We start from the raw sequence: 121,896 nt of genomic DNA, 5'->3' as shown, positions 1-121,896 counted from the left end.
GGCTAAACATACAATTAAATAAGGAAATTGGTGCCTCAGTGAAAAATGGGCATTTGTTGATTTGTTTTCTTTTTTTTCAAGCATGGGGTCAGTTTGAAGTGACTGCTTTTATGCAGTTTACTCATTTTCACTGGTCAAGACCCAGTTGTAATGGATTTGATACGTCACTGCCCAAACTGGCTTATGGTCAAGTGGTACAGGGTTAGGATAAAAAGGTAATTTGAATTATTAGTGAGAGAAAGTAAACCTACTTGTGTCTTGATGGCACAGGTAATTTAAGAGATAAGTGCGTTACACTGTCCCGTCATTTTGGATTAGCAGTTTGCAACAATGTCATGTATGTAGGCAATTCTCTAAAGTAGAATTGATCCACAGTTACACAATCTTTTATAGTTTGCTGCAATATGATCCATGTGGACTGTGTCAAGTCAGACAGATTAGTATTGGAAGGTTATGTTATTGCTACTGACAGATTATACATGATGACATTCTGACAGTGAGAAAGCCTACTGGACTTCCAGGGAAGTTGATGTGTGGTTAAAAGCTGTTTTGTTTTCATGAAGTCTACTACATGTTAATATATTTATTTAGTAACATGACTTCCAACTGTACAGTGCATTTATTTGGAAGTGAATGAAATGTATTGTTTCCCTTATTAGGGAAACATTATCACTGGAAGGGTAGTGGAGCAGACAATGCTCTATCAGTCCTAACTCAAGTTTCTTATCACCCAGACTGACATTGATTACATATACAAAATGCAGTTATAATCCATATCAGTCTGGCTAGAGGTGTGATATGATGGTATAAGTCTCTGTGTGTTGTTCTAAGGCATAATGAGAACATCAAATATCTTTGATGTGTCCTTATGTAGTGGCCAGATTAAATGAAATAATTGAAAGACTGGTTAAACAGAGATGCCAACCTCTATGATTTTATCGTTGTCACAACTATGCCAGTATGATTCCATAGAAATCCTACGAAATTTGAATAAAATGCATTACAAATTTGGATATATAGACCAAAACATACATGTTCTATGATGAAATATATTTTCAGACTTCACGTACCTTCCATTCATCAAATTTAATGACATAATAGGAACTGGAATGATTGAAGTAACAAACGTTATTTTAGCAAAGCTGATTTCAATACCTTTGCGATTTGATGGTAATATCATTCATTTTTTCTCAGAATCCATCATTATTTTGTTTATTTCGTTAACTACTAATTTTGCGGTCAAACCACTAATTTTGAACGTTGAAACTACTGTTTGGGGTTGGCATCTCTGGTAAAATCATAACACTAAATACATGTATAAGAATATATTCTATTTTAATGTTTACACTGACAACTGTACATATCTCAACTGTGTGTGAGTAGACATTGATGTCATTTGACTGGGATTTATCAAGAAGTTCAGATAAAGTGTCCTTGGTAGGAAAAGTGGAATCAAATTCATATTATTGTTAGTACTTGGACTAATTAATATATTGTAACACTAACTCTGCAACAAATGATCTGTTACTTCTGCATTAATTTAGAGTAGGCTTAAGTGAAATGTTCCTTGAGCATCGGCCTATCTCTTTTATTGCCATCTAAAACAATTATTTTGACTAGGCCATGTCTCAATCATCTATTTGTCCACTATGGGAATGAGTGTCTTTAAGAACGAGTGTGACTGAATCTACAACTCATGAACATGTGCTTAACTTTCCAAACTGTATTACTGAAAGAAAAAAAACAATAATGTGCCACTCCATGGTCACCTTTCTTTCTATCAAAAGTTTAAAAAAGGTCCTACTGCCCTTGTCACTTTTGAAAAATATGTGCTCGCGAAACATTTGATATTTTTTATGCAGCCTTAGTTCACTTTCAGGAAATGAAGAGATCATCTACCTTTTTATTATCTTTCCTGCTAATTTTTAACATGGTAGTAGTCAGTAGTCAGGGATATTTTACAAACATATACCAGTATCTAGCCTCATATAGTTACCTGTATGGATCCGTTCCAGGGCCTCCCTTCATGAAGCAGTCTTTTCTAAGGTTAACCTAAACTCCAATTCTTTAACATTGCACTGAGGATACTTAGACCTAGGTAACCTTAGTACAGTGTTAAAGAATGGGAGGAAAGTTAACCTTAGTAAAGGTTGCTTCATGAAAGGAGGCCCTGGGTAATAGCTTGCTGCTGGTGGTTTCACTAACTTTCAGAGATTAGCTGATTATGATTGGTTTTCCTGTTTTCAGAACATCCTAACATTCCACACTGTGCGTCCAGCTGGATTCAATCAGGATGAATCGATGTATTGCCATGGTTGACGTCAGCATGTAGTGCATGGACTGAAACAATGGTGAAGGCGCTGAAGGACATGTGCCTCCACTGTGTCCAACACAGCCTGGAGCACATCCCAGATCTGCAGCAGAACTTACCTACTTTGTACAAAGAGATCCTTATTGAAAGACTGGCCAACCATGACATGTTTTATGAACAATACCGCCCATTTATTGCCAGTAATTTGTTTTGTGAGAACTTACGTTATATCAAGCTGTACAAGTGCAGTCAGATAGACAATGAGTGCCTTATATCACTGTCTCGAGCCCGATGTCAGCTCGAAGTTCTCACCATTCACAGGTGTGAGAACGTGTCAGGTAAGCCCCACTAGGTAACTGTGGTAATAGGTTCAAATAAAATCATTGTTGAGCTATTACATAATTACCCACAGTTTGGTAAAAATCTATGTAGGTTGTTAAAAGATAATACATTTACTAAAGTGAACATGTTTGTTTTTAATTCAGAGTTATTTCAAAATTGTATTTTGACATGTCTTCTAATATTTCTGTGACAAACTGAATATTGATGTAATATTGGAATCTTCTGATATATTGGTTCTGTTGTCACTGTCAGTAGAAGCTCAAGTCTCTATGAAACAAAAACTCAAGTTATCACTTAGACTCCAACAAACTCTGTCTGAGGTGAATATGGTACATGTAGCGATTGGGAAAGAGAACTTTGACAGTGGGCCATTTTTAGGATTGTTAGCCATTTTCTGAATTTAGAATGGGTCATTTTTCATCCTGTGTGCAAAATGGCCCATGGCCCCTGCCTTTCCTAGTCCCTGTACATGTCATGAATATTGGTTACAGTAATACAGAAACAAGTCAGCATTTGATATATAATTCATTGTATTCAGTGACATGATAAGACAAATACATTGTATGACATGTTTTACTATGTTGCAGTTTATCATGACAATGACCACTGTCCACATTGCTGTGAAGTTTGATATATTACAGTGTTGGCTTTAGTCCTAAATGTCTGGACATATTCCATGTTGCATATTTCATATTGATCAATGCCATCATAATTCAAGTAAAAACACTCATTTGTTACAAAATTCGTGAATATATGACTCTTGTCATCACAAATAATTGAGTTCATGAAGGGATATGGTTTAATTCCTTGAAGACATGATTTTATCGTAACAATCCCATCTTGGATAGTTTGATACATGGTTGAGAGCTTTTGATCTGTCCTGATAATGTCAATCCGGGGTTCAATAGGTCTTCAGCAACCCATGCTTGCCACAAAAGGTGACTGCTTGTCGTGAGAGGCGACTAATGGGATTGGGTGGTCAGGCTCGTTGGCTTGATTGACTCATGTCATCAGTTCCTAAGTGTGGAGATAGATGCTCATGCTGTTGATCACAGGATCATTTACAGACCGATTATTTACAAAATGTGTATAATGAAATGACTGACTCAGTTTGCTTTTATGCCACTTTTAGCAATGTTTCAGCAAAATCAAAGTGGGGAATGAAGTATTGATATATCCAACTAACATTAGTAGTTATGACTGGTATGGTATGACTGTAGCATTGTATATACCATGTTTCCAGGCTGTTGTCATACAGCTTAACTGCTGAGACATGTTCACATTTGCAGGTGTGCCATATTCATTAGAAGTATGCAAGACATTTACATGGTGTATATGAGAGTTACTATGGTTACAGGTCATGATTTCATAAGTAATTTGCACTCTTGTTTCAGATGCTGGAATACTTGCGTTGACATCAGCTCAAACATCATTGCGGAAGCTGGAACTCCAGGCGCTGCCACTTCTGACAGGCCAGGGACTGTCTCAGATTACCTCCCCTTGTTTGTGGAAGGCCGACTTTCGTGGCTGTCATTCGTTACTTAACAATAGTAGGTATACTAGTATACTTAGTCAGAATGTAGTTTTATCATCATCATCATCTATGTAAAGATGCTGATGACTTCAGATGTAGAAGAAAATGCATAAAGATGATTAATGCACTCATGTTTAGGCCAGTTGTCTGAACAAGTGGTTTTATGCCATGACCTTCATGTCTAACACCATCAGCTTCTGTAAACATCAGTCATTTGACCAGTTGACCAGTGAAGCTGAAACTTCAGGTTTTCGTTGACGATGTCATGGAAAATTGTTCAGTTTCAATCAGGTTATCAATTTTGCATCTGTAATAACTTCATTAAAGAGGGTATTTATAGCTTTTATAATTTTTCTTTGAGATGTGATAAAATTTGGTATACTGCATATTAAGCCAAGGGAAATTGGCTAGGCTCCCACAGCTGAAAGCTATGATTTGCGAAATGCCATGCTTAGAAAGTGTAATCCCAAATATGACATATGTTAGAACAGTTCGTATACCCATTTAGCTGGATATTTCTGTGATCACAGTACAAAACAGCCAACAATGACACCGATTTTTCTGAAGGACCTAGGCATGTTATGATAATTGTGAATTTTGTATGGTGGAAGCAGGTGCACCTAGCCCAATAAACTTGACGCTTTTTTTGTCATTTTGTTATTGAACATGATAGATATTTTTTTCAGAAAATGTAGTGTTCCAGATAGTGTATGAAATTGGTTAAATTCTCATAACTGATGCTTGGTTCAAGACAACCAATCAGTTATCAGAATTAATTGGTTCACCTCAATCATGACTTGGAACAACCTTGTAGTGCTTATGAAATGTAATTGACAAAACCAACCTTGTGAAAGGTATTGTTAAAGCAAGCAAGTATTCCAAAATTCTTTGTGTTCAGTTATGAAAAACATGATCGATTGCTTAGTAATTTAGTTATTGTGACCAGTCTTCAATTATTTGCTGGTAAACACATATAAGATGATCCACGACCTGACAAATGACCCCAATTTGCATACTTGGGAACGCTCCACAGAACGATCCACTTGAAACAAGAGGGAGACAGGTTGTCTGATAAATATTGAGAAGTTCATTTTCCCCATGCATTTCACGCATGAATTGTTATAGCACACTCGATTTGGGAACAGGTACACTCCCAACGAATTGAATCAATGTAATATACTGAGCAAATATGTTTAGGACCACTGATCCATTTCACGAAGCAAATGACAGTTTCCTGGGTTTTTTTTAACAAAATTGTTGAATATCTAAAATTCTTGTCAGTGCCCCAATCATCTATTTGTCTTCGCCTTCACTAAAGGTTAGCGTGGAATATCAGTGTCTTATGCCTGAAATTGCAGTCTTATCATTTGAAGGCATATGCAGTGTTGATTTCATGTCACGGTTAGCATGTATTGCACGTGCATAATCGTCAAGCTACCTGTAGCAGGCAAGTGTATTCGCCCAATTCATTGTACCGCCTCTCTTGTTACAAATGCGTTAAGTGCGCAGGATCATCTAATATGTGTCTAGCAGTCAGTGAATTTGACCACCACTAATAAAGACCAGTGTTAATCTTTAGTGTTCGGTTGACAATCCAGGTATTGCAACACTTGTGCAGAAAAATCCGTCCTTACAACATCTGGTGCTGGTGGACTGTCCAAAGATAGACGAGAAGATATTCTCTATAGTTGCTGTCTCCCTGCAATCTTCTCTGGTGAGATCACTTTCTTATAAACAGTTGTATGAATATATTTTCAGGGATAGATGTCCTTTGAATTGGTACCTCTTTAATTTAGACCCAAGAACTTCAGCACAGGGTTTTGAAACTGTTTGAATTAGAGACATGGGTACAACTGTCTACCTGAAAACGGTTGACATTTTTCTAAATTTGCTTGTTCTATCCACAGTTAATGTGCCCGTCTCAACCCAAAAGACTGAGGTGTTGTCGCGTTTCTCCTAGTGAATGAGCGTGTCCTCCACACACCATAAGAATAGGCTACTATGATGTTTCTTCTTCTGAAAGGGGCATGGGTAGCCTCGTGGTTAATGCACTGGCTTGTCACGCCGATAGCCAGGGTTGGATTCCCCACACAGGTACAATGTGTGAAGCCAAGTCCTGGTGTCCCCTGCCGCCAAGTTATCCAATATGTTGCTAAAAATGCCTAAAAACCATACTTACTCACTCTGCTTCTGTGAATGGAGTTTTGTGATCTGTCCCCTTCCAACAAGACCGAAGTGTGGTAGTGTTTACCCATTGCCCAAGACTGAAGTGTTGTTGTTTTTCCCTGAGAATGACTTACTAGTATTATGATGTTTTTACCACCACATAAATTTTATTTGTAATGTTGCAGGAGGAGCTTGAAACAAGTCTACACACGGTTACTGATGACAGCTTACTGCAGCTGGCTACCCACTGTCCTAACCTCAAACAGTAGGTGACTCAAGAGACTCACGATTGGTTAGGTCATATGCTTCCAGGTGTGACAATACAACTGTATGATCTAAGTTGAGTCTGGTGGTTCATGGTGAGAGGGTTCAACTCATACGTAGTGTCAAGGGTCATGTTGGGCGGTGGGGTAACCTAGTTGTTGTAGCGTTCTCCTCATCCCGCCGAAGATCAGAGTTTGATTCTCCACATGGGTAAAATGTGTGATGCTCATTTCTACTGTCTGATATTTTGGAATATTGCTAAACAGGGCATAAAACTACACTCACTCACACAGGTTGTTGCAAATTTTGCATTTCTTGCTGTTGTCAGTATAATTTGTTTTTGTTTTTCAGGTTAGACTTGAATGGTTGCACCAAGGTGGGGAAAGATGCTCTGATAAAGGTTGGTACATGTAGCACACAAACATGATGGAATAGCATTACAAATATATCAGAGTTTCTGTAAAACTTGCCAGATGCACTATTAATCTTGAGTTTTGGCACACCTGGACATATTCACAATTACGTTTTCATTGGATCTGTCTCTCCACCTACTAAAGATGTACATGTTTGGTGAATCTGAACACAATAGGGTATTGTCACTAAAATGTATTTTCTATCCCTCAGTTAGAATATTCTTAATATATGTTTATTGACATATCCAAGAAAGATCATATGATCAGATCTCTTGTCTCAAATGTTGTAAATGTTTCATGAATGTTCACTTGAACTTGAAAGCTATGAAAGAAGATTCATGGAATCTAGTTGTAGGTTTTATTGTCTTACATTAGATATTGATGAGCATTCATTCTTTTAAAGACGTCTTTTTACAATGAATAATGGTAAGCTTCTATACCTCTAGGTAGAGCTGTATAGTGGCCAAAACATTGTATTGCGATATATTGTAATTCAGGTGCCTGTGAGTGATACTAATTGTGCATGTCAATCCTATTTTCTACATTACGAGTCCCCAGACATCTGTTTTATGGTTCCGTAAACTGCAATCTTAAATTAGGTTACATAAGCAAGGAAAATGAAGGAAGACATCTGGTGTCAATGAAAGTATGTGTAGAGTCTGACTTAAACCATAAATATAATAACAAAAACTTCATATATGTTCTTCACTCCATATACTGGCTCTCAAAAAAATATTTCAATACGTATCGTTTGAAAAGGATATTGCGATATACCGGTAATAAAATGCAGTCTTAGCTCTAGTTCTTAGTCTGGTTATAAGTTTTCCTTTGTCCTCACCACCTCATCAGTAAACCAAACCTATACCTCAGTTTGGCTGTGAGAGATGTTTCCCTTTCCCAGCTGTTTCAGGGATGTCCTCATCTGGAGAAGCTTGATCTGTCCTACTGCAACCGTCTCCGCCAACACCCAGAGAGTGAGGCACTGTGGACATTGCCGCAGTCACTGCGAGAGCTCTCTCTGTGTGGCATTCTCTTGGAAGATGAGGGCATATTTGTAGAATGTCTGCAACGTCTTCGTAACATCAACTCCATCAGACTCTGTGGGGTGTCCGCCTTAAACGATGACACTCTCACAAAGGTAACTAGATTTCCATTTATACTGAGTGGGAAATAGTATTCATTCTGCCAAAGAACTGAACAAGTAAAGACTTACACCACTTCAGCCTAATTACATTGTATCCATGAGAGGAATTGAACCCGGGTCTTCGGTGTGACAAGTGAACGCTTTAACCACTAGGCTACCCCACTGCCCCCATTAATGCTGTATATACAGCTATGGTAAAGTATATGCACTATATACACACCCTATGAGATATTGTAACATATTTTTCCCTTTACCAAGTCATTCCCTTGTGCATGTATCACCCAAAATACATTGTCAACAAATCCGAAATTAATGACAAATCAGTTATAAAAAGATGTCTTGTATTTCTGGAGTTATGTTGTAAATATATTTTATCAATTTTATTCACCATTTCTTGAAATTGTTTCCACAAATATTCATCCAAACTACATGGTAATTAACCTTAATCAATGCAAACAAAGCTCCAACATTGACAGGCAACACAATCTGCTGAATGTGAGATTTACAGTAGTTGTTCCTATGATAGAAAGGTAAAATCACCCTCAGTAGCTAAACCCTACCTCTTACGCTGAAGTAGTCCACTCAACTTCGTACTTGTAAGGAGCAACAGCAATGAGGTTATGCATTAATTTCTGTCAAAACTTGATGAATTAAGGTGTGGGCTTGTATAAACAGTGTAAAACAACCACCTGATGGTTCACATAGGTGTTGGAACACATCGGCAGCAAGTTGTCTCTGTTAGACCTGAGTGGAGGGATGACTAGGAAGCTGACAGATGAGGGTTTGGCAGCCGTGGCGAAGTACTGCACCAGTCTGGAGTCCCTGTCCCTCAGTCTGCTCCACACACCAACAGGGATCACCCTCATGCCACTGTTCAAGGACAGGGACAGAGCTCTCCAGCTGAAGAAGCTCTTCCTCAGCTGCAACATGGTATGTTCTGAGATGTGTACCAGGGTAAGGGGACAAGTCTCCCACTGAAAGTGAAGGCAAGGAGTGTGGTTTTCCAAATGTGTGTTGTTGAGGGTGTTATGTTTCTTATGGTGTTAATGCACTGAGCTTGAGGGTCAGACAAAGCCATATTGTTTAAGTACAGCAAACTGCAGGTATAGCACACTAAAAGCAACTGCTTGTTTTTGTTCATTTACATATTATGACTAAACTATTGCTTTTTGTCATCCTCAAAATTTGGATTATCTACAGTTATATGTGGTATACAATTAGCTTGACAAGCATGCCCACACTAATACATTGCTAGCTAATGTCTGGGTCAGGGACCAAAATTGGTTCGTATCTTAAGTAAATGATGTGGACAACTTGATGAAATGGAGTCCATGTTTCCCACAGATAGACCTGGAGCTACTACACAAAGTAGCTGCCACCTGCCATCAACTTGATCAGCTGGATCTGTCTGGCCTGGTGTGCGTCACAGACGATCTGCTGTCACAACTGGCCCACAACTGCCAGCATATCTCCCACCTCAGCATCAAGGGCTGCCGACAGGTACATATACAACCCCAAACAAGCACATGGCCATATGACAGCATTAGGTTTTCTTTTATTTCATCTGAATTATACGAAGAATTGTTGCAATTGTGATACTGTAGTAATAATGTTTAGGTACAGTGATGTTATTTATCAGTATATACAAAAATGTATGGAGGGCTTTATTTATGGTCTTAAAGGGAATTTTAGATTCACATTGATGAGTGTATATAGTATGTGTTAGTTCTAAAATGTTCACCCTTTTGGCAAAATGGATGTGAAGTCTTGGTACCTTTCGTTTAAAATAAATACCAGCACTAGAAAAGGGACTTTTCACAGTGATACAGATAAAAATATTGCAGAACATCATCTGTTTGAAAATATGACTTAGATCTCAGTTTTACTCACACCTATGTTTGAGTCAGATATGTAGCCATTCTTTCAGTGATTTGTTACGTGATAAAGAATGGAGATGCTTGGTGTATTTAGTTACTGCTGCACTGTACAACATTCCAACTATATGGTAGTGATCTGTAAGTAGGCAAGTATGAACCAGACAATCCAGTGATGAACAGCATGAGCATCGATCTATGCAATTGATAGCATGGAGGTTATCGAAAAATATATTGGCCAACAGAAAATATATTGGACCAAATGTATCAGTCCATGGAACTGACAAGATATCATCATGAAAAGCAACTGGGATCTTATTTGTATGTGATCGATAGTAGTTGCTTCCTTTTCTGTGTTATTTTCAAATAACTGTGTCAGTGTGATTGATGTTCAGGTGACAGACTATGGAGTGTGTGAGGTGGTGCGGTGCTGTCCACTTCGCCGACTTGTGGTGTCCGGCATCAACAACCTGACTGACAAGTCCATCTTTGCCCTGGCCAACAGCAATCCTTACCTTGAGGAGATATATCTGAATGGCTGCTCAAAGACTACTCCTATGGCGATCAAGTATCTCATAGTAAGAACTACTTCCGTTACTCAGTCACATGATGTTCTTAGGTATTGCACCTCCATTACAGAGTAGTCTCCCTTAGCAGCCAGTCTTTGCTGTGTGTTCATTCCTGCTTTTAGGTTTGTTTTACCAAACAGTAAATGTCTGAGATCTATATCACTTGTGGTTTCCCTCCAACCTGAAGTCACATGATGTTCTTAGGTATTGCACCTACATTACAGAGTAGTCTCCCTTAGCATCCAGTATTTGCTGTGTGTTCATCCCTGCTTTTAGGTTTGTTTTACCAAACAGTAAATGTCTGAGATCTATATCACTTGAGGTTTCCCTCCAACATGAAGTCACAGACTCTCATGTATATCTGTCTTGCTCGTGGTTTCAGTGAGATGCAATAAAAGTTTGAGATATGAGTGACAGATGGTTCCTTCATCATATAATAGAAGACTGTTTAAAGAGAATGTGACATACAACTGATAAAGTCTTTGCTGATGCAGACTTGAAATATCATTTGTGATGATGTATATTTTCTCAAAAGTTCTTTTATCAAGGGTCTGCTTGGCATGCAGTCTAAGTTAACTTAGTCTCAGTGTATTTCGTTACACTCCACCACTGAGTCTAACAAAACCTAGTAGAAGGTCGCGTCAGGTAACCTTTGAGCGACTAATGACCATCCAATCAAACGCAGGACGGTTAAATAGATTTAACCAATCAGACAACGGCTACTATTTACTGATCGGAGGGACTTTCAAAATATTCAGGTCACTGACACAGATCTCTCCACAAACAAACATCTGCATATAACACAATTATTTGACCTGCAGTAAATACGCTTTGGGGTTTCTGTTTCTGTTACCATTAGCTAATATTTCCACAAGATGACATCCTTGAATATTGCCAAAAAACACCATTGTCAGTGACTGTTTACTCACCGTTGTCATGGTTGTACGTACGCTGTGTGCATCACCCAGAAGCGAGCGTACGCTAGATAGCATTCGGATTCGTCCAGGTACGAACCTTTTCGAGATAAAAAGTTCAGAAGGTATGTGCGAATGTCCACTTTCACGATTTGGTAAGCTGTGTTCTGATTAGTCAATCTCAAAGGTTACCTGACGCGACCTCCCATAAGGTGTTGTTAGACTCAGTCGTGGATTATAACGAAAAGTACTGAGGAAAAGTTTACTTAGACTGTCTTGGCATGAGGATGTATATAGAAGTAACTTATGGACGGTAAGGTGGTTGAATTATTATGTATGTATTGAGACACCACTACACATGGAGTTGCATTATTAACTTGCAAGTTGACTGTCCCTGTTTTGCAGGACTGCTGTGTGCCCCGCCTCTACGTCCAGCACTGTGTTCCCAATGCAGTCCCTGACCAGCTGATGGCCAAGAACCTTGACACTGGCGAGTTCTGTAGAGCTGATCTCCTCCAGACATCATGACAGTGTAATGTACGACATGGTTGCAGGATGAGCATCTTGTTATGTAAACTGTGTTTGCAGGACATACATTTTGTAAGATCTACCATCTCTTAGGATGTTATTAGATACCTTAGATGATATACCAGGCCAATATTAGCGTATTTTATCAACAAATTTCTGTTGGTATGGTTGATGAGTCACAGTGGACAAATGGATGCAAATGTTTGCATGTATGCTGGTTGCCTGTGTTTTTGCTGGTGGGATGAAATCCTGGCATGATGGTGATACTACTTGTAGAATTTGTAATATAGAGTGTTCCATGAAGAAATTATGCCATTATTATGCAAGTAATATTACCATTAAGGTAGGGTTGAGTGACATTCACCAGGTATGTGCTGTGTGAACATAAAGAAACTCGGGAAATCCAGGCATTGTTCGTATTATACCCAAGGTAAATCCTGAATGTGGAAAATCATCCAGTGTAATCGAAGTTGCTGTTTCCGCATGCAACTATGAACTGTATGGCAGCATGGATCTTGACATTTGCACCCATGATCAGGTGGTTAGCTCGCTGATTTGGTTGACATTTGCCATCAGTTCCTAACGGCGCAGATCACTGATCATGCTTTTAATCACTGGATTGTCTGGTCCAGACTTGATTATTTGCAAACCGCAAATGGCAGGAATATTGCTGAGTGTACTCATACGCACACACACATGACATTCGCACCAATGATTGGCTCTTGAGTTTCGTAACAAAGAATCACAACATACAAAGTTTTATGAAATTGTTTTTAGAAAATATATGTTTGATTCCAGAGTGCCTACCGCTACTGTCTCAGTGAAGGGTGTGTCAAATGAACACTTAGTATGACATTGTTCACTCTGTATGCATGATATGCAAGTCATCCGATCAAAGTCCTCTAATGAATCATTCCAGATTGTTAGTCATCATTTTCTTGCGGTTCCAGAGGGGGATATCGTCAGGGAGAGATCTGTTAAATGGTTTGCTGACCATTGTGATTTCATTTAATAGCATGACATCAAAATAAAGTGACAGCAAAATAACATGGCATCACAATTACATGGCGTCACAATAACATGACATCACAAAAACATGGTATCACAATAAAATGACATCAAAATAACATGAAATCAAAACTACATGGCATCAAAATAACATGGCATCAGAATTACATTGCATCACAATAACGTGACATCACAGTAGTATGACATCACAGTAACATGGCATCACACCAAAATAACATCACATTCCAATAACAGCACATCACAATATTATCACATCACTGATCTTTCTGTCATTGCAGCTGGCCAGCTGTACATTTTTCATTCAAGTCGTTTCTTACTGCCCATCTCAAAATGCAAAAGTTGGGAGACATGTAGTTCAAATATTAATTGAAATCCTACCCAAGTGTCTGTAGATGTAAATATATCAATTGTCTGGATTAGTGCTTAGAACTCAACAGGTCTTGGACAGTGACACTTTTATCCACTCATGTTGATATGTTTGGCAATGTTCTCTATAAGTTGGGATCCAGAGTCACATGAAGCCATGTGGTAGTTTCTAGGGTTTCCTGTCACCAGTATGTATGTTGTAGAAGGGTCGTGAACAACCTTCATCCCTTGTAATAGTCTGAGAACTGCATCTGGCCTCCTCCCGTATCAGGATGACATGCTGTGATATAACTGAATGCTGATAAAAGAAATATTTAACCCAACTCACTCAATCAGTCTGTTGCCAGTTGTTTTGAACTGTCACATCCAGAAATGTCTGTGCTTTATCCACCATTACTTAGATCAACTCTGTAAGTGAAGCGTTGGAAATTCATTTGAGTCAGGAACATTATCCAGGGTTATCAGATGTTCAGATTCAAACACTTGGATATCAGAAGATACCACAGGGGAAGGCTGTAATTCAAGCTGATTCCACCAGCTGATTCTGAATTAATGTTTTCTACCTGTGAAGATTGCAGCATTAATTCCATCTTACACTGTTCTACACCAACATTCCAGCAGTCCACTAACAGTCTATTGTAATGTAAATACATGAAAGAAATATCTTCGATTTGGGATTGGGAGTGACGTTCAAGGCCCCACTATGAATGTCTTGTGTAAAATACCTTCCTGAGTACAGGGTTGGGCCACAAGGGGTGTAGTTGTAATGGTGCGGAAATACATTTTGAGTCTGTGAGTTGCTTCCCTTGAGCATGCCAGAAACCTTGGATTGGGAATTTGATCTCCTTTCCCTGTTGTTACTTTCCAAGGTTCATCAGCATTATATTTGTGGTAAACATGACACTCATCACATCTGCCATGAAAGCTGTAATGCTGTGATATGACTGAAATACTGTTAAAGGGTGGCTTGAGACATAACTCGCTCACTCACATGTTTGACAAGCATACATTCAGGGTTGTGTGTTCTTGTCAAACTATTCCATTTTATGGATTTTTGTGCCTGTGAACCCCAAAAAAGTGTTAATCTTTTTTTAAGTTCTGCTTTTTCAAGTGTTTGCTTAATGCTTTTGCTTTTATTAACTGTTGTTCAGTAAGCAGTATTATATGTTTTACACAGTGGGTGGTGTGGCGGCCTTGTGGGATAAGTGTTTGTTGCTTCTCATACAGAGACGATGGATTGGATATTTCCGTGTTGTCACAATGTATTACGTCCATTTCTAGTGTGCCACTGATCATATTGAAATATAGGGGCAACACCAAACTTGCTCACATTTCGTACAAACTCATATTTGAACAAAAACTAGTGTATGTTATGTATATTCATTTTAAATGCTTGAAATGAATTAGAATTTAGATGTGATTATGATCATGCTATAAAAACGTGATATATATTTTGTGTGATTTTGTGTACTAATTTATCTGTAACTCGAGGCAACATGATAGTCTGTGTTTTTATTTATGCCAGTATCACTTTGTCCAGGAATTGGTTACTGGTTGTCTCAGGTAACAAGGTGATAGGAAAGATGACAAATATCTGTGGTGATCCTATGACAAAACAATGCCATTTCGGGAGATCCAATGACAAAACTGTGCCATTTGTGCCAAAACAATGCTGTTTGTTTAGATCCCCTGAAAAAACAATGGCATTTGTGGTGACAAAGCAAAGCCATTTGTTGAGATCCTATGACAAAGCAAAGCCATTTGTCGGATCCTTTGACTAAACAATGCCTTTTGGAATTTCTGTTTATATTTCAGGGTATATTTTGAAAAGATGTGTCAAGTGGTCTTGACTGAGCAAAACTCCAACCATAGTTACCTTGGTATGTCCTTTTGATGTGAAAATTCGCTGGTCAAGTGGTGAACACTAGATTTGTGTGGAATATGACCCATGGCTAGTCAAAACAATGCCCATACTAGGTCTCAAAGGTGATCGCAGCGAATAGCTGGCAAATTGCTGTTAAACACTTATTCATTCAGTCATTCTTTACAAAGTTGTAAGAATGGTTCTTAGACCATGTGCCACAATGACACCACATTCTTCATTCCTACTCCATAATGATAGACAACAGCTGCAGGACTGACACTTTCACAGGCCCAGTATGTTACCATGTGGGCAGCCCAGGCTTTAATGCTTCTCATTACTTTTAGCACCAATCAAGGAGCAGGTCAATGGTTTGATTTTGAATATGAATTTTTACTTTTTGAAATGTAACCTAACACTACTTCCCTATTTCCCGTTTTTTGTAAATAAACCAAGAAATGTTCTGTGCCAAATCAAAAGTCATTGTTCCAGCCTCCAGATGTTTAACCACTCCCTATACTATGTATTCTCAGTGATGAACAGTTCAAGAGCAGCTAGCTATATGTGATATTGTTGTGGATGACTGAGAACTAAAGGATATCATTATCTGCAGTACCATCATATAGCTGGAATATTGCTGAGTTGGCATAAAACTATACTCATTCATTCATTATCTGTAATATGAATGTGCTTCACATGGTCAGAAAAACGTGTTTAGTACTGACCCCAATACTATGACAACTATTGTTATTTGATATATTTCCTGTTACTTACGTCATGTAAACGGAGCATATATGTTGCATTGTGTTTTGATTCTGATGGGTCTGATTGCTGTGTGTTGTTTCGAGTCTGATAACTGCATGTTGTTTTAGTCATCTGCATATTTATATGAATTTAGGAATTAAGAGTGGTCACAGGAGGTCAAAGCGTTCATGCTTTTGTCTTCTATTTAGAAACTTAACCAATAACAGAGTTGTGTTTCGTTTGCTTTTGAGTATGCATATACAAAGGTAAAGAATAACTAACTGAAAAACTGAAAATGTTACAGATTAGATTCTTATTTGGAACTTTATAAAATTTGTTCTGATACATTTTACAAGGTTATGTAAAATGTTGGTTCTATTCAATTTGAGAAGGTTCACCATCGTTCGAGTTTCATCCCTTGTAGAGTTTGATTTGGGATAAAATTAGAAAAGTCACCACCCATCAGTCTGGGCTTTCATCCCACATCAAGTCATCATGCTGTGATGTGACTACCTGTATATGAGAGTGATAAACCAAACTCGCACTTTAATTGTATAAATTAAGTCTAATGATAATTAGGAAAATGTCTTGGAAACTCATATTTTGGTTGGTGGCTTTAGTTGTGAAGGTGAACAATACTTAAAGTGCTTTCTTTGCTACAATAGTTTGGTCTGGGAAATATGTTGATAACTAGAGGCCACATGATGGATTGGATGGTAAAGCTCATTGACTTGGTTGATCACTGGATTGTCTGATCCAGGTTTAAGTATTTACAGGCAGTAGTCGTACAGCTAGCAATTGCTGACTGCAGTGTAGGCAACAAGCATATGCAATATAACTTATATTTCAAAACACAACTGGATTTGAGCTATGCAGATTCATCTTTTACGAGCATGCAGACTACTTTGTGGTGTAACACACTTCATCATGCTATGCAGGAAGCTGTCTCAGATCCACGATTTTTGAAAACCTAGTCAACTTATTGTGATAACCCCATTTAAGACAGTTAGGCTCGGAGGCTTGTCAGTTCGACTTTCTTATCCTTTCACAGCTCACAGGTTGATATCTCTCAAGTACAGTCACAGCTCTTAACAGAGCATAGGTGGTGCAGAGTTCAAGGCCAATAATGCCTATAGAGCTGTGTCCCTTTGGTGTACTAAGCTCCTCATGTTATGGGCTGGCACATAGGATTATGACCAGTAATATGAACTCAGTGTCTGTGTTCTGGTGTCCATCTCTGTAATTTTGAGAAACTGTGGTGAAAACTAAATGCACTTACTCACCCATACCTGTGCATGTATTTTTTTCCTGCACATGATATGAATCTGAATAGTCTCACTGCATACACATATTTATATGAATATTCATATATTGCTGGTGTTTGTGTGTGATAAGCCAGAGACGAGAACCTCTATACTCAAGGTGCTACCTGCTTACAGGTACATGTCTGACACCCTTCTTACAAAAAGGGTGGCGTTGCTGGAATAAACTAGTATCTCATGCCTGATTCTGTGCTAGTCACTGTATGCGCTCTCTTAGAGATGAGAGACCAGACTTGCTGTGTCCAGTGATATTAACAAATTTGTGATGGAAGCTGGAACATAAAGAAATGGACTATTTGTTATAAATCAAATATTGCCTCTGTTGTTTGATAACACTTATGAATGATCTGTGATGACATCAGTTATTTATGTTATCAAAAATCATGTTTTCCTTCCGTATTGCTTCATCGTTAAGACAGTGCAAACACTCACTGTTGCATAATGATTGCCACTTCTTAATTATATCAACTTGTTCCCAAAACTAATAAATACAGATGAAATAAAAGTATTGTTGTTTTGTTTTCCCATACGCAAGTGTGTTTAGCTGAGAAGTGAAATCTTCAAAACCGTGTGCACTAATATACAGAAGAGAATGACACTGTCAGAATTGGGTTGGCCTTCATTGAACGTATTTTCTTGACTCTCCCTCAAAATACAGAAGTCTTAGCAATTATGTGTTTTATCACAGAAGAGCCCTAACATCCGAAATATGTGAGTTACATTTTTGGACTGGACTCTAGAGTATGGAATACTAGTGTTGTTTTTTCATACTTTCCTCTGATTTACCTAGCTACCATTCTCTCTGATAAAGACCAGTCCCTGAATCAGTTTAGTGGTGGCTGAAAGTATATACATGTAATGTCAATAGACTGGATAAATGATGAAATGATGAGTTGTGTACTTGTGAACACCAGACTCATGTCAGTAATATTGGGCAACCATACGTCATTTCCATAGACTTGCATGTTATTTCAGTCTAGCATAAATAGTTTTCGGGAAGTGAGTTTAGGATGCAACTTTGTGAAATTTGACAGGCAAATGTGAAATCATTTCAACTCTGCACACATATTTTCAGTTCAATTTTCAGTTCAATTTTCAATCCACTATTTCATTAATGACATCACATGTATCAACTTGCGTGTGGTTCCACAATGTACAACCCCACAGACGGCCATGTTAAAAGGCGTTTACGGCAATGTACTTATGTTGGTTAAAATATGCCACGGAAAATTCAACAGGAATTATTGCTTGTAGGTAAGATGCTTCCTCTCAAATCTTCAAAATCTGACTTGGAACTTATGAATATTAAATTCATGAAAATTATTTATGCTACACTAAATTAACATGCACGTCAATTGAAATTACGTCAAGTGTCCGAATCTGACTAGCCCTATAGTTGCCTACCCAGAGAGTATAATGCTGAGTTGTTTATAGCTGGGGCAGTTGTGAATGTTATGCGCTCTCATACAACATCGTCCTGATAAATGCGGAGACACGGCCTAGTTTCCTGGATGACCGGGACAAGCCGAATAGCGAGGCAACTGAAAGAGGCGAGTGGCGACGAATGATATGATACAGCGAGTGACGGCGCTGTGTTGCAGTTAGTGATAACTGCAGTTGTTGTTGCCACGCCCCTATCATAACGTGGTCAGTGGGAAATGGCAGGGTCAGTGCCAAATATCACTCTCAACACCGGACAGTACATGCCGATGGTGGGTCTTGGGACATTCAATAAGTTTAAAGTAAGTACGAAATACTAAGAATGATTAAGTTAAGAAAAGGAAAGGAATATTTACGGTACATACCCCACAGTGATTCCCGTGAGATCTGCGCTCACTCACCATGACACTTTGTGTTAATTAAATTTATGAAAATATATTAAAAATAGAATATATATTAAGACATCGCACAGTGTCGTTTTTAACTGTCGATGTTACGTTGCTAACCAGCTATTGTCGTAAACCCTCTAAAAAAGACCCTAGAAGACAGCCTACCGGAAGTCAGCTAGAAACCTCTTAAGTATGCACGGATTACAGTGTTCCCAGAAATTATTGAGAAAATCTTTGTTTTTTTTCTAATGATGCTAAGATTGGAAAAAGGGCTTTCACTATGCACTAAGCATACTAAATAAGGGAGACAACTCTTGAAGGCTTAGAAGGCAGCTCATTACGTCAAGAGTTATCTCCCTTGTCAGGGCAGACGGCTTCCTGTGTTGACATGGCAGAATTTACAGCAAGAGAGAAAAGAAAGCTCATTCTAGATGATTTTGAAAGGGGTGAGGCTGGTGCTAAAGTGTTAGCTTGTAGACATGGTATTCCTCTGTCTACAGTATACAGAACTTTGAAGAATATTCAAACAGGAACCGGGATAGAGCACAAAGCAGGGGCAGGTCGGCCTAGGAAATTCAGTGTTGTGGATCGCCGAAGACTTGGGCAGATTGTGAGTAGGGGCAAATTGAAAAGTGTTGAGAACATCAGAAATGAAATGATTAGCAGAGGAAGTCCTCAGGTATGCAATGAAACAGTTAGGCAGGAATTACAGAGACTTAATTGGGTGAAAAAACGTGGAATTCCCTCGCCGTTGATGAAAGATGCACAAAAGGAAAAACGTTTAAACTGGTGTCGGGCTCATGAAAATCAAGATTGGGATAATGTTTTCTTTTCGGATGAAAGTTCTGTTTGGCTTTTCCCTAATTGTGTGAAAATTTGGACCAAAGATACTGTCAAACCTATCTACCAGCGACCCAAACATAGCCCGAAGTTTCACATGTGTGGTGGCATATCGGCTCGCGGAGTGACGCCATTGTGTGTTTTCACGGGAAACTTGACAAAAGAAAGATACGTTGACATTCTAAATGGTCACCTTCTTCCGACAGCACAAACATTGTATGAAGATGATTGGATTTTCCAGCATGATAATGACCCAAAACACACTGCGCGCTACACAAAACAGTGGTTGTCGGGCGAAAATGTTGAAGTTTTAGACTGGCCCAGTTACAGCCCAGACCTAAACCCAATTGAGAATGTGTGGGGAGTCATGAAGGACAGAATAAACCAAAAGGGACTGAGAAATATTGAAGATATGAAGGCCGAGGTGGTTTAATATTGGGATACCCTGTCACACGATTACCTACAAACTTTGATGGGTAGTGTGCCTAGGCGTATTCAGGCATGCATTGCTGAGCGAGGAGGTCTAACAAAGTACTAAAACAAGACTGAGACTGTAAAAGGATGATGTTTTAACATGTTTATGTAAGTAAAACGCCAGAAGTTAATAAACGTAATGAGTTACATGACGCAACATGATTCTCAATAATTTCTGGGAATACTATACATGTAAGAAACATGCAGTTATGTTATTTTCAGTTACTTTAAAAATGTTGTCATGTGAAGCTGAATTGGGAATGCATTGTTGCCAGACAACGTGTCATTTATCGGCTCGCATATATATAAATAAATGAATTTTATATATATATATCAATTTTTAGAATATGTGTGCTTTGAATATTCTTTCATATATTGTTAAGATGTCAACCCAAATAGCCCAGCTACATTGGTTCAGAAACTAGTCACTCTTTCATGAAACAGGCGGTCCCTGACGGTGTGTGTGCGTGCGTGCAGGGGTACAAATAACCACTTTTTGTCCCGAAAGTTTATTAAATGACCATAGAAAGCCGGGGCAAAATGAAGTGCATTGCTTCATAATTTCAAAAACATGTCAGATGTTTAATACATCATTTTATGTTCTAATTCTCTTCGATCAAACGAACATAAAATATTTATTTATGTACAACAAAATACTTCGCATGGGTAATGCCTACCGCAGCTCACAGACGAGCAGGTTTATTAACACAGAGTATACAAAGAGCCGGCAGAATATTAAAATACCATCTCGTCTGCACCTTCAACCTGTACCTGAAAAACAAGCAAATTCAAAACCAGAAAAAACTGCTTACACATATATGAAGTATACTACAGACGTTCCTGCAATACTAACTTCATTTTATTAATATTATTAATATATTATTATCATTACTGTTATTATTCATTTGTTTGTGTTTAAATGCAAGGCAAAACTAAAATACATATCTCCAATTCCTTACATCCTCAATTTTGGGTCAGGTCCCATCTCCAGGCCGCTCCATGTCATATAAGATCACATCAGGTCAGCCCTCTCCTCCTTACATCCGAATCTCAGTACCTCACTGCTAATACAGATCGCAATACTGCGTACATGAACCATCCGGCTTGTAATCCAGAATTATCCATACGGATTGAAGGTTCAATACTGAAACCTTCATAACTTCAACAAGGTCCAATACACTCGATTTAAGAAAGCTGCTCGCCGTGTTGTGCGAAGACCTCGAATGACTCAGCTCATGTTCAATCTCACCACGTCACCTTCGTCACGTGGCTTCAGCACAAATCTCACGTGCAAAACACCTTCGCTGCAGTAGGCAAGCTCTACCGTATTTAACCCAAAATAAATTCATTGGATGTAACTTGGTGGTGTTTCTTTTTGTGACCTTTTCACAAACAACTGAGTTTAATTACCACAATGTATTCACCTGACGATATATGATAATGCATGTACGTTAATTTATTTTAAGCTTTGAGTGCTCTTTACAAATGGAATAGTGTGTGAGTGAATTTAGTTTTACGCTGCACTCAGCAAAATTCCAGCTATATGGTGGTGGTCTGTGAGTAATCGAGTATGGACCAGACAATCAAGGGGTCATCAGCATTTCAGTATAAATGTGTGGTTGGTGTCAGGATGTTTGTTTGTTTGTTGCTTAAAGCTGTACAATATACCAGATATATTATTCTGCTCTGTAAATAATCGAGTCTGGACCAGATAGTCCTGTGATCAACACCATGAGCATCGATCTACGCTTTTGGGCTACGATGACATGTGTCAACCAGCTTGATCTATGAATCCCATTAGTCACCTCTTACGACAAATATAGGTTGAAGTGAGAGAGTGAGTTTTGTTTAACGCCACGCTCGGCACTATCCCAGCTTTATGGCGCCGGTCTGTAAATAATCGAGCCTGGACCAGACAATAGAGTCATCAACAGCATGGGTCTCAATCTGCGCACTTGGGAACGATGACGTATCAACCAAGTCAGCGAGCCTGACCACCCGATCCCTTTAGTCGCCTCTTATGAAAGATGTTTGTTGGAAAGATGGGTTACTGAAGGCCTGTTCTACCCCGAATCTTCACGGGTCTGTATAGGATGAAGGCCATTTCTAACCCAGATCTTTTGGGTAGTAGCCAAGATCTGTTCATGATATTGCAATATCCTATCCAGACATAAATCCAGACCAATTTTTAAACGATGAAGTGAGTATTACAAAATAAACACCAGTAAAGCTGGAGCCAAATCCCAAGTATCACAAGGAACCTGCAATAAAGAGCAACCCTTCCTTTAAATCTGAAACGATAAAACTCGATCAACTGTTTTAAAACATAATAGTAGATCATGTTGAAAACCTATCACAATCTACTAAGACTCTCCATCCTGTACTTCAGAAACGTGCTGATATTTTTACAGGCTGACCTATGATAAGCACAGTAAATGTTTGCAGGCCATGTGAAAACCACAGTTGCTTTCTTGGACGATACGTCATTTTTTTCATTTCTTGTGGACCAGTAAAATGTAGATTTCTCTGCAAACATTGTTCCTTTTGTTCAAAACACTGGTGGTCTTAGTTGTCAGCTTTGTTATCATATTATTGAGTCTATGGATGCTGTGTGTGGATGGTATATCTGAATATGGTTTTGCAATATCATGAACACATACTTACATCATAATACATGTGAAGATCCTTTGTTGTGTCTTAGGTGGATTCATCTGTGCAACTTCGGACTCTACAAGGCAGAGAAACGATTATGCATGTCTTACAGTTGTGTTTACAAATCATCGAAACACAGTGAAGGTGTTGGGTTCGACCTCACAATTCAGCATCCGGCGCGTGTGACATGTCAATCCCTTTTATACTGTACATATTGTTTGCGTCTGCAGCAAGGTGAGGTGTACGAGGCAGTGAAATACGCCATCAGTTGCGGGTACCGCCTCATTGATACTGCCTGGGTTTACCGGTCGGAAGATGAAGTAGGGAATGCCATCACGGAGGTCGTCAACAGCGGTATGGTGAAGAGGGAAGACCTCTTTATAACATCAAAGGTAATTCCCGTGTATGATCTTGATTTGATTTTTCCCTGTGACTTGTATACTGGACAAAAATAGTAAGGGTAGTTGTGAATTTTGAAATGATGAATAATGATGTATTTATTCAATGACATATTGATAAAATATCAGTCATAAAAATACCAATATCCCTAACTTATTTTGTCCAGTATACGAAGATGCACAAACATGCGTGTGACAATACCTACAAGCCATGCTTTACAATTTCACTTTAGTCTTAGGAAAATATCAAGTGTTTTTAAACTTCTTTAAGTTGAGTATTCTAACCACTAGATCCACCTTGTGTCGACAGCTTATCGGGCTAATTCTTTGCTTTCATTTCGTCATTAACAGTGCCATACGTTTGTTCTTATTCAAAGTTACATGACATTAGAGCAATCACACTATATATAGCATAGTTAAAATGCAAATACGTCAACATTCTCGATAGATCATAAATAATGCTTTAATCTTGGTACCTTGTTGCCACAACTGTCAAAGCTAATAAAAGCGTAAACGTGTTTCAGTTACTGTATTAAGAAGTATTTACTGAAAGCGTGTCCTTATGGGTGAGTGAGTGAGTGAGGTAGGTTTTACGCCGTCTTTAGTAATATTCCAGCAGTATCACACGAGGGGACACCAGATATGGACTTGATACATTGTGTCCATGTCGGGAATCGAACCCGGTTCCTCGGCGTGACGCTTAACGACTAGGCGATTCCACCACCCATGAAACACTGCCAAGTAGTGACGATACCAGGTGTTGGAAAGTGGAGCTTATCCTGCCTCAGCAGTTTGTCACAAACACATGCAAGAGCAAAATAATCTGAAAAAAAACACGGGGACATACAGAAATAATCAGGACGGGTGACTGCATTCTTCATATATATATATATATACACACACACACACACACACACACACACACACACACACACATGTGTATATATATATATATATATATATATATATATATATATATATATATATATATATATATATATATATATATATATATGAGTCAAATATATGGGTCAAATAGGTGTATGACCTACATGTTATACCTTTTATTCTAGAAATCTTGGGTACGCTCAACACAATTACTGACATCACTGAAAACAATTCGTTCCTCTTTCATTCTGTTCTTCTTCTTCGTATTTTTATTATTATTTTCCTGTCAGTTATGGAGTATCTTTCATGCCCCGGACCGTGTCGAGGTCGGTCTCAGAGAGTCTCTCAAGGACCTGAAAGTGGACTATGTTGACCTATATCTCATGCACTGGCCAATGGCGTGGCAGGTAATTTGAATGTTGTTTTTGATTGGTCGATATATCTACATTTCTTTAGTAATTTTTGGAAAGCAGATACGCTTTTACATGAAGAATCGCATCATAGGTACTTATAAATCATATTCATTTTCTTACATTACACCTAATATTTCTGGTATGTCGTATGACTCCTACAAGAGAAAACGCGGTAAAGCACAAGGTCCTACATCGAAGTTGTGAATCACAGTTGAACTTTCATGTACGAAGTATCTATGTATGTAGTGTATACCAACTGGAACTGTAAGACTCGTGTTCTGTATGGCCTCGATCTGACAGGAACCAGCAGATCGCAAAGCGTGGATCATGGGTACAGACTTCAAACCTGCCGACGTGGACTTCGTTGACACTTGGCGAGTGAGTCCTTCTTTCCAACATGGTGATATATCCACGCTAAAGTTGTCAGTATTTAATACTAAGATAATGGTTATATGTAGATGTTAAGATATTCCATTATTGTGGTTGCTGTGTAGCTTCTTTGGCACCCCGGTTTAGATCAACGCGTTCAGGTACACACTCAAGCAAACACACACACACACACACACACACACACACACACACACACACACACACACACACACACACACACACACACACACACACACACACACACACACACACACACATATACATACACACACACATACATACAGACGCAGAGATATATATGTAGACACACAGAGACACATTCACACATAGACACAGAACATGCCTTGTGTGGAATCTCTGTGTTAACATGGGCAAAATTAACACACTTTTACAAATATGTCCACGTTAATAGCGACAGGAAATTGTAAATATACAGAATATCTGACTATGTTTCACAATCTTAAACCTACCAAGGGTCACAACTGATATCCAGCATCGGTGTTAATCTAAGACCACTAACTCCTGTGTTGTCTTCCAGATAGCGTTAAGCTGACAGCTCCAAGGTGTCAGTTATCTTTAAGGCTATGTTACATTCTACGTTGCATGGTCAAGTCACGTGCGTGCCAAATGATCATCTATCGGTACTTCTTTCAAAGTAAATGATATAACTTTGAAGTTCACAATAACATCTTTACCGTCGGTTCATTATACAGTGGATGTTACTATCTGTGATAGCTAGAAAAGGTATAAAAATGGACACATTCTGATTATGCACATTTACTCGGGTTTTGTGTTGTTTTGTCTCTATGTTGTCGACATGTGTACCTCCGCCAAGCCTGTTGACTCACCAGTCCTTGTTTTTATGGCTGTATAATTCTACATATTAACACCAGGCTATGGAACGTCTGGTGGACAAGGGTCTTGTCAAGGCCATTGGCGTCTCCAACTTCAACATCACACAGCTGAAACGTCTACTGTCTGCCAACAATCTCAAGTATAAGCCGGTCAACATGCAGGTGTGTGATGCAGTGTTATCATAGGACAGGCTGTGTACCTCGCACTCGGAGAATATGTTGTAAATGTGACATGAATAAAAACACTATTTACCCAACTATACTTCCCATAAAAAATTTAGACTCACCAGTGTAAAGATATCCATTTACTTCAGTCAACTGTTCTAAACAAATTTTACAAAATATTCCATACTGTTAAAAGGAACAGTAGTATAGGGAATAGGGGTTTTGGCTCACTTTCAAGAAATGTCTCTACAAAGCCTTATTTACTAAATAAGGCTTTGGTTGGGACCTTAGATCTTGCTACTATTACCCCTACTACAAAAAGGTTGGGTGTCTATGAAACAGTTTACCGTGTATTGGTTGGAGGTAACACTGTGCCGTACGGTACGATCAATAATTCTTCTCTTACAAACCCCCTACCCGGCCCATCCCTCAAGTAGTACAAGTTAGGTTCGTCGGCTTTCATATCCACTTTATCTATGTTGTAAGTTTTGACTGACCATATAGGATCGGTGGCCCGCTTACGGCTATCGCCCTCGTGTTCCCCCGGCTGGTATAGATACCTCACTAGGGCCCTATCTGGTATCTGTTTCTCCTTCCCACGCAATGGAGCGGCCGACTCTGCAATTATTGATTTTAGTTTGATAGCGTCTGCCGGTTTCTTACCGGTGAGACGGGTGACTTCATGGTTGATTGCCGACACCACCTTAGGTAACCTCGTGACCCATTCAGTCGATCGTTTTCCAGGGGTGGCCATCTCCCTAGCATACTGATGGCCGAACAAGCGCTCAGCCAAAGTCCTATTAAATCTCTCAACTATGGCTTGGCAGCGATGGGCTCCGGCCGTGCCACGCCTGACCTTTGTATCGTGTTTGGCTAGCAGTTGTGACACGGCACCCATGAACTCCCGTCCGGGGTCAACTTGCAGCTCTGTTGGCCACGTCAGCGGGCTGCGTTTGTATATGCGTTCGAATCCTCTGGCTACCTGGGCCGAATCTTTCGTGGTCAAGGGTTCGGCTTCCTTGTAACGACTGGCTACGTCCACTACGGTTAAGGCATACTTGTACCTCTTGTCGTGGGGTAGGAACAGTAGGTCTGCCTGGTGAACGCTATTAGGTATGTTAATACCGAACCTCCTTCTAGGCACGTAGCGTGGTGCCGGCAAATAGATCTGCCACAGGGCTTGTTTTTCAAGCCACGCTTTGGCTTCCTCCGGGGGTACTCGCGCTATTTTAGCTAGCTTATCTACTGCGCTAGCTCCTTTCCAGTACCCACGCGGGCTGTAGTAAATAGCCTCAAATTTTTTCATGTCCATACGCGTATGTGTTTATCCCATCAATAGCTATCCAACGTTTCGTGTCCATAGGCGACAGGGACGTCTTGTTTATAGTCAGTCCGTATATCTTATGTCCATCACTTCTAAGTGTGTTCATTTTATGCCTAAAGGTACGGGTCTTGAACAGGGCTTCCTTGAATCTAGCGTGTTTGATGTGTTGTTTCACCACATACTTCTTAACACCCTTAGGCTTCCGGATCTCACTATTGTCGGCTTTCAGTATGGAGTACATCTTATGTCTCAAACCTATGTACTCGGCTATGGGCGTGCCAGCGCACTCGTCCTTCATCTTACCTAGGACCTTTTTATTTACCGTACTGTGTATGGCATTGGTCTTAGGGTAGTCGCTGGTGTCGTATAAATCGAGGTGTTTTTTCATGTCCTCGTACACGTCCTCGGTTCGAATCTCCATCAGCAGGGAATCCGTGTCAGTGTACAGCACTTCACACCTGTCACCGTACTGTTTCTTGAGCTCGTTGTAGTAAAAGTCGTACATCAGGTGTTTGGATAAATCGAGGATGCTCATCCCCACGTAAACAGGCCGGTTGAATTTTATGTGGCTTTTCTTCATGTGTAGGGCAACCAAGTTGTCTGTGAATATCTTACTACGGTTGAATGCCGGACTGGCTATCAATCTCCTGAGCTTGTCTTCCTCACTCGACCGAACCAGCTTCACGGTCACGCGTTTCCTCAGGTTCTCCATAGTCTTACCAAACACCGAGTTGTTCATGAGCTTGTAGAGATTTTTCTCAAAATCACTGGTGGCTTTTTTTCGTAGGTCTGTGTTCATTCTGATGTAGGGCTCCATCCATGGGCTCTGGTCGAACATGAGCACCCTGTGTATTTTGGTCAGCCTCATACCCAACGACAGGTACAGCTGTAGGTTGCGATAGTGAACGATGTACTTGGTCTTATTCATTAAGTTAGGCACGAGTTTTTCAACGTCTGTCACACGCCCACCTGACAAGTTATGTTGGTACTCAGACATCCAGTCTGGGTTAACCCTCATACGTTCGGGGGCCAGGGGGTAGCTGTTGTGCGATGTGTGTAATTCCTTGGGGTACTCTAAGTCAACCTCGAGGATATACCCTTTGTTCGAATCTGGTGCAACCCCCATAACATCAACGTGGGGTACCCATTCGAATCCCCCTGTAGGTAGATACTGGCTCATGGCCCAGCCGTACAGGTTGTTTGCGTCGAGGTAGAGAATGTGATTGGTTGGCTTGTTAGGATCGTAACCTTTCACGTATTGATTATTTGCTTTCGCGTATCGTTTGGATGCCATGGAAATCCCACCTCGCAAGCCTTTCTCAATGAATAGGTGCATGTCGTAATCTGTGAGCAATTCCAAATTAACTCCGGTCTTTTTAAGCAAGGCGTCCCACGACAGACCTGGGCTGGTGTAATACCATGCGGGGTCGAGTTTATACTGCTTGAAACACGTCCGCCTAAACGTTTCAAACACGTCGGCTAACAGCAGTACATCTGTCCTCAAGTACAGGTCGTGATAATCACCCAGGTTCTTACAACCCAGTTTATTCCATACGTTAGTCGCGTGCGAGTAATCATCTCGTGAGACGGACGCCTCATTCAGCTTGCTATAAAAGCAGTCAATAGGGGGTAGTCTGGTCTCGGTGAACTTGGCCCAACTATCCATGTACTCATAGGGGTACACACCCTTCCTCATAAGCAGGGGTCTAGTCTCGGCGTCTGTGTATCGATCGGTGATAGGGAAGGTATTGTTGGCCTTGACCAGACTGTCGAGTGACGACAGGAGGAACTGAAACGAGTCAATGAACCTAAGCCCGTTTAAGCTGAAGGAGATGTATCTCTCCATGTTGTTGGGGATGCACGTTATATTACCATCGATTTTCGCGATGGCCTGCATGATCAAGTGTGAGTCGTACCCTCTCAAGTTGTGAAAGACAACGGGGATGTTTATTGTCTTAGGGTTGATTTTAAGCTTGAGGTTGCACGCGTTGTGAGCGGCGCCTCTATACTTACCAGTTATGTGACAGTGATCTCTCACCGAATCACCGTTAAGTGGTGATTCACACACGTGACAGTTAGTGCTACTAGCGTGGGCTAGCCTGTCGACTCGGGTCAGACGCATGGGAGCGATTTTATACAATGCATTCCTAATAATTTTTTCTTCCTCCTGCAAACACTTTAGAAACCTTTCAGCCGCGTCAGGCCCCCTATATACTACCGGAGCTTTCGTTTCCCCGTCACAACGGACGACAATGTATCCAAACGAACAGGCTTTATGCTCTTGTGTCTTGTGGGTGAAGCTACCACTGGGAGCCTCGCCGGCGGCAGCCACTAAGGCTTCGAAGTCGGCGTATATGATATAAGGCACAGACATTTGGTTCTTGTGGTTACAGAATTTTAGGATATTATCACCTTCCTTAGGCATGTCGACTCGTATGGCTGTCTGCCCCACACCTTGACAATCATCCCGGTGGGATTCTAATAAATCAGCTCGGGTGAAGCCATGTAGACATCGTTCACAGAAGTGGGTCTTTCCTTTGTATGCTGATTGGTCATACAACAGCCTGCTAAAGTGTTTTATCCATGTGTAGTGATACTTGTCACCTCGCTGGATCATGAATATATTGATAACTTGGCGATCCTTCACCGGGCTGACCCTGTGTACTATTGTTGTGTTACCTTCGTGCCCAAAAACATTTATAGCCAGATTATTCTGTTTTTCTACTTTAGTGATCTGGGATATGGGGGTGGGTTCATCTATACCATCCCAATTGAGCCCATCATCTTGGGGATAGCTAGAAAGCCTATCTGAAAGCTGGAAATAAGGCTGACCTGATAGCTAACCTCAGGCAATCGTTTCCTCTATTCTTAACGTTTACTATGGCATGTTTGTTCCTATAGTAGGGAGGCAAGGCTAGGTATGACCCGCCTCTGAACGGCACGTAGGTAGCTATGTCTAGATAGACATTATCGATTTTATCTACAGCCCACCCGGACCCCAAGTGTGTGTAGCGTTCTAGGTATTCTCGTATCTGCTGAAAACTGGTATCGATTGATGTATCAATGGTCTCTGTATGTGTGACGACCTCTTGTTGACCTCGGAAGTAAGGCTGAACATACTCAGTGGCCCCTGTGGGGCCCCCAACCTGCTTATCGAGCGACATTTTCACTGTGATCTGAAACTTGATACTTCCTAGGTTATTTAGTTCCTGGTTGACCTTATCAGCTATCAGAGGCTTGATATCTATAATGTCTATGTTTCTATCAACGTGCATGCGCCAACCTCTCAAATAGTTGCCTACAGCGCGCTCAGTGCGCACGAACTGTAGGTCAATAGCTCTATTCTGTCGTAATAATTCTACAAGCTGTGGTTTTCTCATACGGGAATACCCACCTAAACCCAAATCGTGTGCTTCGGCTTTCAGTTGTTTTACAGTGGGACGTGCTACGGGGGCATGTGATAACAATGCGGTTAACCCGGCTCTCCCCAGGTTTGAATAACCCGTGTATCCAAGCTGTTTTGCTTGAGCTTTTAATTGTTTTACTGAAGGAGGGGCTTCTAAACCTAGTAATCTCAACAATGCTGACTTCCGCATTCGAGAATACCCGATGACACCTCTCTGTTTTGCGACCTGCTTTAGCCCGCGTACAGTAGTCATTGTGTTTACACCTAAGAGAACCAATGTCTAATTGGGTCACAGTAAAGGGAGGTAACCCTTGATAAAAAATATGTGGCTGTTTCACGCACTGTTGGATATAGTGTTCCTTGTGCATGTATTCCTGTATATGAGTAAAACATTTATTTGGTATTGAGTTTGGAGTCTATCTTGAGCAGTCGCCTACGTTCTTTTATGTAGTCCTTTTTATTCTCGTAGATGAGTTGATGTCTGACTACGTTCGCTCCGTGAGCTTTACATAGACAGTAGTGTCCTTTAACCCCGATACCACACACAGAACACGTGTAGTTAGGACTTCCCATATGGAAACAACAGAACCCCTGATTCCTGCATTTCCTACCACAGGCCTCGGTCTTCCCCATAAGTATGTATTCGCATCGGTATGGAGCGGGTCTCATGTTTACTTATATAGGTATTTTAATTTAATTGCTTCGCAACCAACGCAGTAGCTGCTATACCCAACACTATGAAGCCCAGTTCACGATTCATTTGTCCCTTGGATGGTGTGTAGTACTGAGCGAGTGTGGGTTTATTGAGCGGTTCCAATTGTTTACCAGTTAGTAGGTAGTATTCTTTCATTGCTTCATCGACATCGTTGAATGTTTGAACGGCATGGTTTTCACGCTTGAGTTGTTCGTTAATGAAATCGATCCTCTGGAGGCGTTTTTTAGCGTACTCGGCCTGTGCCTTTTGTAAGTTCTCAATAGCGAGATCGTGCCACTTCCTTTCTTCCTGTATTTCAGCCCCATCTCGTAGTTTCGAGAAGAGGAAATTACTCCCGGAAAATGCCAGGGCATTCACTAACGCCCCACCGACCATCATAGCTATCGTGGCCATCCCTATATTTATTTCATTATATTTTCAGGTATGATCCCTTGTTTTACTAGGATGTCTTTTGTGGCCATCGCCATACCAAGGTTCATTATGAGCATACCCATATCCTGCAGGTTGAAATCTAGCTTGATAGTTGGTTGTTTAAGCACCATTTTAGTCAACCGAGCGTACCCTACGGCTAGACTGGCGACCACTGTGGCGTGGTATGCGTCGTTGACGAACGTTTTCCCCTCAGACATTATGTATATGATATAAAATATTAAAATTATAACATGATATGCGGGTCTACCGTGGGGGTGGGGGGCTCACTGTTGGGTGGTGGCTCACTGTGGGAGGGTACCCCCACGTATAACCACGAGATAGCCAAGGCAGCAGTTACACCTACAGCCAACAACAGTCGGGGGTTGGTCACTTTATGTTGGTTACACCACCGTTTTTTACCGGCAGCTACTCTCTTAGGATTCTTCTGTCTGGTTACTGTTGGGGGTACCCCCACTGGGGTCACTTCCCTCACTGGTTCCTGTGAAGGGGTCTCCACCGTCACCTCGGGAGGGGTTTCCCTCACTGGTTCCTGTGTCACTTCCGTCACCTCGGGAGCAGCATCCATCTATACTATTATTATTATTCTTTCTCTCAAATTGACAATGTTTTGCCGTGATAATCGCCGCCGTCACTGGAGCCAACAACATACCATATTTGTGGTACAGCCCGCAGCTGATAGAGCTCACGGCGTGTTCGATAAAAGGGTCTTTCTCGAGGTCCTCCCACAGGTAAAGTCGGCGCTCTGGTGGAATGGGAAAGAAGTATGACACAATACCGGTGTATATCTGGGTCATAGCCGATCCTATTGTTTTTGTCATTTCTGCTCCGAGCCGGGACTCGTATCTAGCGTACAGCTTATCGATTTCTTCGGCTGACATTTTGTGAATTTTATCCGGAGTGTAGTCTCCAAAGTAATGTTTGGCTTTGCCGCCAACAGCCAACGCCACCAGTTTCTCTCGCTTGTCATCAGTGGGGCCTGCCGGCGGCGTGGGGGAACCCTCCAACGACAATTGTTCGAGCAATTCTTCACACTCCATCTTATAATATAACAAGTAAGATTTAGTTTTAACTATATAATACCCGATGCAGACAAAACACAGAGAAATGAAGGTTAAGTTGCACACGACAAACACTTCAAATATCATAGCTATATACTTAGCTTTGCTTAGCTTTGCTTAGCTTTGCTTAGCTTTGCTTAGCTTTAGCTTAGCTTTGCTTAGCTTTAGCATACTATATATGCTACTGGTTGGTCGGTCTTGAGCACGAGCTTAGCGTGTTTAGTTTCAGCGAGCTGTTTCTTCACCCGTTCCCGTTCTAATTTGCTCATCACATCGTTCTCTCTCAAACACTCCTCGAACGAATCCCTGTCCTTGCAGTGAAATAAGGCCACCCATCGCGTCTGCTCCCTGAGGTCTTTCAACACCGAGTTGAACTTCTGCGTTAGCACCCAGACGCTGTGATTTGCATGCCGGCCGGAGAAGGCCAGGTACGATAGCATGTCTCTCTTTTTTGTTATCTCGCGATTAGCGCTGCAGTCGTCCAGTATGAACAGCGTCGGTTCCCCTTTAAATTTCTCGTGAAGAGCTTTCAACCAGTCCTGCAGGCGTGTTCCAGGGTCGATTTTGTGTACGTCCGGGTCCGTCATCACCCAAGGTCGCGCGTACGTTTTATTCATGCTCAGAGTAGGGCACATGATAACGATGTTATCGAACACATCCTTGTAGTAACCCTCCAACATATCCAACACGAAAACGGTCTTCCCACAGCCAGTCTGCCCGCACACTATGGCGCAGTGTGGGTCAGTGGGTAGTTGTGGGTACCCCTGGGGTGTGTGGGGGGACTGTTTATTGTTGGGGGGTGTGGGGGGGTACCCCCCATCAGTAGATGGCTTGCACGAATCTCCCATTGTCTATATTAAGTTGCGCGTCCATAATAACGTACAGATATAATTTCAACTTACCAGCGGTTTGAGCCTTCTTAGTAATCTGGATGGTTATCCCTTCGCTGCCGTTATCTATACGGCGCCCGCTACCGTGCAGTTTATCATCATCCGTGGATCGCATGTCCAACCATAGGGCGTACTTGGTGGTCAGGTATTCACCGATCTGCACAGAGCCGAGGTCCAGGTCCTTTGTTATATAATCCCCCACTGGTAGCTTTTTTATCTCATCCCACTGCTGGTGTGGCCTCATACCATGACTGAACAGCTGGTTGGGCACGCCCTCGATGGTCACTTCCACCTTTTCAATCTCGGGGTTGAAAAACTTCTCGCTGTCCCTCCGGAATGGATCGTAATACTCCACGGGGACGACCAGGATACCTTTCATCGATCGCGCCGGCACGTTCAGGTTGATATTCCACACAGTGTCGCTCTTATCTCTCACGACTGATCTATGCCTCAGTACGCGATCGTACAGGATGGCCATCTTCCCAGAGTACTGGCTTCGAACCTGCCTGGCCAGCTCCGGGCTAGTGACCATGTCGAACTCCAGAGAGATGTTGTCTATGGCATAACTGGCCTCATCACCATTCGGCGTACGCACTACTTTGCTATAGTCGTTAAACGTGAGCTCGTATTCGAGCCTATCACCCAGCGCGGCCTGGTAAAACGGCGCGTGTCCCGTGAGCAACTCGAAGTCGAGCGGCACGCAGAATCGATTCCCGTATGCTCGAGCGATGGCCTTTTCACCGTCCGATAGCTTGTCTTGCTGGTCTTGCGTGAAGACATACCCTATGCGCGCCCGGGTTGATTTACTGATGCCCTGGTACACATCATTGACTCGTTCTCTCTCGCTTTTCCAGAGATCCTTGTAGCAGTGAAACACGTCGCTGTCGTCGATGCTCAGCACCTCGTTACCGCTGATCTTGACGGTCGTTTTCTTGATGATAGCTTGACCCACGTTCCGCACTAGCTCGCGTTTGTCGTTGTCGGAGGTCAACGTGATATTGAACGCCAGTCGAACAGTGCCTGGTACAATGAGGTCATTCTCACCAAGGTTTGGAAATCTAACCAGCAGAGTTTGATTCTGGTCTATCTTGCTGGGATTGTTGGTGATGGTCACCGACTGTCGCACGGCTCTGGCGCCTAATGGCTCTCTCAATCTTCTGAAAGGATCTAATTTTCTACCGTACATTGTTATATAAATGAAATATATTTTTAATACTAATGGATGAAGACATACCTATGGATGATATGTGGGACGATAGTGCCCAGGCATTCAATGATGACCAGGAGACCTCATTCTCGCAAAGTGATGAGCTCCTTAAAGGCGCCGTCGACGATTATTACAACGCAGTTGAAAATAAATCCAAACTCAAGCCGTTGGGAAGGAACTATTCTGATTTTACCCTCAGCAATGGCACGCTGCGTTTGAAGTCTCGCCCGGAGATCGATCTCATGAATAAACGCACTAGAGAACCGCTTGCTTTATCAACATTGGCCGGTAAATATGGGATTGACTTTATCCGCGATGAACTAGGCTTAGAATATTACGGTGGCGCGCGACCTAAGATTCCTCCGAAGTTAGTTCAAGGTCTGGAAGGCATCAGGGACGCCCCATCGGATCAAAACATGACTTATGATATTAAAAAAGTGTTGACCGACTACGAGAACAAACCCTTCCCGGGTCTCGAAATTACCTTTCGGGAACTGCGGGGGTTGGACCTGTTGATGCAAACCATTCGTGGTCAGCTCTGGAAAAGCACGGCCAAAATGAGTGAGATAGACGACCACATCGCCTATGAAAAGAAAAAACTCGGTGAAACTGAGGACGAGTCTATGAAAGCCACCATCGAGGAACGAATACGTAATTTGGAAGATGAAAGGCAGACATGGTTGGAGACAGCGTCCGGCTACAAAGAAAAGCTTAGATCCCAGGTCAGCCGTGTGCGGGAAACCATCAATCAAGTCCTCCACCGAGACACCACGTTAGCAGACAGGATTCGGATATTATTCCGGGAGCAAGGGATCACCATCGCCAGTATTCTGACTGCATTGGGTTTCATCATATCAACCCTGGTGGTGTCACTGGTGGGAGGAACCCCTGTGGGGCCTGCCGGCGGCGGGGGAACTCCAAGTGGCGGTGGGGGTGTTAAAGACTGGATAAAAAAACTCGGGGAAGGCCTAGCTAAACTGGCTGGTAAAGCCGCCGAAGCCCTTCCCGGCATCCTGGGTAGCATCGTCTCGTGGTTGTTAAGCGCTCTGTCTAAAACTGCCATGTGGCTCAGTCAAAACCTGTGGGCAGCCATCGTCGCCGTGGCGGGTCTGGTGTACGTAGCGGCTAAGAAATCTTTAACCAAATAAGTCCCAAAGCTACCCCACCAACCACTAGGGCCGTTTTACTATCAATATGCTGCTGAGCCTGAATATGAGAGTGTGTGGGGGGTACCTCCACATGAACTTTAGGCTCCGGGGGCGGCGCAACTATACCCGTTTCACGTGGTGGGATGTGTGGGATATAGGTGGTGTTAATATCGGGGTTGATACCCAACTTTTGATCCTTCGTGGCTATGACTATTTCGTTGTTATAACCCACCACTTTTTTTACTCTCAGTTGCAATATCATTCGGAGCCATGTACAGCCCCACGGCGAACACGTAGTCGACTTTCGACCTGGCGTATTCTAACACGTTTTGGTAGCGTTCGATAGCCCGCGGGAGATCAACTGGAGAATTGATAGCATCCTCAACGTTGACAACGAATTGTTTCTGAGCGTCGTAAGCAGTTCCCTTACCGATGATGTTGGAACGCGTTTGCGACTGCGCGCCCAACAGCGCCCACACATACGTTCGAATCGAGTCGTTCAACCTGACTACCCCGGCATGAGTAAACCCTTTCGACGTGTCCAGCATGTACATTTTCCACCCGTCTGCGGTTGACTGCTCCACTTTCTGGATTTTGAAAGCAACACCACCTTTAAAGTCCATACGATCATCCCTCCATTCATTACTTGACAAAGCATAGCCCTGCTTAAGTATACCTCGTCTCACTAAATCATCACTAGCATCTTTCACTGGTTGTGGCCCATATTTGGCAGGTTTATGAACAAGATCCTGTAGTATATGGAAAAAACTATCCGAACTAAACATTTTTCGTTTCATAAAGTGTGATAGTATATATTGGTTAAATGCTTTTGCCGCGAACCCATCACTGTAAGGAATACCCAACCCGTGGTTCGGCCCCGGCAAACGCCAATCCGTCTTCGGGTTTATTTCGAATTCGTTGCAAATACGTTCGTAGGCCCGTCTATCGTACGGGTTGTTTGTTGCGTCCCACGCTTTGTCCTGTGGGAGGGGGGCGCTGATCTCTTTAAGGATACGTCTGACCTGGTAGTACACGTGGAACTTGAACACAGACTGACTCAGCGGTCCACGCCGAGTGTCGGTCAATGTCACACCACACCCCGTTGTAGCGCACCACACGGCAAAGTTGAATTGATTCTGCCAGAACTGCATAGGGTTGTTGAACCAAGCGTGGACTGCCTTGACGTTAGTCACCGAAAGCTTATACTTATCAGGCATATCTATAAACTTGGCATTGAAATACAACCCAGGAGCAACCACGATCTTCATGGTGGAGAAATCTACGTCCAGTTTAGGGTAAAACACACCAGGGGAATACATTTTAAAACTATTATATAATAAGTATATATGTAATATGTACATAACACTTCCAGGAATAACGAGCGGTGAGGCCGTTCAGCTGACGCACGCGATCGATAACACGTCAGGTCAACTCGAAGTCGCACTCTGCGATATCACCTACCTACCGCAATGGACTAACATCAACATCAGCAACAATAAGCTGTTCGTCAGTGGAACTCGCAGCCAGATAACTGACGGCTACTACAGTGTGTGCTCTCTAAACGACGAGGTCTTCAAACCCCTTGGAGCCGAACTCAAGATGAACGACTCAAACGGTACAGTGGTGTTAATCAACAACGGAAGAAACCCCTTGAGGCTCGGCCGACCATTAGCGAGGATACTCGGTATGTCTCCTGACGAGATAAAACCAACAACAACCGTCACAGGCACGAAGTTACCCGATCTAGTACCGTACCGAGAGCTGTACATTCATCTCGGTCAGGTGAGCACAACGTACAACATTCAAGGAGGTCACCCTTCCACTATACTGGGAGCAGTGCCGGTAAAAACTGAGAAATACAACGACGGTAGAACCGAGTCGTTTTCACCACGGCAGTATAAGAGATTAACCCAGGGCAACATACCTGAGCTGACAATATCGGTGTTAGATATAAATCATAATCCTGTAAATATAGGATACCTCAGCTTAACGCTTCATGTAAAATGACCAGCGCACAAGGGCCCGGAGTGAAAAAATGCGTCAATATCGGGATCTCCGACCTCGGAGACACACGCGGTTTCGACGCTCCCGGAGTAGATGGTAAATCGTATGCCTTGCAACTGAAAAACAACATTTACAAACGCGTTGAAATCCCCTCCGGTGGAACCCTAAGTGATATAGTAGATACCACAAGAGCAACAGTCAACACTAAGTACGCCCTTGTCAACACCGGTGATAATAACTGGATAATATACCCATCGTTCGGGGGTAAACTGTTCGACTTAGACGATGTTGAGAGCACTACCGTCGTCCAAAACAAGCCATATATGCTCGTCTTCACCGAAGATGACAAGTGGGTGTTGTTACCCGATAACGACGACTGGTTTCTCAATATTAGACTCGTCTCTCCCTACGTGTTTACTGATAACAAAGACAACCACCTAAACAAAGTCGTGAACAATGGAACCCTGCTCGTGGCTTACGTCCCAACTCAGAGACGTAGCGTAGTCGTCAGCCCACTCAACACTATGGCAGCCCACATGCTATCGAGTAAACCAGCCATACAAAACGTGAAATTGCAGTTGGTGTCTGAATTCGAAGGTGTGGTCACTATACTAGAGAGTCTACCGGCAAACTCAACACTGATCATCAAAGTCTACCTAGGGGAACCATCGGGGAATGATATCGAGATCGTGAAGGGGATCAAACTCGGGTGGGGCAAACAACATCAGTATCAAGTTTGTAACGTTTACGTGCGGGTGGGTACCGACTCCAACACCAGTCTGCAGGGGGTCAACGTGATCGTGGAAAACAAGATATCACTAACCAATATCTTCCTGCCTGACAACATACACTTCATGGGTATGAAGTTCACCCCTGAATTATTATCAGAAAACCAGTTGGAAATTATATCGTAATAGTATAATAATGACCAGTCATCATCCCAACACTACACTTAACGACCTGGGAGATACAGAGGGATTCGATCAGCCTGGTGAGGAAGATGAATTATATATCCTGCACTTCAAAGACAACGTGTACAGACGGGTGTCGTTATCAGATCTTAAAGAGCCTAAATGGCTGATCAACTTAACAATAGCCTCACCTTATATCACAACAAAAGAAGGGTGGAGGTTTATCTCTAAGATTAGGAATAACGGTATCTGGCCCGGGGATTTCATTACGGGGAATGAAGCAACAGCCTCGATATATTTTGTTGAAGAAAAAATTGGGTTAATTTCTGGAATAGAAAGTAAATTAACATTTAGCAGTATGTATTTACACCAAAGGCATCTTGATATATTCTCCCCCTACACAATCATCATAGAAGTCGTCTTTACGTATTTTGACCAGGAAAACTCCTCGAAAGGACGCCAAATTTTACCCGGGTTGGCAATACACTGGTATACCGAACACTTAGATCAATATTGCCGTATTGTTTTACAACGGAATACCCCCACGGGTTCTATAAAACGCTTAATAAACCTCCCTGGGGTTTTTATTACAACAGAAAAGTCTATTAGCCTCTCACCTATTATCATTAGTTATGATCTATCCCTTATAGGCTTCAAATACATTGATAGACTATTAACTGAAACCCAATTAAAATATCTTTCAAAATATATATTATAGGATGGGTCTGTACCCAGTCGTAGAGGAAGTAGCGAAGACACTGGAAACCGTAGATGGGTTCCGCTTGAGGCAGTTATGTGATGTGAAACGTCAACTAGAACAAGACTGTGACACGCGGAAAGCACTATGTAAAAAGTACAATAGAGCTTTCAATATCGTGGACGGGGCTGACACTACCCTTATGGCAACCAGCATGGGACTAGGGGCGGCAGGCGTTGGGTTGTTGGCTACCATCGTGGCTGCACCTATAGTGCTAGGTATTGAAATAACGGCAGGGGTGGCAGGGTTAGCAGGATTGGCGCTTAAGTTAGTATCACGCAGACTTAATCGTAAGGCATTGAAACACGACGAGATCAGGGTTCTGGCCGAAGCAAAGCTGAACACAGTGAGTGAGCGTATTTCCACGGCACTCTCTGATAGTAAGATCTCAGAAGAGGAGTTTCGTTCAATCCTCTCTGAACTCAAAAAATATAACGGAATGAAACAAGATATTCGATCCAAGTCTCGTAAGTCTGCTATCAGCGAGGACGAGAAAAAAAAGTACATAGAACAGGGGATACAAAAAGCCCAGCAAGCCTTTATTATGAACACCAAAGAGATCGTAGGCGGTTCACGTTAAACTGTTTCATCGATATAAACATGACATAGGCCGCCAACTTTTTATAGTGGGAGGTATCTATACCAGCCGGGGGAACACGAGGGCGATAGCTGTAAGCGGGCCACCGATCCTATATGGTCAGTCAAAACTTACAACATAGATAAAGTGGATATGAAAGCCGACGAACCTAACTTGTACTACTTGAGGGATGGGCCGGGTAGGGGGTTTGTAAGAGAAGAATTATTGATCGTACCGTACGGCACAGTGTTACCTCCAACCAATACACGGTAAACTGTTTCATAGACACCCAACCTTTTTGTAGTAGGGGTAATAGTAGCAAGATCTAAGGTCCCAACCAAAGCCTTATTTAGTAAATAAGGCTTTGTAGAGACATTTCTTGAAAGTGAGCCAAAACCCCTATTCCCTATACTACTGGAACTGTTACACATAAACTGGTGTATTGTAGAAAAACCACAAAAACGTAACGTTGAATTCAGTGATGGATAAATAGCAGTGAAAATTGACGAATTCTCATCAAAACCATTCACCAAAGGGATTAACATATAGTGAGTGTTTTAAGTGAGTCCAAACTTTCGATAGGAAGTATATAATCACGATTGCCAGTACTAGTTTGTAAGTTAAAGAGTGATATCAAGTTGTTTAATAATAAATGTGTGTGTAAAGCCTTTTGACCCAGGCAAATGTTTATCATAAGCATTTCGTTAAATGTACAACACAATATTGTGTCCCGTAACCCTCTCACAACACGACTGAACCCCTAGGATGGTTAGTCAGTGTAAAGCATCGGTGTTGGGATCACCGTCTGTGTGTGGATATTATCTTGTACACACAAACACATATTTAGTTGACATAATATATTACTTTCCGTCATGAGGAAGGACATATCATTAACACCTAAATGTAGGCTGGTTCTGGAATGTCCAGTGTCCTGTCTTTCACAGATTGAGATCAGCCCTTACATGTGAGGAAGGACATAGCTTTCGGCCGTGGGAGCCGTGCCAATTTACACTCATCAGAGGGGTACACAAAGTACGCAGCCTAGACTACCAGTTGTCCGACTTTCATTTTTGTGGAAGTCGCGGTGGCTGAGCGGGCTAGGCGGCTGACTTTGTGTGCTGGCGATTAGGTGCCTGACTCTGAGGGTGCGGGTTCGAATCCCGGATGGGACTCAACCGAAAAAAGTACTAGAATTTGTACTTTACTAAGAAAGTGAAATCCCAAATATGACATATGTTGCATTTGACCACTTTCTAAATGGCATCGTGTAATCATGTCTAGTGTCCTGTCTTCCTCAGATTGAGATCAGCCCTTACATGTGAGGAAGGACATATCATTAACACCTAACCGTAGTCTGGTTCTGGAATGTCTAGTGTCCTGTCTTCCACAGATTGAGATCAGCCCTTACATGTGAGGAAGGACATATCATTAACACCTAACTGTAGGCTGGTTCTGGAATGTCTAGTGTCCTGTCTTCCACAGATTGAGATCAGCCCTTACATGTGAGGAAGGACATATCATTACCACCTAACTGTAGGCTGGTTCTGGAATGTCTAGTGTCCTGTCTTCCTCAGATTGAGATCAGCCCTTACATGTGATGAAGGACATATCATTAACACCTAACTGTAGGCTGGTTCTGGAATGTCTAGTGTCCTGTCTTTCACAGATTGAGATCAGCCCTTACATGTGAGGAAGGACATATCATTAACACCTAACTGTAGGCTGGTTCTGGAATGTCTAGTGTCCTGTCTTCCTCAGATTGAGATCAGCCCTTACATGTGATGAAGGACATATCATTAACACCTAACTGTAGGCTGGTTCTGGAATGTCTAGTGTCCTGTCTTTCACAGATTGAGATCAGCCCTTACATGGACAACAACGACCTCCTCAACTTCTGTCTGGAAAACGACATCACCGTCACAGCGTTCTCCCCTCTCGCTAAAGGAGGACAGGAATAGTCAGTAGATATAGTTTTAGGTATTCAGCTAAGATTCCTAACATTTCCGGAAAATACATCAAAGTGCATTCTCCTAAAACGTCACAAAACACCGAGGACCGCACAGGTCGCGCGCAGGTGTCAGTTCGTAATGAAAGCGTCCTCTTCGATGTATTCACCAGTAATAAATTCAGATTTTAGCGTATTTTACCTACTATAGGTAAAACTGTAGTTCCAGTCTTCGTCAAAGAGGAAACAGAACAGCTTTAATGATCAACAGCCACACAGTAATAAATTTATGTTGATCCGAATGAATGTTGTTCCTTAGATATGCTATTTAAATGCATAAGCAAGGGCACCTGTTATTGCTATTAGTCGTCATAGCCATGGTATTAAATGATGGAACATATAAGTTCCCATACTTTGAAATGACCGTGCGTCTACATAAGGTGCGGGGATTACGAAAACACGTGTATAAGATAAAGTGTATGGGTTACGAAATCGTGTACATGATAAAATGTGGGTGTTTCGAAGTCGTCTATACAAGACAAATATATAGGTAAGTATAAGTAGGGGAGTATAAGATGTGAATAACCGAAGTGTCTGAACTGATTTGAAACCTTGTTATGCACGCGAGCGTTGGGCGTTATTTGGAATATTGTCAAAGACTGTAAACCCTCCAACAGTGCCGGGAAACCGACGCCCAATCTGATGGAGGAGAACCTTCTCAAGGATACTGCCCGGAAGTATGGCAAGACTCCAGCACAGGTATGAGGCCAACTTGCTGGGGGAATTACATGGAGGACAATACCTGAGTGAATGAGGTGTTCATTTCACCGTCTGGCGATAAGTACAGCCATGCACGTAGGAATTTAACGTACTCTAGTAAGAAAACCATTCACTCATTCACATAAATCAGAAGTAAGACAGGCCTCTAGCCTGATGCAAGTGCTGTTTCCAGAATCAGAGTCATCACGTCTCTTCTTACAACCTTCCCCAAGTCCACCATTGTATGTTCCTTTTTCATTTCTGTTTGCTTCGAAGATACCGTTTTTATTCCACGGCTATGAAGCCCAGAGTCTTCTTTTCAAGACAAATGTCAAAGAAACTCTTTTCACTTCAGCATTGACTGCTTCAAGTTTCCACTGTGTTTTACTTTTACTCTTTCTTAATCGGTTATCGTGATATAGAAGTAATAGTAATTTACTACGCATGTTGAGAGGTTTTGGATGTCATTGTTACTTTCCACTAACACGCAGGTGGCTTTGAGATGGGCCTTCCAGAGGGGATACGCCACCGTTCCTAAAAGTGTCACAGCTCACAGAATCCAGGAGAACATCGAGGTGAGAACACACAGAACTTGTACCGGGTCAGAGGTCAGGTCAGCAGCTGATCACCATGTGTGACGCTACGATTTACATCAGTACACAGATCTGTTTCACACATCACATTTACATCGTCCTAACTACTGGTGGACACTCTAGACAGCTATCCCTTTGGTAACTGATATACAACGGCCCATACCGTGCTCCATGATATCAGCATAATATAAAGGTACTGATGAAACTACGTGATGAACTTTCTTCGCTACTTTCAACAAAGACGAGGTGACAAGGACAATGCGAGCGGTGTTAGACGATTGTAACGACTGGCAACCAGTCTTATAGACCAGGTGACGTGGTACATCATGCCACCAGTCTAAAGTTAGGGATCTGGGGACTTTGTGGACACGGCCACTTTTGTTGAAGGACTTCAGTATGGTAACACAGCCAAAAGGGTTGTTTGCAATCTCTGCACATACCGTTTTTCCATAATTCGTGTACACATTTGCCCTTTAAGGTCAGGATTAGTAGTAGCCGTCAGCAGCCCACGCTTGTCATAAGAGGCGACTAATGGGGTCGGGTGGTCAGGCTCGCTGACTTAGTTTACACGTGTAATCGTATAAAAACTGTGTAGGTCCCTGCTGATGATGTTGATCGCTGGAGTATATGATTAATGCTCGATCTTTTACGGACCACAGCTCTATACAGGAATTATGTTTAGATCGGAGTAGGCAACAAACAACAAGACAAACAAAAACGACACTCTGTCAGCATTGACATGGACATAATCATTCATGTCTCAATATGCTAGGACCCGTGAAGGTCCCGGGGTAGAACAGGCCTTCAGCAAACCATGCTTGTCATGAAAGGTGACTATGCTTGTTGTAAGAGGCGACTAACGGGATCGGGTGGTCAGGCTTGCTGACTTGTTTGGGACATGTCATCGGTTCCCAATGGCGCAGATCGATGCTGCTGTTGTTGGTCACTGGATTGTCTGGTCCAGGCTCGATTATTTACATACCACTACCATAATATAGCTGGAATATTGCTTAGTGTGGCGTAAAACTAAACTCACTCACTCAATACGTATATATTTAATGCCACGTTGTGGCGTTTTCCGTTGATAAGATTTTCTCTCTTGTTGAGCTGATACCGATCAACGCACCTCCTGATTCGGCTGAGATGGCAACATCCTCAATCAAATTATATACCGGTATAAATGTCAGTTGTTGCATATAACAACTGTTGTCGTAAATATGATATTTGTTATCACATTTCATGACTTGACACCTTCTACACCCAGCTGTTTGACTTCGAGCTGTCAGATGATGAGATGAAAGCTATCGCCACTCTGAACAAAGACTTGCGGCTCGTCTGGCTGGACAAGTAAGTCTTCCTTTGTTTTCGTTTGTGAAAGATATGCATTAAAGAAAGCCAAAGAACGCAGTAGTAGCCTCACATACACCAAACATGGAATGTCTGGCTCCGTAGACATCCTAATGAAGCGGTATCAATGACATATTTTGTGATCTGTATGAGGTGTATGCGATGGTTTTATGTGTCATTATAAGACTTGTTTGAATGCATGGTTTAATTCCTATTGACAATATTGGCGCATCCCACGTGTCTGAAAAACTCTGATCGTTATCTAGCATGCACACATACACCCCATACACATCACCATACGTGGTGTCTATCTCTCCACTTGAAGGGTGTTCCACGGGTGTTTATAGGATAGCTTCCTTGGCCCTTCCGTACATCCATTTTTGTGACAGTATACATTCATAAAATATTGCAAGCATTCTAGATGGGATACCGCCTGTTTGAAACCGACACACTCACCTCATACACTTGCAACTCACAAACACTTACTAACGCTCACAATGTCTCATACACTAGAAAAAAAATTGTCTCATACACTAGCTCACACAATGTCTCATACACTAGCTCACACAATGTCTCATACACTAGCTCACACATTGTCTCATACACTAGCTCACACAATGTCTCATACACTAGCTGACACATTGTCTCATACACTAGCTCACACAATGTCTCACACACTAGCTCACACATTGTCTCATACACTAGCTCACACATTGTCTCATACACTAGCTCACACAATGTCTCATACACTAGCTCACACATTGCCTCATACACTAGCTGACACATTGTCTCATACACTAGCTCACACAATGTCTCATACACTAGCTCACACAATGTTTCATACTCTAGCTCACACAGTCACGTTACAATTCAGCTACGATTGTCATCAGCCTTTTTTCACAGCTTCAAGTCCTTCCCAGAATACCCCTTCGAGTACCCCGCCTAAACACCCAGCATACAGCTGGTTAACCTGCTGACCGAGAGGGAACGGTGGGTGTGACTCGATGTGACAACAATTGAAGTCTTTGTCTCCCTTGTGTGAAGGAGTGCACGGTTCTGATCTGTTGCTGGCATTTACTATACACTTCACGTATTGTACTCATCCTATTGGAAATAAATAAACCACGAACCATTAATGGAACGAACTTAGTACTTAACCTGACCGCCCCTCAAGATCCGAGTTACAAGTATGTGAGTGAGTGATTGAGCGAGTGAGTATGGCTTCACGCCGCTTTTAGCAATCTTCCAGCAGTATACTATACGATACCACTAGATATTTGTATAGCGCCGATATCCAGTTCACCTGCTCAAGGGCGCTTTGTTTTTCCCTCGATCACTGGATGTCCATCACAACGGTACATAGTATTTTCAATCTCAGCTCCCTGAGGATCAACTCTTGCAGCCTGCCACACCCTGTAGCCATGAAGGGAACTGAAGAAGTGATCTTCTGTAACTTATGTGTCTGACGGGATCGGATGGTCAGGCTTGCTGACTTGATTGACATATTTCATCGTATCCCCAGTTCGATGTTCCCACTGTTGATCACTGGATTGTCTGTTCCACTCAATAATTAAGAGACCTCCACCATATTGCTGGAATATTGCTGAGAGCGGCGTTAAACAAGACACAACAGACGTAAAACCACATAGAAGCTTGCTGTGATATTGCAAACCAAACTTTATATGTCATCAGATTACACGACTGTTAGCCTGCCACTGAATCAAGCAGAAATACCTAGTATTGAATTTGTAGACCTCGGTCGCCATGTATAATACTCACCAAAACACGTGCACGTTGATTTCTTCATGGTCGGAGTCTCTACATATAGTAACCACTGTCACACTTGTTAAAATGCTAATTCAGGAAAAGAAATTACGTTTTCGTTTTTATTTCCTGAATGACGAGCTGTCAGACATTGACAACACCTCAGACTTCTTCATATCTCCACCTATGTGTGTTATAAATATATCACGTTGAGGCATGAACGGAAATACCAAATTGAAATATAGATATAGGTATCGAGGACGCTACAGCAAACTAAGCCTAGTGGATGTGTGGAGCCACAGGTTGGTGTAGTGTCTACAGAGTCCGCTCACTGCACCGAAGACCCAGGGTCGATTCTAGCATGGATAATTTAGTATGAACCCCATATGTCTGTTGATGGGCTATTGTTGACTCACGCACGCACTTATTGCAGACGAGAGCTAGACTCTTAGCTGGAGATACTACGAAACCAAAAGGACAATTCACTTCATTATTTAACTACCTTTCAGAAGACATGAGTGACTCGTCATTTTCTATACAGCTTCATCACACAGAATGTATGAGTTCGACATAAAAACAAACTCGCAGTGAATGAAGCGGCGGTAAAATAACTCACACATAGGCGTATATTTGCGATTTGACAACACATTCATTCAACGTAGAGTGAGTGAGTTTAGTTTTACGCCGCTTTTAGCAAATATTCCAGTAATGTCACTGTGGTGGACACCCGAAGGGGCTCCACACATTGCACCCATGTGGGGAATCAAAGCGGGATCTTCGGCGTGACGAACGAAACCTTACATAGCTAGGCCTTCCATCGCTCCTCCATAACAGCTTTTTCTACGATTTTACTTCTTATTGTGGCGAAATCCTGTTTTTTTGTGTGTATGTGTGTATCTGTGTAAGTATGTACGTCACACAGAGATAAGCGCACACACGCCTGACTGATTCAAAACCCTGCTCCTCCTTCCCGAATAATAATGGCAAACACTGACCTGATGACCCAAGTATGTCTCCAGTCCTTATGAAATAGCCAAGCAAGGGTTAGATACTATTTACTGCTCACCGAATTATATACTTGTCTAGCGTCTCGGGGCTGTCATCTAGCGTTTGATTACTGTCTATAATGTAAGTAACACGGTAATTGATTGGACATCTCCCATCCGGCACACACGCTAAGCAGACATATATCGTACAAGAGGAACTTTGGGAAATCGTTCAAAATTTGATCCATTTGGAATCATATTTATGACTTATGATTATCTAGGCTATGTCAGTGGAGTACCTTATGACGTTCGTACCCTAGGACAAAAGTGTAATATTATATACTGACGAGAGATAGAAAATTTCTCCTCTTTCGATTTGATCTCAAACGTTTAATTTTTTGATAATGCTGATACGGTATTGAACAGGTTACGGTCGACAATGGGTCAAACTAGAGAATTTTCGATCAGTGGGTCCATTCGGGAATCAAACATAGCGTGAACAGATGTCTCTAATACCTCTAGATAGAATACATGCAACCACACGTCTTCTGACTAAAGTTGTGAGCCGTCTGATGACGTCAGCAAGGTTACACCCCATTCTTCGACAAGGGCCCGAGTCACTTGCTCTACTGCAACTATTGGATTCTGTATCTGTCGAATAACTCTATCAAGGTGGTCCAATGCGTGCTCGATTACATGGCATACATGGCAGGGCATTGTTGAAGGAAGATCTGGACAACTCGAGCGACGATGTCTGTCTGTCAGTCTGCAACTCTCCTAGGTATGGTCTGTAGGCCCTTAAACCATAGCCCCGTGGTCTCCTTGACATTGCCCTTCGACTGACTAGGTGACCTTTTGACGCTGATGACTTTGCCGTCAGTTTCGGAAGCAGTTACTAAGGTGTAACTTCCTCAGATGGCTGTCTTCCTGAGCAGTTGTCACCCGGAGTCCGCCTGTGTGGTGCTTGTCTGAGGCCTGAGAAGTCTGTTGGTAGGTTCCTGACGGTCACACTGGGGCAACTGAAGGTTCTTGCAACGTGACACGTTGTAGCGACCATTTGCAGCATTCCCGCCCTGCTGAAGTGAGCCTTGGCATTGTAAAGTTGATTTCTGCTATCAGCTCTGTGCCGTAAGGGGTTTCACACCATTCATGCACGTGCATTTTACACTTATTTCCAAAACACGTGCATTTTGCTGTTTTTATGCAAACTTTTCAAGATGTGCGTTTGAGCGCTGATTTTGGTCAGAATAGAACACTTGTGCTTTGAAATAACTATGGGGCACTTTTGCATTTGACTATAATTCCTAATGATAATATTTTGAAACATTTTGCAAGAGAAAGTTCCTTTTGCCATCAGTATATTATAAAGCAGTGTTGCAGTCAATTGTGTGAGCAGTCAGAGTGTTCTCGGTGGGGATGGGGTGTGTGGGTGTGTTGTGGGGGGTGGGGGGTTGGTGGGGTAAGTGACGTATCATTTACTGTGTAATGACAGTCTGGACCGCTGTTGCAGAGAGGATGAGGAAGAGTATCATCAGGAACCGCTGGTTGTAGTGTTACATGTAACGGCACAGAGCAGTATCAACACCTGACACATTTTCAGCTCTTGATCATATACAAGCCTCTTGTAACTGAACAGGCGAGAGTGTCAGACATACGCCAATGCATGAGTATGGGCCCATATTATCGGATATATATAGATTACATGGTATGTATAATAATAATTATGCCACATTATACATCGAATGACAGGCCCGTGGATGGGAGTGAGTATGGTTGTACGACTCTGCACAATATTCCAGCAATATCATGGCGACGGTCACAAGACATGGTCTTCGCAAATTTAACCCTTATTGGAATCCAACCCGGATATTTGGAACATAAGCGAACCTGTCACGACTTGGATATCCCACCGTCCACATATCATACGCCATGTCCTTTGTTAAAACTGACATATGTAAGGAAACGAGTGAGTGAGTGAGTTGAGTTTTACGCCGCACTCAGCAATATTCCAGCTATATGGCGGCGGTCTGTAAATAATCGAGTCTGGACCAGACAATCCAGTGATCAACAGTATGAGCATCGATCTTCGCAATTGGGAACCGATGACATGTATCAACCAAGTCAGCGAGGCTGACTGCTCGATCCCGCTAGTCGCCTTTTTTGGCAAGCACGGGTTGCTGAAGGCCTATTCTACCCCGGACCTTCACGGGTCTGTAAGGAAACGAAATCTAAGTGCATTGTTATGTATGTTTAATCTGTGCTATGTTCGTCTTATTCGGACATGAAAGTTTAGGTGGTGTAAAGAGTGGTAATAAATATCGCAGTTAAAACGTGTAATATCACTACTTACAGTCACATGAAGATAACGACATGCCTTCCTTGTGATCTGACAGTGACGTTTTGTGAAATGGATTGCTGGATGTGACAGAGTTGCCTTGTGGTTCCCTGTGTTTTGTTGTGTTGGATACTTCATCACCACCTTATAGACTGATGTGAGAAGCCACCTTGTCACAGCCCTGTAATGCGGTTCACATTATGAAGCATGACACTGATGTCAATACGTCAGTTGTCAAAGGAGAGCAATTAAAATGGTTTCATAACTCTCCGGCAGTGATTGCTCCATCCTAGTTGTCTAGAAATGGTTATAAAACAATTGTTGAATATATAGTGACTAAGCTCGGTTTAAACCTGCTTTAAATAGCCTTACAATTACATCACAGCGACCCATCTTAGTTTCAATTTTCCTTGTGTGAAGCAACAAATGGCGCTCTCAGACGTGTAGCTCAGTGGACATTCACATGCATGTATGACCAGACATGGCCCCGACACACTCAGAAGCAGGGCTGACTGGGATTCGAGTTCACAAGGATAGATTTCTGTCGTAACAAGGGAAGCAACTCTGCACTTGGGAATTGTGACGCCTTACCGACTAGCCTGACTCTTGAGGTATTCCGACGTGATAGGACACAATAGTGATTATAATCCCACTCAGTGGATACGTATGCCTTCGAATTTCCAATGTAACTTTAGGATGCCGTGAATAATTTAATATGCGAGTTAGATTACTAACTTTCTTTTATTGTTTCGAGTGACAAAGTTTAGGCTGTATCGTGATGTACTGTAAAATGTCGAGTCTGTACCAGATAACCCAGTGACTGACACCATTCATATCGATCTGGGCAGCCATATGACAGCTAATATTTGAGACTTGGCGGACGGGATTTGTTTATAATGGGGCGCTTTTCACATGCCATTAAACTTTGTCAGTAATCTCAGGGAATCTATGCCTGAAGGAGAAGCATTTACGCGATCACGACTGCATTACGAGCACGTGTTTATGAATCTGCATCAAATGTCCATGATTCTAGGAGTTCGCGAGAGGGTGAGCGTATTCTACCAGCATATGTCATTTGTTTCGTTGTCAGCAACGGGAGACAGTGTACTAGTGTACGGAGTAACCAGTTACTTTGTAACCTTTCGTGTCATGCTACACCCATCCTTACTTCCTTGATGGGATCGTTCACTGACTGATAACGTTACATTATCCATCACAAGCACACCTACAAGATCCAGTCAATTATTCCCGCTGAAAAATGCAAAACAAAGCCACTTGTTGAGGAAACCAGCAATTATTTTACCAGCCTTGTCCACAAGCATTGGGACTGAAACCTCAGAACCGCCCCGTACTGGCGTCCTGTGCCTGCAGCAAATCCCAGTGCGCCTATTTCCTTTCCTTTACACGAACTGCCTGGCTATAATGACCCCCCAAACAGATACCTTTGACCCATGTGGAAGTGTGACAGGTCAAGGACAACGTTCTACTATTTACGAACGCCCACCGCTTGGGAATCAATGCGATACCAACTGGTCGAATGCTGTCTGAGGCAGTTACCGTCATTAATTGACAAATCCTTTCAACTTTCTGAACTAATGAGAGAGTGGATAATCATTTAACTCCAGTTACCTCTGTAGTACGTAGACGTAAACCAAACTTTAAACACCACACAACTATTATAGTCTGTTTTCAGTGAAAACAGACTGAACATTAAATGACACACCGAGAACTTGTTGAGTTAACGCTTACCATGTACTGCACGGGCCTTTGTTTCACTGTTCGACCTATTGCTCTTACCCCCTTGTAATATAACCAATCATAGCGATTTGAATCCATGATCATTTGATAAACAACGTTCATTCTAAATTGAATAATGTTCTGAGATTTAAATGTTTCAATTGGCAAGGTAGAATTATAAAGATTCGCAATCTTAATTCCACTGTATTTGCTTTACTTTTTTGTTTTAAGTGAAATTCATTGGTGCGTTTCACCCCAGGATAGAGGATGCTTTAAACCTTTCCATTACCTAACTGACTTAGATCAACGTTTCATGAATTCTCAAAGTGCGGAAATGGGAATAAGCATGTTTCAAAACTTATGAAGTGCACGTGTTTTTAGGAAGGATTGTGGATATTTGCCATTAACTGCACTGGCCTACCCGATGATAAAGTGGTGTCGGTCTAATCACTAATTAAGAGGGGTCTTTATCTTTGATTAGATTTCACTATCGTTGATGTCCACGCAATGATGTTTGTCTCATCAGTCGACGTCATTGCCAGCAGACAACGACGACTCCCTCCATGCAGTTATGGCTGTTGGCGACGCCGTCGCGGAAGTCTACGCATGTCTACTGTCACTCATGCTCGCAATCTGCGGGGACATTAACCAAAGTCCAGGAAGCAAAGAAGCTTGTAATGAGAACAACAGAGATACTCTTCTGATAGAAGATATGCTATTCCTAGATGAGTGTATAAAGGTGCATGCAGATTGTTAGCAGATACTGCGGGGAAATTAGGATCTACCTTGGAGTGGTGTCTTTAGAAATAGAGAAGATGGATTCATGACCAATTAATATGTCATTCTTTTGCCTGGGTGACACCGAAAGATAGCTATTATGCGAGGTTTCGCTTTCTATGGAAATGACGTTTGGCATTTTCAATATAGCGGTACGAGAATCGCCGTCTCAGGGGAACATGGTAAATACAACAAGGACGAGAAACGTGAGCGACGACGAATCCTCAAGTCTTAGTACTGTCTTAAGGGAGATATCTGTGTTACGAGGTACGGACGAGGCTTACATGAGTGGAGAAAGGGATGCGTTTTACAAACTGGACACTGTATTTGCTCGAGCACTTAACCGGAAACACAATTCTGCGTGAGCACAACCAACAAGTTATGCATCAACCCATTACTTCTATATCGCTTCTATATCATTTCTATATCACTTCTATATCACTTTTATATCCGCTTTAGTTGGTTGTTTTCGTGATAACAGAAAATGCCCATCTCATTCAAAAATAAATGCTTTTCAGAGCTGCGCTAAAACACTTGGTTCTAACAATGTTCACCATGGTTTTGGTTTGAATCTCCAATTACACATCAAACTAACAGAGTGATATGACTGTAATGCTCAAACATCAAGTTGACACACAGGGATATAACTGTAATACTGCCCAAGCTATACATAGTGATGTGACTGTAATACTACCACATCAAGCTATACATAGTGATGTGACTGTAATACTACCACATCAAGCTATACATAGTGATGTGACTGTAATACTACCACATCAAGCTATACATAGTGATGTGACTGTAATACTACCACATCAAGCTATACATAGTGATGTGACTGTATTACTGCCACATCAAGCTATACATAGTGATGTGACTTTTATACTACCACATCAATCTGACACACAGTCATATAACTGTAATACTACCACATCAATCTGACACACAGTCATATAACTGACATACTCCCATACAAAGCTGACACACAGTCACATAACTGACATGCTCCCCCATCACACTGACAAACCAGGATATAACTGTAATACTCCTACATCACTCCCATACAAAGCTGACACACAGGCACATAACTGACATGCTCCCTCATCACACTGACAAACCAGGATATAACTGTAATACTCCTACATCAAGCTGACATACAGTCATATAACTGACAAAATCCCGCATCAAACTGACACGTGGATATCTAAGTGAAAAAAAGTTAAAAGGGACGTTAAACTCAAATCACCCAAAGGGACGCTAAACCCAAATCACCGACTCACCTACAGATTACACGACGCAGTTTCTGTAATGTCTGTAATGCTAGCATGATAAGGCGTCATGTTCCATCACCTAAAACAGCCCGTACTGACTCTATGTAATCTGCAAGTAGTCACAGTATCAAACTTCACCAGGATTATTATCTTCCCGGCAAATCTTTTCAGTGCTTATAGGCTTTGTATTTGGATTTACCACTAACTGTGACGTTGCAGCCATTACTGCGCCCACAACACCTGACTGTAGGGCGATGGAAGCATGCAATTCATGTCCATGTTATCGTATGGTTACAATGAAGGTGAATTTCTCAACTGACTTTGGGGAACCAGCTACACACCTTATGTTTGAACAGCTGCATTTAGGTGTGAGGATTCGCCAATTTTGACAATAATCATTTCAACGTTACGGATTTGTTTTCAAATACATCGGTTCATGTGTAAACAATACCATCAGTGTGGGATATTTTGCAAAATATAGTTTAGAACAGTTGCCTTAAGAAGTGGCTATATTTACATTTTAGCCTAAACCTTTGATGGGTAGTATATGTTGCGACGTTTCGGTATAGTCTTATACCGCTATCCATCAGTCTTGCTTGACATTCACGACATGGCGAGATATCGCCGATATGATGTTAAAGATTAACTCATTCACTCACTCCTGCTTGACAACGGTGTAGGAATCTATACCGAAACGTCTAAACATATATAACAAAGACGTTAAAACAAATCTTAATTTCTTGCGAATTTCGTATAAGACACATGACACACTTGCTCGACTGTAATACTTTTATTCATGTATGTTTGCACAGTAAAACGAGGATTGCATTGACGTCGTGGTCAATTGGTAAATGACGTCACAGACTACGAAATTCAGAAACAGTGGCTGTTCAGCAAAAGTCACATGTCTACATGTGTCCAGTTGTCCATCTTGTATATTGACACAGGTCTAACACCTTCGGCTGACTGAGGCTACAAGACGTCGACGAAAGGCCTGTCGGAGATCATTCCATATCCGAGAAAGAATTGGAGGAATTCCTACAGCGTTGTTCAATGATTCGGATTGAGTCGTGCATGTCGGTCTTTGTCCCTTCGGATGTGTTCACTGAGTGACTAATCAGGGTATCTTGCTAGCCAGGAAAATACTCAACGTTGTTCTAATTAAGATACTTATGCACAACTCGAGCAACATACTGTATGGCGTTATCCAGTTGAAAAGTCAGTCATGGGCAGTTCCGTTGGAAAATATCGGTACCCAACGGCATTTAAGCTCCCCTCAGTCACAATTATTGACATCCTTCCTACAGCTTTTATTCCATCCCAGATCATTACGCCCTCACCCCTATCCCCCTAGATAACACATGGCCTGGGCAAGCTGGTTGTTCATCTCTGTACCTGCAAACAATTGTCCTGCCACCATCTTGGGGAAGAAGGTAACGCGACTGTTGATAAGAACCATTCACCACTGTACCCTATCGCGAGTGTTGCCTGCTCCGCTGGAGGCGTCGCTGTTTTTTAGAATTGACGGTCACGCCGTAGGTGCGTGGGTGATGCCGGACTGATAAACATGTATTTCCAGGTAGGATATGGAATATAAGGGCTGCTGGCTATACCTGTTTCATATGTGCGTGCTTCTAATTTATTGTTCTTGACCATGGGTTGCTGGAGTGTCAGTAAAGTCTATGGCTCAAGTGCTTTGCTGAAAACGTCGAAATGAGTGAAAAACACTGTTACTATCAACGTTGAACTGACGAACATCTTGCTGCGAGGGACCCTGTCCTGAACGGGGTCCGCCTGGACAAAGTAGTCGCATCACACAAGCGTTTGTAAGTCTCATCTGACACTGGTTTACGATTATCGAAACTTAAGATCGCTTTGTCCGTGGGGATCCGGGAATCTCTACTGAGGGTCTAGAAATGGTACTACATGTTTGGGTGTCTTGTATAGCGACACTCTCATTCTTGGTCTAGACGGTCGAGGCTTTCTTAGCGCTATGATAGTCGTAACTGCCATACATTAACATTAACGTACGGCGATCTTAGCGCTAAGAGAGCTCCGAACAAAGCGGACAAAGCGATCTTAAGTGAGTGCCACCTATCTGTAGAAACATATGATTATGGCTGACATTGGGTGCTACGGCAATAACATAGAAGTGGTCAGAAGCAATGTAGTGTCTCTTGTTATCAACTGATGGCTCTGTTGCTAGTGTTCCTTCGTCTCCAAACTAGTCTGTAATGTATTTGTTATATATATTTCGAAAGCATCTTTGTCAGATACACTATGACCGTGATGCCTGCAGTAGAAACATGATATTTCCTTCATCAAGAGCAATGCTTGGGAGCGATGGAAGCCTCTTGTGAGATCTGATCCTTGACACTCGTATCACAAGTAATGGACCTGTTGCGGCGCAAGAATATACACATTACTGTAATTGGCGGTTCACGTGAAAACTAATAATACGCGAAGGGGCATAATCGTATATACATTGCTCTCTGGTCGGTGTTTCCTTGTTTAGTAGTTTGGGGTATATAACTGGTTCAGCTGAAAGTATTTGAAATAATAATTAGCGATATGATTATAACTTTCAAGGACCGCTTGCATGAAGCATGTGTCTCGTTGCCATTCACAGTTGAATAGGCACACTAAACAAATATCTTAATCTTTTATGTTTTGATCCTTAATTATTATTAATTTTGGAATAGGAGGATGAGGAGGGGGAGAAGGAGTCAAGGGGTTTGGAAGGACATGTGCCTTATACCTGTGAAGTGTGTCACTTGGGGACACGAGAATTCTATGTCGCGGGTTCGAAACTCTTGTGTTACTCAGTTTGGCAGCACCAAAAGCAGTGCTCGTTGGAGCCACAACCGCAATTACATACGTCCTGAAGGAGGTACATGTGTCACTGCTGTTGATGAGGATGGCAGGTAGTCATCTCAAAAACTAGAAATGGTCGTCCCATCGATCTGTTCGGCGGAATATCCTTAGTGAGTGAGTGAGTGAGTGAGTGAGTTTAGTCTTACGCCACACTCAGCAACATGCCAGCTATATGGCGGCAGTCTGTAAATAATCGAGTCTGGACCAGACAATCCACTGATCAACATCATGAGCATCGATCTGCGCAATTGGGAACCGATGACATGTGCCTACCAAGTCAGCGAGCCTGACCACCCGATCCCGTTAGTCACCTCTTACGACAAGCATAGTCGCCTCTTATGGCAAACATGGGTTGCTGAAGGCCTATTCTACCCTAGGACCATCACGGGTCGGAATATTCGTAAGTATTTGACTTTGAAAGGGCTATCGAAACGACCTCTTCTTCGGCATCTTTGAAGATCAACCCCATATCAACCATGTTTAGGTCGCAGATATACGACTGCGGGACCACGACCGTGGACATTAATCGTATAAAGGTTTGTTTCGTTCGATGATTTACTACAGTGAGGTTTTGTTGTTCCTGCAGGAAATGTCATATTATATCCGCTGAAGCCACATCACCTTAATTATCAGATAAGGTTCGATGTGGTGCATTGTCCTTGACAACGTGAAGCTTGACAGGCAACGCATTTACCAATGTATTTGTCACAACTTTGGAAACACTTTGCCGTTTATCGATCTAGGAGAAAAAGCTACTGATGCAGAAACGCGAAGAAGGATATCGACTTCATCGACGAATGATGTCAGATCGTTCACTTAACCATTTATTTTCACATCTGGGTTTCAGTATCTGTACTCAGATGAACAGTACGCAAAAGCTGCCATAATCTGTACTTTGAATGAAGTTCAGTACAAGGTATTTCTTGCAGTCTCAGATTGTCTCCACGATTCGTAAATAACTGTTCTTTGCAATTTATCTAGTAATCATGATTTATGTAAAATCTACAGAATAACACTCTCCACTATAGTAAATCCATATATAATTTGCTTTTAACTTACATATGAGAAACCAGGTTGTTTGTGGACGAAATCTGACATCTCAGTGTTTTAAAGGAAACATGATGAGGAGATCTTGATTGTCAGAGACGTTGATGCAACGACACTGGGTTGGACGTTGAGGGAAAATTGTACAAAAAGGAAGCTGTGTCAGATGGATAGACAAGTGGCAGCTGGGTGTCAGTTTTATGTAACGCGGGGATAGGCTGAGGCAGCTTGATTGAGGAAACGCCCCAGGCCTGTTGACGCCGATCAATACTAACATGAATGAAAATACTCTCAGTACTTTGAGACTGATTTGAAAAATAGTCATATTAAAGATCAACGAGATGTTTTTTACATTTTATTTCCGATCCTGTTTTGGAGAAAAACTGATGTCACCGTGGATTTGTTTTATATGTTTAAGTCTCCAACTTCCGATCTGTATATCAACATGGACCAAAGTCATCAATCTTTTCTTTTCGAGTTTAGTAATAACATGGAATGTAACCATAAATCGTCATAAAATGTAGGTAATACTTATGACTATTGAAGAGTTATGTAACAACACTGGTTAAAATTGTTTCAGTTTTCGAGTTATATCGCGGCCCCTTCTAGTTGTATTGTCGTCTCGACATATCGAGTCGTTACCTCAAGCTTTATGTATTGTTTTTAAACTGTTTGATTCTTGAAAAGAAATAAGGGCCTGTGCTCTGTCCTTGTAAAAGAGTGAAAATCCCTCGCAAAAAGATTTCCTTTTTGCTGCCCCACCCATACCATTCGTCATGAACTCATAAAAAGGCAAGTCAAGTGTGGCCCTGAACACACATTGGACATATCGTACCATTCAAACCTAGGACTCGCATCCGACGTCTGTTTTCATTAATGCGACAAACTCGGGATTGTCCTTCACTTGCCTAACATGAAAACAACCTCACATCCTGCCATTCAGTGCTGTGGACATGAATACACAATGCCTTACATAAAGTGTTCGAACATACGTTATATTTAGGATTAAATTTACTGAGACACTGAATGTATGCACCATGTGGTGTACTGTGGGTAGTTCCTTGACTATTCATGCATTGATCATTCTATGAAACAGGTGATTTAGTTTTCATGTTTGAGTATCGCCACAGAGCTAGGGCTAATGTCACAAGGATAGACGTTCACAAAGCGTCATATTTTCACAATGTTATGTTGTTACTAGCATAATCGGTCACATCACACTAGAGAATGAATGTGAATAACGCTTGATAATCATGTCATGTGTTAAACAAGCGGTATCTCGTCCCAGACACGCCATCGTCTGGACTTAGTCTTTTCTGCCACACAGATAAAGATAAACACAGCTTACACGTTAATAGGCTGCGAAGTCATCCATTGTGGCAGGGCTTTATAACCACATGTGCACGTCCCGGCTTTAAGGCTACTTACATAAAGCCTGGGTTTAGTTCTTTATATTTGGCAGTCAGGCTATGACCATAAACACTGTCAATAAATCTGTCAAACATTGACAAGTCATGTTCTGCAAACGGTGCTTGATTAGAGCATTTGAAACTTTGAACCAGAAAATTAAGAGTATGATTCGCAATAAAACATTTCCTCAGTCGTCAATCTAATCTATATTCACATGCGGTGTGTTTGTACGCCATCAAGTTGAAGTTGTGCCAAAAAATAACACGCTTAAAGCGGCTCAGTACAGTCTTACATCGTTTAAAATGTCAACTTAGTTTGACTTCATTGATTTCCGAGTTGTGTTGAAAAGAACTCTTTCTAGCCAGTGGTGTTTGATAAAATGTGACAATAGTTTACTGCCCCAAAAGAGAAGAATGACTGACACTCGCACGTCTTTATTAACACAGGTGTTATCGCACAATATTTTGTATGTTTTCAGATATATTGAAAGAGGATGCACAACATCTATTGGTTAAACAAGGATTGATTTTATATAACACCGAACAGAAAAATTCTAGGCCACGACCGCTTGCGGAATGCTGACTTCCTGTTTGATGATACAATGTTCCTCTGGTCTCAGTGGAATGTTGTGCCGAGGAAGCAATGTTTCTGATTCGTATCATCTGTATTTGTTTCCAGCAAATTATCAACGAAGCACTCCACTGTGATATTATGTGAACGTTCAAGTGTACCACGTCTTTATGACAAAGCAGTTGTAACGTGTAAAGGTGCCGTGTTCATATTCCTTAGCAGGAATCGACATGTCATTCTTGCTTCCGACACAAACCAAAACTGTTTAATCGTTTGATTCTTCAAACCTGTAACACAAGAAATAACAACCACAAGACAATTACGTGGATGTATATGACCCCTCCGTGATATGCAAAGGATAGAGGGATCGATGAACGATTTTTGTGTGATTTTCCTCAATATGTGAATGTCTCATGCCAAGCATTTATAGTCACAACTCATTCTGTCATCCTGTAAAGACATATTATGAGATTTTATAAAATATAATAGACGAAAGGGTGCCAATAACGCACCGCACTTTCATTCGTAAAACCATACAGTTCATTACGGTTTATTAATCATAAACTATTCCGTTTTCAAATAATTGCTTGAAAACGATCTGGTCTCCAGACAAGATTCAAATGTGGAATTATTCCTTATGATGAAAGCATTATTTCCAAACATTATATCCACACATCAACTATCTGGCCTTCTGTGAGACGTGCGTGAAAGATCAGTGATTTGGATGTTGGCAATGACTACTCGTCATCTGGCACCATCATCAGGAGGAAGCAGATGTGTCACGAACTCTGAAACAACCTATACATTGTTTGATCTGGAATGTATTGGACACGTGTTACAGCTCTGAACTGGCCACCTGAACGGAGGCATGACCATTCAATTCTTGAAAGCATCAGTCCAGCACAACATCGCAGACCGAATGCTAGATTTCAGCGAAAGTTAAACAACATGTCTAGTGTGTCCTTTTGTCTGATTGCAGACTTTTCTGCAGACAAAATGTTATGCTAAACGTCGGGACGGCACTGCAGCCTGCATGTGTTGTGCTGCTGTTAAGAACACAATGTTCCAGCCATTGGCCAATAGTGTATAAACATTAGAAGCCGATAACCTCGTGTCATGTTGTCTGATGAGAGCAGATTCACGCTTAACGTTCTGAACATGAATGAATCTGATGGCGAGCTAAAGAACCTTACACGAATGTCACCGTATGTCAGCATCACACGTTGAGGATATGGTGATGTGGAGCGGGATTATTGGGACAAGCAGTACGTCAAATTGTCCATGTACCGGTTACTTTACACGCTCGATCATTCAGTAAGATATAGCAGGCGTTCACCACACACGTATGATAACTGGCGACCACAAGCATAAATACATTACCTCAATACACTGACCATGTATAAGTCCCGACCATTTCGCAAACAGAGAACATTGCAGACACCATGGGGAGACGACTGTAAGGACCACTCGCTTCTTCCACAGGCACTGGGCCAAGGGGGACAGGATCAGTGGCTAAGATTAGGACCATGCCGTATCGTATAAAGAAATGTTGGATCAAAGGTTTGACCAAACATTGATGACATATTGTTTTCCGGGTATTTTCAGTATTTTGTCCGAGGCAATCACAATGTCGTGTATCAACACCATTATGCCTTTTACGCCATCAGTAATTAAGGATGAGTATTTCTTTCTAATTTTCACTTGGGACAGCTACAAACTTCTCAGGCGGGTATCTAGACCCTGATTATACTTCCTAGGAAAGAATTTGTTTATTTCAATTCAAAATTGTTCTATTCCTCACCCTTTACTCACATCTAAGAGGAAATTTCACATTTAAGTCTTTTTCTCAGTTTTACATGAAAGGCATAGAGATGTCGACTTCTCCCCCCCCCCCGTCCCCACCCCCCACCCCCCACCAAAAAAAAAAAAAGAAAAAAAAGAAAACAACATTCGCATACTATCTAGATCTGTTTTCTATTTAGATACGATCTGCAACATTGCCAATACATGCTGTAACGTCGAAATATTCACAAAAATTATCTGTTTTCGAAAAGATGTACAAACGATCTGCAACATTGCCAAATGCATAATGCATGCTCTAACGTCGAAATATACTCAAGATCATGGCAAACGTTTAGACGCAAGTGTATTGATGGTGTTGGCCAATCAATGGACAGATAATAGAATTTCATATGTTGTGATATTATTTCGTCCTCGTAATGCCATCATTTCCTCCCGACACCACGTAACACGGCTCGGGAACAATAACAATCATTATGGCCTCCCACTGAGAAGACACGAGTCGTTTGTGGCCCCATATTCTCCTCACCTCTTGGTTTCTGTCGAAAGGTCTCACCACCTTTAGAGTACAATTCGAGTTAAGAGTTTAAACTGAAACTGTTTTCCTGTTTGTCACACATTTGCCAAAGAAACTGCTGCTTGCTGAAAACATGGAATGATTATTACAACCTAATCGACATGGTTCCACTAACAGCTGCTTGGGATACGAGTGACAACGAGCACTAACCATACTCCTGGGCCCCGCATTACAAAACTCTCGTAAACCTAAGATCTCGTAACTTTCTCGCAGCATTCGCACCTAATATGTTACGGCATACGAATGCTACGAGGAAAGTTACGAGAACTTAGCCTTACGAGAGCTTTGTGAAACAGGGCCCAGGACAACATCTCGTGTTGTGCAGGTCAGGCGGAGCATATATATTTGCTGTACGTAAATCTACATTTATAATCCACTCTTTTCAAATCACATGTACCACGTATACACTCGATGACATACGAGTGGAGCAGCTTGTCTGATTCATATTGCATGTTAATTAACCATAAACACCGTTCTTGTGAATGACGTAATCAAGATATATTACGTAATTCAGTCGTGAGATAACAAATACAGTTCTTAATAATAACATAGTCACCATTCTAATCCAATAATAACATTGTATGAAGTAGCTGGATCATGATCATGAATATAGTCAGATCTAAATGACTCTGTCTAACTAATACAGTCGTCATTTATTTGCTCAGGTGTGGTGGTGGTTAAGTGAGTGAGTATGCTTTTGGGGATTTATAAGCAACATTCCAGCAACATTACGACGGGGGACACCAAGAAAGGGTTTCACACATTGTTACCATGTGGGGAATCGAACTCGGATCCCAGATCGAGCGCTTTAACCGCTAGGCTATCTCACGGCCCCTGAGTTTCCTTTGTTTCTTTGTATACAGTGGTACTTGTGCGAGGCCAGCTGATCCCCCATACTGGCATGTTATCCGGTTGTGCCTCAGTGAAGGCATGTCTTATGGTATATGCAGTGTATACATCAGAGACTAAGAGCATGCGTGAATTATGTATGGCCATTCTTTAATCTTTCTATTAACACAGCCGACTTCTATGTTTCCACCGACAACCCGTAAATGGATCGATCGTTTTAAATGTCTATTCTGATTTGCGACATTGTTCCCGTCTGTTTGTTGGAACATCTCTTTGAACCCTGAACAATACTGTCGGTACTCGAGAATGCATCACTCTGTGACATATGCAATTTGCTGGGGAAAAGATCACAGTAGTAAGGTTATTTTCATGTCTCAAAGGGGATCATAGACAATTACATGGTAAATGTTTTGACACGTGAGTCTTTGCCACAATTCAAACAAACCAATACCGCTGGGATTCCAGCTTCACGCGGACATTTTGGATGGTGAACCAACAAGTTGCAGCTAATTCCCACACACAACACCAAGCAGGTACTAATAATAGAGAATCCTTCCTTCTTCAGATGCATCACTGGTGCAAGGGAGAAACCCTTGGTCAAAACCCGATTGACCCCGAGTATGTTTTTGCATTTTGCAAGTACCATGCACACATGCTAGGTCATTTCATCAAAGCTGTCAACAACCTGCATCACGTTGCACTTTGCACCCACGTTACCTGTTCACGTCTAGAATATACAGTAGCCGTCACCCCGACTACAGGCAAACTGTAGCGGAAATCGAGTTGCGCAACAAAGGGAAACGGACTAGTCTACCCATTGGAAGCGAGATTGGTCATTTTCTCTTTGTTGCGCAACCCTATTTGCGCTACTGTTTGCCTTTTCTCTGACTCACCCGAAGCGAGATGTTGTGTTCGTCTTTACATACACTAGTATGTGAGTCACGAACATAATCGTTTAATGACGAGTGAGTGAGGGTTAACGGTATATCAGTTTGAACACGTCATCGTAGCTTTTTGTGGGTCACAAGTTCAACATATAGCACTCCTTGGACACATAATTAACATTCCACATGTAGAGTCAACATCTACTGGGAATCCAATCTAATCATGGAGTGAAGGCAGACCTCTGATACTCTAAAGTAGGCTAACTTAGGACAGTCAGAAAACAGTTGGTGCGACTGGGGCACTTGTTCCTCTATTTAAGGGGCACTATCTTGAACATCCAGTATAACATGTCCGCTGTACTGTATTTAAATGGTACAATGTGAAAATGAGAATTTTCTGTTGATTTGAATTAAAACGTGACTTAATTCGCTTCCTGTGCTTACAGGATCCAGTACTTTCATGATTCTGATTAACTCGTTGTAATACACATGCGTCCGGAGAAAAATTATATATCAATGCTACACTTAGACTTAAATTTCAAAACACAGTGGGTTTGTCTATTCATCACTGGTTTCACATTTAGTTAGCAAATGGGTTGTGTTTTTGTAGATGATGCAACTCATCTGTCACGAACCGGGCGAGAAAAAATTATATTGATTCAATAACAAAGTATAATAAGGAGCTGAGAAGCAAACAGGCATGTCTCTTCTATCTGACACTTGAGACGAAAATTGACAACTTATAGTCAATTTCGTGCAACCAAGTGACAGCCTTTTCAAGACGTAAGACGAAAACACGTTAACCCCATAATCGATAACATAGTGGGAAATGAGTCTTTGGAAAATCGTTAGTTTCCAAGACTGAGTAAAGTGTTCTGCATGCTGGAAGTTCAACCAGTGAAACAAATCATCACTGTCCACCAGTTATTTCCAGTACTCCTTTTGCGATATGTGATAGCCTTGCATTCATACCCCTCAGCATCCTCAGTATTGATTCTGGAAATCTTATATGTCACTGATGTGTTCATAACGTGCAAACGTCGTGAATCTAAACAAAACAGAATGGTGTAAGGTTCGACCGAGCTTCTGAAGTGACCTAACTAACTCAAACATGGGGCTGATAATGGAAGCACATTCCGCATCTTGTCGCTTTCTGGCTATGTGACCTACATGTATAACAAAAGGGCCTTGATTTTCGAGGCTCTCCAAGCGCTAATGATGATAGTCGTAAGCCAACAGTCATATATGGCACATATGACTATCGTAGCACTAACAGACCTTCGAAATTTTAGGCACTGAAAAACTCACACAACACCATGTTCTTAGTCAACATCCCAGTCAATTCTAGAGAAATAACCTACCAGTCAAAAGGTACACAATTCAGTAATTTCGAGTGTAAGTTCGTATGTGAGTAAACAATAGATTGCCAATGACGGGTAAAATGATATTGCTATTAAATATATGTGATACGAAATGTAACCCATAATAACTATCACCTAATCAATGATAACACAAAGTACAGAAAACACACTCTCGTAACAGTATATCAACATGGACCAAAGTCATAAGTCTTGTCTTTTCGAGTTATGTAATGTCATGGGATTTATGTATAAGTGTGATGTTCCAGAGTCATAAAATGACTACATGTGACTTCAAAAACCGCTACCAGCACACAGGCTTGACCCAAGACCGCCGAGATCGGGAAGACCAAGAGTCACCGGCGAACGATCGCTACATCCGGGAGTTCAACCTCCGGAACAGAATCGTCACGACAACATCGTTGTGACACACCATCAGGAGACGAGCAGTTCTTTGACGACTTGATGTGGCTGGTATACGAGCCTAAAACCGTTTCCGTGGAATGACCTTGACCCATATACACCGTCGACGCAAACTGGCGATTGGCCCGAACTGTACGACGGCGTGGCTTTGAGAGAGTGTTCTTTACAGATGAAAGCTGGCACGGTCCGTTTGAGAAATTTCGATTTTTTTACATAGAGGCAAACGACTGGTCTCTAACTGCCTTCGAAAAGTTCAAACGTTAGATGGCGGAGATGCCATGGTATTTGTGGCCAGAGAAAAGCAAGATTGGTTATCAGCTTAGAAAATCTGATTGCCAAGGGATACAGTGTTGAGACCTTTTGTTGCTCACTGTATTCGACAACAGCTACGAGGAGTAATTTTGTGGCGCGTCAACGCAAGGAAAGAATTGTTCGAGAATACCTGCACAAAATTAACGTCAACGTATTGTCTTGGCGAGCGTGTTCTCCTAAGGCTGGGTTTACACTACGACCGTTTTTTTTCACGTGTTGCGTTGTATTGCGTTGGTTTGAGTTATGAACGGCGATTATTCATTCACACTACGTGCGAAATCGCTTTGCCCAACGCCTACGATTTGTACCAAAATATATGCCAACTGGCTGCTTTCTATTTAATCACTGCATTTGTACTTGCAATTTCAGTTGACTTTGTTGACTGATTCAGAAAGCTATGCAACACAACATGGTTGACAAGTTCAAGGCAAGTGTTTTGTTTATCATCAAGGAAGAAGAAGAGGAGGAGGAGGAAATTGAACTTTTACTTTATAAGAGCACGCTAAAGTCAAGAGAAGGTGGTGGGTGCACCCAGTGACTGACAATCACTCACCTCATTTTTTCATCCACGTGGGTCTTCGGGAAAGTCCCTGTTGCTCGTGCAAAATATGACGTCATCGATAGGAATTCCCATGCGATTTCCCTTGCGTTGCGTCAAAAATAGGTGCAGCACCTATTTCCAACGCGACGCGACGCAACACATTGAAAAGTCTGTCGTAGTGTATTGCAATAAATGAAATTACATGATGTGCGTTTTGTGTACGCAACGCATGACGCATCGCATCCAAAAACGGTTGTAGTGTAGATCCAGCCTAACCATGAACCTCATTAAACGTGTCTGTGATCATAATCATGGGCAGCTGAGACAGGAACTTGTGAAGACTCTCTTAGACTAATGGAACAGAATTCAACTGGTGACATCAACGAGGAGATGTATGGATATCCGGGGTGGGCACAGCGGCTATTGATGGCGTGTACCCTATCTCGTGACACCTATTTCATTATGTGACTCTTAAAGCTTCATGCACTTTTTGAATGAACCCTGAATTGTGTAATGTTTACTTGCGACTCCTTGATTCGTTCTTAATGAATAACGGGAAACACAAGACCAATTTTCAGTCAAATTAGTGGACAATAATTCCTTTTTGTAATATAATCATCGTAAGTCTCTTGTTTCTATGTTTTGATCAAGTGAAGTGATGATTTTCTTTGCCCGGTAGTCTATTTTCTGGGTTGGCACTTTCCAAACATCCTGGAAAAATCAAACGGTGACGTTGACCTTCACACATTGCCAAGGCAACTGACAAAGAACATGTTTACTCAGTCATGAACACCTGGTGAAATCATTGTAAATCGCTAGTTATAACTGCCATGATTAAATGCAACAGCGATATAAAGGAATTCATAACGATTGATGACCCAAAATATCCAATATCAATAAAATGACCTAATACTCATTGTCTTTGTATTTCGGTACTTATTGCATGTCAATATACGTATGTTCTGTTGACAGATGTTCTCAATTTCTGTATTGTGACGTACTGTTGACAAAATAGTATGATCATGAATATATGCTCATGTTTCTGTATTTACGCTCTGCCAGCCAACCTAATCCACACAGCTCGTATCTCTTTACAAATGTCAAGATATTCATAATAGATTTTGACAGTTGCTCAGCAGAGGTTAAATCCACGGCGAACATCTCACCAATCTCATCCAACAGGGATTGGTGATCTAGTCTGTGATTACCTCAATGTCACATGCGTTTAGGATTTTCAGGAGATCGTTTACGAGGCCATAATAGGGATTAAATGCAGCGAGAAGCAATGGTATTCTTCATAACACATAAGGTAAATGTTTGAAATATAAAAGTCGACAAATAAAAAAAGTAAGTTTTAATAATGCCCTGCTCGTTCTGATTTAATATGTGAGTGCTGTAATTTAAGAGCAATTCTTGTTTCTTCTACTTGTTTGTCCTTACCTTTTCATCACTATCCAACGGCCAAACATTACTTTGTGTCGCACAAATGTAAACGGAATGAAAGGTTCAGCATACGTATTTGAAAACAGTATTATTGTAGCTGATATCGCCAACAAATGTACAGTGGCATCCAGTACTGAATAAAGTCAGTCTCCCCCCCCACTCATGTAGATTCAACATATAGATTGTAGATATGTAGTTCTCTCTCTCTCTCTCTCTCTCTCTCTCTCTCTCTCTCTCTCTCTCTCTCTCTCTCTCTCTATATATATATATATATATATATATATATATATATATATATATATATGCCATTCGTCGATGTTAACTGGGATTAAATAATTATATAAAGAATGAAGGCCATGTGTCTGACAAATCTTCTGACAACATCTCCAATCGATTTACACCGGAAGCATTAACAGACGGTATACAAATATTGTGTTTTGTGAAAACTAAAACACACTCAAACGACATCTTACGTAATTCATTGAACGGTTAACTCATTCATCAATATTTCCGTTTCTCCTTAAACATTAATGTATGTTCACTCTTTCAAGCACTCATGTCTGTAACATAGGTGAGCATAAGGCAAGAGGTATGGCATAAGCAGAAACTGTACAAATGAAGTAAGGTCCTTACTGACATATTTGCGTAAATAAATGGTGTAGCATTGTACATTTACTCATATCAGTAAATGTACCATCTACTGATGCTTCTTAAGTTTACGGTTGTTAGCTGTCAGCAACCATTAGAACTTCCTCTCTGGGTGAGAAGGTATTGATTTGTGCCGTTAAAACCGCAAGACACACCTGTTAGCCATTAAACCTCCGTATTTACCTTGAATACCGGGTATCTTGTTATATTACACGAAATAACCAAGAGAAAACAATGCCTGAAGAGCTTTCATTCACACAGGAAGTGTTTCACATATAATGCTTTACTTTCGATTCCTGGGTCAGTTTCCATGCTTTAGATCGGAGAAAGCAAAAACGCCTTCCAAGATTACAAGGAACAGTTACTTCTAAGTTTGAAGTAATTGCTTCTATACCATGCACAACCTTCTTATGTTCTCAGCATGGTTGCTGTTTCAAGACACTCGTATTCCATAATATTTTGCGACCCCTATGGAGAACCATTGCTATTTCAAGAGTCTATTTATCACGTACAGCTACAGGCAAGTGAGCCGAACGACTTACATTGTTCTCAGTCTCTTTGTCAAATCAGGAGAGTTATTTTCGAATAACCCTAGTGTGGTTCTAATAGGGAGTCGGTGTTGCGTGTCTTGTCGAACCGAAGATATATACAATCATTTATTTCAAAAGAACAGTGCATAGTGCTAATTTGAAATACCCATCACATTTTCCTTTGAGTATCAGTTCGTAAACAACAGGCCAGACATGTCTTTTGGCCATGCTTTTGATATGTGTGTCCAGATCAATAAGAATGTGCAGCCTAAACCTTGCGGGTACAGTGTACTTCAGCATTGATGATCCATTTGTAGGGTAATGTCACAACCGACGTCATTCTCATGCTCCCTACCTAGCACACCGCCCCTACCCCAAGCTGTTGTTTTATCCTCGTGGCCTCCCCAGAAGCCTATTAACCGGTAAGTAGAGAGATATTACAGGAATAGATAATTTCGGTGGTTGTTGAAACTGATAGCACTGACGCATTCATTCAGTAATACCTTAGACATCTTGACAGTGTCGACATAACAACAGACTTAATTATTACTGACAAGATAGCTTATATGCGGCGAGTAGGACTGATTAACCGACTGCGATACAAATCATTATCTGGCACGGGCAACAAATTCGATCCCAATCCAACAATAACATCGATCAACGATGAATTGACTATGAACTCATCAAAGATTTAATCTCCTACTACCTCTCATGTAAAAAGACATTTCCAGCTGAAGACGTGGCAAAGTTTTCAGTAACAACTGATGTCCGATGCAGTTCTCTTTTTGTGACATACATACCAGTGCCTTTTCACAGTACAATTCTTTGATGGTCTCCTCGTAATTGAAACATGTATCTTGCAAAAGTAATGTACACGTGCACATTCTAGGGATCGGCTTTAAGGTAAACATTACAACAGTTATAGCAACAAAGCCCTTTCACAATCACTAGGATTCAACCGTACCGTTCAGAATATGTCATGAGCATATGTTCCCAAATCAGAAAGTATGCTACCAATTGTTCAAGACAAAAGGAACGCCATGTACTGACATGGTGGATTTAAGCTATGCATGTCTTCGAAGGCTTTTCAAAGCTATGATAAATAAAATGCGAACATATGGAGCTTCTGGAATACTGCCGACGTGAAAGGAAGGACGACCTTGATAATGTTTGCCCCTCAGAATCATTTAGTTTGAGTACTGGTTCAACTTACTGGGCGCTATCAGATTATCCATCATGTCTTCAGTGAACTCTTCTGTATGAACGGATTCCACAAAGTACATGAAAATTCGCTATCGGATTTTCATTTGACAGCTGATCTAGTCAATTACGATCATTCTTCCACTGTTTGGCCATCATTATGTCGTTGTCTCGCTCCCACGCTGGAGGTGTATCGCTAGTAGATAAATGTTCAAGAACAATATTTAGCACTCGTCTCGCTTGTGAGATGACTCGAGTATTTCAGACTCACTGGATATTGAAACAGTGCAGTATCCTCAGTTAATCAAGTAAATGGTGAAATCATTACATTGAATCCATCACTGATTACGAATGGTTAGTGATGACTGGAAGATTTAAATCACTTGTCTTGAACACTGATAACATGACGGTATTTGTGACGAAAACGGTCTTTTCCAAACAGCCCAAAGCAGATGTGACAAAAAACAGACTCGGTATAAAAGGTTAACATGAAATGGTTTAATTAATTTTGTAAATAAAGACTAATACTTCTAGATCTGGTAGCCATCAACAGTATATAAAACGTGTACCTGGCCACAGCACACAAAAGGGCTCACACGTACGTTCACACTGGCAGTAACGAACATTTGTTTCCCGTACATTTATGCATATCTGATATCTTGTGACATGCTCTATTCACTTGATGTTTCATACATATGTCGATAGCTTTGCTCATGGTGAACAAAACCTATGCCTCTGGTACATGCATCAGTTTCGAAGTACAGATTTCTGAATTTGAAGGCATGGTATATATACCTTTCTATATTTAGTATTTTAAAATATTGAAACAAGTGATTACGAGTGCAAATTGTTAATAGGTTTAACTATGTATATCTGTTTTGTGTCTCTTAAATATTTACAGATCGTGAGATCATACCCTTCATCTCCATCTCCGGTTCAAAATTACTATTAAAGGTTTATAGTTCTTGGGACAAACTATTAGTATCAATCAGTAAAAATATCAACTTACATCACGGCTGATTGTACCAGTATGTATCACCCTTTGATTTGTGCAAATGTGTACAGGTAAAAACATCAGCATCTGCAGGTGACGAAAGAAGAAGAAAAAAACATTTTAATACCCCGAATGGGAATTTGATGTACATCATCAAAGAGCACAAATATGAATACAGAAAATATGGATAAATATGAAGAACTAAAAGAGCACTGTATAATAAATTATTGAAGACAGGTTACAATATACGGGTAAAATCATTGTGATTGATATAACAACAATGTATATTTACGGGTACAGATAGGATTTCTATGTAAAATATATTATTACATAATATATTGCTTAGTTGTAAATACCTTTCTCTTGCTGCCATTAGCATCTTTTCTTCAGTTTCCAATTGATTAAGCCTCTTTATTTCACAATCATAACTCAACCTTTTCGATATTTCAGTACCGACATATGTTAATAGATTTTGCGTTGTAAAACGCGAACGCTTGTAACAACATGTGAAATACCACCCAAAGTAGTTGATTACACACGTGACCTTCCGCCGGGTGAAGACCGTTCCGTGACTCACCCGTGACTCCAACCCTTTTCTACCTTCGTGCTTCCCCATCGTATTTGTTGTCTGACCCACTGAAGAGGGCAACGTCGATGTTCTCATGTCTGAACTGGCTGCGAGTCTCAGACGGATGTCGTAGCTGCGTCAGACATTGTTGAAATTTTCATACAGATACACCTCTCTTGCCAGGTATGGAAACGGCTCTCGGGGTTGCAGGCTAGAACTCCTCTCAGAGATGTATGGTTCTTAGCTATCGTTCTTGACCCGGAGGCCAACACGGGAAATATCAATAACTAATCGTTTGTCTGTTGTTTCCATGTACGTTAACTCGACGAGGAACGCCGCCCCTGCGAGGTACCAGACTGAAGTATGCCTATAGATCTCCATCTGTCATTTTCACGGGTGCGTGGTGTTTCGAACTTTGTTCAAGAAGGATGAATGGAGGAGTTGTTTCTGTTTCTGTTCTCCTTAAGACATCAAGTAATAGAAATGATATTTTTCGGGTCGGCTGGCATTGTGAAGAGAACCTTCTGGTTATTTCTCTCGAATGTAATGCTTTTGCAGTTATTGATCGAACTGAACAACAACGACTCGGTTGCATTTCTTTGACTATTCTTGACCCCCAGGTAGACGCCTGGTCTACAGTCTAGGTTTAGTTCGTTGTAAATAATATTCTGAGAAACAAAATATTTGTATTTAATAGAATTAATTTGTTTTATACCTAAACTGCCATACTAAACATGCTGTTTTATTGTCCTATGTAGACAGACGTTATGGCTGCAATATGTTAACTCCCTCACTCTTCGACTATTCTTTCTTTGATTCAAATCCAAATGAAAAGATTTCCAATGAAAAGCAAGCCATGTCACTCTGTCTCTTGTCTTTGAGTATTCGTAACGTTTTATTTTTTAATATTCCTGATATTCAGGTTATATGTGCACTGACCATTTAAAACTCACTCATAATCACAGTGAGTCAATGATATCAATGTGATATGATTAGCTATGTATCCATGAAATACGAACAATATAATATGGTATGTCTTTGGTATCATATTACATGACTTGCCAAAATGCGTACCCACGAACATATGTACAGTTTGGACGTCGTTAAACGTTTGGCGTATATACAAGTGTTTACTAAAGACATCGTACACGAACATTACCTTATAAAATGCCGTCAACGTTATTATTGTAAATGTCATCTTTCTCAAGAAACAATTGACAGTAACAGTATCTGAATTGTAATTAGGAGAGTTAAAGAAAAATGAATTATTTGTCATGTGAACAAGTGCTAAACACATTTTCGTGTAGTTTAACATGATCGTGGTATTATGACCTTTCAGCACACACACACACACTCACACACACACTCACACACACACACACACACAACAAAAAAAAACAAAAAAAAACAAACAAAAAAAACCCAACTTAGTCCTCGACGCCAAATAGTCCCATCAGTGTGACATTTGGTAATTAGTAACGACACTCCTGCATGGAATTTCCCAACTCTGCGAGTCCCCGAACGTCTTCGCCCTCAGCTGCCTGTAATCATTACGTTTTCGGCTCACACGAAATATAATTGGCCGATGATTGATAATGCTGACATTATTAACCAAAATAGTCAAGAATTATTCTACTGATCACTGGAACTGGACAGGAGTGAGTGAGTGAATGGGTGAGTGAGAATTGGTTTACGCCGCTTTTCGCAATATTCCAGCAATATCACTGAGGGAGACGGTGGACTTTGACAGTAGCCACCATATGGTCTTTATTCAAATGCATTGAACGCAAATACTGATTAGAGAAGAGTGGACATGGGTCAGTTGGTATCTCTTGGTATCTTCTTCCTTACACATGTAGTTGAGTTGGTACACCATTGGTTGGTTGGTTGGTACGTTACTTTTCTTACAACCTTTTCTAATATTGTGATAAGAGGAATGTGTTAAAAGTGGGAATTGGCAGGTTTGAAGATCTGTTGGCGATTGTCCTGGATGTTGCCTGTTTGAGACCTGGGCTTATGAACGCGCGATTGCTGAAATGCATTCTATCTGCAACCTACACAAGGAATAGGCCAGCAGGCCTACGCTAAGAACAATTAATATTTCCTTTCTAGAAAACGTGCAGCGTGGTCAGGTGTGTGTCGTGTCAAGGGCAGATCCTGAGGGACGGAAGTAGAATCTAACTGAGTCCTTGTGACTATAGTCTGTAGAAGCACACCATTTGATTGGTACGCCTACTGGACTAATATATACATTAATTTTCTTTTGCCGTAAGTGAACCTCCATGTTTTCACCTTCAGACAGACAGGTTCTGATAGTGTCTGGGGGAATTGCAGGAAGTAATTTGCCGAAGGTTAATCAGTTCTAAATGACCGCGAATGTACACCAAGATCTAACCGGAAGGTCAAATACTACGGATGTAGAGTATCAGGCTGACGCAGCCTAATTGGGTTTGTCGTTTTTATTTATTGTGCATATGATAATATTACGGACGTTTTCTGGTCCTACAAGGTTTTACTGTATTTTCCATGAAATTGTAACCGAGATTATGAGGTTCTGTGAAAGATCGTTGCATAGCGCAAGATCGTTATATAGCGCAAGATCGTTATATAGCGACTTGGGTTCTCGTCCTTCTACGTTGCTGTATGTATAAATCTGGACTACTGCTGTTTTAATAGTCCACCGAGGCATCTGCCACAGATCTTACATGAATGCTATATGCTGTATGATGACTACGACTCAACCATCCTTGCTTTATCACCTTAACACTATAAGTAGTACCATTGTTTTTCACGTACTTAGTATCAGGAAGTTTTGTAACAGAAAAGGTTGGAATTGCATTGCGTTGTTTACACAGCGCATGTCCGTAAATAACATAAGCGTACCTTAATCATGACCTTTGGATGATAACGCCCAACAGTATATACTCGACTCTATTAAAATGGTTATAAACGTCAGAAGGCTGGGTGAGTGCGTGAGTTGGGTTTTTCGCCGCGTTTAGCAAAATTCCAGCTGTATCACTGAGGAAGACACCAGAAATAGGCTTCACTCATTTTACCCATGTGGGGAATCGAACCCGAGCCTTCGGCGTCACGAGCTACCTAACCGCCTCCAGTTAGATCTCACTTTGACATTGCTAAAGGGCTCTTCCTGAACGTCTGCCATTGCTGAGGTCTGGAGTTTGTCAATGGAGATAATCCAAGAACGTGTGTACTCAAGCTGCGAATGCTATACCAAATATAACCTAAATCCTGTCTGCACTAATTACAGGAATGATCCAATGCAGTGGATCATCTAGAAAAACGCAACTAAACTGACCAAATGGTACACAACGTTTCTTTTGTCAAAACAGCAGCCATTCTCTTTCGACGTGCCGACAATGGGTGAAACACATGTGTCACTAATGTGTGTTATTAATATAACGGGAATGTCTGCGGCGTTGAAAACATCCACAGACACCGGGAGGTATGTGAAGGTGATTCTCGTGGTAGAGAGCTCCTGATAATTCCATCAGATTGGTCTATGTACAAAACTGATGGCATGGAATGGGATGGACGTAAAGTGCGTCGCACCCACTTGGTCTGTTCAGGATAGTAGTTAAAAGTCTTAATTTAAAGTCTGAATTTCAGTTTCGTTATGGTTTAAAAATAGAGTTAGTGAGTTTAGTTTTACGCCGCACTCATCAATATTCCAACTATATATCGGCGGTTTGTAAATAATCGTGCCTGGACCAGACAATTCAGGCATCAACAACATGAGCATCGATCTGACATGTGTCAGCTAAGTCGGCGACCCTGACCACCCGATCCGGTTAGTCGCCTCTTGCATCAAGCATAGTCGCCGTTTGTGGCAAGCATAGGTTGCTGAAGACCTATTCTATCCCGGACCCTCACGGGTTTAAAAATAGAGAAAGAAAGTAGACAAACAGTTAAAATACAACGGGTGGAGGTGGCATGTCGGAATATTACAACTACAGTATACGAGCACCAACCTTCAAGACATGTAGCTCTCATAAATCCAACACACAATACATTCTATTCTAGTATTGCTTCGTCAGATGAATCATTGGCTACTTTTATTTCAGATTTTTTGTGTGGATTCAGTCTGACAAAGAAAAAAGAACATAGAAAGGGCTTATATTTATGCGAAATGATTTCCACAGATAATGTTTATGTTCTCATTCTCAGGGCAGTGTCCTAGCTTTAGCTTGGAGAAATGTCCTCGAGACTACGGCCTGCTTCAGTATGGATCATTATCCTTCGATAGTGAATCACTGACTTCATGGTAGCCCCAGCTGTTCTTGAATCCTTGTGGCCTACCCGTGAGCCCATTAACCTGTAGGTACAAGGATATAAATGGAAACAGTCAAACCGCATATAATGAATACAACTGATAGCACTGTCTCTGTTCATTCAGCACTATCTTCAGCACTCTGGCAGTGCAGTCAGAACAATTGATAAGGTGAGTATGACTGATTACGTGATCGTAATACAAACCAATATCTCGTCATCATTCGTCTTTGCTCATTTGTGAGTGACAACACAATCCTATTGTTGGTATCACAAGCATCGATCTACGTAATTACGAGGGGATGTCAATAAGTTTTGAGCCTTGAACATTTTTCATACCCAGGTGTCACAGCCTATGGTACGACTTTGAACCTTGGGGTGTAGCTGATGTGATATATAAGTTTTGGTATCCTACTCTCAGAAGTTATTGAACAGTTCACATTGACAGAAAGAGACCCCCCCCCCCCCCTCCTCACGGCAGTGAAAATGAATAAAATTGAGTATAGAGCAGTAATTAAGTTTTTAGTTCTTGAAAGAAACTCGGCAATGAAAGAAACATTGACAGAGTGCATAGACTTGTGCTGGAAAATCGTCGAATCACACTCCACGAGTTAGAAAAGATCACAGGCATTTCACACGGATCCATCGAGAAATTCTTCATGAACATCTCCTCATGTCTAAGGTGTGCGCAAGATGGGTGCCAAGAATGCTTACATATGAAATGAAGCAAACGAGGGTCACCATAAGCAACCCCATGCTAACCAGATACAACAAGAATCCAGAAGATTTTCACTCTAGGCTAGTAACCTCTGATGAAACCTGGATCCACCACTGTGATCCTGAGAGCAAACAAAAATCCATGGAATGGAAACATGTCACTTCTTCCAGGACCAAAAACTTCAAAGCCTCCAAATCAGTGCAGAAGGTAATGGCGACAGTCATCTGGGATAGCAAAGGCGTCATCCACATAGATTACTTACCAAAAGGAAGAACAATGAATGGGGAATATCACGCTACCTTGTTGAGGCAAGTGCGACAGTGAGTCAAGGAGAAGCGCCGGGGCAAGATCAGACGTGGTATTCCTCTACATTAAGACAATGCTCCAGTACACACCTCTCGCGTTGCAGCCGCTGCTGTCCAGGAATGCGGGTACGAAATCTTGCCGCATCCCCCCTACTCTCCAGACCTGGCACCAAGTGATTACCGTCTGTTCCCAAATCTCAAGAAACATTTGCGTGGTCGTAGATTTCAGGATGATAATGAGCTTATTGCTGCTACTGAGGCTTGGTTTGAGGATCAAAATGGCGCCTTCTACAGAGATGGCATCAGCGACTGGCAGAAAAGACGGAACAAGTGTCTTGACTCACATGGGGACTCTGTTGAAAAATAAATGTGGTTCATACCAATATTTTGTGTTTTTCTATGCAAGGCTCAAAACTTATTGACATCCCCTCGTAGATCATACTAAACCACATCAAGGAGCCGGACCACCCAACCACGTTAGACGCCTTCTACTGCAAGAATGACTGGCTGAAGTACGATTCTCATTCAGACGTTTACAGGTTCAAATGTACAACCAAATGACCATACGCGCAGCATATGTCCTCGGACGTTAAAATAGCAAGGTATTCTCTGTTAATGAAAATGGGCACACTTGGCTACCGCGCTGTCATCAACTGTCTGTAACTGAATGGCATGGCAAAAAGAGTGTCTCAAAATATCATTTATCTTTTCATATTGTGAGGAAACATCAGCAACTAGACGATGTATATGTTATATTATATCATGTACTAATATGTAGAATTGTAACATGTCGTTTCACATAAAATATGGCATCATGTAATAGAATGTGCTCTCATATTAAATGTTTTGCAAAATTGTATGTCTCACTTCAGAACATTTTCAATTGCATTTCTAAATGATATGTTAATATGCGTGTGTGTGTCAAGTTGTGGCGTCTAAAAGACCTTTCTCAAGAAAAATAATGTAACAGTATCTGAATTGCGATAGATAACAACCCAGTTTGCACAACGCAATTAGTAATCAAATAATTCAGTTCTGTAAAGTGTCTGTCCCTTTCAATAATAATCACATATTATGCATGACACGCTACATGTCCAGATCGTGAAAAATTACAGTGACACTATTTTAATTCAGTGCAGCTTCTTGTGCCCCAATTGCAAACATGAGAATGAAAGTAAATGAATTATAGAGGTGCTCTTCAAAGTTTGGTTTCTATTGGACGTGGTAGAATAACATTGTAATACATGCACACATGAAGTCCTCGAAGCCAAATACTTCCATCAACTTAACCTGTGGTAATTAGTGACGACGACACTCCTGCATGAAATCCAAAATTTCCTAAATTCGCTGAGAGCCATTTCCCATCTCTGCGTCCCCAAACATCTTCGTATTCAGCTGCCTATAATCAGTATGTTTCCAGCGCAAATGAAATAACTGGCCACAGACTGACAACACTATATCAGTCAAGCATTATTCTACTTATCATCACAACTGAACAGGAGCCATCAAACGGTCGTTAATGACATGCATGGCAGAGGGTATCTGTGCTTGCTTAGAGATACAGCTGAGTTGGTACATAGGGTTGTCATCTGGAGTTTTGAAAGTGAGGTTTGGGTTGCGATATTCGACGTGTATTATTGTCGTCGTCGTACCGCATCTTGAAAATGAATCACTATTGAAATAGAGACATATATGGTATCGAAGCAATTCATTGAGAAAAGAAAGTACGTTGTGATGAGAGGGAGTTGGTGGGTATGGTAATTGTCCGGTGTGAACACTTGTTGGCAGTTGTACTCGATGTTGTCATTCTGAGATTACCTGGAGATTATTTAGGTGCGACTTTTATGTGCGTTCGATTACAGCCTGCGCGAAAAATAGGCCAAAAGACGTACACAAAGACTTAATTAGTATTTACATTCTATACCATAATAGAAGCATCCTGTAATGTTTGATATTATATAAATATTCTGGTCGCAGGAGAAATGTACACGTGCATGATGGCCACGTGTGTGTTAAGTATCTTGTCGACGGCAGTTCGCGGGAGAAGGAAATAGTCTAATTAAGTCTCGATAACTGTAGTCAATATATGACACATCATTTGATCGGTACTTCTACAGGACTAATAATTACATTCATTGTCTTTTGCCTCAGGTGTGGCGTCCATGTTTTCTCCTTCAGCCAGATAGGTTCTTACGTTGTCTGGGGGAATGGCAGGAAGTAATTTGCCGAATTTCTAAATGACCCGGAATGTATGACAAGAGAAACATTCCATCTAACCGGTAGGTCCTATACTACTGCTGTAGAACAAAGCACTATGACTACTGACTAATACAGATCAGATTCCTTTTTCTCCAACTCACCAACCAGTTTCTCAGGTCTAGCCATCAATGGATCAAACATGTGTCTCTGATGTGTGTCATCACTATAGAGGGAATGTCGTCAAATTCCGTTAATGACATCCACAGACACCCGCTGATATGTGAAGGTGATTCTCGTGGTTGAAAGCTCCTGATAATTCAAACTCCATCAGTTTGGTCTATTAGAAACAAGTAGCTGTAGGGAGCTGCCGCTCAGTAACTGGAAACCATTATCCATGATCTAATGTTGACCCACGAGATACTCATAGCTCTATTTATTGTCTGATTGAGGATAAGGTCTGCAAATGGATACGGCATAAGGTCAGACAGACTGCTCCGTCCCACGTTGTCACAGTGCGTTCCGCATTCATCAGTCAGAGCTAAATACCATTACGATAACTACGTACACTTACATCACTGTGGGACATATTATATTGGGTGAGATTCCTATCAGACGTCGCACGATTTATGGACACTAAAGGGAACTGTAGGTTTATGCCAGACAGACTGCCGAGGGGAACTTAATGTTTATAGGTAAATGGAGCAGTGTATGATGGACGTGTTTACCAACACCAATCGGTGGTCTCGGGTATGTTTCCATGAGAGTGTCAACATTTGCTGACAGTATTCTGGACAGGACAGACAGGACTCGGCAGGGCTTGACCTTTGTTCTGTGGTCCAGTGTGGTCATTGCTATTCCAATAGAAGGTTTTGCTATCTGCACTAGAGCGGCCCGTGAACACGGGGAATTTTACAACAAGTAATAATCAGAAATTACAGAAACTGATGGTATTTCCGTGACAGGTGATTGTCTTTGCAATCAATATCATTTTGAAAACAAACCACTGCTACTCTTAAATGGTTCGTGATAGCATAGATAGGGAGTGTGTAACATTATTTCTGGTGTTGTATCGTTGTATACACGTTGATGTGTGAGGTATAAACGTAAACGGTCAGAGGAGATTCCATAGTTTATTGATAAGGACTGACTTCAGATATATCTGTGTTTATGGAATTATGTCCGTAGACATTTTGCGTAAATCCATACAAGGTAGATTTATACAACGTGCCCACCTCTTTGTGTGATATATTTTTTTATATTGAAGCAAACTAAAATGAGGTCATTTCTTAATATTAAGTGGGCATAAACAATGATACGACGAAGGAAGACAATATGTCTTAAACTGACGGACCAATCTTCTGTTACACCCCACCTCCTTTCGAGGTACACAGGGATCACTCAAGTGCCGAAATACAGTTTTGTGTTTCGCAAACCACTTTCACTGTGAGCACAAGGCTGATGTATAGTTCTAGCAGATACCTTTTCTCAAAAAAACAATGCAACACTATGCATTTAGTCATATGGTCAATGTGTCCAGTGCGCCTGAAAGGTGTCTTGATTTCACAAGTTAAAATACCTGTTACAATTTCTGTCCTTTAATTGTCCGCAATTGTTGAAATTACCCATCTGTTTACCGTGAATCAACTTGCAACCGTGTATTGTTTTGGCACATGAAATGCACAAAGAATAACACTAGTGAATGGGCTTATATCTTTACACAATGATTTCCACAGGTGATATTTATGTTCCCATTCTCAGGTCAGTGTCCTTGCTTTAGCTTGGAGAAATGGCCTCGAGACTACGGCCTGCTTCAGGATGGATCATTACCCATTTTAGTGAACGTCATAACTGACATCAAGTTGATTGTCCCGGCTTCTAACGCTGTTGTTGCATTCTCGTGGCCTACCCTGGAGCCTGTTAACCTGTAGGTACAAGGATATAAATGGAAATGGCTAATCCGCCTTAGGTATGAAGTTAATGAAACTGATATTACTGTCACTATTCATTCAGTACCACCTTATGCACCTTGACAGTGCAGTCAAAACAACAAGCTAGATATGTATCGATAAGGTGAGTATGACTGATTATGTGATCGTAATGCAAATAAATATCTCGTCATCATTCGTCTTTCTTCACTGGTTGACAACACCGTCCTATGGATGCTATAACGAGCATCAATCTACGTAATTAGATTATGTTTAAAATATTAAGATCACACATAAACCACTTCTGGAGCCTGACCACCCTACCAAGTGAGACATTTTTTACTGAAAGCATGGGTTGTTGAATAACGTTCATGGGTTCAAATGGATCTTTTTTTGCACAATCTAAGTACTTTGCATGTGTTTAGTACGGTTACATGCCCATGACTACAGACAACATGTGACTTAAATGAGCACACAAACAGCATATGTCCCCGGACATCAAAATGATAAGGTATTCTCTCTGAAAATGGACACAATTGACTACCGCGTTGTCATCAACAACCTGTAAATGAATGGCGTTTCTGTTGGACGTAGCAGAATGATGCTCTGTACACACAAACACACACACAAACACACACACACACACACACACACACACACACACACACACACACACACACACACACACACACACACACTCACACACACACACACACACACACACACACACACCCACACACCCCTTAGTCCTCGAAGCCAAATAGTCCCATCAGTGTGACCTTTGGTAATTAGTGACGACACTCCTGCATGGAATTTCCCAACTCTGCGAGTCCCCGAACATCTTCGCCTCAGCTGCCTGTAATCATTATGTTTTCGGCTCACATGAAACGTAATTGGCCAGTGATTGACAATGCTGACTATATTAGCACAACTAGTCAAGAATTATTCTACTAATCATCGGAATTGGATAGGAACCATCGAATGGTCGTTATTGACATGCATTGAACGACCGTCCTGATAGGAGAAGTGGCCATGAGGCAAATAGTATCGTTGGACGTCTTCTCGCTGACATATATGACGGAGTAGATATACAAGATTGTCATCCGGAGGTGTAAACGTGAGGTTTGGCTTGTGAAACTCCATATGCATTATATCTTTTCACAGAATGATAGAGAAATATACAGGATTTTGTCATTCTTAAACCTCATATTTTCTGTGCATTCTGTCTGCAGCCTACACGACATAGGCCGACATACATACACATTATTGTTTTCTTTCTTAAACTAAAACAGAAACATCAACTGACGTCATCTGTTGATACTAGAAATGTACACGTGCAGGATGGTCACGTGTGTTATGTACCTTGTCAAGGGCCCTTCAGGAGAGAAGGAAGTAGAGACTAATTAAGTCGTTATAACTGTAGGCAAGTAAGTAAGGCGTCCATGTTTTCTCCTGCAGACATATAGGTTCTCATATTATCTGTGGTGATTGAGGAAGTAATTTGCCGAAAGTTAATCAGTTCTAAATGACCCAGAATGTATGCCAAGAGAGATGTTCCGTCGTATAAAAAGATCATTTCCTATTTCTTATAAGTATCAGGTTGATGAATCCTAGTCCGTTTTGTATGTGTCTGATTCAAACCATTTGCGTTTTCTGCTGACCTTTCTCTGCAGAAGAACTACAATTTCAGACTTGTCAATTTTTATTTGTTTCATTGCTGAACATGTACACAGGAAATAATCTCCATTTTCATAACCAGTCAGTAAAATCACACATTGGCGGCTTTGTTTGTTTTTTCGTATTTTGATCATTTCTCTCTCTCTCTCTCTCTCTCTCTCACACACACACACACACACACATACACACACATGACAATGCAATAAACAAATAGGCCACAGATTGCCAATAGCTAAAGGTACATCACCATATTAGGGGCTATGGGATCAGTTCATTTGCTTCCTGCGTGGGCCATGCGGCTGTTTGTGCACTGAACTCGACATTATAACACAGAGGTACCCTGGCAGGGATTTAACATGACTATTCAACACGTACAGAGAGTAAACTGACTACGGCCAGCTCTTGCTCTTTTATCAGTAATAGCGAAAGCAGGGAAACAAGCAGTTCATCAGTTCATGTGTTTAACATTATGTAGTGTTGAGTTAAAAAGTATTGATTTGTTTCGTCTGATTTTCACACATCGGCCCTGGAGTAATTAAGTGTGATCGCCACTCTTATTGTAATGCTCCAAACATATCGGAGCCTCCCCCAGTGCAACAATGTGCATTCAGCTACATTACAAACGGCCATAAACGTCAGCAGGCTGAGAAACAAATCTCACTTAGATATTCTTAAGGGACCCTTCCTATGGCAATGCCATTGCCGAGGGAACTCTGGAAGCTGTCAGTGACGAGCCGCGTGGTCATGGGCTGTTACAGCGGACTGCATGTTTGTCAAGATTCCATTTATATAATTGTGTAATTGAGTTAGCTTGCACACATGTACATTGTGTGTGTGTGTGTTTGTGTGTACGCGTGTGTTAGTGTTGGAGTTAGTGTGTGAATTTAGTTTTATGCCGCTTTAGCATTATTCCAGCAATATCACGGCGGGTCACTCCAGCAATGGACGTCGCACATTGTACCCATATCGGGAAATCGAACCCGGGCCTTCGGCGCGACGAGCGAACGGTTTAACCATTAGACTACCCCACCTCCCCAAGTACATGTTTTATGCGTGTGTTGTTTTGTCGCTGATTTTGTATTGCTGAATACAATATTTGTGTCGATCATAAAATAACTAGAAATCGGGTGAGTTTGTATTCTTCACTGATAACATGTTTCAAAGTTTATGGAGTTTTATGCGATATTATGCTCCACATGACGGCGGTATTTGATAACTGATGTACGCATTTTTTGGCAACGAAAGTAAACCTCGGAATAAATGAAGCATTGGCCCCTCTCCATGCTCACTGTGCCTCTCTGAGACATCTGTTGTCACACACATGCTGTTAAACCGGAATGCACTCCAAATAAAGTATCTATGAATTTGGTCATATGTCTTCGTCATTCTGTGTAACACGTTTCGCGATTACCTCCTGCCTATTTAGTGTAAGACACAACACTCGTATGTTTTTCGATGTTCATATGTCCGATGATGTCGTCGTCAGTGTACATGTCATTCTCTCGCTCACACGGCCGTGATGTTGCGCACATATTCTGAATGATACATCGTTCCAAATTGCTGAGACAGCAAAACGTCACTGGAAGCTGCTTTGGTGAGAGTAATCTGGAGGTGGCATCAACCCAAACGTACAACAGTGAACAAATAGAAACATCTCGCTAGATGTAAATGAGCAGACCATTTCCACGGTGCAGGTGTGCGTTCTGTCATGTGTTTACCATTTACTCGCACCATTTCGACCGTCATTCCCCAAACATAATACACGTGACTGCTGTCGTCTTCAAGGTGTTTGGCTTCAACCCACCAACCATCCTCAGGGCACCTCCAACTAATGCTCTTGGTCATAGATATCAGTATGTCTTACCGGATATCATGGCTGTATTGTGACCATACACAATAATGTATTATCTTTAAAAGCGCTCAGCTGCCATTATCGGCCACGACGTGTGTGTTTGTGTCCCAGCAGTGTCAAGATCGACACTTCGTGCCTGACCATGCTATACAAGCTTCATTTAGTATTTCTGCGCTCAGTGGAAATGCCAAGACTCTGGTGAATTGGTATCTAATATTTGTGACCCATTACCTTCGAGTGAGTGAGTGAGTTAATATTTAGCGTCACGTGAGCAATATTGCAGCCATATCGTGACGAGAACAATTAATTTATATCAACGTTAAACTGAGAACATAAAAACCTGCCATCGAAGGACAGTAAAAGTACTAGATTATCACAGATATTAACATAAAAGTAGCATGTGAAACTAAATCAGTCACTGTGTGATTAAAGAGGACAATACCATATAAAGCACGGGCTATAGATCACAAGCAACTGAAGGTAGATCACCATACTAGGGTCCATGGGGACTTACAGTACCTTTGCTACCTGCATGGACCCTAGTCGGATACACTCTAGTTGGATTTACATCATTCCTTCAGTCGTAAGCCATGTAGACACATCTAGCCAAATAATAATAATTAATACACATATGCTACGATTAAGAACAGTGGAAAGTTTAAATTTACTGTGAATGTTTTGGGATTTACGTACCCACTCAGGAGGACAATACTTTTATAGTACTTGAATCCCCGTCGAGGATATACAGTCACTAACAATCTGAGTTACTAATTCAAACTTTCGATAGTAAAATATTTATCTATTTACATATTCATTAGCCCATTACCTTCAACTTGTGACTCAGCTGTACTCATTATTTGCTCAGTATATTGTTCAGTATGTTAGACTTGTCTGTGCTATATTTTGCTATTTCAAAGGGGATTTCTTACACCTTTTGCTACATCAATATATTAACCGTACCAAACCATATCTCCGTAAGAAACAAGGAGCTACAAACAGCTGCCATTCCACCAACATAGAGCCAATATACAACTGATAAATAATGAACGTACAAGTAGCAAGGTAATGGAAAGATGCAACGCAAACCATGGTAGTAATATCATGTCATATCTTATTCTTTGAAAAGTATACTGGACTAAACACAGAAAACAGTGTTGATATCAGATTCTAAATCAATCAATAAGAATCAGAATCAATCACAATTGTTCAATGAAAAATACTTTGTAAGACAATCGCCTTGATTGTACTTAAGTTATAACGTTAAGTAAGTCGCCTGATGTTGTCCATCGCATTACGTTTTACACGTTACTTTGGACTCCGGCTGTGGGTGCAAATAAGTCCTAAGGCAGAACTATATAACTGTTCAATGTTTCTTCACCGATATTGGCTCTTAGATAGCTCAGGTAGATATTGCATCTTGAACTAAATATATTTTTTCTTTGACTGAAATTGTTGGTAGTTCTCCTTTCTGGAGCAGAACTTTCAAACCTTTCAATACTTTCTTTCCACTTTGTGGGTATTCATGACACAAACCAATAATGCCACTCTATCTATCAACACTACTGATGAACATTATAAGATACAAGCACTCGTGCAGTCGGTTGGTAATACGATCATGCTACCATACGTTTTGTTACCATATGTATGGTTTTGTTAGATCAGCTTGAAGAACAATATATAACATCTGACATAGTCATACAAGTGACTAGTTCCTGTATTCATGATTAGGTATTTACCATTGCGGGGTATATTGATGACGAGTTTGTGACATTCCACTTCTCACGTATGCCATGCTGTTTGGGTGGCAGATCAGTGAAATATGCACATTTCCCCATTAACAATCACATCAAGCAATATATCAAAGGTCAGTAGGTCATTTATGAAAGTTCTTCGCTTACCTCATTACAAAGGCAACCAGTCCCAATCGCAAGGTTACACTCGGGGCAACAATATCCATGCAACATGGTTAAGTTATATTTTGAGTCCAGTTATATTAACCGAAGTATTCTTTTCATGTTGAATGTGAACACTGTGCTACATTCTGCTTTCCAAAGTCTTTCACATGTAAACAATCAACTAGTTGCAATCTGTGTTACATGTGACATGTTTAGTTGTCGACAGTTGGTACCTGGTGAGTTTTCAGTCCACATTTTGTCCACAATCTCAAACATAAGACAACACTCTCGTTGTAAATAAACTACTGAAAAACAACAACATTAAATTATTGCTTCAATTGTAGTCACGTGATCAAATCGGGTGCGTCCCAGGCCTAATGGGCTCTTTGTCACCTGGGGACTGAGACACGCATCGAGTCATGGGAATATTGCCGCCAGCTGATTTGTTCAGTGAAAATATCAAGAAGTCTGTCTCAATGTGAGAATATGAACAATCATCGTCAGAGAACAACAAATCACAATTAGGTGCCCAAACAGATTTCCTTGACTTGAAAAGGCAACACAGCATCATTGTTTATCACAGTATATGACTTAAGCTCTGTATAAGAAGACATCTCCTCATACAATGTTTGGTTTGTGGGTGAGAGACATGGTTGCTGTACAGTATTCCAGTTATACTACACTGTGTCCAAAAAGTCCATTACTTACAGCTGATAGTATCTTGTCTCCCACAATTGTCCAACAAAGTTCTGGACACTGGAAATTTCCCGGAATCATGGGTGGTCGGAATGATTCTACCTCTACATAAATGTGGAAGAAAGACGGAGCTAAATAATTATCGTGGGATTTCCCTCCTGAACGTATTTCGTAAAGTGTTTGCCACAATTCTGGAAAAAGAGATTACGAACGTGGATTGAGTTAAATGATCTTATATCTGAGTCTCAAGCAGGATTCCGGGAATGATACTCAACAATAGACACCATGTTTGTTCTTTAAGCACCATGTACAAAGTACACAGATCGTTCGCACTTTTTATTGACTTCAAAGAAGCGTTTGACTTTATTCAAAGAAAGAAACTACTCTATCTTCTTCTGCAACTGTCACGGTAAACTATATAACATTATCAAAATATGTATAGTCATGCTATATCTTAAAACCTGCCTTCCCAACGTCATCTGGTGTTAGGCAAGGATGTATATTAAGTCCCTTATTGTTTATATTTTTCATCAACGAACTTGTGCGTGATATGTATTCTACTTGTGAACATGGAGTGTTTGTGTCCTCGTTCATCGAAGACATTATGCTACTTTTGTTTGCTGATGACATTGTAACATTCTCGTATACTGTTGTTGGACTACAGAGACAGATTTACTGTATAACAGAGTAGTCTGCTAAATGGGGGACTAGTGATTAACATGGACAAAACTAACATTGTCGTTTTCAGGAAAAGCGGAATAGTTGCAAAGAATGAAGCGTGGACAGTGTGTGAGTGGGAAATCTGTAAGGATTGTACCCTATTACAATTACCTGGGTTTGCTATTCTGGTGTCGCAGGCGGGGAAAGCTGTTTTACCTTTATACCAGCTATTTCGACAGTGTAAGGGCTTACCATTCTCGATGACATGTAAATTGTATGATTAAGATATCTCCAATACTGCTGTGTACCAGGAATCTATCGAGAAATTTCATGTGTCGTGGTTTAAGAGATTTGTAGGAGTTGGGGCGTTTGTAGCAAACCAAGCGATTCTTGGAGAAACTGGCCGTTACATCATATTTGCATATTTGTGGCCAAAGCAAAGTAAAAAAAATATTGGCTTCTCCTTCTGAGACAAGACACATAGCGATATCCACACAATTGTTATTTAATGTTGAAACAACTGGACGAGGATTAAAGGCATACCTATGCGTCTAGTATACGAGGTTTATTGTTTGCAACTGGATATTCCTATGTTTGGCTGGCCAAGATGCTGGTGATCTGAAACAGTTCCTTTACGTTTTCAAGGAGCGCCTTATTGATATATACATACAAGTCTGGCGTTACTCAATTAATATTTCATCTTTTCTTGAGGACTATAAATAAGTAAAGGTGTCCTTTTTACAACCGTAAAATACATAACCTCGCTAAAGGATAGAGACCTGAGAAGAGCCGTCTTGATACTTCTGTAGTAGCTTCTGTATACACGGAATTAACCTCCCTCAGACCATTTTTTCCCCAAGGTATGAAACTTTCCGTGTTCGCAAGACTGCGTTGTTACCATTGGAAGCAGATACTATTTAGCCACATTAAAAGTGTTCTTTGTATAACCGACGCCTGTCTTTGGAAATAATTTCCTGCAAGAAATAGTCCTTGTTTATAAGACTAATGTTAATATAAATTCGATTATACCAAGACACTTAAGTTTGGCCTCCGCTACCTTTTACAAAACAGATTACCGCCGATCTTTATGTACAGGAGAATAAGGAAATTGGCGTGTGACGTACGGAAATAGTATATATAAACGCCAAAACAACATGCAAATCAAATATGAAGGAAATTGGAAAAAACCCACAGACTACATATATATGAAATGTGGAAATGAAATAAAAGCTCCCCTCAGAAAAAGTAGGAAATTATCCAATGAATCCGTCATCTACAACACAGAATTAGGGACGTGGTAATACAGCTGTTCAAGCCAAGATCAATATGTGCATTCATTTCCTCATGGATGATGGGCTGTCTAAGTCACAGCAATGTCATGTTGATGTTTGTGTCCCTAGGGCCAACCAAACCCAATGGTTGTCGGTTCGAATCCACGATTTCAAATTCTTTTTCTGCTTTAGCAACGTGACATTAACATTTATTACAGTGTTTAACTCAGAAAATTCATCCCCTACAGAATCAGTGAGTATGCTTATCCGCCACGTTTCATTAATATGGCGCCAAGACTCTCCAAAAGAAGCAACGTCGAGAATTAAAGTGAATACAGTAACCGCACCATGTGGTGTTCAGCCCGACTCGACCACGCCGCCACTGCTCACTTGTGTGGATGTTTTTGTCCTTGGGGCCGACCATTTGGAACATAATCAAGACAGTTCTTTTCCCTGCAGCTGCAACCCCCCGTGATGTTTCAATTATAGCTATTACCCAAATAGAAATGTCTAAAGCATCTCTCAAGTATGTGAAGACAATTTCTACTTTTTCACGTCTTAAGAAAAGTGATATTCTTCAAGGTTTTCTTTAGACAGTTTCTATATTTTCGATAAAATCCACTTGACAATCCCTATGTTATATTAATCTACCGGATTCATGGCAAGTATAATAAATGTGTTTGGATGATGTTATGTTGGTTTCAGAAAACGTATGTACGACATTAAGCAACTGATCTGTTTAATGATGGTCATATTAGCGTAGTTTATGTTTCGTTGTTCCGTGTAATCCAAGTCTAACTATGGGCTAAGGGGAGAAAATAGCCTTGGAGGTGTTTTGGGGGGTAGGATTGAAAAGTAATATTGAGTAAAGTGAATAGTGTCCTTTTTAGCACAACATTTATCCATCTGGTCTCAGTATTCTATGCAGATGCAGGACGGGGTTGTGGGATAGGCGAGCGGTTAAAGTGTTCCCTTGTCACGCCTATGACCCGGGTTCGACGTATGCAAACTGTGACGCCCATATTAGTCATAGTAATACTGCTGAGCTATGGTAAAGGGGGCATAAACTCACTCACTACACTCACTCATTCTGAACGGATGCCTTGTATGTCAAATTACCTCTACTCTTCAGTCATTCTCTATTTTCTAAGCACGGACCATAGTCTGATGAAACAAACATCTACTTTTCATGTCGCTGACATCGTCTATCCATGACATCTTCCAACTACACAACTTCATCTGTCACCATACCGTGTCCATTTCCGACGCGAAAACGTCATACCTCATTGACGTCACGATCATCGCACACCTCATTGACGTCACGATCATCGCACACCTCATTGACGTCACGATCATCGCACACCCGGATGACGTCACGATCATCGCACACCCGGATGACGTCACGATCATCGCACACCCGGATGACGTCATCGCTCATCGACATATCGCTTCAGACACAAGAAGAAATATGAATGAAAAAAACACAAACATACAACAAAGCTCTTTATGAGGTTTATTGATATATGAACAGTACATCACGGTACTAGACCGATATTATTACAAAAATATATGTTATCCTTGATATTACAGACCACATTCAGAAGCATTAGTAAAAGGGACAACAACAGTACTGAAAACCATAGGAAGGTGGTACAAAATATATGTTTCGGATGTCAGAGAACACCCATTGCATTGTCGGTGTTCGCTACACATATCATTCATACCACATTGGCTGCTGGACCAAAACAGTGTTTGGGGTTTGCAACAACATGTTAAATGTCTCAGATCTTTACCATTTGGGGTGACGAGGTACTCCAGAAGTTAAAGCGTCCACTCGTCTCCCCGGAGACCCGGTTTCGATTTCCCACCTGGGTACAATGTATGTAGCCCATTTCTGGTGTACCCACGTTGTGATATTGCTGGAACATCGCTAAGGAGGCGTACAGCTAAACACACTCTCCAACTCACCTTTATTTTTTCAGATTTTTATTCCGCTTCAACAAAGTCCCACAACGGAGTCCAAACCAAATCAGGCACAGACCCCCATTTCTATACCCACTATTACGTCACGGAGACGCGCCGCTCTGACTGGTTGAAATTTCGTTTGCGGTTGAGAATTGTGCACGGTTGACAAAAAGGTCGATTTAAGGTAATTAAAGATCGAAATGAGCAGTTTTAATGACGGGGTGTCATTTATAACGATGTCAGCGAGTGATTTTGCATTTGTACCCTATTAGAGTATATGTGACCTTTAATTAATGATATTTCTTAATCAAAATAGTCTGGCTCTACTCCGACAGTTTTACATTTTTACCAATTACAAATGGAACAAGAGGATATCTGATTACGAACATATCCCTTTAACACGATGACACTGGAAAGGTATTCCCACACGAGTCTTACATGAAAGTGACAAAATCATTTTGATAATGTAAAGTAAACAGTGAAATAAGGTGAAATTGATGCTGTGTTTACGAAGCACTATCCAACAGTGCTGATGCCATGTGTTGGTGAGAAGGTGAGTGTATCCAAGACAAAGCTATAACTAAAATATAAAATTATGTGTATAATGTTCTGAACAAGTTTCAGTGTGAACTAGTGCCGATGAATTCTAAATTCCATTTTAAACCCTGCATCACATCTTCCCATGTTTAAAAGTGTATGCTGGACGTGTATTAGTGACAGCAGCTACCGGTGAAGCAGGATATGCACATTCATGAGCACCTGATATCGTCAATTCTCGGAGGAGCTGTTAGTGGTCGAATGCATAAGAAAAGCAAGATTTATGAATGCATAAATCGTGAATAACACGACGTTTTGGAGTGTATGCTTGATCCTTCATCACCTGATAAAGGAGCAAGCATTAACTCCGAAACGTCGTCATGAAGGAGCAAGCAGTCACTTGGAAACGTCGTGTTATTCACAATAAAGAAGTTGACATCCATCAATCTGACCTTACCTGACATCATCACTACTTGATAATGATTCTTAAACACAAGCTTAATATACAATGGTTGAGATCGCACAATTAACTGTGCTTTATATATGGCTTATGACTACGGAGTTGGCTTTGTCCCCCTTTTGGCAGAGTTCGTCATCAAAAATGTTTGGAAAACGATTCTGTGTCTTTAAAGAAACCCCGGGCTGCAAAACTACTGTCGTTTGTTTTGAACGGGATGCAAAAGTAAGGACGATAGGATAGGATAACCTATTTTAGACACCATGAGAGTGCATATCCACCTAAGTAGCTCAAAACAGTAATTATAACAGAAGTTGTATTGATCTTTATCATACAAGCGCCGTGTATCCCAGGACTTGTATATCAGTTGTATCAGGCAGTCAATACATCTGTGTTGATAGACTTATACTAATACGCCTCGCTCATTGATGACACGGTAGCTGTAAATAGTCTTGTCCATATACAAGTAGAAAATCAAATTGAGGTCAATATGTGGGAAACTAATGGTGAATCACATTTGCGAATTAGCAATAACAGCTATGTGACGGTTTGACCTCATCGTACTCTCTTGGCAATTTACCGTAGGTGCTGGGACCTAAAAGCCCATCTGAAGGCGATGAATGGGAGCATGTGTACGACATCTAAATGTAGCTTATAAATGCATATTAGCACTTTGTTTCTGGGCGTTTAATATGTGATGAAACTGGGCCTTGGGTACAAACGTGTCAGTTAATTTCATTTGCACTGTTTGCAGGCTATTCGTGTGGCTAGCGTATTACATACATACTTTTATGTAACTGATGTTGATATATTTATGTCAAGTGATATATGCATCCAAAAGAATGCTATGGGCGAAATGAAATGAATTCACTCTGTGCGCATCGATACATCCTTGTGAACATTGACATTCAACGCCACACTTAGCAGGTATGGGATCCAGTGATTCAACGGTTGACTGGTCATGCCGGAGACTGGGTACAGTGTGTTACGTCCATTTCTGGTGTCCCCGCCTTGATTTTACTGGAACATTGCTAAAGGGGGCGTACAACTAATTCCAATCACTATTTGTAAGACCACTGAAAATATGCAACTTCATGTAAGATCCAGTTCACTCGCTTACTAACTCACTCATCCTGTGTCAAGACAAATAAAACTATATGTGTTTATGTGAAATATTCTCGGTCGCCCTACTGTGGTCCTTGGTCTGTTTGAGGAGTTTATTAAAAGGTGTGCAGCAGCGAGACAGGTGAGAACAGCTATACACGTATGTATAAACCCAAGTTGTTCAATTTTTGCTTTTTATAGTCCAAGAAAAAGCGTGTACCTCATGGGTACAGAATATACATTAATAACCAAATATGTAAGTATTTGTCACGTGTTATTCTATGCGTCGTTCATGGACAATGGAATACCCCCGATGGTTGTGTGTTGACATAGTCAGCATGTCTGTTTTGGACCGGTGTGTACTGGCCTCTATGTATTGTACCAGATCCACCGAACTTGATATCTTAGTACTCGCCCACCTCTGTAGGTCACGGCGGAAGTTGGAGTTGAACCATCCGTAGACAACCGGGTTTATACACACAGAACAGAGGGCTACTAAAAGGCAGGTGGCATGGATAAGGCGAAAATCCTTGCCCTCAAACACACCTTGGTCAAAGTCTGCCAGGATGTTAACAAGAGTTATTGGCAGCCACGTGACTGCAAATAAAACTGCTATGCTTGTTAGTAGATACATATTTTTACGATGACTCGCCATGTTTCTCTTAGCTCGGTGCACCTCCCTCAGTGAGACTTGTCGTGTATTGATACGGACCCGAAGAAACCGGCAGATGAGAACATGGAGCGTGATGATTGCGAGAACTGGTAGAAGATACTGCATAAGTAAAACAGCCACAGTGTAGCACATGAGCAGCTCGGAGGAGTCCCAGTGTTCAATACAGATGGAATACAGGAGGTAGCGAGATACACCGATCACATCCTCCACACGGTTTGTCAACAACTGCGGGAGGGACATGAAGAAGCCCACCAACCACGTCAAAGGAATCACATATTTTGTCTTCTTCTTGTAGTGACTCCGGGTCACTGAACATACAATCACACGGTACCTATCCACAGCTATGGCCACAACGGTGAGGGTCGATACTGCCACATAGGTTGTCTGAAGCGTTGGGACAAGTTTACACAGCACTAATCCCAAGCGCCAGTTCTTGAGAGTCATCCTGACCAGAATAAAAGGCATACACATGATACAAGTCATGATCTCGCAGATGGACAAGTTGAGGATGTACCAGTTTCTTGTAGACTTCAGGTTCCCGTTCCTGCATATGATCAGGCATACGACGATATTGCCGGATAGGCCACACAGAATGACAAAACAGAAGATAACGACCAGAACAAGTTCAGTCTCTTTTTCGAACCAGTGGTCCGACACTTTGTAGTCCACGGCCACTTTAATGAGGTCATCGATGGTGAAGTTTGGAGAAAGATTATATTTATTCATGTCCATTATGGACAGCAAGCTCGTGGAAAGGTTGACCATTTGGAACATCTAGCGTCTGTACGGGCCTTCAGCCACCTGCAAAATAATTGGGAGATGTTTAGTACAATCTGGGAGGTGAGGCAGGCATCTTAGTAGTTGTTAACTTGAACATCTATTCATGGCACCGGGACATGACGTCATAGCCGCGTAACGTGTTATTCAACCAATCCACATCTGTATTCGACTTTTTCGACATGCATTTTGGAATATTATACTGGTCCAGAGAATGAGACGTCTGTCTCAGATTATAAGACAAATACTATTTTAATGTTTTGAAATCAGTTTCTTGAAATATTGGCTCTTCCTTGTATGACTAATTGTATGATACATGTAGGAAGGCACATACATATTTTCACATCCATAAAAATATCAGATTGAATTGTACAATTCTAACTACATCACAAGCACGTGTTTATGAATAACAATCGAACACGGGTGATACAGAGCGTTCGCAAACTGACAGCATAAATGGCACCCGTCATGAATATATGGATAAGATTGTAAACTGTTACTGTCACCTGTTGCGTGAAACAACCGTCCACATTTCTTGATAACACACGTTTAACCCTCCCTCTGCCGATGCCTTGAATGTATTGTAGGGCTAACTACGAGATTACATGTATATACGTTAGCATTACCCAATACATCCTGTATGCTAATCAGAAGTATACAGAATGCCCTTTCATGCATACAAATGAAGAGTTTCATCAAAATTACCTTGATTACTATCATTACTCAATTTCTGTTGGATTTCTATAACAAAGTGTATTGTTGAACACCGGAGTCTTACTTACATCACCGGAACGTGAACACGATGAAGCCTCGACCAGACAAGCGAGTGATTGAAAACATGAGCTTCGATCAAAGTTTACGATGACAGAATCGGAGATCCACTCAGAATGGATGATGTTTGGAACCTATCAGGAACGGAATCCCGCAGAGGAACGTTTATGGAAATAAATCCTAGAATTGATGTAAATTGTAGTGGTGGTCGTAAAAACAGAATGCAAAGATTTATGATGTCGTCTACGTGAAGTGATAAAGTTAAAATATTCAACACATAATCCACTTAGATAATTTGTCTCCGAATATCAATCAGGCATTTTCCTATCGATGAAATCGAGAATGCATAAACCTGTAGATAAATGCTCTTTTTTACATTAATTTATACAAAATACATATGTGATAAATGTAAAGAACAAATCAAACATCCTTTAGCGAGTTCCGCCCCCTTTAATGCAGCCATAAAAATCACCACACACCAAATTATCTTCTTCAGTCTCCGTTTCACCCATTTACATCCGGGCTTTCATTCCCAGAGGGGCGAGAGCAATTATACTTTATTTGGCTCGTGATATATTGACAGCATCAGGGACAGGTTGCATTGGTCCCAGATCGCCAGGCGCTAGAGAGGCTTGAAATAATTGCCACGATCATTGAATGTTATTGAAAAAAGACATTTAAGAGAAACATCTGTTTCAGAATTCCGAAGATAAAAGGCGCCAGACAAGCAGATCACTTCAGTATGTAATTCGTATTGCTACTCAATTCACAGTTTATCACCTCAACTCATAAAAGCGACACAAGGTAACATATAATGAACCTGTATCCTGCATATGGCGGATGTTTGGGTTAAGGTATAATCCGTAATATATAGCAAGAACATATGTGCTTCTTAGAGACGTGCACAGGTCATAGCCGCCTGCCAAATCTCATAGATCTACTTCTGAAACAAAAGGATTATTATTCCTTAAGAGTTCAGCTTGTTTGTGAAATGTTCGCTGGTTCTGTAAACATGTCATAAAAATAGCCATAGATGAACATTCACTTCATCGTACATTACCCGACAGTAGACTGTACGTACACTATAACATAATCCGATCAGCCTCTGATGTCTGAAGGTAGTAGAAATTCTCTGACCCCCTGCTGACATCCTGTGCAATACAGAAGAAATTCTTAATAATTTAGACAGGCCTAGAGTTTGAAAAATCAATGATGACGGGTTTCAGAGAAACTTTGATTGAAAGCTACATTTTCATTTCAGCAGCAGCTGCTTGAATTCAAATAACTGGACATTATAGTGTAAACACGCACGCAACCTTGTTCATAAAGTCATGATGTGTAACGGCACAAACTCACAATATGCACCCAGTAGACTCGTGTTTGGGATATTGCCGCCTTGCCATCGATCTCAACGTTTGTTACTCAGCACTTTCAATAACGGCTAATGTCTTCAAGGCGATCAGTCGGTAAAGACATATTATGAAATCGGACTTCCTCAGGGGTGGAATGAAAGTCCAAGGGTTGCTCCAAGGCTCGTAGTCTCACTGAGCTTTGACAAGTAATGAAATGTTGAGTCATTACGTTCGGAAAGTGCAAAGTGGCTGAAAGGGTTGAGTAACACAAATTGTGAATAGTTTCATGTGAGTAGGAGAAAGAATTCTCCCTAATATTCATCTGAAGTTAATGGAAACCAGCCATGATACAAACGGCCAGAGACAGTATAACCGTCGTAGCTGTCGTTGCGATATTTCCTTGAATTTGATTTTCTTTACAACAGAAATGAAGTAATCTAAATCCAACGTTAGTGCTGGATATCCTGAACATCGAGGATTGTTCCTTAAACCTGGGAGGCGATGGACGGGCAGATTACAGACAAAACACCTCACTATTGGACACTTCTGCAAAAAAATAATTACATGTATTGCATTCTGAGCTTTAGTATACTTAGCCGGATAATGGAGTCACTACTGGAGTTTAAAGAAACTTGTATACTATAAGTATATACTAAGTATACTAAAAAAATCTTTTTCCTGTCTTTCTCGGTAACACCAGATTACTTTCTTTAGAATTTAGAGGGTGACATTCTGAATCGGAGTCGACATGCTATGTATTCGATGCCACTATTGGTCCAATGCTATTCCACTATTAACCCGCCCTTGAGTACAGTAATTTTATTTCGTGTGACTGGTAATGAAACAAAATGTGACCTTCGTGACCTGAGATATTATTGACAGCTCTGACTAGTATATTTAGTGGAAATTGTGCTTTATATGTCACAAGGTATTCAATTTGTGTTCACATAGCTTCAGCTAACGTTGTTGAACATACACTGCACTATATCATTGCTGCTTAGTCTATATGAATAATTGCGTGTTTGCACATTCAAGAAGTCTTCATCACTAATCGACCTATGACGAAACAAACTGCAAAAATAGATTCTGAATATTAGAGCAAATTACTTAACGGACCGACCAATATAACGAAATGTCAGCACAGTCTTCAGACACGTAATTCGTAACGTAAGACGTGAATATATACACTCTGCTATTTCTTAAGAAATACCTAATACCCATTATTACGTGTTTCACAGAAGATGTCCAGTAACAGACACCTGTCGCAAAATGCATTGACAATCTACACCAACGTTTGGCATCATAGGATGTTAGGATTTCTCTATATGGGAAATGGAAACACCATCTTGGTACTGACATGGTTATGTTTGAACTCACTGTACAGAGAACAACTGTTTGAGTGGCAGTGAGATACAAAGACATCAGGTGTCATGTCTGAAAGTGTTTCCTAACAAGACATATTTTTAAAACTTTCCTAGGAGCTTCCTACAAGACGAGCATTCATTGCTTTGAGACGCCCGGTATTTTTATTGTCATTGTTCGTAAAGGAGATATTTTTTGTGCCGCTTATCATTACGTTTGTCGGAATGGACACATGTCTCCGGGTTTGTTGCACACCTTCCGGGAATCTGACAATCAAAGGGATTGTCTCCATAGGAAGCTGATGATGCCTCTTACAGGACATAATAACCAGGTTCCCATGGAAAAGGAGGCTCCTTGAAAACGGCGGCATGACCGTTTTCAGCAACCAAAAACACACTACTACGGCGGTCCATAGTGCCAATCTATTACCATCACTGTAAGTTCATGGGTCACTTTCATGTAATGCAACTTTTTCAAGAACAGGGGACATCATTTTAGCCTCAAAATGTGAAAGGTCCTCCAAATATCTACCATAATACATTATGAAGGCGTTTGAAGCCTGGCTTTGAACGTTGCAACATTTATATGACATCAGCTCTGAAACCTTGGAGAAAGGCACGTGCATTGGTTTAACTCAAAACTTAGGAAAAAAACCGCAAAACGTCTGGAGCTGCACGACTGTTGTATGACATAATGAGAACACTGTCAGTTGACTGTTGGCAGATCAGCTGAAATCACCCTTGTGTCTCGTGCAGGGCGATTCTTCTGGATTATCTCTGAATCTGTATGCACAGTTACAACGGAGAAGGGTGTGTAACCGACGTGGTGTATTAATAGTTCACTTGGTCTTAATAGGGGCGTGGATGCATTAGTATGATCATAGTATGATAATAGAAAAGTGTTCACAGCGAACACAGCTTTGTCCGTGATAAAGAATGAATCACATTTCCTGAAGTTCGTCCACAACTGTGATTGTGAAAAGACGAAAGAACCATGGCAACAAATATTAAATGTAAAACAAGACAATCGAAGCAATGACGAGAGGGAAGATGCCAAACCACCAGCCTTCCTTTAAAGTCAAAAAGTAATCAAACAGCTCAGTACGTGAGGAAAGCAAGATTTATGGATGTCATATTCTTTATTGTGAATGATACGACGTTTTAGTTTCAGAGGAAGGAGGAAGTACACCTTCCAAAACGTCGTGTCATTCACAATAAAGCAGTTAACATCCAAATATCTGGCTTTTTCTTATGCATTCCACAGCTAAATGTCCTTCAAAGATTTAGTTACAGTCCTTTATGTCTATATTTAACAATTTAGAGGATACAATTGATCATGTTCTGTCGACGAAGGTTGCTCGTTGAATTTCTGTTATGCAAACAACTGTAAACCGACTTAAAGTAGATATATGGGTGACATTTCCACATTCAATGCATCATTGACCAGCATGTAGTTTCCCATTTATTTATGTTTTCATGCTGCTTTGCTGGATCACTTGACTATCCAGCACATTGTGGCAGGTGCCACCGGGTGAGTGGCATGTGCTCATAATTCTTAGAAAACCTGTCTCAAAGTTAATAGTTAGACGTTCATAAACATGTTATGGGCGGATTTGTAAATGCAAGAGGTTTCAAAATATGGAACTGTTTGAGTCACTTCTTGTAGGCTGAAGCGGCAAAAACTAAAATGTATATGGTGAACCTGTAGAGGGAGAGATGGCTCACACATCTATTCTTGACAAACCTTAACGATTACAACTATTTTTCATGCCTGCATGACAATGTTACCAAAATATAACTATTATCAACTGACACTTACGAGTAAGTACCGGCAGAGTGAGGACATAACCAACGAAGCAACGAATCAAATATTTGAAGCTCAAACAGTCAAGCAAACTGTAACGATGGCACACAGATATGAGAATGATTCCAGCTGTCGGATACTGTGATAATACGAGCGTCCCCAATGTTAACAGGCATATCCACACCTTGATCCGACAAGAGTGTTGGATGCTCCATCGTGATGTCGTCATACCTGACCTATAGAGTGTCCATAAAGATCAATGACGTGAAGTAGTATATTATCGGATCTTATTATTGACATTTATAACTGACATTGATATAATTTAATTTTGATAAATAACGATATGATGTCTCAGATACATCTTATTATGTTTACTAATGAGATAAAATGACTCTGGCATTCCTAGTTTGTCCATTGCAGATCAGTTAATGAGACAGATGTCTGCCACTCAAGAAGACAGCGTGTATTCAACAAGGAGGGACACCGAGGAACGTGTGTTTGGTGGTTGCCAAAGCAGAACAGGATAAGCGTACTAATTCAGCACTTACTGTCTTGACAAAACTTTGAGTTTGGTGAGTGCTAACGCAGAAGAGGGCAAGTGTATTATTTCAACACTTACCTTGACAGTAATTGAGTTTGGTGGGTGTTAACGCAGAACAGGGTAAGCGTACTATTTCAGTGTACACCCGGCGTCGTCATTAGTTTTCAGTTATAAATTCACACAGTTAATACCGATTGTTCTCTGATATGAGCGATTACAATCATTTAAGCTCTTTCCATCAACATTTTACAGGGAGTCATACGGGACTATTGCTCAGAAGCGGTTAAGGATGATTGTTTAATGGAAAAAAATGTAGAGAATATTTCCAAATTGTATCTTTCATTGACGCCCAAAGTTACTATTTGACTTGCACATGTCTTTCATGTGGGTAATTGGCATGCCGTTGCATGTGTTTGTGATGGGCACGATACGGTAACCTAGTGATAGTTACTCACAAACACATGCTATTATCGTAATCACACAATCAGCTCTGCCTAAAGTCGATATTTAAATGAAAATGGAAGGATTGTTATCGCTTTTAGAGACGCACCTGGATGGTGAAAATGCAACGTATGAAGTACCTTAAATGCATAGTATTACCATTAAAGTTGCGTCGAGATTTTGGAATCCAGTTATTGCTTCACGTATATAAATAGAATTTGAATGATAAGTTTGACAATCAAAAAGCTTAATGTTACAGCAAAGAGATTTTTGTTTCTGAAATTCTAGGCCAAATGCCCACAATACTAAAATCCAGTCACATTGGTACATCATGTTCTACATGCTTAATTATTACCACTGTGAATCTAATGAATGAAACATTGTATCATCAGATTTGCTTTCTTACATTCTTTGTATGACAGAGTAGACGTCCAACACACATTACGAAATCTGTAGAATATTGTTGCAAGAAACAGCCTAGTAAAGTTACCAAAACTGTGGTTAACAAATGCACATGATAGATAACACGACCACCTAGTCAGTAACGTCATCAATCGTTAAAGTCCAACAATACATACATTACGACACGATAGTTTGACTCGTCCTTGAATACAACGTGTACACAATAGGCGGTTATCAAACTATCATCTCTCAATATTATGGGGTTACCATTACTCGCCCGTAACCTTTAGTTCTATAACACAGTTTGCCTGATATTTTTACCATGGTAAACACGTTGTCAAAAATGTTTAATACAACATCTCAGAGCATTGCTTCATATCCAGCATGATATATGGCCAGAAGGAATGTGATGATGCCCAGCTGCGTCTACATCAAACTGTGTATATATGTCCGTGTCAGTAATGTTGCTACAAGCTCAGGCCAACCATATGTCTACATATTCATTTTCGTCTGCAATCAAATTTGGACAATTATATAAAGGGTAGCTCACAAACCAATAGATTACGACACGTTTCATCTCAAATGACATTTCATAAATCTCTGTGCCTGTTGAGAAATTAATAAAACGTAGCTTGAGGTATGACCTAGATGATGATGTTGATAGGTGCACACACTAAACAACAAGACCAACCAACTCATATTTAAACGTTCATCTCAACCAATACCGTATATGTTTAATTGGCAATGCGCATCCTTCACGTAATACATATATTTGTATATTCAACGACATAATGACATCAACGTTAGAAGCATCAGTGAATCAGAACTATATATATATATCCTTTGATACGAATATAAACTTCATTAAGTTAAGCTCAAAACATCTTTGTTTCCCGGCATATAAAGACACCTTCAGAATGAAAGAGCTGCGGCATTCATTCATTGCACTATAATATAGTACTGTCAATATATTTCCATTATAGCCATATCGATAAATCAGTTGACCTTTACAATACACTCTATTGCATGTATGTGTCACTTTCGACCTTTGCTACAACACACATTTGGACCGTAAAAGCCTTATAAACATAAATCGTATATTTATTAATAAACAACATGTTTACCTGTACACGAGGCATCCTGGAACTTGAGAAAATCACCAAGAAAACTACCAATCTATCACTATACAGCTTTCACGACAGAATCATCATGTCCGAACGTTCCGCCTAACTGAACGGTCTTCAAGGCGGCAACAATGTTTACGAATCCATCTGACCATCGGCACGTATCACCAACAGAACAACCATTTCGAAGGTAACCAATTAATACCTTGTTCAGTGACTCAGAGATGCTCGCCCATACCACCGTCCTTCTCAGATACGCCGTAACCACTAGAAAGCGCTTCGATTGGCTACAGATGAGTGGTGAGTAACGCCGCCTGACACCGAGAAGCCCGGGCCGTAGCCACTGCTGCAGTTGCCAGCTATAACCACCGTCGAGGGAGGTGAGGACACCTCGAGGATGTACGAAATAATCACCTTCCTCCTTGGTGGCTCGCACAGTGTAGTGTTGCATGGACGGATGCTTTCAGCATTACAATCAATACAACATGCTCTGGCTGAGAATATTGTATTTAACACATAGGATATTAATATTTCAAACATAAACTACACGAAAGTTGATTCACAGATCTTCAGGAAGCATTGGATAGGTTCAATATGTATATAAATCATGTTTCGCAACTCTGCTCTTGAATGATTACTCAGTTAATCCCAAATATGGCATATGTTACATCTGTTCTTGAACATCTTTCGGAATATTGATATTTACGGTTTGTTTGTTTGTTCTTACACAATTACGAGTTCAATGCTATGATAATGTATGTTTCTCTCGAGTGGAAATCTCCAATTCTTTCTGTGAATTTCACATACCGTTTTCAGAGTGTTGTGTTATTAGTTAGATTTCCCCGGTGAACAGCAAAGAACATACATCGATCTTGGTCTTCCATCGACTGAACACGTTGAATGTTACCAGTTGAGACTCCGTCACGACGAATTAATACGGCCCATCCAGCTGATGTTCATTTTCTCAAGAGATCCCTAAAGATAAATATGTTTCTCTACTACCTATATTTTTCTCTTTAGGACTTAAGCAGATGCTGAGCACAATGATGAGGTGAGGTCTTAACTTTCCGTTAAAGATTATTCCGCTGACTGTTTTATAGTTTCGAATGCATGTTTAAGGGCAAATCTAACCTCATTAGATCACGACTTTCTGGACTAAAGCTATCGATAGGTTGAGAGGCATGTCAGACTAGATGTTTCCTTCTACACACTAATGTGGAAAATGAAGGATGTCAAAAGCACTTCAAAGCAGTGGCAATTGTTAAATCTACTGACCAAGTTACAGACATATGAGGTGACGTTAAATGAAATTTGACGTCGTACTTTCGCTCAGTTGACAACGCATGCGTGTGAATGTGTAGCTGCTTGTACTGGCCCAGATTTAGCTAGTTTTATAGTGGTAGGTCACCGAGATGCTGTGCCGCAGTTAAGTATGAATACCAAACTCACATACATTATACTGACTCCGAGCCGAGCAGTCCTTGTTGTACCCACTAATGCCGAGCACCAGGTAGGTAACAACAAGTACCATATTTTAAAGTCTTTGGTATCGAACTCGCGACCCTCCGCTGACCGGACGAACGCTCTAAACACTACATCACAGATGCGGTTCTCAGGCATATGAAGGTCAGAGACCAGCGGCACAGAACAGTATAAGAGGCTTTGTTGAGGACTACATATACCATGTTGTGGGTTATGTTCGAGAGAGATTGTCGGAGAGAACTAAAACATTTCGGGTCCTTGGGTAACCTTGGGTAATTCTTTCTTTCCTGGGTCGGCCATTAGCATAACTTGTCACGTTGAGATCTGATTATGAGGACCTCTGTTTTGACTACATTTTCATAATGAAAATTGCGATCAGCTCGGTAATCCGCGTTTACTCCGCCATCAGAAATATTCCAACAATATCATGGTGGAGGACACCCGAAACGGGCTTCACACAGTGTACCCATGTGGAGAATAGAACACAGGTCTTCGGCTTGTGGAGCAACCTCTTCCCCCACTAGGCTTCCACACAAGCCCAGTTCGAGACCCACAACCACATGTACAGATGTCAGTAAATGATAAGTGATATAGAAAGCTTTGTGATAGTTGCTCAGGACCAAGTCCAATACTTAGTCAGTGAGTTTTCATCAAATGTAAATATGAAAATTAATGTTTATAAATTGAATGTGAAGAGACTGCCCACCACGTGGCTAGAGGATACCCAGCACAAACACAGTATAGTTGTAACCACGATGGTCTGACGCGGTCCTCTTACTGCCATCCTTGTCATGCATTGTGGGTTTGACTCAGGGAACCAACATCTGAAAATGCAGAGAGCGTCAAGGAAAACTGAAGTGGAAAAGACTGGTGTACTGCCTGACAAAATGTCACGTTTACATCCTAAACACCAAGTTGTGCCCCTTCACATTGCTTTCAGTGCCTTATGTTTGATACCTGGCAATCTGCGAGAGTACACAGGTTTGCTTCAGAGAATACAACCATTTTGACCCAAGTTAATGCTGGTTTGGGAGTCTTCACATTCTCCAGAACGGTCTCCGTGGTCTTTGTCTCTGTCATGGCTACGTGTACAGGAGCAAGGGCCCTGAGATGGCCAGTCTGACCTGCTAGAAGAGATATGACCACTTGAACCCTCTTTGGGGTACACAAACAAGCTACACATCGTTGTCACATCAAGTAGTTCAATGCAACACACCACTGCTTCACCACAGGGGCAGTGTAATCTGACATCGCTACGCTGTACTTACACCGCCATGTATTACAACGCAATGCAAAGAAACGCAACGCCATAGCTGTCACCAATTAGCACTGTTAACTAAGCTTATTGCGGATTTAGATTTAGAAGGTTTTTATTCTGTATTCTAACCCGCAAGATGGCTATTCTCATCCATAACAAAACACATTTTACTATCCGGTGTTTATTCCAGCAGACAGAACTCAAGTTTCAGTCAGTCAGGAGATGCACAGCGTTCCTCTGATCTTTCATCGCTCTTGACATTCATTTAACAACGTCGAAATGTACCTGCAGCGGCTAATAACACTTTACATTTTTACCATCAACACTGAGATCACAGACAAAATGGAATGTTTTAGCAGACACAGATATGTAAAATGTGTGTGTTCCTCAGAACGTGTTACATCTTCGTTATAGTGTTGTCTTCCTTGAATATATCTTCATCCCCGAGAGAATACAAATGTACCAGCAAAAGGCTTAGTAAAGATTCTCACTAAAACAACAGCGACGTTGAAATGGGCAGACACGGTTCATTGTCTCCTCTTGGTGATAATTGGTGGTCTTCTGTGGTGCCTTCTAAAGATATTAATTTTCTGTAACTATATATTCCAAAGGTTTGTTTCCATACGTATTTGATTTTCATTTTGCCAGCTGAGCTTATCATCTTACAAATGCGTACTTTCAGTTTCAGGAGATCGTTCCACTTTGTGAATGGTGTCTGTTTCATTGTACTGGACATTCATTCTGATTTGCATGTGGGAGCCAACTGGCAAACGAATTGACCACACTCTGAGCACATGATGTGGGACCTGTGGTTTTCAGTCAGGACGAGAGTGAAGGCAATATCGAGTATTAGTTCTACTTACGCGACGATCAATGAGTGTTCAACACCATCAGCAAATGCAATGTGACATAGTTGTCGGAAACATGCAGGCTATAACTGACCACGAAGGTGATGGTCACGTAAACGTCCAGTGGTCCAGCAGACGTACAGGTGACCCTTGCTTTAAAAATTTGCGTGGTGACGTACGTTAAGTATAAGATATACACAGGGTAATGAAATACATACGTTTTTAAATAAGTTTGGGAAAATAATATTTCAAAACTGATGCAACATCTAATCAATAATGATAAGGAAATTGTGGATATTTGTTCTACACGTGTGAAGGAGTATACTTGGGGCAAACCAACGATTGTGGTCAGGGTGAGCACAAACCATAATCATCGCGACACGACAGGTGTCCAACAATATTTCAAGTGGTGTATCTTTTCGTCCGTATGCTGGTTACGGGTCCCCTTTGTCTTTGCGTGGTTTTTAGAAGTTGGTGTGGTGAAAAAAGGATAGTTCTATAATAACCTACTCTTCATAACAATGTTTGCGATACCTCAATAAATATCGCATATATCAACTGTTTTCTGAACGTTCATACTTATCTATACAGGACAAAATAAGTTAAGGATATTGGTACTTTTAAGACTGATATTTTATCAGCATGTCAATGAATAACTAAATTATATATAATTTCAAAATTTACATATATCCCTAACAGTCTTTGTCCACTAAATGCTCGGTCCGCGACACATACCAAGTACAGATTGATCAGGATTTGGTAGTTCTTGCGAGTAGATTTCACTAATCACGATGACTTTATTTTATGTTGACTCAATGTCTGCTGTGGCAAGTCTTCGATGCGACAGCCTCACGGAAGTCATCTTATTAGGGAGCAATAAAGAATCGAAAAGACAATAAACAGTCTGCAGCTATGAATATATTCAAGGAAATGTGTTAAAACACTAAAACCATGTCGAAAATCCAGCATTATTTTCACTGAACGCTAAATACACTAACTTGTTACACCGTTAAATAAAATTCAAAGAGTAATGAGTTAAACAATGTATTGGAAATTTCACGCAGAAAATGTGGCAAAGCGAAGTAGCGAACGATAAACATCTATTTATCTAAGCAAGCCCAAATCGGATGTCTTACAGTTCAACTGTTGACTGACATTTAACGTGTAATGCCAATGTTGAAACTGACGTTGAATTGCCAGGCGCACATTATGTGTGACGGACAGTCAATGTCGGGTTGAAGTAATCGAATACACACTCCGTCTGTCCGTTTCCTCACGGGTTATATCTGCAGTGTTTGTCAGGTAGTAATCTCACTCGGATGTCTGGACGCCAAACACTGTATCTGTTATTCAATTCATCAGACACCCACGGCACAACGATGGAATGTTCCACCAACGCAATGACGAACGGACATAAGAGACTAGTTTCGTGTGGTGTAGTACTTAGTATCTTGATCCTCACTGAAAATGAGAAGATCACAATAGGTGTTTTCCGATTTGGCTGTTTCCCGGAACATTCGATGCCAGGTAATTGCATCTGTTCATCGACATTGTGAAATACAAATGGTATCAGTATATTCTGAGTGACTCCCACTTGAAGTTAACTCTCACTTTTGGGACCCCCATAGCTCCTGTTGAAAACTATGACGTCACGTATGTAACCGATAACATATGAAACAATGGATCACGTGACGTCTATGATCACACTAACAGATGTCTGAATTTGCATAAACTATAAGCATCGACATAGTGCAGGTAAATCCAGAATAATCAGGATTCTAACTGTAGACCTGTAGGCCCCGCCACGAAACAACGGATGCACTATAGTTCTGTGTGCAATAAAAGTTAAGCGGCCGAATCCAGGGCTTAGAATTTCGAAGCCCTCTCAGCGCTAAGATAGTCGTTAGTGTATTCCATTAATATAAACTTACGACAATCCTAACGCTGAGAAAGCTTCGAGAATATAGGCCCAGATCGTTTACAGATTGAGTTAGTGAAACTAACTTACGGCGCTAAAACGATTACTTCAGTGACTCGCGAAAGTCAGCAGAAGTGGCAAGTCCTCTATTCGAACCACAGATGCCGTTTCGGATGATGGCACACTTATATGTAGCTCGATGGGTCAACAAGCGTGCCTCAGTTTACGATAAATCGAAATAATAATAATCAGCACGACGAAGACTCGTATTTAACAATATTTGTTCAGAAATACAGCATATGCAACATATCTATGCACGATATGTGTAACAGGGTTGACATAGGAATTCGACATGTGTCAGCTTTCAACTTTCACCACGACAATGGACCGTCCTTCAACTCCTTTCACCGATCAATAACATAGAGCCAGTTTATCCAACGTACGTACGCTGTTCAAGTATGTAATTACACTTAACGAAGTCCATGTTGGAACTCACAGAGGCTTGAACTGGTTCATGATGAAAGCATCCCTGGGTTGAATACTGCTATCCAAGCGATCAGCACCTATTATACATGACCTGAACGCTAAGTTCCCTTCCGTCCACCTGACTGCATGACAATAGCGGCGGGTTGTTTACCGGGCGAACAGCAGAACTTCATTACTCTTCCGGATAGAGGACCATGTTGACACTTTGTACCGACAATACAACTCCGATCGATGCCATTAATACAACGCACGTTATAACAATATAAGACAGAGGCTCTATCATCCCAATTTCTATTCGATTTGAGTATGTTGTTTGTAAGAAGATCTAAAGTCACTTTCAAGCTATTCTGCCTTTAAACGTAGTAGATTCGTGCGATTGAAGTCCATACTTTGCGACGTTAACGGCCATTCATCCCGGTCAAGTAGAACATGTTCAGCAGATTTTAGTATGGTTCGTAAACCCGAGATCGATTCTATTTTGTTGGAACTAATACGTAGCAACTTCAGAATATGTGGATGAATAGTCTGCAATAGCTACTGAGATTAAATGATCGATCATAAGTTCAACTAGCTTCCACATGACCGGTACCATAACCAGATTCTACCGAAATCGCTCCTGGAAGGACTCGAATGACTTTTTGTTTCTAAACAGACAAGGATAAACTCCCCTTATTTGGCATGAATGGATATGAATAAAATAACACGTCCACTTTATGTGAGTCGACTGAAGCATTCACCTTATTTGGCTTGGATGTATGTGAATGAAGTGAAACATTCACCTTATTTGTCCTGAATGTATGTGAATGAAGTGACACATTCACCTTATTTGGCTTGGATGTACATGAATAAAGTGACACATTTACCTCAACTGGCTTGAGTGAATTTGGGTAAAGGGACAAAGTCACCTGATTTTACCTGAGTGAATGTAGATAAATTACATTATCCACTTCATTTGGCCTGAATTCAATGTGGGTACAATGTGACTAAGTGGGAACACTAATGCAATCTACTACTCCCACTCCGTAACATGTTTTCCTTTGTTAGACGCGTATTTGTATGAAATTAATTGAAATCAAGATACGTGTATGGCAGCTATAATATCTATGAATGTGGAAAGACTGACATCATAGTCGAGCCTACGTAGACATTCGACACGTTAGTCTTAGAGTACCAACATGTTGCAACATCTAAGAGCCACTGAGTCAAATACATGTAGACAGAAGCTAAACTAACTACTGTGCCTGATACATTCTTTGGACAAAGTTTTGGACATAAAAACTTATAAAGTCCAAACTGTAAGAAATATTAGTTGCCGTTCATGGATGTCAGAACATAATGAGGACATTTTTAACACATCACCTACGACGGTAATGATTGACTGCAGTTGTTATTGCAGTCTACGCTTCTGGTGGAAGATTAGGCTAAAGTGAACGATTTCAAAGTTGCCTCAGTTTTCTCATCCGTTTTAAGTAATACCTCCACAATGAAATGTCCATTCAGTCGACGATTCTTGCAGCGCTTGGCCAAGTCCAGTCAACGTACACTACCGTCCATGATACAGGCACTGTCTTTTCACCATCATATCTTGGGAGTGGTAAGCAGAGTAAATATCTGGGTATACTTACTGGATATGATATTCTGTGCTATAGGACATTAACGACTTGTACAATGTAAGCATGGGTGCTGTCTTCCTGAAAGTTAAAACGTCGACCATGAAGACTTGAGAACATGACACTATGAGGGTAATGAATGCCACGTGATGTACAGTGCTGTACTAAAAAGTCCATTTGAACTGATACATTGGCTATTAATATTACTTTATAGATTCATAACATTTATATTTTTCATGTAGACAGGAAATGTACCTAATGGAACGTCAGTGGTGTCAGTGTTATGTTCAGATAGTGTTACTTCGTAGACCCGACAGACTTTCTGTATTCATCATAACAAATAGCACTTATCGCGTTCTGGTGTACCTGTTGTTAGATGCCGCCCACACGAAAGCTAATATTACTCGATTGATTCTAAATCTGTAATTCATACTAATCTAAATCAAGAACATGAACGAAATTATATCAGTGTATAACGTACCAGGTATAACGTAAGGTTGTAGTGGCGCAGCTACGTATATAGTCTCAGGCTGAACTAAACAGTTAACTGGGTGCCGGCCCATAAAAGACCTGGATGAGAAACCAACACACAAGAGAGAAATGTGATGTAACTAGCAATTGTATTCTACAATATACTGAGTTCCCAAATCACTACATTGGTATCACCGTGGCTGAATAAGATAGAGGGGCAGTGCACATATATCGGTAATGTAATACAACAGTTGTAATAATCGCAATAAAGTTGGTAATATTCCCCTATCAGTAACATTAAGCCAGCTTGCAACTGCAGGCACAGACAGGGTTTAAAATGATCATCACACACAATGCTAGGTCCACCTGTACAAAGTGATCTTAGCACTGCCAGACACAGACTTATAAAGGTCCTAACCCTTCAGGCAATTGCTAGCACCCCTTACAAGAGAATTCAAATCAGTAGACACAAATACACAAAATACGTAATGCAACAGTACAAGTACCAAACAAGACAGTCCATATTGATAGATATTATACATACCGGAACTACTGCAATAGTGGTGACCATTGTCCGTCAAACTGCAATATTTCATTATTCGTATTAGCAATATTTTCAGAAATGTATCCCACGATAACATGGTGCTTTTAATACTTGACACATGGATACTTTCTACATGGTATTTTCTACCAGCAAGAAGTATATGGTTCATTATGGTTCAGTACTATTTCCGCCAATGAAGACTTACCAATGTCAGGGTAAGGGTAAGTTTTCCAGTTGTTTTATCTTCAATATATTCTTTCAGTTTCAGCCAGAATGTTTTCATATATTAACATTCATAATAAATTTACACACAATTTTCCAACATTAAGATACAAAATGAGCAAAGTTCATCAACAACTAATTTCATTTTCATTAATTCAGTTTTTTTGTATAGATGATATTATGAATAAATTCAAATCGAAAGTCAATCAGTTTAGTATCTTTTGTGCATCTTCTATATATTTGGAAAATATGTTCCCATGGGATTACAATGTCAAAGAGTTGTTGCCATTTTTCACATGCAGAAGGTAAGTTTTCAGTACTTATTAGTTTATCATAGAAGTTCACTAAATGACGAAATACCTTGATCAGTGATAAAGTCTCTTACAGAGTGAACATATCTGAGACGCCAATGTCTTCAAGTAAAATTACCCTTTTGGAATTGATAATTGAATCAAAGGAGTTCAGACAACATTTGATCAATATCTGCAAAATCAGTGTTATGTGTTCTATAAAATATCCCCCATGCAGCAAAGATATCCTTCCATTAGGGATTCATAATATTCACATAATTTGCAATATTGGCTCCAATAAGCGACGTGCATTCTCTTACAGTTGGAGTCGTTCTTCAAAGAAGACTGAAAACTAGTTACGGATATGAACAACCACTTTCATCAGAAGATGACGTCCTCAGTCTGATGCTGACCTAGATTGGACAGCTACACAACTGATCCGTGAAATCGATGTCTTTGCATGAGACGTTAACAAATACGTCTTGTGGAAATGCCATTCAATGACTGGCGAAGAGTTTTGAATTAAGTGTGTGTGTGCGTGTGTGTGTGTGTGGGGGGGGGGGGGGGGGGTGGGGGGTGGGGGGTTAGAGGTTCAATGGTCATCTGTTTGCTGCAGACTTACACAGAAGCAGTGCCATCCACACTTTCTACTTAGTTGAATTAGTCAGAATTACGCCATGTATCATGCAGCAAATCACATTGCATGGGAATACAGTTGCTTTACTCCAAAATTACCGAGAGGTCAATCTGACCCATGTCGCTCGCGTTTGGTTACAGGTGTGGCTGTAGCGCAGTATGTCATGCTGATGGAGGAGAAACGACCACAGTGCCTCATGGTGTCCATGTATTAATATCAAAACAATGTGCATGGTGCTGACAAATGCTCACAAAACAGGCATTTATTATCCGTTCATTTATAACAGATGAATTAAAACCTGAGAGCAACGGTATCAATCATCCCGTAGTAATATATTTTATCATCGTACATGTGATGTAACGGCGAAGCCTCTTGGAAACTCTATTGTTGTAAACAGTACTTCCAACGAAACCATGTTATGAGAATAGCGAAACGAATGTTTGCGCTGAACTCTAATTACTGTTCGACGCTTATTTGTCACGAGGCATTCCGAGGATGATAGTTGTTTTCCAAGCAAGTTGGACCAGTTTGTAAGCATCATAAACTATCTTCATATTTATCATCATACACGTGACACAGGATATCTATGAAGTTTCCAATCTCTGTACAATAAATGAAGCCGACCATCTGGTGTCCAACTCCGTGATATGGTCGAACGTGACCATTGTTTACTGACGTTATTAAGGTATGACATCCACGCGAATGCGATACCGTTAACCCTTGGCAGCAACGGGAAAATTGCCCTCGATTGATCGTCTGTTTGACTTGTATATATGTATTCGTGCGATAGGAACTGCTGAGTGGGTATTAACCGAGTTCTCATAGCCACATATTTCTAAGCCTTGACGCAGTTATAAAAGACACACTGTACGATAAAATAACAATACAAACTCGTCAATTTCTGTCATGTCCTGTCATTTTCCACCCAAGTGGAAGCAATCTGTGTTCCGTTTGTCACAATGGCGTTGATGTTATTCCAGTGACATCTAGTCCATGACTAGCATGTCCAGTCGTTGCCCAGTACATTATCATTCATTCGCTGTCCTTCTGTGGCGACTTTCATCGCCTGGTGATTGACCTTATTGCGCCAGCTGGGAACGCTGACCGTCACGTTATGAGAAGCCATAAACACGGGACTTTCCGTCACCGTCAAACACCAACAGAGCTGACAGCAACAAATCAGTTGCGGGCATTTACTAACTCCTGTTAATCCCAGGAGGCCTCTTTACAATCAGTCGATACCTTGCACAATTGCTACTGAACTATAACAACTCATCAATAGGAACTGGCATCACAGTGGAAGCTTAACTGCATGTCATGAATCTGTTCTTTAGTAATCGACTGTCCCATTTTGTCAAGTACACAACATAAAACGCAAGTGCAACAGAGTAGCGTCTTTCATTTCCTGCCATTACCGCATCCACACATTTGGCATCAGACTTTGAATATATCACCTGGGGATATGTTTGGGTTAATATTTCCGGGTCGACTGTTCATCAAATGTAATAAGAGTGTTTATGTCTACAATTCCAAAACCGTGATTGATACATGGTGCTAGTTTCGGGTTACCTATGCTCAACTTTCAGTTTGATGCAGATGTGTCCTTGACCTGAACATCCCAGCTACACAATGTCCATGATGTTTCACGGACCACCTCCGTGAACATAACACTGATAAAGTGTTGGAACAGAGACACAACCAGTCAAGATGACCCTTCCTGATCGATCAGCCTCGCGAACGCAACTCTGCACAGTTGAAGACTAGACGTTATAGATGCGTTTTCCCGTTTCGCAATGAGTAAGTGAGTATAGTTTTACGACGCGTGTAGTGATATTCCAGCAATATCACAGTAGGACACCAAAGATTGGCTTCACACCTTGCACCCATGTGGGAATCGAACCCGGGACTTCAGTGTGACAGCGATACCTTTAACACTGAGCTACCCGACTGTCCCCCGTTTTGCGATGCCCAGTTCTTGCAATTAAATCAAATAAAAATAAATAAAGTGCGACCGTGAAGGTGAGATCATATGCGTCAGTGCACGTAATAGTTTTTCTCACCCTCTGTGACCAAACCTTTAGGCCTGCAGCGATTTGATAGGCAGCTTGGTTTTGAAGACCCTGGATTCGCTCAATCGATGAAATTCCCTTGCTCTGGATTTAGTCGGATCTTGGCCACATGCTCAACCCTCTGCTAATCATACACCGTGAAACACTGAAACGTCTGGCAACTCACGCGGATTTCATCCTATTTCCAACACGCACCGGGTAGATAAACAAACATCACATCTGAATGACATACAGACACAATCAAATCGAGTAAGTAATCAACCTTCTTTGAAAGTGTCAAATATGATGAATGACCCCTTACACTTGTGTATAGCAAAGGGGAATGATAACAATAGAATCCGGGGCTGTGAGTATATAGACGTGAGTATTCTAGCATTTTGTTTTGTTGGGGTTTTTATTGCGTTTTCCTCTACACCTATCTGTTCTTAACATTATTGGTTCAAGAACCCCTATGTCTTTTTTGAGTACAGTCATGCTCCCCAGTGGAACATACTTGATCTGTCTAACGAGAGTGGATCCACAACCAGGAATGTTTGACGTGCTAACTACCCGGGGACTACCTATCTGTCAAGGCAAGAAGAACGGTAACCCAAGACTGTCACAAATAGAGCAGGCAGATAACGCCATGTCATTTGTGCCTGTCGAGGAGCTCTTTCAGTTCATGAGAAAGGCTTTGTGCCAACTCCCATGGGTCGCGGTAGTTGTTCCCTCATCTTAAAATGTTTTCAACCGACAGTGATATGTGTCCATGTTTTTTCAGGAATTCGTATGTCAATACATAGTGAAGTAACGCAAATGACTTTTCCTTTAACTTTGCTTCATGTTTTTTTCTTCCAAAGCTCTGTACCGTTCGTTTATTTTACATTTTTAGGGTTAACAAAAAGCTGTCACCGCTAAGCATTAGAATGTCGAAATTGACCAAGGGGTTAAATAATTTCTGTTTCACAAAGTATTTAGATGTCTTGGCGGGTGAAAAATGATACATTCAGCCTAGACTCAATACAAGAGGTACTACATTCCGCCACAATGCATTGTGAAGTTGTATGCATAAGATGAGCAAAATATACACATTTTAATGGCTTTAGTTTAACTAATTTGTGTCAATGAATTTATTCGTCACTCATTTATGAGCGATCATTATTCGTTTTCTAGTCGTAACATAACGTGCACGTTTTGGAGGAGTAGGTACACAACTACGAAGTGACATCTCCAAATATTATTGACGGAAAACAATCTTAATTGCCTGTTTGGTTTCATTTTCATAAGCAAGTAACAGTTTTACGATATCCTGTTTGGATGTTGTTTTCAATGGAGTCTGATTATCTGTCGCTGCCGTAACAGCTAAACCTACACTCACACCTACATTACCTTAAAACAATTAGAACAACACCTACACTAACAAAACACAATCTCAGTTTTGTTTGATTGAATCGCTTTCAAAAACACGTTTAAACGGTCGTCCCGTGAAAGTAATCGGAGTTGTTGATGCCCATGATGGCCTCCAACGTTATTCGTAAAGCATTATCAGCTGTTGGGGTCCAACAATTCATCAATGAATAAAGATCAGTCTTGACCCTCATCACTCTGTCAGGGGAATTCCTGAAATACAAGTAATTATCACAGGACAACGACTGGCTTGAAGTCCATTAACACTGAGGATAGCTTCTTCTCCTGTCATTTCTGAACGGTATCTCACACAATACATGGCTAATACACTAAGTGTTTCGGAGTGTTCAACAGTTATTGTCTAGAGGACGGATGATAGAGCGGCGGTGCGGGGGTAGATCCATCGCTCGAGTTCTTCATGTCTCGAGGGTTTAATCCGTATAACGAGATGGATTCCCCCAGTACTTCACAGGGCTCACATGATGTATACACAGGAATCATGACCAAAGAACATTCACTCACAGAACACCTGGTGTCAGAATTAGTGAGCCTGTATACGTGCTTGAAATGCCATGAATTCTGCGTGAATCTCAAAGCGGGTTTTCATTTGAAACCAAACCAAACGACTCAGCTGAAAAGTATTGAAAGGACATTGGTAAAAGCCCATAACTGGTAAAGAGCTCCTAAACCTGGCGAGCTAAGTGCTAGGTCATAACTGTATAGTAACTCTGCTCTAAGCAGAGATTTCTTATGAATGTGGAAAGGGCTTTGTCGCCTCTAGTTACAGTCGCTAGGAACCTCTGCATGAACCCGGATTTGGAAAGAGTAGAAAGCCCGCAGTAGAAAATGCATGTCCACCATGTCCTTGCGATGCTACTTGTTGCGGGTGCCACATTATATCCACACCAGGGCTCAGAAATGGAATTCCCAAAGTTGATCTTTATTGCTTCGAGTTCTCTCTCTATTCCGACCACTGAGCTGTCAGTGGCATTTCTGGTGAAAGTAAATATTTTCTCATATATGTGGTTTGGGAATTAAAGATAAGAGGCCAACCAAACAACATACTGAATTTAAGTGCTTTCAACTCAATACAATCATTATTTGCTCCTCTCTGGTATTGGAGTATTTCAAGGCATGTCGTTTAGTTCTTTGCTTTTCACCCATGTTAGTAAAACCTTCATACCTTTTGCATAACAAGGAGAGAGGTCATCACTCTAGACCTCCTCAACACGGATCCTCTAAACTCTTATTCCTCTTGATGACGTTGATGACCTTGGATATAACTCTATTAAAAGGAAAATACGCCAATACGATTTCCGTTTACTAAAGGCGGGACCTCGACAAATGCAATTTAACACTTCTGAAACGTTGTGCAGGATCAGACAGGTTACGCTTCACTATGAGTATTCTGCCAGTGTGGATTTGGCGACATATGAACAGACTAAAATAATTATTATTACCCGTCTTTTTTTTTTTTGGGTCTTGCTGATGAAAAAAAGCCAACCCTCATAATGTTTTAACAAGGTATACACGTTTCTGTAACTCCTCTGGAACATATGTCCTAGCACTTGTTATTTAATGTGTTCAAACGACAGCGCCAACCGAAATGTTAATAGTCAAGTATGCTGATTAGTAAAAGTATGTAATACAAGGCAAGTAGTGCTCACACAACCACAGTTGAAGCTCTCTTGGTACAACGTATTTCATGTAGAAAGCAGCGGATAGGTCTCACTTGCAACGTATGTAGTAATGCTGTTTAACAAGCTTTCCGTACCACTTTATGTCTAACTAAAGTCGGATTCATCTCTGTGTGTGTTGTTACCATTGACAAGCCATGGAAGTATATAACTATTCCACGTGATGTAAAATATGCCATGTTGCATGAGGCCAGTATGTCAACGGAGAAAGGAAACTGATTTGCAATCTCAGAAAGGAACCAATTGCAATTTTAGTACAACATTTCTTTCAAGTATTTGTTTTCCATTTCAACAATTTAATGTGCATGTGTATCATCACAACAGGTATCGTCTTCGCCGGATGTTGCATCATAACCATCTGCCACTGACAAGCAGAGACTTTTAGTGAATACGGTTTTGTCGGGGTTTGGGAATATCGCCTGTAGACTAATATCTTCAATGTCAACAAAAATAATACATTCTCAAAATATTTTCGTCGTTGTTTGAAAACATGTGCACTCAGAATTAGAAATGATACAAAAATAACCAGCTTACATGTACACGTGGTCGCGAGCCTTCATTAACAAAGTAGGGTTGATCAAAATAGTTTTTGCTTCAGTTCCAGGTCCCAGCTACAAGGCCTCTCAGTCGTTACCCCCGTCTTGATGTATAGCCGTTTCATGTCCAATACCAGTCGTGACGGATGTAAATCAATCACGCTAATTTCACGCAAGGTTGTAGCCTAAATACAGAGTATACGATGAAACAATCCGTTTTAAATACGTTATACCACTGGACCAGATTCTGGTTTTCAGGGTCTTATTGAAAAGAATCATGACGCGCGAAGTACACACAAATTAGAGAAAGAGTTTGTACAACTCACCCTTATGCTATTCGAATTAACACAGGCTTTTCCTTGCTATATAGTCACTTGCTTCTCTACATGTTCTGTCCTTGCCTACACATTCCTGTCAATCGGAAACAGATGCTGTCAGACTGCAGATAATTTAAGGGCTCCTACATATGATGTCAAATACCATTTAGTCACCTTCTGAGTTTTCAATCAACATTCCAACGAACACAACAACCTTGATGTTGATAGACTGACATTTAACATCCAATGTTAATAGTATAAATTCAGAATGTCCGTTTGTTCTTGAACACAATATAGTATCACCAGAAAACCTTGGAATAGACAGAGATTGCTTGGATCAAACACCGTTAACATCGTGAGATATCAATGACAGATTGTTTTGAATTAATCTACAACCTTTATCGGAATCTATCAGCAGGCGGAGGTTTGGCGACTGTTATCATTAGTCATAGGGCACTATAATTTGTTTCATAGATTTGATTTCTGTAACAGTAGAATAAATAGCACAGCCGGCCTGTCACGGTGGACACAACATGACACATAGTGTACATAACACATAGTGAATTAAGTTGCCAGCTGGACTTGTTAAAGATAAGGATTATGAGATTATTTTAAAACGTGGAATCAAACACGAAGCTCTAATGATATCTCAGTCGGGGGCAATTCAGCATTTCATTAAGCTATAGCATTCACCCACATGTCTGACACCTGTCTCATTAAAGGTGAAGGCAATTCATTACAACATCGTCTGTGCAACAAACTACATTCTTGCTGTATAACGCCAAGGTATTTTCCTGTAAGATATATAATGTATTTTCTGCAGATAACGTACGATATGAGGCATCTTCTTTAAAAATACACAAACTAGATCTAGGGTGCCAGTCCACAATGTGTTCGTAACGTTACGACCTGTGATAAACTTACGAATGTCGTAACTTAACGTTCTGTGGATTGGGACACAGAATACTTATTAGGGATTAGATTTTTTCGAAGCTGTCTTTAGCGCTAAGATAGTTGTGCCATATGTTAACATTAAATTACGATTATCCTAGCGCGAAGTAGAGCTTCGACATTCTACGTCCTACTCACTAAACATATATAGACACACCCTACCCAGAAACGTGTGGTTTATGAATGCCAATTGGTACGTGTGTAGTTTTCATATAAACGTACACAAAAACGATCACAACATGAACCAAATTGAACTTTTGATATTGCATACTCACTTGTTCGTGTTGTGTCCAATCCATGATCTGTACATCCGAGGGTTGTGCCATAACGTACACATGAAAGGAATTCACATCGTTCTAACCACTATCACAATTACTCACTTTTGTCGAAATTTGTCGGATGGATGTGTGAATATAAATTGCTTAATACAGTTGTAAGCTAACCACTTGATGCTGGTTGCATTTGGTGAATGAAGGATACCCAGTTTGGTATAGAAAGCGAAAAAGCATTATTACCATTTATTACATAGGGTAAATGAACGACCGGTGCTTCCACTTGAAACTGTCACACAACAATCTCTAGATAACTGAAGAACTGTTTGAATCGCGGTTTACGTTGGTGTAAATCTTACTGACAGATGAAATAACATGTACATTTACTTTAAACTAGATTGTCACCCGTTTTAAAGGCATTTATATGTAAATCATACGAACCTAACTCAAAGTGAACTTTCACATGAGACATTTTCAACGTTAGCCAGTCCGCCTCCTTGGGCAGCTGTCCAGACATTTGTGCATCATGGCAACGTCTGTTTCCCCCGAGTCTGGAATGGCACTTCTCCCTCAGTCATTTCCAGCAGGAATATATGAATATATACATGGTGCGTCAATGTCAAATATAACCTGGACTGTCACCGTTGTACTTTATCTCACATCGGTCTGCTCCATTGGTCTAATGGTCAGAACGTGTATCATGTAACCGGTACGGTCGTGGTTTGATTCCCACCACAAGACGTCAGATGAAACTTTTTGTTATCCTTCCTGCAGCTAGGTATTGGGAATACAAACAACACAGACAGTTTACTTACAGTAAGTATAACATAGCAGAGTTTGGTATCCATGTCACTGCGTTATAGTGATCTGAGTGGGCTAGTATAATGAAACCAGAGTAGATCCTATAATTTATATCAAATCCACCACACTGTTTCCATAATAATAAGTATAGACGTAAGTAGGACTTAATCATATCCAGATGTTTACTGCTTTTCATAAAATACCCCTTATTACCAGGTATTCATGAAGATGAGTGTCTCAGTGTGACATTAATAGCTCAAACTTGATACTGAAATACCGTACACGTTCTGAAAAGTGTTTAATTTTAAAATCTTCGAGTAAGTGTCGCATTACTTTCGATAACAGAAAGGTCATGGCTGCATTGAGCACTTGGTATATATCCCATCCGATAGCGAAATATTGAATTATGTTTGTATGTGGGTGAGCATGGGAGAGGGAGCCATGGTCACCATATCTGCGCGAATAAGACTAGAAGGAGGCTCATTTCCTTATATCAACAAGTAGGCGGAACAGATTAGATGCCTACTTCCATGTAAATTAATACTCACTGTGTGGCGATACTGCTTTTCCTGTAACACAGAGTAGAGGCGATTAGTCATTCAGAACACTGGTGACTATTTCAGGGTACGTTCACCATTTCGCAATCTATATCTTTCAATAATAACAGATGTGACCTTTCAGTTATATGGAATGATGTCTGTTTTGGGAGGGACTATGTCGATAATGTCAGAACGTCTGGCGCTACATTGAACAGGGATGTGATTGTAGTGCGTGGGGCCCATTACTGAATGTTGCAATGTCGCCAGTAGATGTGAGGACATTAAATGCTAACTTGTGTAAGAGCTTCTTGTTTTGCTTTGCGTGGTTCCCGGTTTAGGTAATGCAGCTAATATACGTCACATATTGTCAGAGATATTGGGACTGACCTTCCACAGTTAATGGGTTGTTGTGACGTTCTCAGTTACCCCGGCTTGTCTTCCCTTCATAAACGTATCATCGATCACAGAGCCTAACCATAGTGACACCTCATGTGACATGTCAACACATCTACAGTC

General features: G+C 41.0%; 3 protein-coding genes across 3 annotated transcripts; 2 read left to right on the top strand and 1 right to left on the bottom strand.

Moving 5' to 3' along the window:
* The first annotated feature begins 2,247 nt into the window (after positions 1-2,247).
* LOC137265976 (F-box/LRR-repeat protein 2-like) lies at positions 2,248-17,886 on the top strand. The gene is made up of 10 exons (XM_067801463.1): positions 2,248-2,649; positions 4,048-4,203; positions 5,786-5,901; positions 6,539-6,618; positions 6,969-7,017; positions 7,932-8,168; positions 8,880-9,104; positions 9,519-9,674; positions 10,444-10,626; positions 11,937-17,886. Exons 1-10 carry the CDS (start codon positions 2,349-2,351, stop codon positions 12,057-12,059), a joined length of 1,626 nt encoding a protein of 541 aa, XP_067657564.1. The 5' UTR covers positions 2,248-2,348; the 3' UTR covers positions 12,060-17,886.
* Positions 17,887-18,891: 1,005 nt separating this feature from the next.
* LOC137265726 (aldo-keto reductase family 1 member B7-like) lies at positions 18,892-46,494 on the top strand. The gene is made up of 10 exons (XM_067801166.1): positions 18,892-19,123; positions 23,407-23,568; positions 24,753-24,869; positions 25,176-25,253; positions 26,159-26,281; positions 42,564-42,670; positions 43,336-43,417; positions 43,909-43,992; positions 45,275-45,357; positions 46,261-46,494. Exons 1-10 carry the CDS (start codon positions 19,040-19,042, stop codon positions 46,301-46,303), a joined length of 963 nt encoding a protein of 320 aa, XP_067657267.1. The 5' UTR covers positions 18,892-19,039; the 3' UTR covers positions 46,304-46,494.
* Positions 46,495-94,072: 47,578 nt separating this feature from the next.
* Positions 94,073-95,247, bottom strand: LOC137266378 (neuropeptide Y receptor type 2-like). Its single transcript, XM_067801877.1, has one exon. The coding sequence runs from the start codon at positions 95,245-95,247 to the stop codon at positions 94,075-94,077; it is 1,173 nt and encodes a 390-aa protein (XP_067657978.1). The 3' UTR covers positions 94,073-94,074.
* Between the last annotated feature and the right edge of the window lie 26,649 nt (positions 95,248-121,896).

Source organism: Haliotis asinina, chromosome 15 (genome assembly GCF_037392515.1).
Source record: "Haliotis asinina isolate JCU_RB_2024 chromosome 15, JCU_Hal_asi_v2, whole genome shotgun sequence".
Lineage (NCBI taxonomy): Eukaryota > Metazoa > Mollusca > Gastropoda > Lepetellida > Haliotidae > Haliotis > Haliotis asinina.
This window is presented reverse-complemented; position numbering and strand designations above follow the sequence as displayed.

Bases quoted from the DNA above. Each gene is read 5' to 3' on its own strand.
- LOC137265976 (XM_067801463.1), top strand. From the start codon at position 2,349: ATGGTGAAGGCGCTGAAGGACATGTGCCTCCACTGTGTCCAACACAGC. The intron at 8,169-8,879 runs GTAACTAGATTT...TGGTTCACATAG, and splicing joins ACGATGACACTCTCACAAAG to GTGTTGGAACACATCGGCAG. The intron at 9,675-10,443 runs GTACATATACAA...ATTGATGTTCAG, and splicing joins GCATCAAGGGCTGCCGACAG to GTGACAGACTATGGAGTGTG.
- LOC137265726 (XM_067801166.1), top strand. From the start codon at position 19,040: ATGGCAGGGTCAGTGCCAAATATCACTCTCAACACCGGACAGTACATG. The intron at 25,254-26,158 runs GTGAGTCCTTCT...TATTAACACCAG, and splicing joins ACTTCGTTGACACTTGGCGA to GCTATGGAACGTCTGGTGGA. The intron at 42,671-43,335 runs GTCAGTAGATAT...ACCCTCCAACAG, and splicing joins GCTAAAGGAGGACAGGAATA to TGCCGGGAAACCGACGCCCA.
- LOC137266378 (XM_067801877.1), bottom strand. From the start codon at position 95,247: ATGTTCCAAATGGTCAACCTTTCCACGAGCTTGCTGTCCATAATGGAC.